The 144,179-nt window shown below is 38.5% G+C and overlaps 2 protein-coding genes, 1 long non-coding RNA gene and 1 pseudogene across 3 annotated transcripts; 2 read left to right on the forward strand and 2 right to left on the reverse strand.

Moving 5' to 3' along the window:
• Positions 1–2,067: 2,067 nt before the first annotated feature.
• RGS4 (regulator of G protein signaling 4) lies at positions 2,068–9,319 on the forward strand. The gene is made up of 5 exons (XM_027096857.1): positions 2,068–2,341; positions 5,253–5,357; positions 5,667–5,728; positions 6,266–6,432; positions 6,839–9,319. Exons 1-5 carry the CDS (start codon positions 2,298–2,300, stop codon positions 7,076–7,078), a joined length of 618 nt encoding a protein of 205 aa, XP_026952658.1. The 5' UTR covers positions 2,068–2,297; the 3' UTR covers positions 7,079–9,319.
• Positions 9,320–55,235: 45,916 nt separating this feature from the next.
• LOC113614959 (uncharacterized) lies at positions 55,236–60,028 on the reverse strand. Its single transcript, XR_003430794.1, has 2 exons — positions 58,199–60,028; positions 55,236–56,023 (listed from the first exon to the last, which is right to left on the reverse strand). It is a non-coding gene; the product is annotated as an uncharacterized LOC113614959 (long non-coding RNA).
• A 35-nt stretch (positions 60,029–60,063) lies between these two features.
• On the reverse strand, positions 60,064–107,988 carry RGS5 (regulator of G protein signaling 5). The gene is made up of 5 exons (XM_027096851.1): positions 107,864–107,988; positions 79,414–79,524; positions 72,698–72,759; positions 64,546–64,712; positions 60,064–60,370 (listed from the first exon to the last, which is right to left on the reverse strand). The coding sequence occupies exons 1-5, from the start codon at positions 107,905–107,907 to the stop codon at positions 60,209–60,211; spliced, it is 546 nt and encodes a 181-aa protein (XP_026952652.1). The 5' UTR covers positions 107,908–107,988; the 3' UTR covers positions 60,064–60,208.
• On the forward strand, positions 100,808–101,400 carry LOC113614965 (biorientation of chromosomes in cell division protein 1 pseudogene; annotated as a pseudogene).
• Positions 107,989–144,179: the final 36,191 nt, after the last annotated feature.

Here is a 144,179-nt window from a genome sequence, read left to right on the forward strand (position 1 = left end):
GCAGGGTGAGTTTTCCTTGAATGAAGAGTATAAAAGTAATATTACATTTTGTTATCTACTGTGTATAATGTAAACAAAAAAAATATTTGCGTAGCACTTTACAATTTAGAAATACCTCTGTTTACATAGTTTATCTCATTAGATAAGACAATTGAGTGATAGGTTAGCAGTAGAAAAGCCACATACTCTAGCATCAAGAAACCAGCTCTATTAGTAAGAAGGCAAGTCACTTTCCCTCTCTGTTTCCTTTTTGATAAAATTAAGGTGTTAGTCTAGATTGTCTTAAATCCCATTCAGCTCATCTGAATATTTATATTTAACTCATGACAAACCAGGCTTCTCTTTGATCTAGGTCCAAGATATCAAGCTCCCATCAGGTCCTCATTCATGTTCCCAAAATCAGATTATTTAAGTGATCACTATCTTGGATGCCCAGGTAAGCAAAGAAGGCCCTGGTCCATCTTAGGGTGACCATCTCTCCCTTTTAATTAGTCCCTCCTCTTTGATGCCATTTCTGACTGGTTTATCTCCCTGGGTCTACCTTCCTTGGCCTCTTGCATTTTGCATTGGGCGGTAGTCCCTTCCACAACACCACTGAGGATGGCTGCCAACTTCCCAAAGAAATTCATTTGTTCTATGTTATACCTCAAAGAAAAGTTGCCCAGTAGCTAATCTAATACATTTTTTTTCTGTCTTTATGCGAGAAGACCAGAGATTTTTCCTGTAATTTAAATGCATCTACTGGAGATTATGGTCTCGCTGCGCTTTTAGATTTCTCGGCCGTCTCCTTGTTCTGCTAGCCATAGACAGGGGCTAGCAGTGAGGGATGTTCAGGGCCATGTATGTGGTAGGGGCCTTGCTCTTTACCACTTTCCCTTCTATATTCTTGGGTGCCTTTGCCTCTCACTGGAACCCATCTATTTTTCATCTTCTTCGCCTAAACCCTTAGATGCCTCAGCTTCTTATAATAGAAGTACAGTTCCCTGTATCTTACGATCAGGAACCTTTCTGCTTTCAAAATGAAAGCTGTTCAGTTCTGACATAGCAATTAATTTTCTTCTTCCACTCATAGCCTTCCTAGATGGAGAAGATCCCTCTGTAATTTTGATGTGAGTATTTGAGCTACGACTACAAGATGTGAATCACCTGCATGATTCTTTGAAGTATTCAATCCATCATATTGTGTACCAAAGATAGAAATTGTCCGGGTTGGTTCAGAAGCACCTGCAGGGTTAGATATTCTTATGTTCACTGTGACCCTGGTAACATGCAAAGCAAACTACCTATGTTTCTTTTCTCCCTGTCTCACTGTTTCTCAATATTTTGAAATACTAGTTTGGATACCTAGAATTGCATAAGACATAGTAAGATATAAATCCACTTACAGATAAGAACAGGTGTCTATATTTGTTCATTTGTTCCCTCCTCTTGTCTTCCGGCTGCTGTTTTGAAGCATTTTGCTGGAGGCAGACATGTACCAAAGAGATTGTCAATGCTTGGATGAGTCCTGTTCTTAGTAAGAGTTCTAGAAAAGTATTCCACAGTTAGGCTGATTACAGATGTAGCTAATCTATTTTCCCTCAGCTAGTTTTCTGTGCTGCCAGGTGTATAACTGTCTATCTTCCAGCTATTCTTCCCGCACATCCCTGTGTGAACGTGGCAACAGAGAAAGCAACTTCTGCAAATCCCTGCCTGGAAACGATGGATCCTGCCCACTCCCTTTTGGAAACAGTGAGAATCAGATTTTAGACCATGTATGAAATAATATTTCTAATCCAAAGGAGGAAGTGCATTGAGAGTCAGCCCCAAAGTAAGCCCATGAACTCCTGCTAGCCCCTTTCCCTCCAGGAGGCAAGTTCCCTTGACATTGTTTTTACAGACAATGAATAAACCCCATGTTTTGTAGCATTGTAAACTTATCTTTTCCTTTTCTGGACATTCAAAGCCTCAGACATCCGTAGAGCACTGAGCAAGTTTATATTTTCTGTATGTCTACTTTGCAGGAGGATTTTTCTGCCTGTTCACTTTGCATTGTTGCGTCAGCCCTTTCTTCCTTATCTCTTCCAGAGGCTGGAGAGGCAGAAGGAGGCTGAGAGGAGATGGAATTACAGAGCTGCCATCTGATTGGCTGTACGGTCTTGGCTGTGCTATAAATGAGACCCCACAGGCTTGGGAGGGAGAAGCTCAGAGGATTCTGACAGTATCTTTACCGGAGAAAAGGCAAAGTGTGCTCAGAACAGAAGCCACAGCTCTTCCTGCTGCATTTCTTTCCTAACGTGAATCCCACACTACACAAGATGTGCAAAGGACTTGCAGGTCTGCCGGCTTCTTGCTTGAGGAGGTAAGATTATTTTCAGCCACTAAACCAGATAGTGTTAAACTTTCAGATAGACTTTTTAAGTTGTTTGCATATCCCACTTACTAACCTGGTTCTTTGGAATTAGAAACAATGTGGTGAGGAGAGCATCAGCCTCCTAGCTTTCCTTCAAGACTAGCTAGAAATTGTGACTTGGGAAGTGTTCACTCCAAATTTTGGCATCCCATATGTTGCTTTCTATGACCTTAGTCTTGAGGACTGTTCTGATCCTCTGACCAAGCTAGTTCTAATTAAGAAGTGATATGAGGTTTTTGGACTATATACAGTGGTCTGTAACGTCTCTACCTGTGTTACTGTTATTTGAATATCACTGAGGTACATAGAATCATGGGTCTGGGCTTTCTTATTGTATACTAGATCTCGTTTTGGGGAGGATACCTCAGAATGAAGTTTGGCTACATCACCAGAAAGGCACTATGCTGTCTGTGTGATGCTGCAGTATCTTTCACTCTGTGTCCTTATAAGCAAATGCTACAATAAAATAAGAGTTTCAAAACTAGGTCTCCCTTATCTCTCTACTCCTACCTCTAGTTCTCGAAATGCCATATGTGATTGGTGGTTGAGAAGTATTGATCATAACAAATCAGCTAAGGGCTCTGTGGAATATCTCATCTTAAAGACATTGTTTTGTCAAAGTACTGTCTCTTGACTAAAAAAAAAAAAACCCTTAAAGATATGCAGCTACTCATATGTCTTTACCGTTTTAAAAAAGATATAAATAAATGCTTTCATAGAATGCTCATATATTAGCTGAAAAACTACAAAACTAGTGCATATTACATTACTTAATCTTATAAAGTAAAAAGTCAATTTGTACATGTACCACCCCCTGTCTTGTTCCTCTGCAAACCTTAAATTTGCAGGTGAAGTCACCTTAAATTTCAATTCAGAATTATCTCCGAAAGCACAGTCTTTTGTGTAATCCTAAGGAGTTTACCTCCTGTCATTCAGGAGTATGAAAAAATAATCTGTTTTTGTTTTTCATTCTTTCATGGCTACTTTAAAATGAATCAGGAAGGTCTGGCGAGGAGCACTTATGAAAACAGTGGCCCTGACCTCCACCATTAATTTCCTGAACTGAATAGAGCAAATCAATCCAAGCTTCAGTTAACTCATCTAGAAAATTAATCATACAAAATACAGGAGTGTCAGGAGAAGGTTATGCTCTGGTAAATATTTTAGGAGACAGGTGAGTAATTACTCTAGAGCTTTGCCTTCCAGGAGCTGAGGCTAACCTGGGGAGGTAAACTCTATATCAGCAGGGTCAACTGCTCTTCCCTTTCCTCACTGGTGAACTGTGAATCATCTTGTCCAGCACCTTCATTCTCACATTGGTGCCTGAGGCTCCAGGGGGAACGTGAAATGCTCAAGGTCACGTAGGTGGTGGGTGGCAGAGTGCAGATCAAATCCAGGTTTCTTACTTCAGAGGTCAGTGGAGTCATCTTGGTTTTTATTTCTATGGTTCTATTGTGTTATTAGGACAAGTGTAATGTACTTGCTAAGAGTACTTTCAAGTCTTCATGAAAAGATTCTGCGTTGGTCGATAACTGTCAGATCTCAGCTGGACCTGGCATATGGAAACATGAGATGATTTCTATTTTGACCCAATCACAATATACTTACATTATCACCTTAGAATCACTGCAGGCTTCATGATTAGATCTTGCTATCATTAAGGAAGAGTTTGTATCCCGTGACCGCTTGGGGAAACAGAGGAGGGAGGAGAACAGTCTTGTGAGGGAAAGAAGATACTGTTTTAGGGGCAGCACAATAATATAATGGATTTTAAACTTTCTGGAGAAATGCACATAGATAAGGCATTATTATATCAGTAGCCATCCTTGTGGCTTCATTTTCCTCCCTCTAAACAGGAACAACTCGTCATTCATTTAGTCTTTCATTTCCTTCAAAACAACATTTCTCCTTTAAAACTGTATCTCAGCTTTTATAAGAAAAGAGATCCAAGCAAAAGAATAAATAACAAAAAGTGAGGAGGTTGAGCTCAAAGCTTATTAAAAGGTCCTCCTTTTTGAATGAGTCACATGCCCTGCCGTACCCTAGCGACCTATTAAACAGTGACCATAAGCTGGAAGCTCTGCTCCAATTAAATAATCAGAGCTTCAGTGATGACTCTTGCTTGCTTCTCCTTATTATTGTTTTTGAGCCTCAAATGTGCTTTATAGTGTAAATATCCTTATAGTGTAGATGTTAAAAAGGAAAGTAGTAGCAATAGCAGGAAAGCTTGCTTTCCTTAGAAGCAAACCTGCAGGAGCTCAGGTTTCAGCCTGAACATTTGTGTTTACCCCCTCATTTTCCACTCCTCTCTGCTGGAGCTGCACACCTCCATAATGTGACTTGCTCACCACATCCAGGCTGGAGTCGAACAAACCCTTACTTCCTCAGGTTCTTCTCCATTGCTCTGCTAGCAGTGAGGCAGATGGAAGTAGCAACTACCCTCCAGAAGGTGGCGCACAACAAGCAAGTGCTATATTTCACCGTTCACTGCTTGCTCTCCAATACCTAAAACTTACTCAGAGAATAGTCAAGTTTTGAATGTGTTTCTGCTGAAGATACCTAAGTGTTCCTTTGGTCAAAATGACAGGTTTACAGAAGAGGCTCCGCAGGTAGACTGAAGGGTCAGAATTCCAGTTACTGATGAAGGAGGCTGTGCTCCAAGTTTTGCAGTAAGTCATAGGCAGAAGCAGAAGCAGAATCTCATTTTCCTGAGAGTTCTTGCCAGCTTCAACTCCTATATCCTAAATAAATTACCCCTGCCCCTTTACTAGTGATGAGCCCTTTGAACTGTACCATTAGGGTATCTTCTATAGAGAGCTGTGTATCATTATTCTTTTCTTTTTTGCCCTCTTCTGTGCAGTGCAAAAGATATGAAACATCGGCTCGGTTTCTTGCTGCAGAAGTCTGATTCCTGTGAACATAATTCTTCCCACAGCAAGAGGGACAAAGTGGTGATTTGTCAGAGGTAAGAGAAAAGGCCTTGGCAAAGAGCCACTGCGTATTAACTATCTGATGACAGAGATGTTCTGTAAGGAGAAAAGGAAGTTATGTCCCTAGTTGACCTAGATTTGGATCACGATGGCCTCCATTTCCATGGAGATCACGTTTGCATTTGAAATTTCCATACATCTAGTGGAAAGACGGCCCTGGGCAATGAGAGGTCTCAGCGTAATGATGGAAAATAAAATCTCTGGGTTTTATTCAGGATCTTAAATGTTTTGCCCCCATTTTGTATCCTAGCATTCAGGTAATTCTTTCTCTGTAATGTCTCTAGGGTGAGCCAAGAGGAAGTCAAAAAGTGGGCTGAATCACTGGAAAACCTGATTAGTCATGAATGTAAGTATGACAGCTTCTCCCCCAACCTCCACTCCCTGGGATGAAGATATAGCACACTGGATAGACAAGTTGTCTCATAGTATGCCTGATCTCATAGGAATTACAGAAAGCCTTGGATTTCTTCTGCATTTCAGACTCAAGAAAATCAGCCTGCTTAAAATGTTACCAGATCCTAGAGCTTTGTGATACACAATAGAAAGCTCATACACAATCCATGTGGAAAACCATCTCTTTCATCACATAGAAAATGGGTAGAGGAAAACCCCCAGATATTGAGATTTCTTGCAGAATCGACCTCAGTTTCTCTTTCCCAAACTCACTTTGGCAATTGAGGGCAGCACAGGCATTTCAGAAACAAAACGCTTTCTTGAAAGAGACTTCAAACATCTGACCTCCAGTGACCTCCCAAAAGGAGGAAATAGGGCACTGTTTGAACGGATGCCTTGTTCCCTCAAGCACCCCAGCTTTATCTGCAATACAGTGCCCACGAGGGCAGTCACTGTGATGACAACAGTGGTTCTTTCTCCTCTGTCACAGGTGGACTGGCCGCTTTCAAAGCTTTCTTGAAGTCTGAATACAGTGAGGAGAACATTGACTTCTGGATCAGCTGTGAAGAGTACAAGAAAATCAAATCACCCTCTAAACTAAGTCCCAAGGCCAAAAAGATCTATAATGAATTCATCTCCGTCCAGGCAACGAAAGAGGTAGGTCTGCGTGGCAAAGAACTGTCTGCATCCTAGTGAAATTTTCTAGACATTCAATGGCATGGATCCTTAGACGATGTGAATTAAAGGTACGACAGTGAAGCAGGTTATTACAATCTTGACAACCCCAAATAAATAAGTTAAGTAAAAAGCTCTTTCATCCAGATGATCTCCCGTCATGAATTTTTTTGGAGGAATATCCCAAGTTTGTGAGAAATCATTGAAGTTATTGCCCTACCCACCCTGAAGCAGTTGAACATTTTATGTTCTCTCACATGTGCCAGGGTCGAACTGAATGTCCTTTTTTTCACTTCTGGGGTATAGAGAGTGCACACAGTACAAAGCATGCAGCCTCCCATCCTTATGGGGTAAAATGTCTAATGAAGCCTTGGACTCTGGCCCTTAGGTAAACCTGGACTCTTGCACCAGGGAGGAGACAAGTCGTAACATGCTGGAGCCTACGATAACCTGCTTTGATGAGGCTCAGAAGAAGATTTTCAACCTGATGGAAAAGGATTCATACCGCCGCTTCCTCAAGTCCCGATTCTATCTTGATTTGGCCAACCTTTCCAGCTGTGGGTCAGAGAAGCAGAAAGGAGCCAAAAGTTCTACAGACTGTCCTTCCCTGGTGCCCCAGTGTGCCTAATTCTTGCTCAGTGGTGGAGGCCGAAATGCCAAGACTCTATGCCTGGAAAACCTGAGGCCAAATATTGATCTGTATTAAGCATCAGTGCTTTCTTCACATTGTAGCCTAGTGTTCATGCTGCTGGCTATGTGTGAGTCACTCCCATACAAAAACTAGATTTTGTTTTGGTGTTCTGGTGTTCATCAGGGCAGGACCTCATTCCAGTCCAATTTTCCCAAATTCCTTTTAGGGTGCCATGTGAGCAAGTATCCAGATAATGGCCTTGTGGGTCTGGATTTTCTCTCCTGCCAACAGTGTGACCTCAGGTTGGTTGGTTGGTGGTTGGGACACTTCATGTGACATCCACAGGCACATGTGTTCTGTTAACCAGCACCTTCTCCAAACTCGAGATGTTTAGATGAGGTTGATCTATTTTATGTACATATGTGTGTGCATGTGTGTGTGTCTATGTATATATATATATATATACACATGTACATATGTACATACACACATTCTGTATATATGTATGTATATATACATACATATATATTTTTGCAAGAATGGCCGGAAAGACCCTAGGTGCTCATAACTAGAGTGTGTGTACATACATACATGCGTGTTCTGATCCCCAGTCTTTCACTCTGCAACTGAACAGGGCAAACTAAACCAGCTGCCCTGCAGGCTAAGAAAGGAATGCTAACCTGTGGAAAGTTGATTCTGTAAAACTCCATGAGTTTTGCTAGAGAAACATCCCAGGGATTTCATGCTTAGTTTAACCACCGACAGCCTCCAAGTTGGACAGTATTCTAAGGCGCAAACGTAAAGAATCTTATGCCTGCCTGACACAGGGCTGTCTTTAGCTGGTTATCACTAATGGCACTTTTGAGTCCCCAAGCTGCTGGCCTCCCCTTCCTCGCTTGGATGCTTGGTGCGTAATAGTGGGAGCCAGATTGGTATGGAGTTGGAGATGAGGTGCTTGAACAGAATGAAGAAACTTAGGCAGGGCCTCGCCAGCTCTACCTACTATAAGATGCCGGCTGAGTAAGGGCACTGGATTTAAAGATTAGCATTCTTATCCCCTACTCTTTTTTCCTCTCTTGATTAAGGTGCTCTTCTCATTTTGATTTTCCCTGAGAACTTTAGCCATCAGATGAGGCTCCTTAGTTCACTGTGGTTGTTTGTTTCCCCATAATGGCTCTAGGCTATTTGCCTATTCCTTATAAACCAGCATCAGGGGAGAGATTCTATTTTACAAGGGGGGAACATGTTTTCACAAACTGAAAAGCCCTCATAAGTTTCTTTTTTGAAGGTAGAATCTGGTTCATTCCATCCCAAACATCAGGACTCACAGACTGAAGGCATTTCTTTCTAGGCTCTGAGATGAAATGAGAGAGAAAAGAAAAAAAAAAAGGAAAAACGGATACCAATTTTTAGAACTACTGTCTAGAACTTTTCTCAAGGCACACGAAATACTTGAAAATGTCTCCTTTATGTTATTTATGATGTTTTGTACAGTGTTTTTATTACTGTATCGTTTTATAAATGGAGGTGCAGGATATCACCTGAATTATTAATGAATGGCCAGGAAGTAATTTTCTTCTCATTCTTTTAAAACTACTGCCTTTGAAGTGCACACACATGCATACCTGAACACTGAAAGGATTTTTCCAGTATAAATTACATGCATGGGCACCTTTGTGGCTTTTAAGCCAATAGATGTAATAGGCTGCAAAATGAAGACACCGGAGTGTGTGTATACAAATCTCAGTGTATTAAATGTATAGGTTTCCTCAGTTGTACACTTTTTGTCTCTCTGGCAGTCTTGCTTTCAGTGTCCCCAGAGTTCCTCATCAGCGCCCCTTTCTGTTATATGCAGTTCCACACTTTGCCTCTAGTTAACTCCAGGATCCAAACGTGGTAACTCTATTGGTCTTGCCCTATTAGAACTGTTATGACTTTCAGATTGTATCTGTACTCACAGACTTCTGTCTCACCAATAGGTCTGGAAAGTCATTCTGAATGAGAAGTAAATTATTTTATGTAATACTTTGCTCAAGTGTGTTTTTCCATTGTATTTCCCCCTTATTTCGTCACTCTTTGGCATGCTGAGCTTACTGCTTGTGGTCCATGGACAGAATACTCCTTCCATATGCATGCCTATTTTGATCATCATGTGCTTTAAAGGCCTCAGAGCAGATGCTTCCAGTGAAACACACGCATCTTAATAATAAGGGTCAATAAATGCTTCATAAAAAACTATCTGCTTGTAAACACATTAATCATCCACAGAGGCATGTTATGAGAAATAGCAGGGTGTGGAGTGATTATAGAAAATGACTCAGACCCAGTTTTTATCTCTCCCATGCCAGCTCTGGGAAAGAAATCAGCAAAAGAATATTGTATATTCTTTGGTTCCTGCCACTGCTCTGCCTGCCTTTAGTCACAGAACCAAGGCAGTCTTCGGAGACTTTGCTGAACAGATTTGGTGGGTTACTGCTAGGTCCTTAGTAAGTTTTCAAGGGATAGGGTTCACCTTCCAGAGCAGCGCTTCCTCTACTTCCAATTACCTGCCTGACTGAGAGAAGATGGGAACAGTAGGAGACTGAGGAGGAGGAAGGGAGATACAGATGGCTGAGAGATGGATCCCTTCCAAAGCTTCTCAGAATCCTTTTTCCTTTTACAAATTCTTTTCCCTAGAAAAGATGTCATAAAACATTCACATTCACAGTCATGGGTACTATGTCTCTTATGTCATGAGACGCCCACTTCTGTCATGTTTACAAGGTGTTAGGAACAGAGTGTCTTAAACTATTTTGAGGAACAGATCCTCTTAAGGATCTGATGGAAACTGTGGACCATTTCCTGAGACAAATACACAAAGAAATCCAAATTCTTCACAGATATTTAAAAGAAACTCTTACAACTCCACCTCAAAATGCACAAAACTGTCATCTCTCTCACACACTAGAGGTGTGTCAGACTCTCACAGAGAGTGTGCTGTTGCAGCTCATACAACTCAACATCCAAAAAACAGACAACCCAGTTAAATAATGGGCAGAGGATCTGAACAGACATTTTCCCAAAGAAGACATACAGATGGCTAACAGACCCATGAAAAGATGCTCAACATCACTCATGATCATGGAGATGCAAATCAAAACCATGAGATATCACCTCTCACCTGTCAAAATGGCTATTAACAAAAAGATAACAAATAACAAATGTTAGTGAGGATGTGGAGAAAAGGGAACCCTCGTGCACTGTTGGTGGGAATGCAAATTGGTGCAGCCAAAATGGAAAACAGTATGGAGGTTCCTCAAAGAATTAAAAATAGAATTATCATACAATCCAGCAATTCCACTTCCGGGTATTTTTCTAAAGAAAAAAAACCCCATTCAAAAATATGTATGAACCCCTATGTTCATTGTAGCATTATTAACAATAGCCAAATATGGAAGCAACCTAAGTGCCCATTAATAAATGGATGGATAAAGAAGATGTGATATATAAATATAAAATGGAATGTTACTCAGCCATAAAAAAGAATGAAATCTTGGCATTTACAACAACATGGATGGACCTAGAGGGTGCTACGTTAAGTGAAATACATCAGACAGAAAAATACAATTTCACTTATATGTAGAATCTAAAAAGCAAAACAAATGAACAAACATAACAAAACAGAAACAGAGCCATAGTTGCAGAGAAAAAACAGGTGGTTGTCAGAGGAGAGGGTTGTGGGGAAATGAGTGAAATAGGTGAGGGAAATTAAGAGGTACCAACTTCTAGTTACAAGATAAATGAGTAATGAGTCAGTCATGGGGATGAAATGTATAGTGTGGGGAATATAGTCTAGAATAATGTAACATTTTTGTATGGTGACAAAGGTGGTCAAAAGGTACAAACTTTCCTTTATAAGATAAATACGTACCAGAGACATAATGTACAACATGATTAATATAAGGAACACTGCTGTATGTTACATATGAAAGTTGGTGAGAGTAAATCCTGAGTTCTCATCACAAGAAAATTTTTTTTTATTTGGTATCTATATAAGATGATGGATATTCACTAAACTTATTGTGGTAATCATTTCATGATGTATGTAAGTTAATCCTTATGCTGTACACCTTAAACTTAAAAAAGTGCTGTATGTCATTTATATCTCAATAAAACTGGAAGAAAAAAATACATAATCATATATGTATATGTATGTGAGTATCGATAATTTCCATTGTTCACTTAAAAAATATCATGAACATTTTCCCAAGGGTATAGCTATCTACCAATTATTTTTACTATAGATTCATTACATTCCATAGTTTAAATGTACCATATTTGATTCAAGAAGTTTTTACTGACTTGTAATTGATAAAAATACATTTTTAACAATTAACTTACATTAACAATATATGTTATCAATAGTAGACATCCTTGTACTCTATCCTTATGTATTGGTATGTTCTGGGATGGATTCCCAGAAGAAGGGTAGGATCACTGAGATAACGAGTAAGTACATTTTAGGTGCTAAAAATTCACATTCTTATGAACAGTATAAAAGAATGTCAATTACCCCATATCCTTACTAGCTTTAGATAAGTCCTTTCAGGTTTACCAATGTGATGGCGTAAAGATGACATCTTAATGTTTTCACTTGTGTTATCCTGACCAGCCATGAAGTTGAGCATATTTATAAATTTTCACTGGCCATATCTCCATTTTGCCTACTGTTCATATCCTTTCCAAATTGTTTGGGTTTTCTTTTTATTAATATGCTAAAGCACTTTACATGAAATTTATATTAGTTTTCTGTCTACCATATTTTTGAAAATATTTTTTTGCTTCTGTTTATGGTGTCTTTTGCACATGAGAATATTTTACTTTTTATAAAACAATCTGTCAATCTTTGTTTTATGGATACAAGTTGCTTACCAAGATTACAAAGACCAATTCATCAGGGTATTTTACTAATATTCTTCTATGTTTTATCCTAATATTTTTAAATTAGATTGTTTTTAGTTTTATGTATGTTAATATATTTGGAATTTTAAAAAAAATTTATTGAAGTATAGTTGATTTACAGTGTTGAGTTAGTTTCAGGTGTAAAACAAAGTGAATCAGTTGTACATACACTATACCCACTCTTTTTTAGATTTATATTTCCCATATAGGCCATTAAAGAGGCCTTTAAACTACGTGATGACCAACTAAATTGTTCATCATCAAAACCTATTGTTGTGATATGTATTGCTTTGCTTTCTGATGTCTAGATGTTACATAAAAATATGGCATGAGAAAAGAAAATACTGGGTTTTGTCCTTTTTGTAATATAGAAAAGAGGAAAATTTGAGTGAGATGACTAAGGAAGTGTTCACCTAGAAAAAAAGTCCAGTGTTTTAGAGTTTGTATGCAAAATTATAATAAGAGAGCTGGGGCCAGGGACTTCTTAGTCACATCAGTGGAGGTAAACAACGCCTGGAGAGAGAACTGGGTTTCCAAAAGAAACCTAAAATTTAATAGTAGCATCTTACATTATGGCATGCTTATTAATTGCCAAGTCTATGCTGAGTGTTTCACATGATCTCATTTAACCCTTAGAACAAAACTCTGAAGTAGATGTGCTTAGCATCTTTCCATCGTGGATGGGGAAAATGTGATATAGGAAAGTCCAGAAATTTACACATGATCATATACCAAAGAAGTGGTAGACTTCACACTGTTTGCAGATGACATGATACTATACATAAAGAATCCTAAAGATGCCACCAGAAAACTACTAGAGCTAATCAATGAATTTGGTAAAGTTGCAGGACACAAAATTAATGCACAGAAATCTCTTGCATTCCTATAAACTAATGATGAAAAATCTGAAAGAGAAATTAAGGAAACACTCCCATTTACCATTACAACAAAAAGAATAAAACACCTAGGAATAAACCTACCTAGGGAGACAAAACACCTTTATGCAGAAAACTATAAGACACTGATGAAAGAAATTAAAGATGATACAAACAGATGGAGAGATATACCATGTTCTTGGCTTGGAAGAGTCAATATTGTGAAAATGACTATACTACCCAAAGCAATCTACACATTCAACGCAATCCCTATCAAATTACCAATGGCATTTTTAACAGAACTAGAACAAAAAATCTTAAAATTCGTATGGAGACACAAAAGACCCTGAATAGCCGAAGGAGTCTTGAGGGAAAAAATGGAGCGGGAGGAATCAGACTCCCTGACTTAGGACTATACTACAAAGCTACAATAATCAAGACAATATGGTACTGGCACAAAAACAGAAATATAGATCAATGGAACAGGATAGAAAGCCCAGACATAAACCCACACACCTATGGTCAATAACATGATGCACCTTAATCTATGACAAAGGAGGCAAGGATATACAATGCAGAAAAGACAGTGGTGCTGGGAAATAAGTGGTGCTGGGAAAACTGGACAGCTACATGTAAAAGAATGAAATTAGAACACTCCCTAACACCATGCACAAAAATAAACTCAAAATGGATTAGAGACCTAAATGTAAGACCAGACACTATAAAACTCTTAGAGGAAAACATAGGAAGAACACTCTTTGACATAAATCACAACATGATCTTTTTTGATCCACCTCCTAGAGTAATGGAAATAAAAATAAACAAATGGGACCTAATGAAACTTCAAAGCTTTTGCACAGCAAAGGAAACCATAAACATGACGAAAAGACAACCCTCAGAATGGGAGAAAATATTTGCAAATGAATCAACGGACAAAGGATTAATTTCCAAAATATATAAACAGCTCATGCAGCTCAATATTAAAATAACAAACAACCCAATCCAAAAATGGGCAGAAGACCTAAATAGACATTTCTCCAAAGAAGACATACAGATGGCCAAGAAGCACATGAAAAGCTGCTCCACATCACTAATTATTAGAGAAATGCAAATCAAAACTACAATGAGGTATCACCTCACACCAGTTAGAATGGGCATCATCAGAAAATCTACAAACAACAAATGCTGGAAAGGGTGTGGAGAAAAGGGAACCCTCTTGCACTGCTGGTGGGAACGTAAATTGATACAGCCACTATGGAGAACAGTATGGAGGTTCCTTAAAAAACTAAAAATAGAATTACCATATGACCCAGCAATCCCACTACTGGGCATATACCCAGAGGAAACCATAATTCAAAAAGACACATGCACCCCAATGTTCTTTGCAGCACTATTTACAATAGCCAGGTCATGGAAGCAACCTAAATGCCCATCAACAGATGAATGGATAAAGAAGATTTGGTACATATATACAATGGAATATTACTCAGCCATATAAAGGAATGAAATTGGGTCATTTGTAGAGACATGGATGAATCTAGAGACCATCATACAGAATAAAGTAAGTCAGAAAGACAAAAACAAATTTTATATTAACGCATATATGTGGAACCTAGAAAAATGGTACAGACGAACTGGTTTGCAGGACAGAAGTAGAGACACAGAAGTAGAGAACAAATGTATGGACACCAAGCAGGGAAAGTGGCAGGTGGGGTGGTGGTGGGATGGATTGGGAAATTGGGATTGACATATATACACTAATATTTATAAGATGGATAACTAAGAACCTGCTGTATATAAAAATAAATAAAATAAATTTTTTTTAAAAAGTGGTAGACTTCAGTCAAACCCAGAAATCTGTTTGAAATCCACACGTTTAATTAGTCTAGTCAAGAAGAAAGAGAAAAGAGGGAAGATAAGGAAGGAGGAATCAAAGCAAGCAAGGGAAGAACGACAGGAAGAAATATAAATGGAGAGAAGAGGTAAAAAGATTAAGAGTGGAGAAAGGAAAGGAAGGAGAGAAGGGAAAGATGGGAAAGAAATGTGAAAGAAATGAATATGAAAGATATAGTAGAAGAAAAGGAAATAAAGATACACATTGTGGGACTTCCCTGGTGGTGCAGTGGTTGAGAGTCCGCCTGCCGATGCAGGGGACACGGGTTCGTGCCCCGGTCCGGGAGGATCCAACGTGCCGCGGAGCGGCTGGGCCCTTGAGCCATGGCCGCTGAGCCTGTGCGTCCGGAGCCTGTGCTCTGCAGCGGGAGAGGCCACAACAGTGAGAGGCCCGCGTACCGAAAAAAAAAGATACACATTGTGAAGGACAAAATCTCAGACACTCACCAGTCCTCATATTTGGTTTTCTACCCTCGCCCTACAGCATTGTGCTGCTACTGGGTTGTCTCATACCCTGCCTGAGCTGGGGCAGGTGCAATATCTCTCTGGGACGAGTAAAAAGTGAGTTTGGGAAGCAAGCGATAAATACTAGCCGGGGTTTCTCATTAAGAATCATTTCTCCATTTCCTTTTATTTCTTTCTCTAAATTTGCCAAATCCTGAACCATTCTCCAGAGCAAGTCTTTGTTTGTTTTTTAAATACCTGAAGGAAGAAGAAAAGAAGATACAAGAACAGCTCGACTCTCCTTTGGCTTCAGCTCACCTCTGCTTTGGGGTGACATTGCACAGGAAATCCCAATCATTCAGCCCCTGTTGGAGTCACACAGAGCCAGGACCCCAGATAGAAACAGGCATTTGACGTGAGGTCCTGGTCACATTGCTCCTGCACCCCACCCCCACCCCCAAAAAGATCTTGTTGTGAGGGAAGCCAGTGATGACCACAGAATCTGGGTTAAAGGGAACCAACCCTCACGTGAGTCTGATCAAGGCAACAGCCTGTGCAAATCAGCAGAGTTAGACTGTGGGAATTAGTGAGCTGTGAACTCTTGAGAGTGACCTTCCAGGGTCGACTTTAGGGGCATTGCTTCTAAAGAAAGTAAAATAAGAGTCTTGTTGATTTATAAAAGTACTAGTTGTAAAATTCCCAGAATATTCCACCAATCCATCTGGACTTTCTGTAGCTGTCTTCTCCTAGGACAGTATAACCCTGAGATATCTTTTCAGTCGCAACAACAAATCCTGCTCATTTTTTTCTCTCACCACCGTGCCTGTAAGCTCTACCTTCCTCCTCCTCTTCTCATTTCTTCTCTGTAGGACATGTTATTTTTGCTATCCTTGCCTTGTTGCTAATAATTACATACCTCTGAGGTGTTAGAAAGGCCACCTGTGAGAGCAGTTTGCAAATTCCAGATCAATTTCTCTTCCAATTCCTCTATTGGAGATGGCCTTACCTTACTTACATGGAGTCCCTTAAACTAGAAACTGCAGAATCATCCCTCTGCAATTCTTTCTCACTCACTCCAAACACCCAATAGTTACCCAGCTCTGCAGAATTCCTCTGGGTGAGGTCTCTCAAAGCCCATTCCTCCATCTCCATTGGCATGGCCATAGCAGGCCCTCGTCACCTGTGGCCTGGTTTATTGCCTTGGCCTTACTCTTAGTCCCTCTACCTCTAGTCTTATACCCTCTACTTCACTCTAAATGACTGCCAGTCTGCTTTAAAATGCATATTTGCTCTCTCACCCTCCTGCTTAAAATTTGCAAAGCTCCCAACTCTAGGCTAGTACTCAAGATTCTTTATAGTTTTGAATTCTTTCTATCTTTCTGGCCTCAACCCTTACAACTCCTCCTTTGATCCAGCTATAACGATTCATAGTTCCTAATGTGGCATGTTGCTAACTGCCTCTGTTATCATTCAAGTCAGTCTTCCATTCCTGTCCTTTATCTAGCTAAACTCCAACTCTTTATTTTTAAACTCAGCTCAAGACCTACCCACATTGAGAAGTCTTCTCTTAATTTCTGGAATGATTCAAATGTTCCCTTCATATTCTTTCATGTTTTTATTATTACTAGCACATTGTCCTGTAACCATTGATTTATAAGTGTGTCTTCCAAACTATACTGCCTGTTCCTCGAGGTTGCCAACCATGTCTTGTTTGCTTTTATAACTCCTGCACCAGTAAGGAGCCTAATACATAGAAGGTGACTGTTTGTTGACTGAGTGATTGACTTCTGTTTTACATACTCCTGGATCCATCCAGCTCTTCCTATTTCTTGAGTGCTTACTGTGTACTAAGTACTTACATGACCTAATACTCTCAGAGACTACTGTACTCTTGCCATTTTCCTCTTGGAGAATGCAAGGATATTTCTCCCAGGCTTGTGCTGGGGGCTGGGGGTGAAATAACCAGAGTAAGGAAGAGTTGGTTGGAGCCCCTCTACAGAGAAAAGAAGATTTAAAAAAAGAAGTTACAAGAGTGCAAGCAGTGTGTTCCTATGCCTATTTTGTACATACAATTAAAGCTTACATATACTTTATGTAATTTTATATATAATTAAAATCGGCGTGCTCCTTTATATGCACAACTTTCTTGTTTATATCCATGGCATAAAATAGCTAACATTTATTGTTTACTTTCTGCTAATACCTATGTGTATTAATTTATTTAATGCATGTAACAACCTTATCATGAAGAGACACTAAAATTTATCACCTTCCTTTTATAGATGATAAATGAAGTCACAGAAAGGCAGGTATCTCACCCAAGATCGTGCAGCTCAGAAGAAGAGGAGCCAGGAGTTGGCCTCAGGGCCTGGGGTCCAGAACCCATGCTCTCTGCTACACTGTCTCTCACATAATCCTGGAGTTCTGTCTACTTGGTGATCACTCAAAAAAACTAGCTTAATTGACCACTCTGCCCTCAAAAATTGTTTCTTTGAAAGTTTCTTCTGCTAATCTTGTATCACACTCATTTCTTGGTATGCCCCTGTTTCTGTTTGTCTCCCCTGTTTCTTGTAAAAGATTTTAACAGCTTGCTTCTGACTGTGTCTTCTAACACTCTACCCAATGTTTCCTTCAAATCCTTCTCCCATGACCTATACAAGATATTCCTGTCCTTGGAGTGATAGTCAAGACTGCTAAAACCAAACTAAATCTAGACCAGTGCTGTCCTGGCATGCCCAACATAACCAGCTCACTCAGCTGCCTCCTTAATTTCTACATCCCCATTGACATTTGGACTCAGTCTGTGGAATAATTATAGACTGAATAATTACAGACATCCCCCCCTGCTGGTGGGGCAGCCTCCACACCTGCCTCTGATTCTATTCCCTGATTGATGGCTCTTCAGCACACTGATAATTAAGAAATAATTGAGCATTCTGTGACCTCAGCACTAAAAATAAATGCTCAAAATAGGCTCTCAGCATTATTAATTTCTTAGGATGAAAACTTACAGAAAATTTGAGTCAGATGAATAACCTTAAGTATAAACAGAAAGACCAATGCAAAGCAAATGGAATAATTAAAGCAAATGGGGAAATAAATGTAAATGTTTAAGTCCATATTTTAAAAGTAATAATAATTTTCACTTACTCAGGGCTGATGAATGGATAAAGAAGATGTGGTATACACATACAATGGAATATTACTCAGCCATAAAAAAGAATGAAATAATGTCATTTTCAGCAACATGGATGGACCTAGAGATTATCATATTAAGTGAAGTCAGACAGAGAAAGACAAATATCATATGATATCACTTATATGTAGAATCTTAAAAAATGATACAAATGAACTTATTTATAAAACAGAAACAGACTCACAGACATAGAAAACAAATGTATGGTTACCAAAGGGGATAGAAGGGGCAGGGGAGAGATAAATTAGGAGTTTGGGATTAACATATATACACTACTGTATATAAAATAAACAACAATGACCTACTGTATATCACAGGGAACTATACTAAATATCTTGTAATAACCTATAATGGAAAAGAATCTGGAAAAGCATATATTATGTATCTATCACCTATCTATCTATATTTTAATAAGTGGTGGATTTACAACTGGCTACTTATTCTGCAATTCATATTACAGTCAAAATGAAAACACCAGGGTTTAAAAATGTTCTCCAAAAAAAGTCAGTTTCAATACTTGGTGATATTTCTCTGAATTCACACTTTCACTTTGTTTATTGGCTTTTAAGATTTCTTTTTCTTTTATTTTATTTTACTCATTTATTTATTTTTGGCTGCATTTGGGTCTTCGTTGCTGCACATGGGCTTTCTCTACTTGCTGCGAGCGGGGGTTACTCTTCGTTGCGGTGCGCGGGCTTCTCATTGCTGTGGCTTCTCTTGTTGTGGAGCATGGGCTCTAGATGCACTGGCTTCAGTAGCTGTGGCACGTGGGCTCAGTAGTTCTGGCTCGCAGGCTAAGAGCGCAGGCTCAATAGTTGTGGTGCACGGGCTTAGTTGCTCCGCAGCATGTGGAGCTGGAGCAGGGCTCAAACCTGTGCCCCTGCATTGGCAGGCGGATTCTTAACCACTGCACCACCAGGGAAGTCCCGTGACCTTGTTATTTAAAACTGTTTTTTTTTCAGATGTGGTTAAATTAAGGACTCAGGATGAGGAGATTGTTCTGGATTGTCTGGGTGAGCCCTGAATTCCATCACGTGTCCTTATGAGAGAGAAGCAGAGGTGGACACAGACAGAAAGCAATGTGACCATGGAGATAGGGATTGGAGTGATGCAGCCACAAGCCAAGAAATGCCAGCAGCCACCAGAAGGTGGAAGAGGCAAGGACAGATTCTCCACTAGTGTCTCTGGAGGGAACATGGCCCCACCAGATTTCAGACTCCTGGCCTCTAGAATCGTGGCAATAAATTTCTGGGGTTTTTTTGTTTGTTTTTTTTTTACATCTTTATTGGAGTATAATTGCTTTACAATGGTGTGTTAGTTTCTGCTTTATAACAAAGTAAATCAGTTATACATATACATATGTTCCCATATCTCTTCCCTCTTGCGTCTCCCTCCCTCCCACCCTCCCTATCCCACCCCTCTAGGTGGTCACAAAGCACCATAAGATTTCTTTTTTTTATGCCAACCTTCTGATGCATTTTGTAGGATTTATTTTCTATATTATTCGGCACTTGTTATTGTCCCTATGGAATATTTGTTTAGTATAACCGGTCCGCCATAGGAGAATACACCCATGGCTTTTTATGCGGGCTCGTGGTCTTAAGAATGTGTGATGCAACAACAGTTAAAGAAACTGACATAAAGCAGTGTTTTTGCAGCAAAGAGCACTCATGCAGGAGGAACTGTAGAGGTTTTTCTTTATTAAACGTTCATGTAATTTATCTACTAGGACAAAGATTAAGATAAAGATGGTTGTAGAGTTTGAGTTAATCAACACCAGTTGAATATGCTCAGCATATCAATGAGTAAAGCTATAAATACATGTTAAGAATATATAAATGAGTCTTTGATATGAATAAAGATTAGTAAATGTTACTTATTATAGTGAAAGTGTTGAAAAACTACTCTAAACTTTTAAATCCAGAAAGACCCAGATGTAGAAAGAGATAACAAACTGGAAGAAAAATCATTGTTTTCTTGTTATCCTGTTCCCCCTTTTCAACCTGGTTACACCCTCTTTCATCTTCCTTTTTCAAATTCCTAAATTCCTATCTGTATTTTCTAAGCCAAGTGAGGTCTCACTCTTCAAGGAAAATATTAATGACCCCCATGTTCTCAGTGATTCACTTCTTTATGCACAACATGCACAGCTTCAATAAAAGTCAATTTTATGTTACCTTGTCAGTCTTTGATGTTTTCCTAAGTTCTTGTTCATTTTCTCTGAAACAAACAAACAAAACAAAACAAAACAAAAAAATGAGTAAGGCTTTTGAGACCATATCCCACATGAAGATTTCTTCTATATATCCCAGAGCTCTAGAACAGTAGTAGGCATATAGACTAGTGTTCAGAAATGCTTTGGTGATATTTATAGTGACATTTTTCACAAATAGATAACTTTAAAATATGACGTTAGTTAAGGTGTATTTCATGCAAGCACCAGAACACATCTGAGACATATTCCCTGCACTGCAGGACTCTTTAAAGTCTTGGAGCTCAGTTATAGTCTTCTCTGGAAAACCTAACACAGGATCAGAGTAGGTGCTCAATAAATGTTTGCTTGCCAAACAAAGGGAAATTGAATGCAAAAATAAATAAATAAAATAACCAAAGAGAGGAAGAGAGAGAGAAAGAAAAAGAGATATAAAGAAAAAGAGAGAGAGAAAGAAAGAAAGAAAGCAAGCAAGAAAGAAAGGAAGGTCAATTGATTTAATCCCTTATAGATTTGTGAAAATAGAATTTCAGAGAAAAAAGGCAAATTAGGGAATAAGAAAGCTAATATTAAAAAAGAGGAAAAATAAGGAGGATATGTTCGAGTCAGAAACATTATGTGCTTCTTAATCATTTGGTACTCAAATGAACATTCTGATTGCCCTATTGGTTAAATTAACATTAAAGATGTTCATTAAGAGATGCTGTCAGATAGCCTGCTTACTGGAAAGGTGTATTGGTCATCTGAATTTCACTTTCTCAGATCACTGGAAAAAAAAGTTGTTCCAATAGTTCCAATCAAACAGCTGCTCCTTTGTGTACAAGATTCCCTCTTGCATTTAGTTAGTCTTTACCTGAATTAACTTATTCCAGGAACTGGATTATTCCAAATAATTTTAAGGCACATTGGGCAGTTACATTGATTATTTTAGGTGACAGATTGTCCTTTAATCAGTTCTTTTTCTCACTGAGGTCTGCTGACTTCAAAGTGGGGAAAAACCCACACAGGAACATTGTCTTTGTCAGCAAAAAAACCTACGAAATTCATTCTGATGGTTTTTCACCATCCATCAGCAGATGGCAATGATGAAGCCAGTATTGCTACCTTAAAGACCTAGGTATATCTATTACTCAAGATGGTTCTCTTTAAGACCTTGAGACATTAAAATGAAGTTTTCCTCCCTATCCATCAGTGTTCAAAATGAAATGAGAGCCAGAGAAACAAAATGAAGAGAGAAATGGAGCTTATTACCTTTACAAGCTGAAATTGTAACTATAATAAATCCATTTTATTGTTTATAGTTCATCAGTTTTAATTTGGAATGGAATGGGGCAAGTGATGGAATAAAGATAAGCAGAACTTGTTTAATCTCCAATGAGTCATGTGTATGAAAAATCTTTGCTTCATAGGCACAGAAAGTTCTTTGAAATTCATATCCACAAATTAAAGTGAAGACAATGTTATAGAGGCCCAAGGTGGTTATTTATATCCTTGCCCTAAGAATATAAAGAACTCCTTACCTGCAGCCTGAGAAAACAGGAAGAAAAGATAATAGATAACACAATCCATACTTTCCAGATACTAGTCACAATTTATTAAGAAAAAGATTAGAGGGGTTTCCCTGGTGGTGCAGTGGTTAAGAATCTGCTTGCCAATGCAGGGGACACTGGTTCGAGCCCTGGTCCGAGAAGATCCCACATGCCGCAGAGCACCTAAGCACATGTGCTACAAATACTGAGCCTGTGCTCTAGAGTCTGCGAGCCACAACTACTGAGCCCGTGTGCCACAACTACTGAAACCCATGTGCCTAGAGCCCATGCTCCACAACAAGAGAATCCACCACAATGAGTAGCCTGCACCCCGCAATGAAGAGTAGTCCCCACTTGCTGCAACTAGAGAAAGACCGCATGCAGCAATGAACAACCAATGCAAACATAAAATATATATATATATATATATATATATATATATATATATTAGAGATGAGCAGGGAAAATAATTTTAAGGAATTTTTCAAAAATAGCCATCTATACTGGAATCAAAGAAGGCAAGCTGGAACTCAGTGGGATTCCCTGAGAACTAAAATATTTATTGGCCATGAAACCCTTGAAAAGTATTGGGTTATATATTTACGTAAGGTGCTATTGATAAGCCTATAAGGAATGGATACAGTACTGGATGACCTCAAGTAAAGATGCTATGGAGTCTAAGTATAAAATCCCGTGTTATTTCTGGACTAGACACTAAAAACATTCAAAGCACAATGAATTTATGTAGTCATAGGTCATCTTTCACTATGATTAAAAAATTGTCCCCCCCCCAAAAAAAAAATCAGGCAACTCCTGATTTGATGCAACTCTGATGCAAGTTGGAACATGCTGCTATGTCTTAATATTGAGATCCTTGGGTAACTTGCTGATGGAAAATATTGACAATAAGAATTTATCAAGGCCATTCAGTTGTGAGAAGACTGCTAACGATCAATTATCCTTCCTCTATTCCATGTGTTCCTAATGGGGCTATCAGTCATAATAACATGACCCCTTCTGCCCTCCATGCAATTGGACACATGAAATAAACAGGGCTAATCAGGCTCTGTCACCTGAAATCTGAACATGAAAATGTCCATGAGTTCCTGCTGCTAGGATCTGTGAATCTTCCCTGGTCCTGAACTTTTCAAAGCTTGATTATTCAGCTCTTCTTTTGATTCTGTAAACCATATAGCACTTTTGATACATTCTCTTTGAGCCTCCTTAAGTTTGCCAAAGCTGTTTTGTAATCTTTAAAACCAAAGGCCACTACTGGTGATAATATTGTCACTATCAGAAATGTGTTCTGGCAGGTGGAAATCTTATATAAAATTTGCAGACTCTCTTTGTTTAGATTTTTGTATGTGTACTTCAAGCAAACTCTGATTACCAATTTAGTTTCCTTGTTTCTTGAACCAGGGAGGCAGTTCTCCAGAATGTTTAGAATGCTCATTTATTTCTACATCAGTTAACATTTGCTGTATAACAAACCACTTCAATATTTGAAACTCAATGACTTAAAACAACAATTACAGGCATACCTTGCTCTATTGTTCTTTACTGCGTTTCACAGATATTGAGTTTTTTTACAAACTGGAGGTTTGTAGCAACCCTGCATCAAGAAAGTCTATCAGAGCCATTTTTCCAACAACTTTTGCTCACTTCATGTCACATTTTAGTAGTTCTCACAATATTTCAAACTTTTTCATTATTAATATATTTGTTATGGTGATTTGTGATCAGTGATCTTTAGTGTTACTACTACAACTTTCTGAAGGCTGAGATGATGGTTAGCCTTTTTAGCAATGAAAAATATTTTAATTAAGGTGTATACATCTTTTAGACATAATGCTATTGCACACTTGGTAGACTATAGGGTAGTGTAAACATAACTTTTATAATGCACTGGGAAATCAAAAATTTGTGTGACTCCTTTATCATAACATTTGCTTTACTGCAGTGGTCTGGAAACAAACCCACAATACCTCCGTGGTCTGCCTGTACTTATTCTAACCTGGGTGCCTGTGGAAATGCTGAGGGTCCTCTAGTCTAAACCAGGCACAGTTAGACTTGTCCTTAGCTTGTATGTTGTGTCTAGGTCTTCTCCACATACTTTCCTCCTATCCTTGGCCAGTAGGCAATCCATGTGATGTTCTACTCATGGAGATGGCAGAAATGCAAAATGGCAAGACCCACTTTATAAATATATTTCAAGTCTTTCCTAACATCTTATCCACTAACATCACATTGGCCAAAAAGTCACATGGCCAAAACCATGTCAGGAAGCCATTCTGGGAACTATACTTTGCCCATGTAGAAGAGAGAAGGAAATGAATATTTGTTGTGAAACAATCTAAATTATCACATTACACCTTTTATTCATGTTTTAATATGCCTTCCACACATAAAACATGCTCACTCCATTGTAAGACACTTAAAAGTCTTATGCAATTCTAGCCTCAAGCTTAAAGTTCAGAATCTCTTGATCTACTTCATGTTCAGATATGGTTCATCTTATTCCATAGGTCTATAAATTTACAAGAAGATCTGCCCTCCACACACATCAATATAAAATAGGATACAGACTATTTCTAAAGAAGGTATCAGTAAATCTATTACCCTCTTTGTCACTTTGCAGCTTTCTCTGCCTGCTTTCCACCTGTAGAAAGTTGGGAATATGGAGGTCTTTTTACTTATTAAACAGTATCAACATGTATATCATCTAAGTTAGCAGCACTTTTACCAGTACAACTCTATTAAAACTTTATGGGTTTGGCACTGAGGGACTGGTTGCGATGAAGGGGTGGGACAGAGGCTGCCTGGGGATGTTGGCTGTGAAGACGGGGCTGTGGCCAAGAACTGTCAGCAGGAATCTGCGTTAAACAATAAGTGAATTTCAGAAGCCTGGGAAGTCCAAGAAAGATCAAGGTGTCAGCAGATTTGGCATCTGGACTGATTTTGAAACTGTATGAAGAGCCACCAGATTCTGTCATCACTTGGACAGTGCCTTATAAACAGCTCTCAACTGACCAACAAAGAACTGCTTGTTTTATGGATGGCAGTTGTAAGCAGGACTTCTCAAACTTTCATGTTTATATGAATAACCCCAATCACCAGGGGATCTTGTTAAAATGCAAATTCTGATTTGATAGTGGAGTAGAAGGATGTGCTCTCACTCCTTCTTGAGAGAACACCAGAATCACAACTAACTGCTGGACAGTCACTGACAGGAACACACTGGAACTCACCAAAAAAGATACCCCACATCAAAAGACAGAGGAGAAGCCACAATGAGATGGTAGGAGGGGGGCAATCACAATAAAATCAAATCCCATAACTGCTGGGTGGGTGACCCACAAACTGGAGAACACTTATACCACAGAAGTCCACCCACTGGAGTGAAGTTTCTGAGACCCATGTCAGGCTTCCCAACCTGGGGGTCCGGCAACAGAAGGAAGAATTCCTAGAGAATCAGGCTTTGAAGGCTAGCGGGATTTGATTGCAGGACTTCAAAAGGACTGGGGGAAACAGAGACTCCACTCTTGGAGGGCACACACAAAGTAGTGTACACATCAGGACCAAGGGGAAGGAGCAGTGACCCCATAGGAGACTGAACCAGACCTACCTGCTAATGTTGGAGGGTCTCCTGCAGAGGTAGGGGGTGGCTGTGTCACACCGTGAGGACAAGGACACTGGCAGCAGAAGTTCTGAGAAGTACCTCTTGGTATGAGCCCTACCACAGTCCACCATTAGCCCCACCAAAGAGCCCGGGAAGCCTCCAGTGTTGGGTCACATCAGGCCAAACAATCAACAGGGAGAAAACCCAGGCCCACCCATCAGCAGACAAGTGGATTAAAGTTTTACTGAGCTCTGCCCACCAGAGCAACAGCCAGCTCTACCCACCACCAGTCCCTCCCATCAGGAAACTTGCACAAGCCTCTTAGATAGCCTCATCCACCAGAGGGCAGACAGCAGAAGCAAGAATAACTACAACCCTGCAGCCTGTGGAACAAAAACCACATTCACAGAAAGATAGACAAGATGAAAAGGCGGAGGGCTAAGTACCAGATGAAGGAACAAGATAAAACCCCAGAAAAACAACTAAATGAAGTGGAGATAGGCAACCTTCCAGAAAAAGAATTCAGAAAAATGATAGAGAAGATGATCCAGGACCTCAGAAAAACAATGGAGGCAAAGATCAAGAAGATGCAAGAAATATTTAACAAAGTTCTAGAAGAATTAAAGAACAAACAGAGATGAACAATATAGTAACTGAACTGAAAAATACACCAGAAGGAATCAATAGCAGAATAACTGAGGCAGAAGAATGGCTAAGTGACCTGGAAAACAGAAATGTGGAATTCACTGCTGCAGAACAGAATAAAGAAAAAAGAATGAAAGATATGAAGACAGCCTAAGAGACCTCTGGGACAACATTAAACACAACAACATTCGCATTATAGAGGTCCCAGAAGGAGAAGAGAGAGAGAAAGGACGTGAGAAAATATTTGAAGAGATTATAGTCAAAAAGTTCCCTAACATGGGAAAGGAAATAGCCACCCAAGTCCAGGAAATACAGAGTCCCATACAGGATAAACAAGGAGAAACACGCCAAGACATATTGTAATCAAATTGGCAAAAATTAAAGACAAAGAAAAATTATTGAACGCAGCAAGGGAAAAATGACAAATAACATACAGGGGAACTCCCATAAGGTTAACAGCTGATTTCTCATCAGAAACTCTACAAGCCAGAAGGGAGTGGCATGATATACTTAAAGTGATGAAAGGAAAGAACTACAACTAAGATTACTCTAGCTGGCAAGAATCTCATCCAGATTCGATGGAGAAATCAAAAGCTTTACAGACAAGCAAAAGCTAAGAGAATTCAGCACCACCAAACCAGCTCTACAACAAATGCTAAAGGAACTTCTCTAAGTGGGAAACACAAGAGACAAAAGGACCTACAAAACCAAACCCAAAACAATTAAGAAAATGGTAATAGGAACATACATATTGATAATTACCTTAAATGTGAATGGATTAAATGCACCAACCAAAAGACACAGGCTTGCTGAATAGATACAAGACCCATATATATGCTGTCTACAAGAGACCCACTTCAGACCTAGGGACACATGCAGACAGAAAGTAAGGGGATGGAAAAAGATATTCCATGCAAATGGAAATCAAAAGAAAGCTGGAGTAGCAATATTCATATCAGGTGAAATAAACTTTAAAATAAAGAACGTTATAAGATACAAGGAAGGACACTACATAATGATCAAGGGATCAATCCAAGAAGAATATATAACAATTATAAATATATATGCACTGGACATAGGAGCACCTCAATACATAAGGCAACTGCTAACAGCTCTAAAAGAGGAAATTGACAGTAACACAATAATAGTGGGGGACTTTAGCACCTCACTTACACCAATGGACAGATCATCCAAACAGAAAATTAATAAGGAAACACAAGCTTTAAATGACACAATAGACCAGATAGATTTAATTGATATTTATATACATTCAATCCAATAACAGCAGATTACACTTTCTTCTCAAGTGCACACGGAACATTCTCCAGGAAAGATCACATCTTGGGTCACAAATCCAGCCTCAGTAAATTTAAGAAAATTGAAATCATATCAAGCATCTCTTCCGACCACAACGCTATGAGATTAGAAATCAATTACAGGGAAAAAAACGTAAAAAACAGAATCACAGGGAGGCTAAACAATACGTTACTAAATAAACAAGAAATCACTGAAGAAATCAAAGAGGAAATCAAAAAATACCTAGAGACAAATGACAATGAAAACACAATGATCCAAAACCTATGGGATGCAGCAAAAGCAGTTTTAAGAGAGAAGTTTATAGCCATACAAGACTACCTCAGGAAACAAGAAAAATCTCAAATAAACAATCTGACCTTACACCTAAAGGAACTAGAGAAAGAAGAATAAACAAAACCCAAAGTTAGCAGAAGGAAAGAAATCATAAAGATCAGAGCAGAAATAAATGAAATTGAAACAAAGAAAACAATAGAAAAAATTAGTAAAACTAAAAGCTGGTTCTTTGGGAAGATAAACAAAATTGATAAACCATTAACCAGACTGATCAAGAAACAGAGGGAGATGACTCAAATCAATAAAATTAGAAATGAAAAAGGAGAATTTACAACAGAAATACACCACAGAAATACAAAGCATCTTAAGAGACTACTACAATCAATTTTATGCCAATAAAATGGACAACCTGGAAGAAATGGACAAATTCTTAGAAAGGTATAACTTTCCAAGACTGAACCAGGAAGAAATAGAAAATATGAACAGACCAATCACAAGTAATGAAATTGAATCTGTGATTAAAACTCTTCCAAAAAACAAAAGTCCAGGACCAGGTGGCTTCACAAGTGAGTTCTATCAAACATTTAGAGAAGAGCTAACGTCCATCCTTCTCAAAGTCTTCCAAAAAATTGCAGAGAAAGGAACACTCCGAAACACATTCTGTGAGGCCACCATCACTCTGATACCAAAACCAGACAAAGATACTACAAAAAAAGAAAATTACAGACCAATATCACTGATGAATATAGATGCCAAAATCCTCAACAAAATACTAGCAAACAGAATCCAACAACACATTAAAAGGATCATACACCATGATCAAGTGGGATTTATCCCAGGGATGCAAGGATTCTTCAATACATGCAAATCAATCAATGTGATACACCATATTAACCAATAGAAAAAGAAAAATCATATGGTCTTCTCAATAGGTGCAGAAAAATCTTCTGACAAAATTCAACAGCCATTTATAATAAAGACTCTCCAGAAAATGGGCATAGAGGGAACATACCTCAACATAATAAAAGCCATATATGACAAACCCAAAGCAAACATCATTCTCAATGGTGAAAAACTGAAAGCATTTCCTCTAAGATCAGGAAGAAGACAAAGTTGCCCACTCCCACCACTATTATTCAACATAGTTTTGGAAGTCTTAGCCATGGCAATCAGAGAAGAAAAAGAAATAAAAGGAATACAAATTAGAAAGAAGAAGTAAAACTGTCACTGTTTGCAGATGACATGACACCATACACAGAGAATCCTAAAGATGCCACTAGAAAACTACTAGAGCTAATCAATGAATTTGATAGAGTAGCAGGATACAAAATTAATGCACAGAAATCTCTTGCATTCCTATAAACTAATGATAAAAATCTGAAAGAGAAATTAAGGAAACACTGCCATTTACCATTGCAACACAAAGAATAAAATACCTAGGAATAAACCTACTTAGGGAGACAAAAGACCTGTATGCAGAAAACTATAAGACACTGATGAAAGAAATTAAAGATGATACCAACAGGTGGAGAGATATACCATGTTCTTGGACTGGAAGAATCAATATGGTGAAAATGAATATACTACCCCAAACAATCTACAGATTCAATACAATCCCTATCAAATTACCAATGGCATTTTTTATGGAACTAGAACAAAAAATCTTAAAATCTGTATGGAGACACAAAAGACCCCTAATAGCCAAAGTAGTCTTGAGGGAAAAAAACGGAGCTGGAGGAATCAGACTCTCTGACTTCAGACTATACTACAAAGCTACAGTAATCAAGACATCATGGTACTGGCACAAAAACAGAAATATAAATCAATGGAACAGGATAGAAAGCCCAGAGATAAACCCACGCACGTATGGTCAATGACATGATGCACCTTGATCTACGACAAAGAAGGCAAGGGTATAAAATGGAGAAAAGACAGTTTCTTCAATAAGTGGTGCTGGGAAAACTGGACAGCTGCATGTAAAAGAATGAAATTAGAATACTCCCTAACACCATACACCAAAATAAACTCAAAATGGATTAGAGACCTAAATGTAAGACCAGACACTATAAAACTCTTAGAGGAAAACATAGGAAGAACACTCTTTGACATAAATCACAACATGATCTTTTTTGATCCACCTCCTAGAGTAATGGAAATAAGAACAAAAATAAACAAATGGGACCTAATGAAACTTGAAAGCTTTTGCACAGCAAAGGAAACCATAAACAAGATGAAAAGACAACCCTCAGAATGGGAGAAAATATTTGCAAACGAATCAATGGACAAAGAATTAATCTCTAAAGTATATAAACAGTTCATGCAGCTCAATATTAATAAAACAAACAACCCAATCCAAAAATGCGCCGAAGACTTAAATAAACTTTTCTCTACAGATGGCCAAGAAGCACGTGAAAAGCTGCTCAACATCATTAACTATTAGAGAAATGCAAATCAATACTAAAATTAGGTATCACCTCATACCAGTCAGAATGGGCATCATCAGAAAATCTACAAACAACAAATGCTGGAGAGGGTGTGGAGAAAAGGGAACCCTCTTGCACTGTTGGTGGGAATGTAGATTGATACAGCCACTATGGAGAACAGTATGGAGGTTCCTTAAAAAACTAAAAATAGAATTACCATATGACCCAGCAATCCCACTGCTGGGCATATACCCAGAGGAAACCATAATTCAAAAAGACACATGCACCCCAATGTTCATTGCAGCACTATTTACAATAGGCAGGTCATGGAAGCAACCTAAATGCTCATTGACAGATGAATGGATAACGAAGAATTGGTACATATATACAGTGGAATATTACTCAGCCATAAAAAGGGATGAAATTGGGTCATTTGTGGAGACGTGGTTGGATCTAGAGACTGTCATACAGAGTGAAGTAACTCAGAAAGAGAAAAACAGATATCATATATTAATGCATATATGTGAAATCTAGAACAATGGTACAGATGAACCAGTTTGCAGGGCAGAAATTGAGACATAGATGTAGAGAACAAATGTATGGACACCAAAGTGGGGAAAGTGGCAGCGTGGTGGGGGTGCGGGTGTGATGAATTGGGAGGTTGGGATTGACATGCATACACTGATGTGTATAAAATGGATGACTAATAATAACCTGTTGTATAAAAAAAAAAAAATTAAATTAAATTTAAAAAAAAACCCAGAAAACAAAAAACTTTATGGGTTTTCTATGTATTTGTTTCCAGACAACTCCATGATGCCAAAAGCATACCCACTACTACTTTTTAGATATGCCCCATTGCTAGGCCAAATTACTGCTACTTTAGGCACATCAAACTGCTGTGGTACCATGTCATTAAGCTTTCTATCACCCATTTTTTTTCAATGATGGAATCCTAATTTCTAGATTTTTAAGGGCAATAATAAAAATCCACAAGTAAATATCTACCACAGTGCATGCCACACAGTACATGCTCCATAAATATTATTTAGAAGTCCATTCTTATTTCATATGGTTTTTAAGTCCATATCTTGAATTTGTTTTAATGTTAACAGGCATGCCCCAAGTAGAAAATTGCTTACTGTCTAGTCATCCAAAGAGAATCAATAAAAATGAAAATTTTATATCTGCAGAGCTGAGAACTAGGCCACTATTACAGAAGTGCAGCAAGATGCCACCTTTACAGGAGGAACGTTCCAATCTACCTTTCTCATACTTTACAACACTGTTAAAAGTCAGCAAGACATTTATGGAGGAGTTTCATAAGTTTACATCTTTGTACCCTCTCTGGTTTTACATTTAGAGAATAGCATCATTATCTGCCATTTAACTCTAAAGTATTCGACCCTGAACAAAACAATGATTGCCGATTCGTGCAACTGAAAAGAGGATGCTGATAGACTCCAGAAAGAAGGCACAAGGGTCTCTCATTAGAGACTCATTAATGACTTGAGTCAAATCACTTTCTGAGCCTTTGTTTCTTCATCAATTCAGTGGGCCTAATGGTAGCTACCTTACAGTGTTTTTGCAAAGATTGAATAAGGTTATGCACTAACACGTGCCTAACATAGGATGCATAACTGTCAGCAACAGTTCTGATCCCCTTGCAACTACCTTTCAGTCTTGATAGCTTGGAAAGCTAAAGAACTACATTTCTCAATTCCCTTTGCAGTAAAGTTTCTGAATGTGATTTGGGGTCCACCAGTGAGATGGATTTATATGAGTCTTTGATACAGAATGGAGTTACATAGAGAGACAGGATATAGAGCAGTCACGTTGCTGGCAAAGATCATGGTAGTGGTGGTAAAATTCTGGATCTAGGACCCCTGGTGTGACTTTCCTGATTCAGCAGCTTTCTGTTCATAGCAAAGGTAGTCTTGCCTTGAATCTAGAAGCCATGGCAACTAATTTCATGCTTCTGCAGTTCCTTGAAAGTGGGAGTGGTAGCAGCTGCTCCTTGGCAGGCCAGTTCTTTGGTGTGGGATTGGTAGTCATTTTTGGAAGCTCAGCTCAAGTTTGTCTCTTCAGCTCTGCCAATGATTCTGTAAACTATTCGTGACCATTTGCAAGTCCATTTTTACTTAAACCAGTTACAGTGGATTTTGTTTCTACATTTTGGAACCCTGATAAACATACTGCACATAATAATGTTAGTTATATCTGAAGATATGTTCTCATGGAAAGCATCCTTTTAGGGAATAAAGTTTGGTATAATGGAAAAATCATGGATTTAGGAGACATTGTATACTCAAATCCAGATGACTTATGAGTCATGGAATAGCCAACAATTTATTTTATGTGTCTGAAATTCAGGCTACTCATCTGTAAAACGTTTCTAATAATGTCAATATAAAAGGTTTTCCATTATTCAAGATATATTATTAACCATTTATTAAATATCAACTGTTTTATACACATTATTTCAACAAAATAGGCTAATGCTTTCTCTTATAGTTGTTTAGGCTCTAGTGGAAAGATAGATACAATTAAAAACCTTAGCAAATAAAAATATACAATAAGTGGAAATAAGTGCTTAGAGAAGAAAAATAAGTCAGAGAAGGGTTTGGCATATGACAGGGGAAGAGCAGGTGGACCTTGTTTTATAGAGTGTGATCACGGAAGGCTTCTTTGAGCTAAGACCTCAAGGATGTGAGGAAGAGAGAATAAGGTTACCTGAAGTAAGAGTGTTCTGGCAGAGAGAAACATGCTTTGCACATTTAAGGACCAGCTAGAAGGCCAATCTGACTGGAGTGTAATGAATGATGGGAAGAATGGTCGGCAATGAAGTAGAGGCAATGGTTGGCTACCAGATTGGTAGCAGGGGGACAGATCACAATTCCCAGGCCATTGAAAGGCTTTTATTTTACTGGTATTGAATCAGATATCAAATATAATACATACATCCCCTGGCCTGGCACATTAGAGTTCCTTTTTCTTTCCTCCACAAAGTAGGTTAGTTAAATCTCTATGATGTAAGACCAACCTAGTAGGGCTTCCAGGTTTGATGGCAGGATTTTTTTTCTTTCTCTGTATTCTTCTCCTCTCTCTCAGAAGCTATTAAAAATGTTACTCGTCTTCATAGACTACCAATCCTTTGTTGTTAGAACAGACCATTCTTTAATAACTGAATGAATATGAGTTCATTTAAAGAGAAAGAAAAGTAGACGAAATCAACTTGCAAAAAATTAAAAGAAGAAGTTGATGTCATGCTCTGGGCTTACAACAAGCATGCTGACACTTCATAAAAGAAGAGCCTTGACGAATATTTGTAGCATGAGAGAAAAGTGATTTAAATCAGCCTCTCAGCTAAAATCAACAAACTTCTCTGAACTGCATCTCTGACATAGAGCAGACCCAGCTGTCTCCCTGCCTTCCCTTTCCTGCTGGACCTCTCTGTGAAACCTTTCTGTAGCCCACGCTGTTCCTTCTGTCTGGACTGAACAAAGACTTTTTATCTGACAAAGTCTTTACCTTTTATTTTTTAAATTATTATGATCTAGATTCAGTGGCTCCTCTGTGAAGCCTCTTCTGATTCCCCAGGGAAGAGTTGATTAATCCTTCTATCTGTGCTCATAGCATTTCCTTCGTATCTTTATCTAAACACTTAATAGTCTTTCCTGTCTCTCACATGAGGCTGTGAGCTCCTCATGACATGTTTATGTCTCATTCTTATGTATTTCCCTGTCATTTAGTCCAGTGCTTGACAAATACGTTTGTTGACAGATGGAAGGAAGGAAGGAAGGAAGGAAGGAAGGAAAGAAAGACAAAATATTATATTTTTGTTGCATGCTTCTCCAACATTTTTGAAAGAGGCAGAATATATAAAACTTTAATACAACACAAAATGCTCAGAAAACTATAAACGTAAGTGGGCATTTTGATGATGATGAAATGTTGGAGACTTAGAAAATTCTAAATATGAGTCACATATTTATAAGAAGTAATATTTATTTTGGAAAATCTTAACATTTTTAATGCACTCCACCTGACCTTATGCTAAATTCCCTAAGATGGAAATGAATAGCAGATCTGCATGTTTTCTTTATGACAAGCAGGAATTTTTTACTTATCCTTATTCAAATAAAACATTGATTTGAGGGATCTGATTTGCCTATTGAGAAGCTGAGTCCTGGTTTATCTAATCATTTGATATACTGGCAAAGGTAATAGAAACAATTTCCACTGAAGTACAGTTTTCTTTTTTCAAGTTTGTTTTGTCTGCTCTGAGCTTTATTTCAACTAAACTGAACCAAAGATCTGAAGAGAGCCAGAACATTGCTAATAATAACAGAGCTCACATTTATGCAGACTTCTTTCTGGAAGATTAGTAGATCAGATAGTATTATCCTGCCATTTTTTGAAAAGAGGAACCTGGTTCAGAAAGATTATTTTACTTGTCTAAATTATATAGAATAATTCTATTCTAGAACTCTGCAGTTATGCATTTGTAGATCATCACTATGAACCTAAAATTTTCATTGACTTTTTAAAATTTTCCATTGACTTTTAACTGTTAATTTTATAGTAATGCATCCCTCATTTTAAACATATTATATTTAGCAACACATTTTATTGATGTCTGGATATTAGGTACAGTTTAAGCTGGCAAGAGGGGAACTCTGGTGACAGTCTTTAAGAAAAAAGACTGCATAAGAGTGAAGGAAAAGATAGGTACAGTCAGGCAGCCCAACTTTTTGAAAATAGAAATGACTCAAAAGAGATGGGAAGTTCTAAAAATGGGTGCTAACAATGTGGAAGTTTAACAATATCAGACACATGACAGAGTTTTCTAAGAAAGAATGACTAAATTCTAAAAAGTTTCATGTGACTAAAATCTAAAAGGTTCCATATGGTGGCATTTGTCATGGCAAATTCAACATAATTTAAGTAGCTTAAACCCTGTATAATATCTAGAAATCAATACGATGTCAGTATAAAACTAACAGCTCTACTTTTTCCAGCCCCTTCTGGCTTGCTGATACACATAGCCGAGTGTGAATGTTGGTCAACCATTTTCTATATCCTCATCCTTTACAAATTGCTAAATGGAAGGATACAATTTTTCCATTTAGGATACTTATGACTCCCACTAATGTAATTAATGGGCTATGAGATTTTTGTGGAGAACTAACCTGTTATTTGAACCAAGAGTCATAAAGGCAGAGGAGAAACTGGCAGAGAGGTGTCATTCAGTGAGCAGCAGGGATAGTAATTTCTCATTTTGCCTTGGTAGCAATCCCACTGCAGAGAAAAATGCTATCCGGAAGCTAAGAAAGAGTTGGTGGTGATAAATCCCTAAGTGATAAGATGAGCTGGAATGACTTTAAGCAGTTATTATGTACCTACAGAAGTGCTAAGCACTTTGGCAAGTATGATATGGTTTAACTATTGCTGCCTTAATGAGGTTGTTATTATTTTCTCCACTTTATAGAAATTCAAACTGAGGTTCAGAAAGACTGAATAACTTGACTGAGGTCACAGGAAAGGGGCAACCCTGGGCATAGCCAGATATGTAGTGTATACTTGAGGAGAGATCATTAAATATACTCCAAAGGAAAAGTTGGTATGATTTGATAACCCCATTTTTTTTCATGGAAAATGACTCAAAAGAGAAAGGAAGCAAACAAAAGATAGCAGTGTAGAAGTTTAATACCACAAGGCATATGAGAGGGTTCTCTAGGAAAGAATGACTGAACAGTAAGAGGTTCCATGGTGAATTCAATAAGATTCAGGAGATGAACCTCAGTTTTATATACAATAAATTCTGAGAAGACTGTCAATGACCTCAGAGAGTTCAAGTCAAAAAAAGGTAACTCACATTAATAGAATTAACATGAGGTTTACGTTTATAAATTGAACGCCTACTAATGTTTACAATGCTTATTAGAATAAGGCATTTATGTTTGCCTGCTTGGAGCATTCTCCTCTCAAAGACAAGAAAAATAAAAATATCATGAAACCCAAATAGCAGCTCAAATCTTCTGTTATCCTCACCTACACTTTTCTGTGTATTCTAAGGGGCTTATAGCTTATAGTCAGTTCTGTCTCATAGTTTATTCTTTCAATAGTTAATTACATACTACTTTTGCAGCATTCTCCAGGACACCCCAGCCAGAAGGGAACACAATCTCTTGTTCCTGAATTCTACAAAATCAAAGTGAAACAAAAACATAAATAAGTCTATAGGACATAAATGTGTGTTTGAGATTTTCTGAAGGCTTGAGGAGGCAGATGGGGTTTTCAATTCAAGAATACATAAAACTTAAAATTCTATGTTAGGTATCCCTGTTCTGAAAAGTCCTTTGGTCACTCTGCTAAACTACCCAATAATCACTCTCCTCTACTGTCCTCTCTTCCCTGACTTCCCCAGTAATTAAATTTTAGTTCTTTGTTTTTGTTAATGTTAATCTTTATTAATTTTTAATTACAAAGATTATACACTAATATGTTCATCCTTAAAAACCACAACACAGAACATTAGCAATAAAAATACCCACATCCCAAATCATTTTCTGTTTCTTTTTTAAAAATGTGCATACTTTTTTCTTCTTTGCCAGTGAGTTTTATCCTTTCATAGGTCTTCATATTACTAATTAACATCCTTTCATTTCAGCTTGAAGAACTCCATTTAACTTTTCTTGTAGGGCCAGACTAGTGGTGATGAAGACAAAAGTCTTAACATTTGTTTGTCTGGAGAACTCTATTTCTCCTTCAATTCTTTTTTTTTAACATTTTTATTGGAGTATAATTGCTTTACAATGGTGTGTTAGGTGTGTTAGTTTCTGCTTTATAACAAAGTGAATCAGCTATACATATACATATATCCCCGTATCTCCTCCCTCTTGCGTCTCCCTCCTACCCTCCTTATCTCACCCCTCTAGGTGGTCACAAAGCACCAAGCTGATCTTCCTGTGCTATGTGGCTGCTTCCCACTAGCTATCTGTTTTACATTTGGTAGTGTATATATGTCCATGCCACTCTCTCACTTCGTCCCAGCTTACCCTTCCCCCTCCCTGTGTCAAGTACATTTTCTATGTCTGCGTCTTTATTCATGTCCTGCCACTAGGTTCTTCAGAATCTTTTTTTTTTTCTTAGATTCCATATATATGTGTTAGCATATGGTATTTGTTTTTCTCTTTCTGACTTACTTCACTCTGTATGACAGACTCTATGTCCATCCACCTCACTACAAACAACTCAATTTCATTTCTTTTAATGGCTGAGTAATATTCCATTGTATATATGTGCCACATCTTCTTTATCCATTCATCTGTGGTTGGATGGACAACTTTAACAGGTAGAATATTCTTGGTTGGCAGTTCTTTTTTCTTTCTTTCAATACTTTGAATATATCTTTCCACACCCTTCTGACTTGCAAGGTTTCTGCTGAAAAATCTGCCAGTTGTCTTATGGGGGTTCCCTTATAAGCAACAGGTTGCTTTTTTTTTTTTTTTTGCCGTACGCGGGCCTCTCACTGTTGTGGCCTCTCCCATTGCGGAGCACAGGCTCCGGACGCGCAGGCTTAGCGGCCATGGCTCACAGGCGCAGCCGCTCCACGGCATGTGGGATCTTTCCGGACTGGGGCACGAACCCGTGTCCCCTGCATCGGCAGACGGACTCTCAACCACTGTGCCACCAGGGAAGCCCACAAGTTGCTTTTTTCTTGCTGCTTTTAAGATTCTCTCTTTGTCTTGAGCTTTTGACAGTTTAATTATAATGTGTCTCTGTGTGGGTCTCTTTAAATTCATCTTGTTTGGTACTTTTTGGATTCCTGGACCTGGATGTCTGTTTCTTTCCCAAGGTTACAGAAGTTTTCGGCCATTATGTTACTTAATAAGCTTTCTGCCCCTTTATCTCTCTTTTCTCCCTCTGGGATCTCTATAATGTGTATATGGATCCATTTGATGATGTCCCATAATTCCTTGAAGTGATCTTCACTCTTTTTTTTCACTCCTTTCTCTTTTTGTTTCTCTGACTGAATGAATCCCCCTGCCCTGTCATGGAATTCACTGATCCATTCTTTGATTCTTCTAGTCTGCTGTTGAAGCCCTTCCATTGAATTTTTCAGTTCAATTATTGTATTCTTCAGCTCTGTGATTTTTGTTTGCTACTTTAAAAATATTTTCTATCTCTTTGTATGTGCATTGTTCTCCTGACCTCAGTGAGCATCTTTATGACTATTATTTTGAACTCTCTATTGGGTTAATCAATTATCTCCATGTTATTAAGATCAGTTTCTTAAGGTTTATCTTGTTCTTTTGTTTGAAACACATCCCTCTGTTTCTTCATTTTCCTTGACTCTTGGTGCTGGTTTCTGAGCACTAAATAAAAAGCCACCTCTCCCAGACTTGACAGACTGGTCTTGTTTAGGAGATGAAACTTGGCAATCAGCCTGGCCCAAGCTCCTGGCTGCCTCTCAAAACTTAGAGATTGTCCAAGCCATTATCCTTCTTCTTAGTGGCTCCCAGCGGTTGAAGGTGGCTGTGACCTGTCAGTATCACAAAAGGGAGTATCATAGTCAGCACCTAGATGTAGGCTAATTAGAAGCCAGGTTTTCAGGCAGCAGCTGGGAAAGTATGCAGTTAAGCCCCTTCCATGAAAAAACTGGGAGATGAATGTTTTCGCCTGCTCCCTCTGTTATCAGGAGTATAGCCACAGGGAGTGCTCTTGGAGAGAAAAGAGAGAAAGGAGATGTGAAAGATGAGTCTAAGGTTTTGGTGTAAGTAAAGGGGTAAGTAGTGATATCACTCATTAAAGTGGAATCACTTAAGCAGGGTGGTTTTGAGAACAAAATGTCTGACTATGATTTTGGTTTTATTTATTTTAAGACATCAGTTTTGTATACGTAAAAACAGCATCTCCAATCTGTAGAAGAAAATTGATTATTGAATAATTACTTGGGGGACAATCAAGCCATATGGCAAAAAATAAAGTCTATCTTGGAGCTTATGCCAGGATAAAATCCAAATGAATCAGAGTTTTAAGCAAAAAGAATGAAATCATAAAAGCGTGAGAAGAAATGATTGGGCAATTAGATCATAATTTTAAGTAAGAAAAAATTGTTTCTAAATGTGACAGATTTTATTTTTAAATTCCCAACACTGCCAAAATCTCTGCTTTAGCAGATGCGTTCAACTTGTCTTCTTAGCCTCCATTCCATGCATGTGCAGCATAGGAATCAATCACTGACACGGGAAAAATTACATTCAAAATTTTAGACTCGTTTTGCTGAAGTCTTTTTCCCTCTTCAGTGATATTGGTCCCCTCAGGTCCTTGCTACCTCGAATTTTTATCCCTCAGCTCAGTGATAATGGTTGAAAGCCCTAGCCTACAACTCTGTTTTCAGGATTTATGCTTCACGCCAGAAATCAGCAAATTCTATGCCGGGTGGTGGGGGTGGGGAATTGGGGGGTGGGGGAGGCGGAAGCACTTCTAAAATTCTATGGGGGATAGAAAACCAAATTCTCTGCAAGGATTGGGGGGACGTAGGACTTACCTCAATACATTTTCTTTCACTCCAAATTTTACCCTTCAATTTCTGACTGTTTTGGGTGCTGTTTGATGATTTCATACAACTATTTTTATTCCTCCCACATTTTATAATTATTTTCAGAATGAAGGTTGGTATAATACAAGTTACTCTGTCATGCATGGCCCGTCTCTAAGGAATTAATTAATCAAACAAACAACAAATAAGTAAAGGTTTCAATAATTTAAATAGCACATTTTAAACATTTGAACACTTATAAACTTAGAATATTAAAACCAAAACTTAGAGAATACATATTCTTTTTAAGCCATCTTGGAAAATTGCAAAAATGTACTGTGTGCTAAGATATAAAATGAATCCAAACAGATTTCAATGAATTATTTTTATGACGACTACAACCATGGAGTATAACTTCTGGACCCGCTTGACCAGGGAGCCCAAACAGTGACCCCAGGCAGCCTGAGAGCTCAGTTCATGGAACTTCCGGGCCATGTAACTTAGTCTACAGCCCTGCTCAGTAACTGGATAGCCACAAGCAAAAGAATGAACCTGGACTTCTATTTTACAACACTCACAAAAAATTAACTCAAAATGAATTAAAATCTTAAATGTAAGACCTGTAACCATAAAACTCCTAGAAGAAAACAGGGGAAAATCTCCTTGGCAATGGTCTTGGCAATAATTTTTTTGGATATGATACCAAATGCACAAGCAACAAAAGCAAAATAAAGAAAAACATCAAACTAAAATGTTTCTACACAGTAAAGGAAATCATCAACAAAATGAAAAGGCAACTTTTTCTTCTAATAAAGCGTTAATATACATATTAAAATATCCTCAAACTCAATAATACGCAAGGAAACATAAATTAAAACCACAAGTAGCAATTCCTACCCTAAAGATTAACCAAGCATTAGCAATGATTGTCAAGGAGAAAAGGAACACATACATTGCTTATGGGAGTATTAACTGGGACAACCACTTCGGAAAATAATTTTGCATAATTTATTAAATTTTAACATTCACATAACCAAGCCACTGGTTATACACTTCCAGGTCCAAACTTAGGCAAGTTGCCGTGCATGTGCACCAAGATGTGTAAACAAATGTTACTCTAGCATTATTTATAGCAGCAAAATAAGTAAATGCACAGATAGATAAGAGAAAAAACTCAAATGTTTAAATTCAGATGGGTAAAAAAATTACAGTACTTTCCATGTAATGTAATATATAGCAATGAAAATCAATAAACTAATGCTACATGCATCAGCATAATCTCTAAAGTAACATTTGAGCAATGGCAAAGCAAAACACATATTATTCCATTTATATAAATTTCAGTAACAGATAAAACTAAACAATATTTCATTTATGGATGCATAAGTGATAAACTTGTAAAGAAAAGCAAAAGAGTAAGTCACAAAATTTAGAGTTATGATTGTTTTCTTTGGGACTTATTTCTGTTCCAATTATTATATTCTTTCAGATCAATTTCCAGTTTTGAAAAAATTTTCTGTAAGTTTAACTTAGTATGTAATGGGGTTATGTTATAAACTAAATAAGGTTTATCTGTGACCCCCTCCTTCATGAGAAACAACCTATTGGCATTCTTGATTCTTTCTACTTTACTTTGTTTCCTATTATTTCCTGTTCTAAAGTTTATTTTACTTACTTCCATCTACTTTCATTAGTTTTTTTTTTTTTTTTTTTTTTTGCGGTTCGCAGGCCTCTCACTGTTGTGGCCTCTCCAGTTGTGGAACACAGGCTCCGGATGCGCAGGCTCAGCGGCCATGGCTCATGGGCCCAACCGCTCCATGGCATGTGAGATCTTCCCAGACCGGGTCACGAACCTGTGTCCCCCGCATCAGCAGGCAGACTCTCAACCACTGCACCACCAGGGAAGCCCCTAGTTTCATTAGTTTTGCTATGCTTTTCTACTTCTTTCTTTTTAAGATATCTGCTTAGACCACTGTTTTTTTGTTTTTTGTTTTTCAGAAACTCATTCTTCCATTCTAATATAAGCATCTTAAGCGGTCAATTATTCTGTAAGCACAGACTTGGTTACATTCCACAAATTTTATATGCCATAGTTTTGTAATTATTCATTTAAAAATTCTTTCTAATTTTCACTTGACTCCTTTTTTGACATGTGGGTTATTTAGAAGTGAATTCTTTAACTTCCCAACAACCGGGTATTTCCTAGTTATTCCTACTGACTGCTAAATTAATTCTTTATAACTATATGATTTTAATATTTTGAAGTTTTGAGGCTTGATTTATGTCCCAGCATATATTCAATTTTACTAAATGTTCCATGGACACTTTAAAAAAAAAAAAAAAAAATATATATATATATATATATATATATATATATATATATGCAGCAGTTTGGAGGCATAGCTCCTATACGTGATGATTAATCCAAGTTTGTTAAATAAGTATTCAAGGCAAATAAACATATGAAAAGATGTGGTAAGTCCAAATTAAAACAAGGAAATTTTCTAAACTGCAGTTAAGAAAAGTAGAATCAAAACAGAATGCAGTGATTTTGCTAGGTGGAAGACAGAGAAACTAGAGTTTGAGATGTCTACAGAGGCTAGAATCTGCAGGTCAGGGTGCTCAAGAGGTGAGACTTGCACAAAGAAGGAGCTCAAGAAATCTGGAAAGGAGTCTTGATTTCTATTCAAATTTGAAGCCTGTCTTATACAAGGAGACACTGTACAGACTGATAGAGGAAAGCCACTGGGGAGCTATGGTTTGAACAGCTATTGTGGAGATCACACAGTGCTGGGGTTGCTAGAGTTCTGACCACTTTAAAAAAATCCTAGCAGGACCTGTGAGATACATAGGCAAGACCACAGAAGGGCCACACTTTAGGAATGTGCCTAATCCAGCGCAAAAGGGACACTATTTCTTAGGCCTTAACAAAGTGTTAAACAAGCCTCAACAAAAGAAAGTCAATCTGCCAGCAAATTAGCTACCTGCCAGTAAAATCTCAACACTTTTGAAAAGAAGACAACATAATTCAGAGTATCAAAAATGTAGTATTCACAATGATAAGCTAACACCTAAGCTACAAGTTAATGATAAAAAGGAAAAAGAAAAGATAAAGCAATACCATTTGTCCATTTACAGTTTTGCTTGATTAGATAGATTTTTGTATGTTGTGTTCTTTTTTTCTATCCCTTGGCAAATGGTGTGCATCATCTATTTTGTTCCAAGGGTTATCCTGCACTGTTGTTTCTTAATTTCTAAGTAGGTAAGACTATGTTGGTAAGGTTTTCGTAATTTATTTCCAATTTCATTTGTTTCATGATAAAAGCATAATGTATCAATATATTTCTTTCTCTTGAATATGTATCATATGTGTGTGTATTCAAGAAAAGATACTTTACGTACAGGAGAACAAAGATAAGGTTACTGTTGTTTTCTTATAAGAAGTTAAGTAACCAAAAGTCAATGCAAAAAATAATTACAACCTAGAATTGTCTTTCAAGAGAAAATACCTATCGAAAATAAAGGTTTAGGGCTTCCCTGGTGGTGCAGTGGTTGAGAGTCCGCCTGCCGATGCAGGGGACATGGGTTCCCACATGCCTTGGAGCGGCTGGGACCATGAGCCATGGCCACTGAGTCTGTGCGTCCGGAGCCTGTGCTCCGCAACGGGAGAGGCCACAACAGTGAGAGGCTCGCGTACCGCAAAATAAATAAATAAATAAATAAAAATAAAGGTTTAATAGCCATTTTGACCAGCAGCTATTATAACCTTTATTTTTGATAGGTATTTTCTCTTGAAAGAGAACTCTAGGTTGAATTTTTTTTTTGCATTGACTTTTGGTTACTTAACTTCTTATAAGAAAACAACAGTCAACTTATCTTTGTTCTCCTACACACACACACACACAGAAAGTTTAAAAAAAAGACATTTTAAAACAAAAGCTGACAGACTTATTATTAGCAAATACTTACTACAAGAAATGTAAAAGGAGTTCTTTGGATAACTCTTCTAAATAAAGGAATAAAGAGCACCAAAAATGATAAATATGTGAGCAAATATAAAAGTGACAGGAGGAAATAGAAAACAAAATGCAAACCCTAATCATAAGAAAGCTGGAGTGGATATGATACAAAGTATATTTCAAGACAAAGAATATTAGTAGCTATAAAGAGGGACATTTCATAATGATAAAAAGGTCAAGTTTTCAAGAAGACATAGCAATCCTAAATATGTGTATACCTAATAATAAAGATTCAAATCATGAAGCGAACAATAACAGACCCAAAGGTAGACAAATATAGTTTAATACTCATCATTCAGTGATTAGAATAAGTAGAAAAAAAGTCTGTAAAGGTATAGAAAGTTTAGACAATATTATCAATTAAAAATTTCTTCTCAGAAAAATATATTGTCAATGAAATAAAAGTGCAAGCTATACCCCAGGAGAAAATATTTGAAATAAATATAACTGACAAATGATTTACATATAGACTCCTACATTTCAATAATAAAAAAACAAACAACTCAATAAAAACAAGCAAAAGATGGACAGACATGGTGCCAAGGAATATATGCAAATGGATAATAATTACATGAAAAAAATGCTCATCATTATTAGTCATCAGCTAAATACATAAAATCACAATACATCCATTAGAATGGCTAAAATTTTAAAATAATAATACTAATTATTGCTGAGAATCTGGAGGAATGGATTCTCTCATACATTTCTGATGCACATCTTAGAACATTTAGTGAAAGTAAGGATTATTATGGGGTTAGATTTTTGCTTTTAACTACTGTGCAAGAGAACCCGGGAAAAGAAAATGATGAGCTCAGGGTTTTCAATTCCTAGGTAAATATTCATATGCAAGATCTAAAAATTATGACTTCCCTGAAAGAGACCTTTACCTCCTATAGTCACAGGGCCCAAAATTCTGAAAATCAAACCTAATCTAACACTGCAGCTGGTTGAATTACAATGCAAATTGAATTTTCAACTTCACAAGTCTTTGTTGTTAAAGCTAAGGCATTTATTGGGAAGGAATGGGATTCTGAGAATTGGGATTGGAACATGAGCAGATCCTGATGAAGCCACAGACGCTCAGCATCAAAATTTCCCTGAGCCTTCTTGCTAGTAGAAACAGCTCTTCCACCCCTGCTTGAACAATTTGCTCTCTCTCTCTTAAAGAAACTGTAATTAATTATTACCTTTCAAAAGCCCATTAAAAGTGGTAAAAAAAAATGTTTTTAAACCTTCCTTTAGTGGTGACCTAGTGTTAAGACCTAAAAAGCCCCAAAGGAATATTTTTAATTGAAGTAGAGTTGACATATAATATTATGTTACAGGTGTACAATACAGTGATTCACAATTTTTAAAGGGAATACTCCTTTTATAGTTATTAAAAAATATTTGCTATATTCCCCATGGTGTACAATATATCCTTGTAGCTTATTGTATGCCTAATAGCTTGTATCTCTTAATTCTCTAACATTATATTGCCCCTTCTCCTTCCCCTCTTCCCACTGGTAACAACTAGTTTCTTCTCTATATCTGTGAGTCTGCTTCTTTTTTGTTATATTCACTAGTTGGTTGTATTTTTTAGTGTCCATCAACAGATGGATGGATAAAGAAGATGTGATATTTATATATGTATATATGAATGCTAACAACTATCTCATGTTTATTTCTTGAAGTTATTATGATAATGGACAGAAAGCTGTCTAGCAAATAATTATTGTATTATTATTAATATTTTTGAAAGGAAATGCTAAGCAAAAGGAATTTATCTTACTTTGTAAGGGGTATGGTCATAATATCTCCATTAATAATTGGCCCTCAAGCTGAGTCTTTTAAAAATGGCTCAGTTGGGTAAAGATGGGGAAAGGTCATGCAGGTAAAGAGAAGACATACCACTAGGAGTGAAGAAGATGGATGTGGTTGTCTGCGGTGTAGCACCTGAGGTTTGATTACCTCATTCAGGTAGGAGATAAAAGATGCTGACAGTGTGGTGTGAATATTCACCCACTGTGCTCTACCATACAAAGGTGGAGGCTCCTTCCTCTAGGATTCTACGTTCGTTCGTGAGCTATATCATGTCACTTGTCACCTCCTTTGGGAACTCTGTGTATGCATATATCCCCTCAACTAGATCCCAGGCCCTTTGGAGGACAGGGGATGGGTTTAATTCACTTTTTTTTTTTTTTTTCTGAGTCTACAACTCAGACCCATTTCCTGAGTTTTAAGTGGGGTCCAGGGAGGGGCCAGCTCTGCAGCGGGCTCAGGCTGCAGTACAAATGGCTCCATCACTTGGGCCTTTTATGATCCAACCATAGAAGCCCTGATAAAAAGTCACAGCACAGGCACGTAAGCTCTTGGAGGAATTCTATGCTGTGCTCTGCAGAGAACGACTTTTCCTTCTGATTTAGCTGCAAGCTTGCTTCTAGGACCTGGTAGAGACCGAATGTTTGGCCATGGGCCTTCGAGTGGCCATGTGATCTGGCAGTCTGTATTCCTAACTAGCATATTACTTGGCACATAGGATTCAATAAATAAGTGTATATTAAACAACAGTAGTGAGTGCTGTAATCGAGTTCAGAGCAATGTTAATGTGCAGAGAGGCAGGGAGCCGCTGACTCTGCTGAGAGTGCTGCCAAAGGCTTCATAAACAGGAATGTCCATAAGCATTTTACCAGGATTTTTGTGTTTATGCTACTAGATCACCATTCTCAAAGAGAAAGTTTCTTAGACAGTATGTGACTTGTTTCAGTGATCCCTCAGGATCTAGAAATTTTAACTGTTTGTCCCTCGAAGTTTAGGAATGAATGTTTCTACAGCTGCTGATTTATTAACATTACTAAGGTTATACAAACCTGGTGTGTCTGGGCTGAATTGCAGCTTATCTCGACTAAATATATTTTCTAACCCCAAAACCAGAACACATAGTCTGACAAGTAAACTTTTGGGAAAAACAGAATACGATATTTGAAATGGCAACTGTCTTGGAAAATCTCTGTAATCTCTGGTTGCTATTAGCATAGCCTGTTACTTCCTCGCGCATAAAGAATGTGTGAACTACTGAGGGACCCATAGGTGATGGTCTGTGGTTGATAAAGAGAACTGGAGGTGAGTAGAATTCAGTGGGATTCTACAGAAGTGTGGGGCATCCACAAAAAGTGGACGTGGTAGGAAGAGGAAATGGAAGATGCACTCTGCACTTAGAATTAGATGCCTCTGAAGAAGTCAAACAGAAAATCCAGGCTTTCTACAACCTGGTTTGTAGTTAAAAGGAGGGAAAAGAAAACTAAAGAGGGAAGGAAAAGGAAAACACCAAGCTCAGTATTGATAGATACCATGTATTCCAACGTGTCACCTTTCTAGCTGTGTGGCCACGAGCTCATCACTGACTCCCTTTGAGTGTTAGTTCCTCATAGAATAAAATGGAGTAAAAGTTCTGGTATCATAAAATCATGCGTGTATCCACCAAGAATATAAGCAAATTAAATTTGGAGTAAGAAGGAAGCTGTATTATATTGTATTTTTAAAATATTTTTATTGAAATATAGTTGATTTACAATGTTAAGTTTCAGGTGCACAGCAATGTGATTTAGTTATATTCTTTTCCATTACATGTTATTGCAAAAAACTGAGTAGAGTTTAGTTTAGAGTTTAGTACTGTGTAGTTCCCTGTACTATACAGTAGGTCCCTGTTGGTTATCTATTTTATATATAGTAGCATGTATGTGTTAATCCCAACCTCCTAATTTATCCCTCCCCCACCCCTTTCCCCTTTGGTAACCATAAGTTTGTTTTCTATGTCTGTGGATCTATTTCTCTTTTGTAAATAAGTTCATTTGTACCTTTTTTTTTTTTAGGTTCCACAAATAAATGATATTTGTCTTTGTCTGTCTGGCTTACTTCACTTAGTATGATAACCTCTAAGTCCATCCTTGTTGCTGCAAAAGGCATTATTTCACTTTTTTACAGCTGAGTAATATTCCACAGTGTATATATACATTGTGTATATATCGTATATATTGATATATATACCACATCTTCTTTATCCATTCATCTGTCAATGGACATTTAGGTTGGAAAGCTGCATTGTAGAAATTAAAAAGAAGTAGTAGAAAGGAGTCAAAGATGAGAAAAAAAGAGCAAGTTCAGAAAAAGATAGGAAGAAATTAATCCCAAGAGTGGATGATATAATCTTACCCCAAAACAGAATTTTGTAACACCAGAGATTCTGAGGGAAGAGAAACTAGAAGTGGGAAGCTAATATAATCTCATATGTAAAAATTATTTGAAAAGTTAAAGAAAACATCCAGATGTGAGGAGTCACTAAATACTAAAGCAATGTAACCATGAGCCAATATCAGGCTTTCACAAGTGGTCATAAAAGTATAACATCAGATATCAGTCCAGAGTTCCAGATTTGGCGGAATGTGACAGATGGCCCAGCTGGCTGAAATCTGAGACCAAATACCTTTTTAAACAAAGGAACCAGGCAGACGCTTTATAAACAAGCCTGACCACAGACTACAAGAAAATATTCATGTGTGCACTCCTGTATCCTTCCCTTTTTCTTACTCACTTAGATAAACTATGACTTTATTAGTGTTAACCTCCAAAGAGAAGGATTTAAAAAGAAAAATTATATTTTTTATATGCATATATTTTCATCCATGGATCTTCCATAAAGAACACACAGATATTATTCAAGATTTTCACTCTATTACCAACCTCAAAAATACGCTTTAATGTAGAGTTTGTTAACAGCACACTGTAGAGTCTGGCATAAAAGAAAATGAGCTCCAGGACTAGAACCAGAAGATCCCCACTCTAGGCTCAGCTGCGATGATGCTAACTGTGTGACCTTGCCAAGTCGTTCTATGTAATGTGACCATTTTAATCCTACCTACTATGACCACTTCACAGAGTTATGAAGACAGTCAAGTGAAATAAGGTTGAGAAAAGCTGTACAAACAGCAGTTATTATTAGGTCATTGAGTAGACTACCATACTAAAGAGGCCAAAATATCTCATGTAGATATCTGGTAGACCAATTAACTGTTCATGATTCTGTATCAACTGGGTTAATTTATATTCCAGACTCTCGGGACACAGATACTAAGGAATAAGATATGGCTCCAGGGCTTCCCTGGTGGCGCAGTGGTTGAGAGTCCGCCTGCCGATGCAGGGGACACGGGTTCATGCCCGGGTCTGGGAAGATCCCGCATGCCGCGGAGCGGCTGGGCCCGTGAGCCATGGCCGCTGAGCCTGCGCGTCCGGAGCCTGTGCTCCGCAACGCGGGAGGCCGCAACAGTGAGAGGCCCGCGTACCGCAAAAAAAAAAAAAAAAAGATATGGCTCCAGCCTTTATTCAGCTCACAGTTAGGAACTGGCTGGAAGAAGGGAGCAATGCAATGGAGATTAGCACATATTATTGCTCTTTCTTCCAGTGATACCTAAAGAAGTGCTTAGTTTCTCTGCTCATGCCTCTGATGATTGACATTAGCAAGATATAACAGGGAGCAAACTGACCTGAATGATGGGAGAAAAAAGCATTATTTTGCAGGTTACAAAATCTCTTCATACATATTATTTTATTTATTCCTCATCACCTCTTTGTGTTACAGAAAATATAGGTAGCCCTACTTTTGCAGACTAGAGTCTCAGGGAGTTACTTCTGCTGCCCAAGATGGTATAAAGGAAGATCTAGCCTACTACTCAGATTTTGTGATTCGAAACCACATATATTGGGCCAATAGGAGAGAAGTGATGGTTGTAACTAGAAAAGCCATTTTTTCATCTCTAAAGCCTAATATTATCTACACATGATTTTCTGGAGTCTGCACTTACAGTTCAAAAAGACATTGATTTAGTTTTTACCAAAATATGCCACCTGTATCTTTAAAACCTCTTGCAAATCTGTTGGCTGTCTTGAGGAGCTAAGATCTGAGTAAATACTTTCATTTGGATTTCAAACGCCTTTATCTTCATGATGCAGACACTCGAGAGGTGGACGATAAATAAAATGGAAGGTCCCTCACACAAGCTAAAAATATACACTCTTTTGCTTCTTCTACCTATTCTTATTCATTCTAGAAGGAAAATTTCTCATTCTTGCCTGGGAAATTTTGTCAAGATAAGAAACATGCAATCCCCAAATACCACTAAACTTTTTTAGAGGAATAAAGTGTACTTTTAAAGGGGTAAGATTAGCTCCCTATTCCTGCTTACCTCCTAAAGTGAAAGAAATGCCATTAGAATGAAAAGTCACAATAGCTACCCACCGGAAAAAATCAATAATTATATCTTTTCTCTATTTTTTTAATGGTTAGCAAGTTGTCTGGAATTGTGCAGGGATAAAGAACCTGAGAGTTGTCTGACCTACTTATACAGAAAATGAGCAAAACCAAAGAGTCAAGGAAATTCAGTGCACAGCTACTTTGAAGGAGGTGAGTAAGTGGCTACCTGCCTGGAGGGGTCTGAGATGACTGAGGTCCCTCAAGCCTCCTGATTGGTGCCAGACTCCCCTCCTCTCAGTAATGGTATTTATCACATTGGACAGCAAAAGTGGTGGGTTGTGGGAAGGATATTTTTTCCTGAGGGCATAGTTAAAAGTCACAATAATTTCCTTTCATGGCCTGTCCTAGGAACTTGGGAAGAAAGGGGTATCTGGAATTTTTCATGTCCAGACTTCTTCAGAAGTTAAAATACCAGACCTTTGTTTTTCTAACACTTGTCAAAGAAGTGAATTCCTTAACTGTTCCACATAATTATCCTATCCAATGGGCAGGGACATGTCTTTAGTGAAAACATACCAGAGGAGAGGAATGTCACCCACTTAGGTGGAGTCTGATGGGTGTAAAGGAAGTCCCCCAGGGAAGATGATATCTCTGCCCTAATTTTTTAAAAATGTGTAGGTGTTAGCTAGGTGATAAAGAGGGAATGTAGTGAAAAGAACTACCTCATGCAAGGCCTACAGCATGAGGAAGCATGGCACATTGGAGTTCTGCAAGATGTCACCTAAGGCTGGCTGGTATAGAGAATATTGCAGATAGGGATTCAGGGTGCTATTCTCTAGGACAGTGGCAAACCAAATTTTAGAGTTAAAACAAAGTTTTAAGAGTAAGAGTAATTTTGAGGTCATCCATATGAGAGTAGATGTAATATCACTGCATATTAATATAAAATATTTGAAATGATAAGCTAATAAAAATTCAGGAATGTTTTTAAGTGAATTTGTATTTGCTTTAAAACTTGAATATTTAAAATAGTACATGGATTTGGAGGTGTTATTCAATCAATGGGTAGTGAACAGTGTCTATGTGTCTTTACAAATCTACAAGACTCCCTTTGTACCCTGGGACAGGAACCTATCAAGACCATGAAAACTCATCGAAGGGTTTTAAAGAGGGGAATAGCATGATCAGATAAGTCATGAGAGAAGTAACATGATCAGATAAACACTCTAAGCTGTTGAAGATTTTGTGTTACTCCTCCTAGGCGAATTTACATTTAAGAAAGAACAATGATAGACAATGCCTAACAAAAATTGAAAGTTGAAAATGGTAGTTTGCAATTGGTAGTTAAGGAATTTAGCATGAGAACTTTTCAAGTTCTTCAAATCCCAGTAAAGAGTAAAACAATACCTAATAGTTGCTAGAATAATATGTAGGATAAAAGACTGTTCTATGTCCATAAATCTTTATTTATTATTCAGTGCTGTCAGGGAATGAGGCCATATATAACGTATACGGATGATCAGTTTTCAAAAAATAAGGTTACAATAGACAGACCACTATTTCCCTCAATCAATGCTATCGTCCCCTCAGTCGAAACACCCTCTCCCTCTGGCTGTCTTCAGGAAAGTCTTAAGAATTAAGCAATGTGTATCATCCTCCTAGATTAGTCACATTAAGGTATGAATAGCTAATAACTTTCTAACAGGATATTTTACTTTTAAAGGTGTAGTTTGTTAAACATGAAGGATATCTAATTGGGAAAATTATTAGAGGAACAGTGGACAGGAGTACACTTTTGAGAAGCACAGTTTTTCTTGGCCATCCCTACCCTACCATTTCTCTAGTATCTTACATTCTTTGATATCAACTTTCAGAACACCTATTATTATAGATATGTGAATAAGGCATAACTCGAATATTGTTCCAAAGAAAAAATACCACAGAATGGGAATCAGATCATTGGTAAGAAGCATGCTGTTATCCAGACATATAACTTTGGACAAATCATTTCGGCTCAGTGAGTCCCAATTTCCTTATCTTTAAAATGAAGACAGGGAAGAATAATTTCTAAGGATGGCAGAGTGGGCTTTTGTGTGTGACTGTGTTGCTGGACTGATCAGGGCAGTTCGCTGATCTGACTGGCCAGGCAAGTGGGTGCCTCCTTTGCTCCCACGGCCTCAGGTGTTTTCAACCCCCATACCCCCTAGGTGCTGGTATCTCAGCTGAAGAGAACCTTTGCAGAGAGCGAAGGACTGGACTTTCATCCTAGGCATATGAGAGCATTTGTGATGTCTATTCCAGCTCTGACATTTTCTGAATCTGGATTTTTCTTATCACCTGGAAACCATGCCCCATAGACATAACAGAAGCCGGCGGATAACAGGAATTCTTGAGCTCGTCTTGCAGAACAACAGATAGGGGAACAGCTTGTTAACACCCCTCTGCCTGTAAACTACCTTTCCTGATTAAGCTCACTTTAGGTTAATTTTTCCTTCTTTCTCCACCCACCCCTTTAATTGTATACCTTCCCAGCTTCCTATAACTTCAGGAACTAGGAGTCAGCTCTTGTCCAGTGTGAGCCAGTTAAGGCTGGTTGGGGCCACCGATCCTAAAACTGGGCCTGAACAGCTGTCTAAGGAATGGCATTTTGACATCAGAGGGCTGGAAAGCTCCAGCTTCAGATCATGCTAAGTACCTCCATCCTGAACATGCAGACACATGTAAACAAGATGCACCTGTGCAGAACACCGATTCCCTCACCTTTTCTCTACATCCAGCCACCTTTCCCCATGTCTAAGACCACCCTGCTTATCCCATAAATATCCCAACCCCCTCACTTTCAGGGAGATAGATCTGAGACATGTTCTCCCATTTCATCGCTTGGCTGCTTTGAGAATAAACTGTTTCTCTGCCACAAACCTTGGCATGTCAGCATTTGGCTTACTAAGTGCCAGGCGTACAGACCTGATTCTGGAACGACCCCTGTTCTCGTTGTCAGTAGAAATGTGAGTGAAACTCAAGTAGACATATTATGGCTTTCACTGATAAATTAAAAAGTAGTCAAAATAAATATTCAGTTAACAGAAATACAGGAATATCCATCTTCATTCATCCTTATTCATTAATGACCCTGGACTCCAGTTCCTATTTAAATATCTGTGATGTTCCATAAGGATTCTACTTAGAAGCCAAGAGGCTTTGGGCTTTTCGTGGCTCAATCTGAGGCAAAGCATCTATTCGTCACAGGCCACAGACAGGTCCTTCTAGCAGCAGACAAAGCACCACTTCTTCAAAACATAACTAAGACTTCCAAAGTCACCTGTGGGAGAGCATACCCACCCCTGCCTGCCTGTCTGTCACGCACTCTGCATCCTCCCAAGGTGGGAGTACTTTGGAAATGTGACATTAACTAAGAGACCCGGCGGCCTGGCCATGAGGCCTGGCTCCCAAGGATTGAGTGAAGACTGCCTCCTAATAAGCTTGGCTTTCTGGTACAATTTCCATCCACATTTCAAATTGTTTTTAATGAGTTTAAACATTGAGAAGGTAGAAATAGACTAAAAAGTGGAAAGGCATGGAATTTGGACCAGGAATTTGCTAGATGAAACGAATTTACATGTAGAATACACTGAGACATTGGGAAGCCATCTGAAGAGTTAAGGTATTTGGAAAGTGGTTCGTGAACAAAATAATTTTCAAGATACAGCTGATTTAGAAAATGTAAAATGAGCAAAAGGCACTTTGTAGATTGGAGAGCTTGGAGAACATGGCTTACATCACTAACATGATAGAATGGACTCCCACTAGGGCAGGGGTGGATTTAACCTGTTTTACTCAAATTAGAACCAGTAATCTTAATGTTTGAGGGATCACGTGTGGTTCCTTTTTTTTTTTTTTTTGGCGGTACGCGGGCCTCTCACTGCTGTGGCCTCTCCCGTTGCGGAGCACAGGCTCCGGAAGCGCAGGCTCAGCGGCCATGTCTCACGGGCCCAGCCGCCCCGCGGCACGTGGGACCTTCCCGGACCCGGGTACGAACCCGCGTCCCCTGCATCTGCAGGCGGACTCTCAACCAATGCACCACCAGGGAAGCCCAGCGTGTGGTTCCTTTGGTTGAATGGATCAACAGCAGTCTGAGAGGCAATCTGACCTGTAAGCTTTATTCTGCCACTGATTCACACAATGACCTCGAGGCATCACTTCTCTGTAGGGGAGATAAAAGTGTTAGTGATCTTTGATCTAATAATGCTTCTTGGTGGAAACTGTCAGAAAATCATCCAAGATAATTCAAATAAAGAGGAGAATAGAATAGATGGTACTGAAATGATCCATGGTGATTGCATCTACATTAAATATACCTAGGCTTCATGGGAACTGTGAATGAGAACTTGGAAACTGTCACAGGCCAAGCAGACATTCTCTAATCTCTCAATTCCTCTCTCCCATTCTCCCTTCACATGGATTCTCATCATTGTTTCTCTCTATAAACTGATTCTATTCATGCCTCTTTCTGTATACAAACTTTCCCTTTCATCCACTCCCAACCCCACTAGTTGTATAATCTGAGGCCATTACCTAAGCTATCTGAGCACCAAATCTAAGGACATAGAATTGAGTTGCTTGCAGTGGCACATGGTTTTCAGATCTTTCACCAGTGCAGGAAGAAAAAGGAATAACGATACTCACTGAATATTGCTGGGTCCAAATGGTATAATGTGCTCAGTCAGTGCTAACAGTGAATACCTGCATCAATAAGGTGTTGCCATCTGAATCCAAGGGAAAGTAGTAAACAGAGTGTATGAATATTGGGTACTTTGTGTCTCCCTTTCTGAGTTTAGCTTGTCAGGCTGTATTACAGTTGATATTTATTAGGAGAGGGATCCTCCCAATTGATCAAGGGCTCACCTGGTATAAGGAGCAAAGTGAATAACAAGCCTACCTTAAGATAGAGTTTCATATCAAGAATGTTCAGGAGTCAAGAAGGACTCATATGAGGTTATTATATAGATATATATTTAATAGAATATATGTGATTGTGGTTACAGATACATATTTGGTGCTTTATCAAGAAGTATGAGTTACATAGTATACAATGTATTGGTTACAAAATTAGAAGATAAACACATTGTTTCTAAATGAAAAACTTATAGGATAAATGCTGACAAATGGATTTCCAAACCTTTCATTTCTACACTTTTCTCTGGGCTGGTCTCCTGAAGATGAGTTGCGAGTTGCAGCATTCTTAAAAAATTTAGTCCCCCCAAATTCTAATAACGTATGACATGAAAAGAACTTTTGGCAAAAATTATCCAGATTACTTCTCTCCATTGGAAAAGTTTTCAGCATTTCCCATTGTTTTGTCTATGCCTTAGTTTATACATTTTCCTAGATAGTGAGTTAAATGCTTTTAATTGTATTCATTATTAGATAACAGCGGTTAGACTCAACTATTTAAAATGTATCCTCGTACAGGGGGAGAAAAGAAATGGAGATATAGGTGTGAGACAGAAAGGAAAATTGTCTCAGGTGAAAAAACAAGAGGCTTATCAAACTGGATATCAATGTTGGTTTTGTAGCTTCTCTACTAGAAATGATTATTATTAAACTGTGAGGTGAGGATAATATTCCAAAGTTCGGGTTGTCTGTCTCTTTCCCTTTACTCTCTGCTATGAGTTTCCATTCAAAGCTACAAATGTCTCTGTTGGAAGTCTTGATCTTTTCAGTTCCAGTATGCTGGGGAGAGCCTTTCTTTGGATATCTATTGCTCTGGTCGGCCATATAACCTATTTGAATGAAAATATGTTTAGCACAATGAGTAGTTGCTAAATTGCTAAAGAGCCTTATCCAAGGCAAGAATTGAACACACTCTTATAGAATGGAGAGCCTGGAAAACCCATACACTGAGATGTATCAAGACATCGTGTCCAGAACCTACAGAGAGTTGCCTGGCCCTTGGGTTTGGACATTTGGATGTTAGAAACTGGGTTCTCCATGCTCTGCTCTCTGGCACATGCAAGCCCACTGGGGAAAGAAAATCTTCCATGTTTCTTCTTTTATCTAATCAAGAATCCCTAGGATATTAAAATGGATTTTCACATCAATCTGCATTGTTAGTCAAGAAAAGCCTTCCTGCAAGTCTTGATGGTGACAGCAGAAACTATTTGATTTTCAATCAAGTGGAGCTGCTCTTAAATGTCTCCTAGTGAATGGTCTCACTTTGTAGGTCTGGGCACTTACTTCTTTACCACTTCCCATCTCTCCTTTCCCCCCTTTCTTTTCTCATGACCCTATTTCTCACAAACTTGCTAAATTACCAGGAAACAAGGAAAATACCCTGCTAGAGGGAATGATTTCAGGGATAAAAATGATTCCTCTGAAATGATTTTGAAATGATTCAAAATCATTTTGAAATGATTCTCAAATTATCAAATTTGTGATGGGACGGATAGCTTGACAAAGCCCTGGCAGAGAATGTTTACTAGTTTACAAATTGATGTACTAATGGTCAAGTTTTTATTGAAACTTCTGGATATCTATTATTCTTTGGGAAATAATAACAAGTCCACCCTGTTGAAAGGGAGTGTATACAGAGAGCACATCAACCAAGCACAATCCATGGCTTCGTAGAGGACAAAAGTAAAAACAATTTCTTTAACAACTTCTTCTCTTTATGCACTAAAAACTGAAATCTGCTTAAAGCATAATTTATACCATAGAGAATTAGAGTACATAGGTGGTATGGGGAGTGGGGCACAAAATGTTTTCATAAATTTGATTCTATTGATTTGAAAGCAAAGTTACTGAAACATCTCAGTTCTGCATTTCAGAAGATGTCTATCTGAGAGAAAGAAAATGTGCATGTGTGTGCATGTGTGCGTGTGTGTGTAGGGAGTTGTTCACATGAACAAGCATTGCTTTAGCAGATGAACATGGAACACAGCCTCCTAATGTACTCTGAGAGTCTGTCTCTTTCTTCTGGTCAAGTTTAGATCCTAATCAGACACCAACCACAACCACAAACTATATCAAACCCAGGCAGAAAAACAGGTTATGGTGGTTACCTGACCTACCTACCAATCTTAGGTTTCTCTCAAGGATGAGAAGCATATACTCCTATTCCCATTGACTACCTCTCTACATTCCAGATTCACTTATGACTGTTACATTTTCACAAGGGAGGAAAATGTCAGCACCACAGGGCTCTCTCCTGCATTGAGTTTCATACTTTCCCAGGCAATTTACTCAAGGGAGAGTGGGGAGGAAGGGGAGGAGGCAAAGGGAGTGATAAACAGATGTTACACATTTTCTTTCCTGGAAAGTTCATCCCAGTTTTCCTAATTTCCCAAAATTTAAAAGAATGTTTATTTTTTGTGTGTTACTATGGCAACTTCTAGCAGCTCAGTTTTTTTTCTAAGTTTAAAAACACCAAAGATTTCAAAGAATTTTCTAGGGCAATTTTTATACATTTGCTTTTTCATTTTGGGCTGTGATATTTGTACTCCTTTTAATTTTATTATTTAGAAGAGTGTGTGTGTGTGTGTGTGTACGTGTGTGTGTGTGTGTACTGCTTTAAATTTAAAATCATATTTACATATATATTACATGTCACCGGTTGACTGCAAGGCATTCATGCTTCTTGTAGCCTTTACAGCATTGTCCTCCTGGTGCTTTTCCTGCCCTCTGCCTCCTGGGTTCAGCTTATGAAAAGGTGAAGGTCCTTCTTATCCTCCACTGACAATTCTACCACTTACATAGGATGTGCAGTCAGTTTGTGAATACAGTCAGTCCGAGTCTTTGTCATATCAACCATCTTGGTGAACTCTGTAATCTCTAGTTAATTCTCTGGGTATTTTCAAACATTTTGTTGTTTCAAATAATATGAATAAAATATTTGAAATATTAATGACATCAAAATTTTTCTTAAAAATGTTTTGGCATTCAAGAAAAACATAACTCACCTAGATTCTTCAGTTCTTAAATTTTCTAGCTGCATTAGCAAGTAAAGGATTGGTGATTTTATACTGATTTGGGGCAGCATAGACAGATGCTGAGGATGGTTGTGCTGGGAATTCTTGTTGTGAGTTGCTTGTCACTCCTACACGAATAGACATGGTGAGAACTTCTTTTTCATGCTCACAATGTTGGTCTGGCCTAGCTGTCGACTGCTTGATGACGGAGTTTCTCTGAAGTGAGCAATACTGACAAATATGAATGAACTCATACCAGACTAGCAAGAGTTGGCAGTAGACCCAGTCACTCCGACCCACTTTCAGAGTTTGAAATGGCAAGTATTCAGGAAGGGCACATTAGCCTTAAAAAAAAAAAAAAAAAAAAAAAAAAAGGAAAACCCAACAAATACAGTCAGTGTTTACTCAAAGAATACAGTCATATAGTTGCTTCGCTTTCAATACTCTTAGGAATTAAGTGAATAAATGGGCTACAAACATGTGAAACTAGGAGTGTGTGAAAGAAAAAAAGAAACAAAAGGAGTAAATACAAGACTAAACAATGTAGTCTTCTATTTAAACATTTCAGATTTTTATTAGTCCTTTAAAAATTACTTGTTTAGTTAACTCTGTGTCCTCACCTTGGTTATATTCATACATAGTTTGACTCTATTACTAGATTATGTAAATCATTGTTTAATCAAATCTACTAAAGATAAGAAAAAAATTCTAGCAAGACTTATAGTAAGGAAATACAGAATTAAAAGTTTAAACCTACTAAAAGTACCATGGCTTATCAATTGGTTGTGTGTAAGGCATGTTAGGGGTATAAATGTGCGTTTTGACTATAAATACAATTCATTAATGCAGGGAGCAAAATAGGGAGGGAAGTGAGGGGTTGCTAAAAGATCAGATTATTTTGCAAAATGCAGGGTACTTTAAAATTTTTATCTCACTTAGAACGTCTCTGCCTTTAGTCAAATTAAGTTTTCCAAAGATAATTTGGTGTTTTAAAGATAATCGTCTTTTACTAAACAAACTGATGGCATCATAGAAAAACTAACCATTTTAGGCTTGACGAGATTTTCCCATCTTAGTGTACAGCCCTCTTGATATTGAGGTGGGAGACCACTGCAATGAGTAGCAACTGTTTTATATGATTGGAGTCAGAAATTTTGGAATTTTATACTCACATGAATTTTAAATAATTTGAAAATGGAAACTTTGTGCCTACATACTAGAGGCATAGCTACATACTAGAGGCATAGTAGTCCCTTGTCAATCTCAGGTCATTGATTTAATACAGAATTTGGTAACTTTATGCATGGGAAGGTATGAGGGAAGTATAGGGAAAGAAGTTATATGGATGGCATTCAGATTGATTTTATATAAACACAGCATATTTATGTATCTATATCTCTTGTTTATAATCTCTAGCTAACACAAAGATGCTCTCAGAAGAAGATCAATATTTTTTTAACAACGTATTTGCTTAAAAAATCCAATAGTGGCTCTGCCTCATAAAATGCTTAGCAACTTTTACTAACCAAGTTCAGAAATAATGAGAGGGGTGACCCCCTCATGGATCAGAATTTTTTTAAAAATGAGATCAATTAGTTTCAGTTGAAATTGGTCTTGCCACATCCACATTCTTTTTCATACCAATTTAGGGGGAGATCCATTACCTAATGGACCTACATTCAATGATATCATATTCTTATCTTATATTTCCTTTGATAGATTTTTTTTCTGTCATTCTGATTGAGTTTCACAACAACATACAAGAGTAGAGCTTAATTAAGAATGGGGGCAGGAAGAGGAAATTGGAAAAGGAAGGCATTTGGGCAATAGATAAACATCCAGAACAATGTGGGCAAAGGAGGAAGCAACACTCTCTGGGGTTTTCCATTTGAGAGTTTTTGAGCAAAAGCTGCTATAGGAAAATATGTGGGTTGCTGGAAAGTGCAGGGTTATTGTGGAGGAAATAACTGTCAGGATGATTCTCACAGACCAACTACATTGCTACTTGATGAACTCCTGATAAAACCCAGAGCGCACAAAGCGAGGCAGTGAATCCTTTTCCATCAGGGCATGGATTCTTTTCTGGGCCACATCAAAGCTGCTTGGGGAAGGTTCCGCCAGGTTCTTCACTGTGATGTCCTTCGTGAAATGATCAATATTCACCTATGAGACAGGAAACAGGGTCACTGAGTCAGCCAGGTTATGGGATTTGAGGAGGGCTTGGGAGAGAAGTGGAATTTCTCACCAGTATAACACACGAGGGGAAGAGAGTCATAGCAAGTGAGAAATATCATTTCTACTTTATACGCAGTGGGGTAAGGCAACTTCAACAAATGCTTCAACAAATGCATGACTCAGATTAAGATCAACCAGTGATAGACACCCACTGTTAGAAACAAGCAGCCAACACATGCAGACCTCATATAATCCTCACAATAACCCTAAGAATGAGTCTTTCCTTTTGTAGGGGAAAGATAGATAGATAGGTAGATAGATAGATAGATAGAGACTTCTTCAAGATCACAGAACGAATAAACGTATTTGAATGCAGAGACTCTGAATTTGAATCCAAGTATCCTGATGCCTAATCCCACAATCCTCCTACCACAGCATTTTGTTTCACACCTAGTGGGGAAAATGAAGAGAGAGAAAGAACTTCTGACCAGGAATCCAAGAACTTTTGCATCGTTCTCGAAGAATAAAGAAATTTGGTCTTTTCCTGAAACTAAGTGGGAAACAATGGTTCTAGTGCAACAATAATAACAATAGCAGCTAATACTTAATGAGTGCAGAGAGCTTAACTTTTACAGGCACTGTGCTATGAATTCATTGAATCTTACAACTCTAGGAGGCAATACTGACACCTACATTTGACACCTGAGGGACAGAAATGTTAAGTGACTTGCCCAAGATCATAAGTGGTAGAGAGAAAACTCAAAAGCCCAGCAATGTTGCTTTTACCCAGTAGACTGCAGTGTTGGAAGGCATTATGGCGTATTTGTCCTGAATGCAGGGCTACTACATCGAGCCATTCCCAGGGACACCATTCATGTTAGGGTCCGTGTAAATGGCCCCTGGAGTTGTACAGTGTACAACCTGCCTGGACTTGTCTGAGTATGATTTGAGAGAAATCACTGTACAACACGTAGTATGTTTCAATGACTCTTAAGGTGTCTGCATGTAAAAGAGAAAGAAACAAATCAACCAATATTTTGAATTGGAACATGAGAAAATGTTTTAGGTCTCTCCTGGCCTGCTAGAAGTTCTTGATACTGAGAAAAGCTATTTGGGCTCAGAGAATTATGCAGCAGCTTTAGGTCAGAGTCAGGGACAAAGACATGATTGGGGAGTACCAGGCCAGAACACACAGGAGTGACTGTGACTGAAGGTCCAGGATGAAGTGAGTTGAGGCTATGACATGTTTTCCACAGGTGAGAGGGGCCTGTGTGCTTTATGCAGGAATGGCGGAAGACTACGCAGACAGCACTGGAAACAGCCCCAGAGGTGAGGTAGTCTGACTCCTGCCTTCACGGTTGAAGACTCCGAGACCCAGAGAGGTCGTTACAGGCCCACAAACAGCTAGTGAGGGACAGAGGTGAGGCTGTCATGTATATTTCTCTATTCTCAGTCTGTTATTCTTCTCACCACACGAAAGCGATATTTCTTCCTGCTTTTAAATATATACTGAGCTAGGTGGCAGCCTTACTCAAATAGTTACATTTCTAAAAATTATAGAATTATCTCCTAATCCTATTTTTTAAAGAAGTGATGTATTTAAAACTTTCTAACACATTGTATGCACCAGCAAAAGCAGCTATTTATCTTATAAGTTTTATGTGCATGGGCTCTTCTAATGAATCATTTTGATATATACTCGTCCGTTTACTAGAGAGCCAAGAAAATATTTTTCATTAATTTAAAATATGGACAGTTGACAATCTGCAGTATACGAGTTTTCTACTCATTGAACTACGCAGGGTCACTTCTCTTTTTTTAATCTTAGTTCCAATTTTTTTACAACTGTATCTCTCCTTCAGTTCCTTATCTTAAAGAACTGAGGTGAATATTCAGAGAAAGAAAATTTAGATTACTATTTGCCTGGGTAGATTTGTTTTATAGGTCAATCTGCTGGTCACCAAAATGAAATAGTAAATTTGGGGGTCAAAATACAAGAGTTGGAGAATTTTAAAAATAACAGCTACAATTTATTAAACATCCTCTAGGTACACATACATATATGTGAGATGATTACAGTAGTTAAGGGAACAGAGAATTAGAGAGCTTTAGTGAGAAACTTGCCCAAAGGTACACATTGAGAAAGGTCTGGGTTGGGACATCTGCACCCATTCATCTCACAAATATTCACTGAATGTTTATTATGTGTCAGGAGTGATCCACATTCTCTCTGATGCCCAGCTCAGAGACTGGAGGCCAAGGCTATTTTATTTTGAGCTCACAGGTCCTCATAATGAGGGCCACCATTTGTGTGTTCTAGTAACTCAGCCAGGGTTTTGTTTATTTTGAAACTTCATTTTTTTTTTTTTTTTTTTTTTTGCTGTATGCGGGCCTCTCACTGTTGTGGCCTCTCCCATTGCGGAGCACAGGCTCCGGACGCGCAGGCTCAGCGGCCATGGCTCACGGTCCCAGCCGCTCCGCGGCATGTGGGATCTTCCTGGACCGGGGCATGAACCAGTGACCCCTGCTTCAGCAGGCGGACTCTCAACCACTGCACCACCAGGGAAGCCTTTGAAACTTCATTTTTAATGTCTCATATTTTCATGATAAACATCAATTTTCTAGTAAGGAACCTCAAGAACAAAATTTTCCTGGAGCTCAAAGCAATAGTCCAGATGAGTCTCCACGATGTGCAGATATTGCAACAAATCCTAGACTTCTGTAAATAGGAATGATGTTGGTAGGAAGATAGGCTGGAAATGGGAGATCAGTTGAAGTCAGAAAATGGGTGTCAAATTTAATACTAATCTCCTTGGTAACATCACAAATAGAGATTCCACGTGGATAGAAGAATAATGTCCCAGCACAAAAGGCATCAGAAGTAGGGGAAGTTAACATATATGCATAGGGTGGGAGCCTGAGGAGTAGAACAGGAGATCTGGATAAGATTCCACAGCAAGACTAAGCCCAGTTCCATCTTAGGACTCTCACTTTCTCCACCTTGACCCATGGTGCTCTATACTCTCGTGCTCCTGACCTCTACCTCCTGTGTCATGGAGGGAGCTCATCTGTTGGTATTAGGTATATAATTTGTCCATCCATTCAAACATATTTATCTTTCAAAAAGGATCAGTGATGAATAATGCATTACCAAAGGAATAAATATCGAATGGTGGGACCTCAAGAGTCTAGAGCACCTGAGAGAGAAAAAGGGTATTGGGGTTTTCCCCTCTCAAATAATCTTAAGTTAATTACTGCCTACCTAGAGGGTTTGCTCAGATCACCCCTGTGATTGACCCCAAATCTTGATGAAATGTTTGACGTCCAGATTGGATTATGGGGTGCAATGTGAAATTAGTGACCTGACCAAAACATGATGAACAGGTCTTGCTGAGGCCATCCTGAATTCCACAGAAAGCCTTTTCAATTCAGTTTCATAAACAGCAAAGGGCAGATAAACTACGCCAAATCCTCTTTGAAATCAACACACATCTTGTCTTTAGCAGTCAGTTAATGGTACATTGTCTTCTGACATCTCTAGCACTATTATCTTGTAATCATTTGATTTTTGTAAGTAGAAACCCTGTTTCCCCTGACTAGAGTGTAAATGGAAAAGGCCTGGGGGAACCAACGGGATGGGGGAGAATAGAAGGGAGAAGAGAGAGTTTTCATAAGAAAAGAAAGGGAAGGGAGGAGAAGGGGAAGAGGGAAGAGGAAGAGAGAAGAAATTAAGTGGTAGAAACATTCAGTAAGCATTCATTAGTTCAAATGCTGAGATATACATTTTCACTCCGCTCTTTAATTTCATCCTCACAACAATAGTGCAAAAATAGCCTTCATTACCCTCATTTTTCCCAAAGAAAGAAACTAAGTTCAGACAGACTCAATCATTTATCTAAGATCATACAACTAGTATCATTCTGACTTGCGATTACATACTACTGAAAAGAGACCCATGATTGCTTAGAAAGTGACCTAAACAGAGTTCAAGTTCATACCTGCTCGACTGTATTGCTCTGCCTTTCCACTCAGTAGGCGCTTACGAAAGGTGGCCCACTCTCAAATAGGAATAGCCTGTGGCTGCAAAGCGTACTGACATTGGAAATCCTTCCTGGGAAGTTGTTGAGCTGACCACACTCACCCACCTTCCCATCAGGACCAACCTCTTTAGGAGCCTCCGCTTGGATGAATTCTTCATAAATCTTCTTTGCCTTCTCAGCCATCTTGACAGGGGACTTGATCTTCTTGTAATCCTCACAGGCCATCCAGAACTCAAGGTTTTCCTCACTAAATTCAGACCTCAGGAAACTTTTGAAACTGGCAAGTCCGTCTAGCAAGGAAAAAGGTTATTTGAGGAAATGTATTCACCCTATCTATCTATCTATCTATCTAACACTATATCCCACGTTGTAGCCTAGGTTTATTTACTATATATTCCTGTCATTTATGCCATAACCTTACAAAAGTTAACTCATTTGCTCCTCATTACGAATCTATTTTACAAATGAAGTCAGAGAGATCAAGTAACTTGCCCTTAGTTAACCAGCTGGTAAGTGGCAGAGCTGGGATTCGGATCCAGACAGTCTATACTTAGGTGATGAAGGTTTACCTGTATACAACAACCAGGGACACTGTGAACACTAATGCCATTCTGGATACTTATCAATTACCAAAAGGAAAAAAATACATTTAAAACTTGATTTGGTAGTGTAAGTAACATTAATGTTGATTCTCGTGTATGAACTACTTGCAGTCTTTTTGTTTTTCTACAGATGATTTTTGAACAAATATCATGTTCTGGGAATTATGGCAAGTAAAATAGACATGGTCCTGGCCCTAATGAAGTTTATAGATCCTGGGGGAGGTAGAAAAGAAAATGAAGAAACACACACAAATAAATGTACACAACAAAAGAAAACCATACGAAAGATAGTAAGAGTAACAAAAGGGGTCCTAACCTCGTTTTAGGTTTAGGGAAAGCCTCCATGAGAAAGTGACATTCCATTTGAGACCTGAAGGAGGAGTGGGAAGGGGCCCAATGAAGTCACCACTTGCAGAGTAGTTACTATGCCCGTCAATTATACATCAGTCTATAAACATATTAAATTCAGTATAATTATAACTACTGTGATTCTGTTTTCAGTGCACTGTTGCTCCTGTAGAATATATTTCAGCTTATAATTTAAATATATATACATCTATATACGAATATCTATCTATCTATCTATCTATCTATCTATCTATCTATTAGAGATTCTTGGGCCTGATCCTTTTGTTTTCTTTTTCTTTCCTACCCCTCCAGCTCTAACCTCCAAAGTGGTAGATAAGTAGAAGGCAAGGTCAGGATTTAGGAAGGCACTGGAGAGGAACAAAGGAAAAATCACTCTTTATCTTCAATATTTTCTTCCTTTTAAAGCTGTCTCTCTCTTTCTATCTATCTATCTATCTATCTATATATATGCTTTTTTTTAAACCCAAATTCTAACAAATGCATATGTACTGAGAGAGAATCCATGTCAATTTACTATGTAGGGAAAGTAGATTTCTAAAGGAAGGAGAGAAAATTGTAGTTTTCCACAGACTGTATCACAATTACAGACATGCCTGGCATGTCATTTGCCTCTCAGGGCAGAAGGTTGGACTGACTATAACCAGTACATCAGGGTCCACCTTTCTAACTTGTTCCCCATCAGGAGACACTTCTTCAATTCATTAGTTTTACTTGCAGACATATTCATGTACTGAATTCATTTCCTTTGACCTAATTTCTATCTATTTCCCTTCCCCTTGAGTATTTCTCCCTACTCCTTTTTATGGACTCTAAATTTTCATTCATTAATCATTGCTTAATACATCGATTTCATACAATATGCACAAAATGTGATGATTAAGCCTGAAATATATGGTTGTCTTTTTTCAATTTTCCTTCTGTGCATTTTTATTGTCTTCATACCCCTCACAGTTCCCTGAAACTGTGTTCAGTTCTAAAGAAACAGAATGACTAAGTTATAATTAATTGGATTAGGGTCACCAGTGATTCTGAATCCAAACAAGACACTTTGCATTTTAATCCCCTCTCCCTGTACTTAACCTAAAACCATTTTTTATTGATCAACACCTAAAAATACATTGGGAAGTGATGGTAGGTATGATAAACAATTTTCTCTAGAAACCCAGCTAGAAGAATTACTTTGAAACCACTTGATAATGTTTACCTGGTTAACATCAGATGTATTTTCCCTCTCTCTCTGCCCGTATTTCCCACCATATTTCCGGCACTATTTGTTATCATTTAGTGGCACGGGAGTCAATGGTACATGCTGAAAGAAGAAATAACCCCCGAATTCTCTCTCTATCATTCTTAAAGTTTTCATTGTTTCTTAAACAAAAGGTGTCAGGTAGTCTTTGTTGAAATGAGAAAATTCCCAGGCACTTTCTAGCTACCAGGAAATGACGATAGGAATGAAGTCTTATGAGCGCCCACACAATCAGGTCTAAGATTGTAGACAAAGCAATAACTTCACAGAATAAGTCTGGGCCAATTTATTCTCATTAGCCCCATGTCCCCACAACATGGTGATTCAGGCACTCTGAATCACCCTCTCCACATCTTTGAAAAAGGTAGAGATAAAATTCTAGTCCTCAGAAACATTGTTATTTATGACCTGAGGATACATTCCAGGATTCCACAGCAATGTTAACATTTACCATACATATACCAAGTCGTCCGATACAGAAAATGCACTTGGAAAATAACTTTCCAGTGTATTGAGTCCATTTCCTGGGTACTGGTTTCATCATTCTCTTGAATCCCATGATGTTATCTCAAGGCTTTTTGTCAATGTACGCATTCTCAATCAAGACTCATAAAGTGGATTTATTATTGGTCTGGGAGATGTTTAAAGCTATTCTTTCTCTCATCTGGATTTTGAGGATTCTCTAGAGGGTCCCTTCCTAGGACCCTCTAACGCCACTCCCCAGATGATTTCTCCTCCTTAACCTCTGGTTTTCTACTGGTCCATTCCTCAGAGACCCTGAGGAATTCCCATTACCCCTGAGGAAGTCCTCTTGGGTCAGAGTCAAATCTACTCTAGGCCAAAGTCTCTATTCTGCGAGGAACACACATGTCTTCTTTGCCTCACATTATTCCCCTGCCCACTCCACACCCCAGTAGAGTCCTCAGTACACAGCCCTGAAAAATCCCTACATTATTCCTTGCTGAGCCCACACAGAGCCTCAAAATACCATTCCACACACATCTTCGGGCATCCTTTTCCTAAGAAGTAGATGAAACCCACCTGATCTTCTGGTCTGGTGGCAACACTCTGGGTTGTGACCCACATTATAATCCCAGAGCTGGCCCTAATGAGTGATGTCACTTTTGACATCCCTGTAAAATAAAATAACAACCCTGCCAAAGAACAAAATGAAACCACCTATAAAACCACTTTAAAAATAAAAAGAGTATAAGACAAATCCAAGTCCAACTGGTATAAAGGAAAAAAATGCTGAAAAGTAGATTAGCACAAATCTCTTCTCCTAGAGGAAAAATAGTGAAACGTTACTGATAGTTGATAAGTACCATTTCATAGTTTACTTTCAAAGCATGGACTCTAGAGTTAAGATTGCCTGGAGGCTGATGCTTACACACCACACTACTACAGTAACTTGGGCAAGTAATCTAACTTCTCCAAGCCTCAGTTGCCACATCTGGTAAGTGGGGTACTAATGGAAACTACCTGACAGGGTGGTAATAAGTGTTAAATAATTCATGGAAAGCTCTTACATGATGTTGAACATAATGATAGCTCAATAAATGCTGACTTTCATCATTATTATTCATGCCCAATTTAAAAGTAATCTTTATCACCATTCAAAACCCAACTCAAATGTTGCCTCATATACAAGGTAGTCTTTACCCAGTAGCTCCAACTTGCTGTTGAGGATTTTTAGCATCATAAGAGGAGAGATCACTTTCTCGGTTTTGGTTGGGATTATTTGCTTCTATGGCTATCTTTCCCAGGAGGCTGTTGATGATTTGAGTTCAAGGTTTGAGTTTCATTTATCTTTGCCCTTCTTTTGAAAGCATCCCACCTCCTAGTCTAAATCTGTGGGCCTAACATTTAATAGAGGTTCAAACTGAATAAAATAAGACCCATTGAGACAAAAGTTTCCTCTCAAGTCTCAAAACTGAAGAATACAAACATTAAGGAAAAATAAAATGACTGATTTTGCTATTGCTGTAGTATTTTATTTCATGGGCAAGTTACCTAAGCTCTCTATGTCTCAGTTCCCTTTTCTGAAAAAATACGGATTGTTTTTGCACCTGTTTTTGTAAGTCCTAAAATTATTGAAATCGTTAGATAAACTAATAAATGCAAAGTGCATAGGACAGTGCCTGGCACATGGTGAATAATAAATGTAAGCTATTGCTTTTATTGTTATAATTGTTGCTTTAAAGGGAATTGTGGCTACCAGTGAGTAAGATGATGATAAATATGAGCCAGAAAAGAGAAGGGAGAAAATTGGAAACAAAAGAAGAGAAGCAGAAGGAGAATGCAAAGATGGAAACAAAAAGAGGAGCCCGGAGCCAGGCTATTCAATTCCCCATGCAAGAGTCCAAATCTCAAGCGTGTCTCAAGGAAATGTTCTGACATTTTGGAACTCCTGGGGCAAAAAGATTCACATAAAAACTTTGCTACTACTGGGTTGTGTTTCATTCTTCGTCTGCTCTTAAAGACAGTCGTGTGGAAGAGTTTAATGTCACTGTCTTATTTAAACTCCCACGTGCAACCTGTTTTTGTGTTTAAAAAGCAATACAGCAGTATGTGCCCCATGGACCTTCAAAAAGAAAACAGATGGTGCCACATATATAACTGAAGACAAGAACGTAAGGACAACTGCTGTGCTTTCAGAACAGAGTCGAATACACTGGGCTATTAAAAACTAGTTTTCATAGGTTATCAGGTAATGCCTATTAGGTTTTAATAGGTTTAATAGGTGATTATCTTGTAATAACCTATAACAGAATATAATCTGTAAAAAAATGAATCATTCTGTACACAATGCAGTATTGCAAATCAACTATATTTCAATAAAAAAAAGATTTTTAAAAACTGAGGAAAGAAAGAGAGGAATCTTGTGGAAGAGAAGAGATTGAGAAGCAGCTTAACCATCCTTTTTTAAAGAGGTTTGGTACCAATTGATTTCATTTCCACTCAAGAAAATTTAAGAAAAATGTGGATTTAAGAAATGCTTGGGGAACTGAATCAATATCTTACATTAGCACAAGAGAATGCCAAATGTTCCTCATAAATCAGCAAATATGCCATTCCTTGAGGTTAAATGATTTAATTTATCAAATCAAACATGCAAGAAGGGATTGTGAAGTTTTAAATACGCATTTTTCAAATGTATCTTTCTTCATTACCTATTCTGCATCAATCACAGCTAATGTCAGAACTATCATGGTTCTGGTTATAGACCGTTAGATTTGCAGATTCAAATAAGAATATCTCATAAGAACTGAGTTGCCAAAGTTTGGCTTAAAAGTTATTCACGGTGCACGAAAGCTGGTGTTTGGGGAAAAAGGTCAAAATTGTTTCTTTAGGGCTTCGCTGGTGGCGCAGTGGTTGAGAGTCCACCTGCCGATACAGGGGACACAGGTTCGTGCCCGGGTCCGGGAGAATCCCACGTGCCGCGGAGCGGCTGGGCCTGTGAGCCATGGCCACTGAGCCTGCGCGTCCGGAGCCTGTGCTCCGCAATGGTAGAGGCCACAGCAGTGAGAGGCCCGCGTACCGCAAAAAAAAAAAAAATTGTTTCTTTAGGTTGACGGTGTTGGGGTAGAATTACTTGGGCATGCCTGTCATTCCACTAGTCCTCTTCTAGAAATAGCTGGACAGAGGGCAGTAGAGGCAAAGTGGCAAGAGACAGACACAGCAAGAGGGAGAGTCATAGAAGCAGAGATAGAGGGCAAAATGGAAAGAGAGGAAGAGACGAGACACAGAGCAGAGAAACAGAGGCAGAGGGAGGGAGAAGCTGTCTTATTCGCTCATGGCATCACCTCCCATAGAGCATGGCACTCTTTTGTTTCTGTGAGATCTCTGTATCCATACCAGAAACCCTCTTTTTCATTCATGCTAGTTTGAATGGATAGATATCTTCTCAAGGAAAGAATTTTGACTAGAACAGTTATCAAATGCTTTTCCATTTATTGCTTGGGGAAATCGCCCAAGTCTTAAAAGTGTTAATTACTTAAAAGGATAATGATGTGGAACTTAAGAACACACATATATATACACAGACATATACTACATATATAACATATATAGTATATATAATTTTAAAATATATCTAATTAAATAAAACATTGTGAATTTTATATATATTTACACACACATGCATATACATACTTCCCCTCTAAGAAGCAGAAAATATTATTGTGAGACTCTCAGGCCTCAAGCTCACAACATGAAAATCATCTATTTGCAAGCTGAAGAAATTCAGTCCCTCAACAAATGCTAAGGTGTTAACACCAACTGCCTCTGGCTTAACTTATAGTTAAGTTCTCCTGAAAGCCTGAAATATATGAACATGTGGTCCTAAGGATTAGTATGACTGAAAAGGATTTTATATGGCCACATAAATATATATCCTTCTCTTTAATGGTTTTAAAAACATGGAAATGGTTCTGCTAATTCTCAGGTTTGTTGACAATAAATACCGGTACCCAGGGTACTTAGAATTCATAATATATAATATGTCATCTGTCAGGTTGCTACTGGCCCTAAAACCACTGTGTAACACAATAAATAAGTCAATTGATAAACATAAATATTTTTCTCCTAGTTGTCTTCATGGACTTTCTGTGTCCTAGAAGAATAATGAAATCATTCATTAACCCAGTTATTCAATAAGCATTCGTGGAACACTTTATATGTATCAGGACTGGGTACTCTGTTTAACACAAGAAATAAAAAGAAAATAAAAAATGGATAATATTGAGAAAGTTCCAAATCAGAGGCTTTGGTGTTCTGCCTCCAAATATAAGATATTGATTCTGTCACAGGTAAGCAGATTAACTCACCAAAAACAAGAAATAAAAAACGTTTGTATACAATTCAACATACATTCTTTGCTATGTAGCCTGTGTCTATTAATCTTGATGGTCCTGTGGGAAATATTTTTTAAATTCTTATTTTTGCAAAGCATTTAACAAAGTTTCATATTCCATCTTGTGATGAAAATGGAAAAATATGGGTTAGATATCTTACATTGAATCCTATTTTTAGAGTGAACGATTCAACAAATATTTGTTTTCCTATTACTGTGCACTTCCTGTTATGAAATTATCCAGAAGAAAAAGACTAAACCTTGGCTGTCAATGAGTTTATAATCTGTCATAGGAGGGAGACGGCTATGATCAGAGTACAATGTAGCAAGTAACAGCGGCATAAAAATGTGCAGACAAATTGCACTGGAACCTCAGAGAGAGGATAAATCATTCTGGACGGTCAAGGAAGACTGGGCATTTAGTATTTAGATTCGCTTTTATAGGAGAGGAGAATTTCAACAGACAGAGATATGAATACAAAGTATTCCAGCCAAAGGGAATACATGTAGAAATCCTATATGGAGGGGAGAACAGTTCAATTTGACTGCAGACCAGCCGTATCATCATTATTATGGAGAATCCTAAACATTGGAAATTTGAACTTGGTACTTTAGGCCTGGGAATCAGTAAGGATTTTGTATTGGGGAAAGGCAAACGGTGCTCAGGTATATTGGTATTAGCTTGGAGAGGAGTTCTTACTGGCACTTTTTTCATGTCTTGAATGGAGATATAAAAGGCCTGCTGCCAGAAGAGGAAACTGTGGTTAGGGGAGGTTAGCAACCCATGGCGGGTTACAAAAGCAATGAATAGCAGTTTGAACTGGGACATACACCCAATCCATTCCTCATAGTACAGTGATATGTACCCTGCTACACCGAATCCACAGCAAGCCATTATGAGGCCAAGCTGGAAGAGGCAGTATCTCTATTTTACCGATGAAAATTTTAAGAACTACACAGATCAAGCCACTAGCTCCGCTCACACAAGTAAGCAGGACAGATGGGAATACAACCTGCACTCAGGAGTCCTCAGGACACCTTATTTGCACATTCTCCCACCATGAGCTAGATAACTACACTCCCCTGGCATTCTTCCAAAATTGAAGAAACGTCAAAATTGGGGAAGAAGGACATGGGCAGCCTAAAGCGCTTTTTTTTGCCTCTGTCCTTCCCCTGACCTTTATAAAGATAATTCAGACTTACAGTTGTTCTGCAAGAGCTTGTCCAGGGAATCACGCCACTGCAGGGCCTTGTCCAATGAGGGTCTAAGTCAAGTATTAAGAAAGAAAAAGGAGACAGCCATAAGAAGGGAGTTAAGCACATACACCAACAATGACTTGGATTTGCTTTTCTTTGAAATGTTACAGTTGATGACCCATTCTCAGGACAAGGGAGTTAGAGCTGTTTTATTCTGAACAAGTGGGTATGATGAGCTGGGTTTGCTTGCCTACATCTATCTTGCATATCTTCATCTCTTGTTGAACAATTGGGTTAGGCCTCTCCCTTTTCAGAAGGGCCTATTTGTCATGAAGCCACGTCTTGATATTCTTGTGTATCCCATAACAGTGCCTCCAATTGTGGTCTTTTTTTCCAAAAGTAACTGAATAAAATCCAGTTGTCCCATTATAGGGCTTGAACTCATGTTCCCTGCTTCACTAGTGCTGAACTTTAAACACCAACTTAATCCGCAAAGGGCGTCAGATTCCACATCCACAGCCCTTCGCCACCTTATTGGGATTGATGGAAGATGCAAGGTGTGAAGCTGCCTCGTGTTGGGAATGTGCTCACAGGAAGTCTACATTTTAAAAACTCTGGGTGCATTTTCCTGCCTAATTAGAACAGGATACTTTTTTTTTTAAGATTTATTCTTTCTGAGAAGAGTTGTTAGACACCGTGCAAAGGAATGTTGTACACAAATGCTCAGGATGCTGAAGGTACGAGTCGACACATAATTCCCCCTTAGGCTGTTTTTATTTTAACGTTTATATAGGCAGAAACCCTGCAGCTCTTTCGTTTTAACTACCAATTTTTCTTTCACAGCAGAATTGTGTCAAGGTGGGCTGGTATCGTCTGGGAAAAATGGCTGACTGTGCTCTCCCAGGGCTCCCCCCTCAGCTCCCGCTCTCACTCTTGTGTTACAATGTGAGTTCTTCGTTGTCAAATCAAAACAGACTAACAAGGCATTTATTAGAACATTAAGGCCAATGAAGGTGTTTTTCCTAAATTGGAATTTCCTTAGCTCTTAACTGGTTGATCAGCTGTTCAGACAACCCAGGAAAATTCCTGCTTCTGGCTTTTAAAAAAATAATATCTTAGGGCTTTAATTCTTTAGGTTATCAGTGAGATTGATAAGAGTTGCTGATTCTCCTTTTCGTTTTGCTTTTGAGGCTCAGAGTCAGCCTTACTTTATCTATGTAACGAGTGCAGGATGGCAGTAGATTTTTTGGCTAAAATGCTGTGACTAATTCCTTCCATTCTCTATTCCTCACTGTGGAGCATGTGCAGATTTTGAGTCTTAATTATACGACTTTCCATAAAGTTTTACGCTTTTACTATTTGAAGGTTAAAACATGCCAATACTGAGAGTAACAAACCTGGTGGAATAATCTTAAGTGGTTTCATTTTTCTGGCTAGAAACATATGTATCATAGATCAAAAACTCAACACTAATTCCTTGGAAATTTATTTTTAATGAGTGAACTACCTTCTCTCCTCCCGTTTTCTTCTGGTTAGTGTAAAGAAACACAGGGAGGAGAAATGACATGAGGAAGGAATTTCAAGCATGCCCATATATTTTTCTGCCTCATTTTATTTCTAACAAGAAAAAGAGCTATTTTCTAGAGGTCAGTAACTCCTTTTGGCTCTTCTATATTACTTCATGCTGAGAATTTTTCCTATGTATATATTATTTTGTACCAACGTTTTTAGCACAGTCTTACGAATCTTAATTTCTTCACTACAGTGGGTTCCATGTTGTACATATGACACCCGCCAAGTCTTTATTGTTGACAGAAACAACAAGACATTAAATAATTGAACAAAAGAAACAGAGCAAGGGGAAGGCTGAATCACCTTCTGATTTTGTAAATACCCCTCGTAAAATGAAATCACCTTCCTGCCTTCCATTTCCTCTGGCTAGTATGGAGGGGCACAGGAAGAAGAAATGGCAAGAGCAGGTGCACCGAACTTAAGCATGTTACCAGATCCAAGCTGTCCCAAATGGTCTTGTTAGAACCAGACTAATGGTCACAATCAGCAGTGCCTCACAGCCAAGATTAAATTCCTGAAAAGGATATGTGCAGATCCCGCTTGGGGGTAATATTAGTCCAAATTGTTTCAAGGACACAATCGAGCAGAACACATCCTCCACACCTCGAAGCCCAGTATTCTGATTCCCAGCCTAGGAGGTGCCACAGGTTCATCCCGTTGCGATTCTCAGAATCTGCCATTAAGTCTGAATTCTTTGAAATGAGATAGATGCAGATCTAAATGACCAATAAGTGTCCTGGTTTGCAAGGTTGTAGCTGCCCACAGGGAGTTGACATGGAGTTTCTGTGTGTGGGTGTGGAGGGAAAGAGGAACCCAGTTCCAATGAAAGGCAAAATAAACATTTATAGAGATGATTAACTGTTTTATAATGGCCAGTGTAAATGTCACTTGGTCCAGGAAGTGATGATCTCAGCTGGAAGTGTTCTCTCCCTCTTTACTGTACTCTTACCACATTTACATCTTGAATCTCCTACAAGGCAATGATGCACTCACTGCCTGGAGGTATAGCTTGTCAGCCATGGAGAACTTTTCCCATTCTACCCTGTCCGACAGTGCATTCCCTGCAGCATTCATCTACCCAGCAATATGATGTCAGATTAATGTGTAAATTAATAACGGTTCAGTTTGCTCAGAGTTAGTCTGGTTGATGAAAGCCACAAATAACCCAACACTTAGAGTACAGAAGTTTTAGCCCCATGAACCATGACTACAGCTATAAGCAACTCTGGCATTTACTAGCTCTCACCTTGGGAGATTATTTTAACCTCTCTAAGCACCGGTGGTTTTCTTTTTTGTTTTCTTCCTTTTTAAAAATATCTACACAGTCCCTGGCATACATTTAAACACTCCTGATAATGTTTTCACGTGCTCTTGCCCTTGACAAGGAAAGTGAAATCCAAGTTATTTATTGGCACTTAAGTGCCTGTTCAGTTCTCCCTTCCTTCCTGCAACGTGTCTGCTCATGTCCAGTCTCAAGTTCATGGACATTTATTGAGCCCTCCCCCCACGGCCAACAGTGACTTGGGCACCATGGATGGGAATGCAGATAAATACACCTGCCACTTTTTTTGTTTTTGTTTTTGTTTTAACATCTTTATTGGGGTATAATTGCTTTACAATGGTGTGTTAGTTTCTGCTTTATAACAAAGTGAATCAGTTATACATATACATATGTTCCCATATCTCTTCCCTCTTGCGTCTCCCTCCCTCCCACCCTCCCTATCCCACCCCTCCAGGCGGTCACAAAGCACTGAGCTGATCTCCCTGTGCTATGCGGCTGCTTCCCACTAGCTATCTACCTTACGTTTGTTAGTGTATATACGTCCATGCCTCTCTCACGCTTTGTCACAGCTTACCCTTCCCCATCCCCATATCCTCAAGTCCATTCTCTAGTAGATCTGCATCTTTATTCCTGTCTTACCCCTAGGTTCTTCCTGACATACTTTTTCTTAAATTCCATATATATGTGTTAGCATATGGTATTTGTCTTTCTCTTTCTGACTTACTTCACTCTGTCTGACAGACTCTAGGTCTATCCAGCTCATTACAAATAGCTCAATTTCGTTTCTTTTTATGGCTGAGTAATATTCCATTGTACATATGTGCCACATCTTCTTTATCCATTCATCTGTTGATGGACACTTAGGTTGTTTCCATCTCCTGGCTATTGTAAATAGAGCTGCAATGAACATTTTGGTACATGACTCTTTTTGAATTATGGTTTTCTCAGGGTATATGCCCAGTAGTGGGATTGCTGGGTCATATGGTAGTTCTATTTGTAGTTTTTTAAGGAACCTCCATACTGTTCTCCATAGTGGCTGTACCAATTCACATTCCCACCAGCCACTTTTTGATGTCTATCCATGGGCCAAACATTGTGCATCCATCTTTAATCCGCACAGTAAGGCTCACTCTGCAGTTTACCAGGCCGGAGTGTATGTAGGACAACAGTTTGTAGTGGTTCTCCCCCATGCACGGGCTAGGGACTGTTTATGTGTGGAGGTCATTCTAGAGTTATAAAGTGGCAAAACAACAGCAACAACAAAAGATAGTTAAAATTAGTGACATCAACAGAGAGTAAATGAACATCTAGAATATAAAATAAACTATAAAAATATCTACACCAGCTCTTGAGTATTTTGCAATTGATTATATTATGAGCCATGATAATAGTTACTGTAAACTAAATTTACATGGTCTTGTAACATCTTTATTTTTCATTATGAGGACCTATAGCAGAGCCTTAGGGAATGCTCACATATAGAAGGTGGACAAAAGTGAGAGCCCTTAGAGAGACAGAAGGCAGTGGGAGAATTCAAAATTAGAAGTTAAGGTGGAGAGTTTTAAGGTGGCCAACTGGTGAGCAGAGTCAAATGCTGTCCACGAGTCAGGAGTTAGCCCTTGGTGATGATGGTTTCAGTTAGGTAGTAAGGTTTAGACCCAACAAAAGGAGTTAAAGAAGAAATTGAAAGCAGTGACTTTCCATTTCTAGAGTTTTCCAGCGTAAGCAAGAGGAAGAGATATGAGTAGAAGGGGTGAGGGGCTGGGAGGGTGTTTTTCAGAGTGGAATATGGTACTTGTTTGTTCTAGTGGAAGAGGGTCTAGAGGGAAAAAGAACAGTTAAGAATACTAAAACAGTAACAGAGGCTGGCCTTGGGTGGTAGGGATATAGGCAACTTTTTTCTATTTTTTTAAATGGTTCAATTTTTTTCCTAACGAGAAGAATAAAAATATATTTTAAAAAGAGAAAATGCTTTTTTAAAAAGAGATTGCTTTTTTTAAAAAGATGAGAGGAGTTAAAAATACCTTCCATCCGGAGAAGGTCTATTTTCTCCTCTGAGATTTATTTTCTTCTCCTTGAGAAGAATGTGGGTAAAAAAAATACAGAGAAACTTTTAAGTGAGGAGAAGCGAGATCAGCTGAGTTCCTGCAGAACACAGTCTTCTCCTGCTTGTTAAAAACCATGGAAATTTGCCAAATATGAGTGAAATGGGGTTTACGAGTTTGGAAGAGGATAGGAAAGATTTGTAATGGTCACTGTTAAAAATGCAGTAGAGATGCACAAATATTCTCTAGGGATAAGAAAGATTTTTTCCAAAACAATTCAAACTTCTGGACGAAAAAGGGGGCTAGAAGACAAGAGAAGAAACTAATCCAATGAGTGTCAGCCCCAAGTTATCTTCCAAAACTGCTTCTCTCCAAATCCTTGTTAAACCAAATAGTTCAAGTGTCTGTGTGGGATATTAAAGCAGAGAATCAAAGGAGGAAATGTAGCACTGTATTTATTTTTTAAAAGTTAATTCCAACAGATCAATAACCACCACAATGTTTATTTCAAAATAGACTTTTTGATCTTTTGCTATTATGAAATGTGGTTTTTATTCTCTCCCAGTACCTGGTGCCTGCCACTCCACATTGAATTAACTTCCCTTTTCTAAGCACAGAAAACTCAATTATGCCTCATTTCCGGTTTGGGATCACTTTGAAGTAATATAAGGAGAGTGGAAACATCCACTTAGATTGATGAAAAAAATTTAAAAGGAATAACCTGTCTCTCTATCCCCCAACCAATCCAGCTATATTAATTTGAAGGTCATTTGGAGAAAAGATTGGCCAATTTATACAAATATTAAATTTTAAAAGAAATGGAGATTAAAAGGGATTCCTATATTTTTACCACACTTCTGTGATCTCTTCAAAGCTTTTAGGTAGTAGAGTGAAGGGGTTTGAATACATTTGGCTTTTCTTCTTCCCACTTTCCTTTCTTGATTTTAGTGGTGTCTCTGTTTTAAAGGGAAGATGGAGTGTATCTGTCTAGTCAATGTCGGGCTGTGTAGCTAGTGGAACAATGGTAAACACCATGAATGCTGTGAGTATTGTTATTAAGTTAGAGCAATGCCAATGAAATTGTGGGCTACGTTCACTGCCATAACATCGTGAATATTGAGAATTATAGCTTCCCTCCATGCCTAAATTGATAGAAGTATGTTGGTGCGTGGTTAGGGACTGCAGAAGTCCTGTCAGGACTATTAATTTATGGACTGGGGAAAAATTGCTTGACGTGCATTAAATAGGAGTATCTGGTCAAGTATTCATTCCTCTACCAGGGAACAGTCCTCTGCTCCTCTTTTAGACCTTGAAGGGACAATATCTTGGAGAAGAAACCTTTAGGCTTAATAGTCTGCCTTGAACTTAGCCTCTTCTTGAGGGAAATGTCACCACTTGTATCTCCCTGCTGAGGAAGTAGCCCTCAAGATATTTCCTGAGCAGGTGAGCATCCAGGGATCATAATTAATTGGATCAGCGATGCTCACCTGACCCAAGGACAGCAAGTGAGCGGGTATTTTTAACCACACTTCTGTGTGATGAGGTGGCTGGTGCCATTTTATAAGACACGGCCTGTTTCTCCAATGATGTCCCAATATGTGGCCTTATCTCCATTTTTTTAAGCATCCTGCCAGTAAGCAATATTATGCTCCATACGCGAGAGAGTGAAAAAAAATCCTATTCACAAACCAAGTCTCTGAGTACTCTTATGATCTTCAGTGAGTCACTGAAGGGGGGAGTTCTACAGAGGAGGGCTGGTGCTATACACTTGAAGAATAGCCATCCTCTGGAGGAAACGAGTGGAATCCATAATCATGACTCACTTCTGGGTCTTGGCTGGTTTCTCCGTCTTCTCAGGGTATGGAATGACAAGGTCAGCAGCAGACTCCGGCTTCTGGAGGAGAATTCCCAACTTGATCTTAATCTCCTTGGCCCTGAAAGAAGAGATGTATAAGGGGAAATGGACAACATATTAGCATAAAGATCTAAAAAAGGGATTTCATTCCATGTCAAAGAAACAAAAATGAGCAAAACCCCATTTCACTGTTGTGGCAGAAAGAATACTAATGTAGAAATTGGGACACATGAGTTCTAATAACATTTATCATGCTCTTAACATGTCCCTGGCTAATATGCATTATCTCATTTTAATCTTAATTATTGTTTTATATGTATTCTTTCATGTTATATATGGCAGATACTATAGTAGTCCTATTTTACAGGTGAAGAACTAATGACAGAGAATTCAAATAACTTGCTTAAGGTAACCCAGCCGGTATGTGGTGGAAATGGACTTGACCCCAAGCTGTCTGACTTTAAGTTCACAGGTGGAACTCACTGTATTGCCTACCAGTCTTCTGAGGGCTCTGGTCCCAGCTCTGCCATTAATTGGACATATAATGTTTGAAAAAATAATCATGTTTTATTGCCAGACCTCCATTGCCTCATCTGTAAGATGACAGAGTTAACCTAGATGTTTTTTTCAGTCATTTGCACCTATAAAATTAAATTATTCTGCTTGATGATTACTTCTCTGTAAACTGTTCTTCTTTTATACGGATTTGACTTTTTTCCAACCCCTTGCCCATTGTTCCACAATGGCTATTGTAGTATCTTACACGCAGTAAGCCTTCAATAGATGAGTATTAATTACCAACAGACTGACAGAATCGTATTACTCCTTTCTATCTTCAACATTTTAGTGAACAGACATGGTCAGAATTCTGGGCACTTCTCCACCCTAGAATGCAACTGTTTTCATGCCCAGTTCAAAACTAATCTCCTAAGTTACCCATCATTTTATCACAAGTCTGAATTCAAAAACACCAAGCAAATCTTAAGCATTAATCCATAAGACAAGCCATTGTATACTGAGAGACCCAAAAAGCTGTCCTTTCACTGTCCCCTTGGCACTTCCTACATGCTTTTAAGATAGGGCTTATCATAGTGCATTATGGTTACTGATTTATGTGTCTGTTTTCCAAGCTGGATATAAGAACTTTTTGCAGGTGGGAATTGAGTCTTAAATACCTTTTCAACCCTGTGCATAGCACAAAGCTTGGCAGCATAGTCAATATTCAAAAATATTTGCCAAAGTGAACTAAAAATATCTTGATTTTGTTCCTCACAAATCTGCCGACATTTATTCCCCAGTCAATGCTGATCATAACCAAAGCCTTACAGAGCTGTGTCGGGATTAGGATATCATGCTGTTGCCAGATAGAGTTTTGTTACTATAAACACACTTTCCTCATCCATTCACACAGAGACAGTGATGAGACAATTTAAATAAATAAAATGTGTGACATTAGCAATTATGGATATTAGGGAGAAAAAGTTAAGGACATATACTGTATAACTTAAAAAAACATAAATATTCAATCATATCGTAGGTTCCTTTAGTATAGTAAAGTTATTTTGAAACTCTGATTTAGAATTAGTAACCTCCACAATGTCTTTTCCTTTTCGTTTCTTCCTGCCTCTGTTCTCTCCCGAGGGCCCGCTCTCCAGCTTAAGACAACTCAGGTACCACATTACAGCAGATCAAGCTCCGCTGGGCACATTACAGCTGAAACAGAATGTTCTGCTGAGGGAGCTTATATAAAACATGAGAATAAGAATAAGTGTACTTTGATTCCAGGCTCGGCAATTTGCTTAAACTATCTAATGTTAAGTTTTCTCACCTAGAAAGTGGGACTGATAAAATAGTACATACTTATACAATTTTTGTGATGATTAAATATGTTAATGCATGTGAATCACTTAAAGCAGCAGTTGGCATATAATACTGCTTCTTCCAAGTTAGTTCTAACTGCATAATAATTTTTTTCCAGCCAAACTCAAGCCATGTTCCCTAGCTTTGACTACCAAATTAAAACATTCAGAAATTTCCCACATGTTACTAAGAATTAATACACCCGCTGCCTCCCATATTCTACCTCTGGAGACAAGAACTGCCAACTTTATATTTATCTGAAGGATGAAGAAAGCAGTATTTGGGGGGAAAAATGCATGCAATACATGTGGCTACCCTCTGCTGGCCAGTGTATAGTACTACAGCCAGAAGCAGCAGGTTCATCTTTTCCATCAAGACACGCTATCCCACCCAGAACTTGAAGAACTCCATCCATAATACCTCTTCTGCTTGCTCTACATGCCCCTCAGTTCCTGACCATAAGGGGAAGTCGTGAAGCAAGTTTCACTTGACCCAATAGTTCACTCACCAATATTTAGCTAAAGATTATCTAATGAATGTCTAATGAATGTTTCTCCTGTGCTTGGTATTTTGGTTGGTTCTTTAGATTTTTGTTTTGCATTTTTTTTTCCCCATCTCAATTTCTGTTTCTTTTTTCTTTTCCTCTTTTGCTCCATTTGAGCCATTTGCTTTTGTAAAAGGCGGAGAGATATTTGTGTTTGATTGCCTAGTGAAAGAGTGAGCTGGACATGAACAGGTTATTAGAATGAAGGGGTTGAACATTTTAAAATTTCATTTATTCATACTACTTTACTCCTTGATCATGTTACTGTGTCATCAGTACACAGTAAACAGACAAACACTCACAGGGTTTTGTCTTTGCCTGCAGGGTACTTATAGCCTATTGAAGTCTCAAGCTTGTGAGCAATCACAAGCAGGTATTAAAGAAGAAGATGCCCAGAAAGCAGCATCTCTCTGGGCATCCAGTGTCCACAAAGGTGAACAGCAGAGCACGGGGGGAGGACCCCAATGTCCACAGGGGTGAGTCAGTGGGGCTTCTCAGAAGAGGCAGGGGTAGAATAGCAGTTAGCCAGGTAGACAAGAAAAGGCTGGGACTTCCGGGTAGGAAGAGGATAATGTGCATATCATTTGAAGGGATGCAAAAGTGGTTCTGCATTGCCTGAGTGTAAAGTGTGACTGGAGAGAGAAGAATGCCATGTTAGATGAAGCCTGCTCACTCTGCCTCCCCTTCCTGATGGAAGGGTGGATGATGGAAGACCTCTGCATAGTATGCAGCCTTCAGCAAATTTGGTATGAAAACCAAAAAGAGGTAAAACTATTGAAAGGTGCCTTCAAAGACTTCTTCTACATGAAGAAGTGGCAGCCTGTCTTACAAATCTATTTCAAATTTTTCTTTTGCTAATTCTTTCAGGATGCATTTTCCCATGAAAACACTGTCTATACATGGTGGTTAAATTCTCCAAGACATCCCACAAAAGACTTTTAAAACCAGAATGAACCAGAATCCTGGTATAATTTTATCTATATCACTATTTAAATTGTCTTTTTGTGGGATAATCTAGAAATCAACCATTTATAACACTGCCCATAGAAAATCAGATTTCACTTCCTCAAAGTAGAGAAACATGCCAGAACACCAGATTACTCTTTTCCTCATACTTGCCCTGCGGATGTAAGGGAGAAAGGAAATGCAGTGCTTCAGAAAATACTTCTCTCTATGGTTTAGTATAGGCTCAAACATAGGACGTTAAAATGTTAACGCACATAAGTCGGGAAGACCATTCGGTTGAATTAGGAGTTTGACAGCATATAGGGAGTGAATAACATTATTGTCTCTCTTATAAAACAGTGAATGTTTAAAAGCTGAAGAGTTGACCAGTGCTGAGATTGAAACTACTTGAAACATTTTACTCTTTGCGTAGGAATAAACTGTGTTACTATGTTTGTTTTTCTCCTTAAGAGTTCCTGGAATAATATTTCATTCCCCCTTCTCCCCTTCCTCCCCACCATACGGACATATCCAAATATGGGAATGAAAAAAGAAACAACAACAAATGGAAAATCAAGCAAACAAAAGCTCAAAGCTTCCATTTTATTTTCTCCTTTAAAAATAAGCTTGAATGTATCTGACATTCATTTAATGTCAAAAACAAACCCATCCAGAGAAGACAACTTTTTAATGTGTTTATGATTTCAACTCAGTCCTTGGCTCTGTTTGACCACCCACCAGGCAGTTTTCCTGGCTATATTACATTAATGCCTGTTAACAAGAAATGATTCGTATCTCTTCTCATCACACCCCCAACCCTGTTATCCTTTGGTTTTACAAAGAAAAACTTGTTTTGAAATAAAATCATTGGAAATGCCTGGGTGAAATTTAAATTAAGGGTTCAGAGGAAGATAATCCTTTCACTAGATGGCTCACATTAGTGATTTCAACCTGAAAAGAGTTTGAATAATTGTAGAGTTGTGCAATTTTAAATCTGTGCCCTGTGTGGGTATGCTTTCAAAAGGCCCTGGACCACCTCTGTCCTTCCAACTAATTGGTGAATTGAGTGAAAATTATTACCTTAGGGTGAATAAGTGTAGAAAACAGTACAAGCAATCACTAAAACAAACACATAGCAGAATTTTTCAAAATACAATTATATTCAAGTAAAATTTATCAGTAACCAGCTATATATAAAGTCCTGTGCTAGGTGTTTCAAGGATTACAAAGATGTTCCTTGCTTCAGCGACACGTGGAACTAAGGAAATGTAGGACATATACATGTAAACTGTATGCTAAATATTTTTCTACTCATTGATAAAAGTGGAGGGGATATATTAATAAAAGAACACAGACCCTAGCCTCAAGGAGCTCAAACGTGATAACACGAAGATAGTGTAATAGGAGACACATGCTTTAACAGCTGCCCCTACTATATTCGCAGAGGCCTCTGTATTTTTCCTTCATGGTCCTTATCAATTTGCATTATGTCTCTGTGTATTTATTTGAGTCCTGTCTGTCTCTCCCATTAGAATGTCAGGTCCCCAAGAGCAGGGTCAATATCTGTTTTGTTCACAGCTCCAGTCTCAGCACTTAGCCCAGGGCCTGGCACTTAACAGACATGCAATAAATATTTACTATATAAATTGATGAATCAGCAAACGAATGAATGAATTGAATTGCTAGGTTATAGTAAAACTGCATTTTGGGGCGGGTGGGTGAAATATTGGGGTGTAGCACCAAATAAGCCATCGAGGACTTAGATGTCTCTGATTTGGTTAACTGCAGAGAGGTAGTGTCATTAAATGACTGCAAGGACTCTGACTGAACTCGATTTCTGTCTGTTAGAGAAGTTGGAAATAGACGAATGGGGGCTGAAACGGAGTATGCTCTTCAGTCCCTCACACCAGATAGGACACACTCTGATGAGAGGAGGCAGGGAGGGTAATTACAATCACTCAGTCTAATCAGAATCCATCATGAGACCAAAATTTATCAGGATTTACTTAAACAAAATTATTCCTGAGGCACAGACTAGTTCTGAGATTGGACATATGTCGGGAACAGCCAGGAAGGAAGACAGGAAGGAGAAAAATTGGGAAGTATAGGACAGGGTATTTAGGACACATTTCTGAAAGAGGTGTTCCAACCTGTCCCCTGTCAAGGACAATCCAATTTAAATCCAATCCAACTTAAATCTGTGTTGCAGATGCCCCCTGCTGGACATGGGAAATTGTGAGCATCAGTGAAAAAGAGCTTATCTGTTCCAGGCTGCTGCCTTCTGAAGAAATACCACAAACCTTGTTTCTACAGGAGCAAAAAGGACATGCCTTTTCTTGGCTCCAAAAAGTGTGATAAATACCCATTAAAGATAAATAAAAGTTCCTAAAACACTTGTTAGCAACAAGATTCCACAGCTGGAGAGTACTACAGCCGGATCTGAAAAGCAGAGGAAGAAATGAGCTTTCTAAGTTCTTTCAGCCAAGATCTGAGTCACGTAGACAGAACCCCAGCAGATGTTCATGGAAAGAAGGGAGCCCAGAGGACTTATGTCCACTGTGCTGGACCCATCTAGAGAGATTCATTTGGTTCAAGAGTGGAAAACCTTCTTGTTGACTGCTCATTGAAAACTTGAGATCGATGGAGTTTGTTACTGATAGATGGCTCCTGAGACACAGGGGTGATCTTGAAAACCCTTAGTAGAGTATAAGGAAACACCTGTGGAAAATCAGGTCAATTCTAGAACTGAAATTCTCAACTCCCCACGATCCTCCATGCATGGCCCCTTAAAATCAAGACTGACTCTCAAGTGCAGGGGGAAGTCCCTCCAGGGTCATTTTGGTGGAGAGAGAATGTATGAGTTTGGCATCTACCATTTTCCTGAATTAACCTTCTTCTACTTGAACCAAAGAAAGTCCACCCATTGCTTATGTTTTAGCAGAAAATGAAAAAGTAGTTTACTAATGCAATGTGATACCATGTTAAGGTCTATATTTTTTTATCTGACACATATTAATATATGATACATTATGGAAAATGACTCTAGGTTAGTTAATATGAAATACTCCTCAGTGGTCCAAATGATAGAAAAATGAAGAAAATGCTAAAGAATATACGGTATTATTATTATTCATGCATTAGGATATAACGCCAGAAATCTGTTTCCAAACACAATTGAATCATTCCCTGGTAGAGCTTTAGGTTTTCACTTATATTAATCATGAATTAAATAACAAGCCATGTCAAACTGTAAGATGGCTGGAAAAAATGGAATTGATGAGGACTTCCCTGGTGGTGCAGTGGTTAAGAATCCACCTGCCAGTTCAGGGGACACAGGTTCGATCCCTGGGCCAGGAAGATAGCACATGTCACGGAGTGACTAAGCCCGTGCGCCACAACTACTGAGCCTGTGCTCTAGAGCCCGTGAGCCACAACTACTGAGCCCACGTGCCACAACTACTGAAGCCCGCGTGCCTAGAGCCCATGCTCCACAACAAGAGAAGCCACCGCAATGAGAAGCCCACATACCGCAACGAAGAGTAGCCCCCGCTCGCTGCAACTAGAGAAAACTGCATGCAGCAATGAAGATCCAACGCAGCCCAAAATAAAAATAAATTCATTTAAAAAAAATGGAATTGACAATGTCAGTTGTGTCAAATGTGTGCATAGAAGTCACTTTTGTCTATTATAACCTTCCAACACAGTATTTTCTAACCTCTTCTTTCAGTAAGTTCTCTTAATGATAGCTATTTTCATTATGTTCAAGCTCTTACCTCAACTACCCCAGGTTGATTCATCACCAGGGCCCCTCACAGGCAACCTGCTATAAAAGACTAAGGATTCCGTCTACAAGTTTACTGACTTGGTTTCATAGGATCACAGTTGAGATCGAAAAGACTGGCCTCAATAGCTTCTCCTCTTGCTCACTTATTTTTTCAACAAATTAAAAGTATGCTTATTAAATGCTTGCCATGTGCCGTAGACTATTACAGGTTTTGAAATCCCCAGTGAAACAAAAAGACAAGATCCTCTCATGGAGTTTATATTTCAGTTGGGCAAGACAAACACAAAATAAGGAATCCAAACAATGAAATGAAAAATTTCAGCTGCTTGTAATTGCTACAGTGTGACACTGGGTAAGCGTTAGCTTCTGCTACTTGCTCTAATCACAGTGGCAGTCAGCAGGCTTGTGAAAAAGGCCCCACTCCAGAGGTGGCTGCTAAGTGCCTCAGCTGTCTTTATAGAGAGCAATACCAGTTGCTTTGTCAATTAGCAGAGCACGTTAGAAGTGAGTTTTTACATGTAGGTTTGTTCAATAGGGAATGGGCTCTCTCCAGTCATAATAATGATATTCAAGTCATTTGTGCTAGAGACACTATTGTGCAAACTCACACCCACTCCATAGAAAGGTTGTAAGAATGTAAATAGCTCTTTACTCTTAGAGATGGCACCTGTGGCTTGATCCCTAAGTAGCCCTATATCTAGGCCTTGATACAGAGATTTCTTTTTGCCTGATACCAGCTACAAAGGTATTAGAATCCAACCTCAGAATATTAGTGTCAGAGTAAAATTTTCCTACACGTTATAGTCGGAGCACAAAGAATTGTGCCTTTATTGAGATTACAGAGCCAGTTGTATAAATATTTTGCGCCAACTTGTTAGTAACTATCTGCCTAAGTAAGTACGGAACAATTGGGTTTCATTATATATATGGTGGTCTTGCTTTCACTAGCTGGTAGTGAAGTTGTGGAGAAATAACTAATCATCACCCACCACTAACCACTAATAACTACAGTTATCTACCAAAAAGAACCTAAGAGTTGGATGTGAATAAATTGGTTTAGGCTACTTTTCAATAGCCACTTACAATCTATGGGACCTTATGCAAGCTAGATAATGTCTCTTGGTCTCAGTTCCGTCATTTGTAAAATGAAGATACAATTAGTGCCTGCTGTAAAAAGTTTCCGGGTGGAGTGCATGAGATGATGCATGTAAGAGTTAGCCCGGTGTCTGGCACGTAAATAGCTGTCATACATGGTCACCATCATCATCATATCTACTTATTTAATACTATCTTATACCACTTGGTGTTACAGTTTGTAGCAGTTTCCCTTAACATCTAGCGTATTAATATTTGATTGCATTACGCTCATTTTCTCTCGCTTGGTTGAGTGAATTATATGCCTTAAACAGTACTTGCCTGGCGAAAAGCCAGAAGCAATTTCTGGTGACTCTGTACGGGGGAAGATAGGAGGAAAACTACATGTTAAAAGCCAGGAAGGTACTGGGCTGCAAAGCAATGACGAAAAAAGAAAGCGAGGCCCTGACTCACTTAGAAGCAGTGGGGAAAAGTCTATCTTCGCAGCATCTTTGCTCCCTGTCAGTCAAATGCAGGCTGGATGTAGGCAGGTTAATAGAGCCTGTCCCTACCTGATGATGTATCCTCTTCCTCCATCACCTGGGGGAGAAACACACTCTGTCTCCCCACATCCCTGATATTTCCAAGTGTCGAAGACCATGTGAGGTCACTGGACCTTCATTTAAATCACAAGATCCCTGAACCTAGGTGCAAGTATGCCAGCTGTGGGCAAGAGTTCACTCCTCATGGCACACAGGCAGAAAACAGGTGGCCTGTAGCAACTCTTAAAAGTAATAATAGGGCTTCCCTGGTGGCGCAGTGGTTGAGAGTCCGCCTGCCGATGCAGGGGACACGGGTTCGTGCCCTGGTCCGGGAAGATCCCACATGATGCGGAGCGGCTGGGCCCGTGAGCCATGGCCGCTGAGCCTGCGCGTCTGGAGCCTGTGCTCTGCAACGGGAGAAGCCACAACGGTGAGAGGCCCGCGTACCGCAAAAAAAAAAAAAAAAAAGTAATAATAATAACATATAAAATATTAAGGTATTGAGGTGTTAATTCATGTTTTCCTCTACTTATAGTTTTTCTTCTGACTTTCAAGAAGGTAGCTAGGCATTTGTGCTTTCTTACCTCTGAGGGAGTTGTGTTGTGAGGCCGAAAGCAGGTATTGATGGAAGATGGTATCCCATTTCTGGCCTTTGTTTTCCAAGACCCTAAACTCACTGGGGAGATATGCTGGCTTCATCCGAAAGAGAAGGATTGCTTTTGATGAGTGAGTGGTAAAGGAAGAGGCAGAAAAAACAGAGAGGGAAAATAGGGAATCCCTACGACAAGGTCAGAAGACTGTGGTTTAGGGTTCTCTAACTAATTGACACCCCACTCTCCCCTGTCACACACACCTTTGTGGGACTCCAGGGAGGTGGGAGGATCACAGAGGGGGATAGTTATATGCTGCCCATAATGAGACTTTGCGCTTAGCCCCAGAGCTCCCGCTTCACCCAAGCTGATACCCAGACCCAAGCAAGAGTTCCTGGAATGACTTTAAGGCACTGTGACACTTCAAACAAGAAAGATATAAATAATGATATATCCATTTAAAAATTGTTCAAAAGCCAGCCACCTCTCAGAGTGAAAAATCCCTCACAAAAAAAAAAAACAGGAGGGTTCAGGAGAACTTGCTAACTGTATGGTGATAAAAACATGGAAATAGTGAACTAAATGTGGCCAACTTTCCATTGCTGAAGAAAATTCGTCAAGAAAAGACAAAACCAGCTGTTTTGAATAACAGCTAAGTCATATGACATCTGGATCTGTCCAGGTGATTTCCTAAGATACTTTCCAGATCTTGAGTCCATTATTATAGTCACAAGCAGCATGCTGGATTGTGTTCAATCTCTCCCCGACCTTGGCAGAGAAAATTCCAACTCCTAAGTGTGGCAAAACTCCCATCTCAGGTTATATAACTGGAGGAGTTTGCAAAGCAAGTAGGATTCGGGTCAAAGAGGCTGTTCCCAGAGAGAAAGTGAAGTGAAACATTGAGGTATTCCCCAGAGAATGTAGCTAATGCCAAAACTAAGCAATTTTTCCTAAAAGGCAATAGACAGTATATCACAGTGGTTAAGGGCATGAATGTTGAAGTCAAGGTAACCAGATTTATCTTACTACATGTGTGACTTTTGGCAAATTTCTAAGCCTCAGTTTTCTCATCTGTAAATTGGAGATGATAATGGTACCTACCTCAAAAGGTTCTTATGATGATGAAATTAGTTATTATATGTGAAGCACTTACAGTAATGCCTAGCACATTGACAATGCACTCCATAAATGACAGGGTGTATTATTTACTATTATTATTATTATTAATTATTATGATCTTACAGAAAATCCTGTGCCAATGAAGGAACATTTACACACAAAAAAGCCTATAACATATTATGTAACATTAGGAAGGAAATTTAGGAAAGAAACAGTAAACATGGTAACATTTGCCCTTAACTAAACCCTATTTTCAGCTCAGTCACTAATTTGCTTGGTGATCTTAAGAAAGTTATTTGAGTTCTCTTGTCTTCAGTGAAAAATAAGAAAAGAGAGAGAGGAAGGAAGGAAGGAAGGAAGGGAGGGAGGAAGGAAGGAAACAACTTTAGTGAGAAAAGCTCTAATATCTTCTCTAGCTATTATAAGCTAAGACTTCAAGATCATCACAGTCCATATCTCGAGAAAATAAATGAGAAAGCGAGGACCTGAGCTGTGAAACGACTTGTAAATAGTACCACAGATTCCTTTTCTATTCCGTCCCCCTTCCCAACATCCCATGTTTATCTGTAATTACAATATTCTCCTTCCCATAATTTATAAACTCTCTGATTCACATTAAACTGTTTGTCTTCTTCATTCCCTGTAGATACTCTATCACAAATGTTGTTCTTTCTTCCTAGAAAATTCTTTTAAATGTGCCTTTTCCTCTCCATATCTAAATTTAGCATCTTTCTCCAGGCCTGAGTTACTAGGACATGCCACCTTACCATTTCCTTCTTCCTACTTGAATACATCCTGCACTCACTACCAGAGTACAAACACTTTCCTACTTGCTTGTAATGGCTTTCTATTTACCATGAAGTTTCTCAAACTTGAATATATACCCCAATCACCAGAAGGTCTGGTTAAAACACAGATTTCTCAGCCCCATCCCACAGTTTCTCATTCAAGAGTTCGGAAGCAGGACCGGAGAATTTATATCTCTGGTCCCAGGACCACACTTCTGAGAACTGCTGATCAACTGATTCAGTTTCAAACATCACTTTCTTGCTTCCAAAGTCCTCCACTTCTAAGCTTATTTCCCTTGGCTCCCCATAACTACTTGTATACCTAGTCCCATTGGCTTCCTCCTTAACCTGCCTCCTGACTGCCACCCATATGACAATTAAAACTATTCTAATGCTCTAGGACCAGAAAAATCTCACTTTTTTCCTGAAACCTCTGTAACTGCAAAAACCTAGAGTGCTTTCTCTCTCCTCTAACATAAGATCCTCTGTTTTGTGATCATATTTAATGGACCTTACAGAGCTTTTAATTTGCCCTACCCTTATTTTAAAAGTAGAAAAATTGAGGTTTGTGTAAATTAGAGTATTTTTCGAAGATCTCATACGATGTTATTCTTAGATTTCTAGTAAGTTGCAGAGCAAGGGATAGAATGCTTTCCTTCTGCTGAAGTTACGGACAGCACATTTTCACCCAATTACTCTACTTTCTCGTGAATGCGTGTCTAAGAGTTCCATGTGTATGTACTCCCAGTGAGATAACAAGCCCATTGAGGGTGGGTACCATATTTTACTTCTTTGATCTCCCAGAGAATCTAGAAAATAACTTTAAAGTTGCTTTAACTCCTAGGATGGTATAGAGGATAAAAGTACAGTTCTATACTGCTTTCGTTTATATTCCAACTCTTACTTACTAGTGGAGTGACTTTGGGCAAGTTACTTAAATTCTAAGCTTCCAATTGTCTATGTAAAATAGTGACAATATAGTTCCTACCTCACATATATATTATGGAGCTAAATACGTTAAGGCATTAAAGTGTTTAGAAGAGCAATTAGCACATAGTAAATATTCCTTAAAAGTTACCTATTATTATTACTGTTCTACTGTATTTGTCCTACTATCCTATCACAGCATCTTGCACATGGGTGTTGGGTAATGTTTATTGAATAAATAGAATAGAATAGAACTCAACAAAGATCTTTTTGACTGACATGCGAGATAAGCTCCTTTCAGAAAGTCTCCACCTGGAAATAATGCAACTATTTCTGAAAGCATAGAGGATATACATTTCTGGACAGCAATCCTACAGAGAGACAAAGAAAGCAAATTTGGAGACCTCTGCTGCTGCTTAGCTCAGCTCAGAGTTACATTATAATATCACCAGCCTTGTGCTGCTATTTTAAAATGAAAAAAAAAAAAGTATTGTTTTTCCCAAGCACTGGCTACTCCCTACTCAAGGATTCCCATGGAAATTGAGATAATTCCCATGCTTTTATGGCCTGTCTCTTACATAGTCATCACTCAGAGTAGGTTATTAGGAGTAAGGAAAGAGACAGTGGAGGAACAAGACAGACAGGGTAGAAGTCTTTTTTTCCCTTTGACCTTAAAATCTGTGTCTTATTCAAAATATTGTTGGCAGGATTTCTGGACTTTCTGTAATTCAGTTTGGAAGCCAGATAATGAACAGTGGGAAACTGGTCTTCAAGTTGAGGAAGACAGAAATTTGTGGTTTATTTTGAGCTCCAAAGGTGGAGAGGTCAGAAGGCATTCCCATGAGAGCCTCTCTGAACACTGGTGTGACCCATAGCCTTTGAACATCTCCATCTCATTTGTGTTAAATTATAAAGAAGGACCTTCTAGAATGAAGTTTCTAGTTGTACATGGACTCTAGTTGTTTTATATCTTATAAAAGCAGGAAATAAAGGTGGTAATAAAGGGTATCGGAAAAGAGGGAAAGAAAGAGTAGTAAAGTAAAATTTACCTAAACCTTAATCAACGTGAACATATATTACATCACTTAATAAAACTACAGTTCCCAAAATTTAACGTGTCCGCTGGCAATGTATTTGTATAATAGATACAAGTTCGTTGCCTTGAATAATCAGAACACTTGGTCAACATTTATCTTTGCCAAATTATTATGTGTTGAGCAAAATAATGACATAACGATGAAGAATAAGAGGACCTTTACTTGTCTGAAGTACAGAATTATATTTCAAACCATTTCTTCTCTCCCTCCCTTAACATAATGTAACAATACCTTATTATTCTCAAGATTTCTATTTTCAATAATTATCTGTTTATTGCTTCATAAATTCACTTATCCATTCACTTATCAGACTCTAATAGCGCAACCACTGTTTGTCAGGCACTGTACCAGATAGTATGGGGCGTGCTTTACAAAATTAATAAGAGATTGTTCCAGACCTCAAGTAGTTCCCATTTTATAAAGAAGATATATATACAGTTGTCACTCAGTATACTCAGAAGATTAGTTCCAGGACCCCTACTCCCCACAGATATAAAAATCTGCAAATGCTCAAACATTTTATTTTCATATAAAATGGTGTAGTACTTGCCTATAACCTACACACATCCTCCTATGTACTTTAAATCATCTCTAGATTACGTATACTACCTAATACAATATGCATGCCATGTAAATAGTTGTAAATACAATGTAAATGCTGTCAAAATTGTTGCCAGCACTTAGCAGATCCAAGTTTTGCTTTTTGGGGCTTTCTTGATTTTTTTTCGCATGCCTTTGATCCCTGGTTGGTTGAATCTGCAGGACCCCCAGGGATGACGGGCCAACTACATACATAGTTTTCTTTGGATGCGGCTATGACAGATAGAATGAGTCCCAGGTTTGAAATTGGCACCCCAGAACTCAGGCATGTGGAGTGTATTGTCTGACCTTGGGCTGGATATTTAACTTATCTGTGCTTCTTTATTGGTCAAATAGTAATGTTGAAAACATCTACCTTGCAGGGTTAGACTAAGAATTAAATTAGATAATGTCAAATACCTAACCAAAGTTGAATCTGAGGGAAGTTGGTTAAGAAGTGATAAGAAATACAGGGACGATGAAAAAATTCTGTGAGAGTTCAAGGGATGCATTGTTAGCTTCTCCATGAAGGAGAAAAGAGAAGGCTTCTCGGAAGCGTTGAGATTTGGGGATGTATGATTTGGTTGGAATCCTGTGTGCGCAGGGAGGAGAGGGTATTGGTTGGATCCCAAAGCAGCTGCTCTCTTCCTGTCTTTCTCCCAGCTCCCCAGGGATCCTTCCAAAAGTTTAATATGGAAGTCCCCATCTTCCTAATATGTTTTCTAAAACTTCCAAAGATGCTTTCAAGGTCCATGCATATGTCACAGGTCAATGCATATGTCATTGCATTCCACGCAATGCTGGAAACTTCTCTCCAGCATTCTTATAGCATTCTCTCATTTTTCTCCCAATGAGCAATGAATTCTGACCTGTGGCACTCACACATCAAGGCTTGTTGAACAGGGATTCTTCCAATTGTGTGGTTATTGGGATAGGAGTTACTAAGTTAGAAGTCTGGGTTCTGGGTAGGGACAGGGTCCAAGAACCAAGCAGATGGTCACCTAGCTGCTGTGCTGCAAGAAGGATGCAAAGCAGCTGTCTTTGAACTGAGCTCTCTCCTCTAGATTGAACACATAGCGATCTTAGACGAATGCAAATGTAACTTTATGTATTGCAGATGCAAATCACAGCTGATAGGAGACCGTCAGCTATAAAATGGAACAAGAGAAAAAAGACCTGAGAGTTTGGGGAAGCAGGCCCAGAGAGCGTGCTAGGGACGTCCCACAGAAAAAAGAAGGAAAGAATAATGGCTTCTATAGGGCAAGTATCTAGTTAACCCTTTGAGGTGTAGCCTGCACCTGAGAAATTTTCAATTAAGATGACAGAAGAATGGTCTGCAGAGCATAGAAACAGGCATAGAAGGAGAGGGGGAGCGAGTCACATGACAGAAGTTTCATTCTCATGTCTCCCTCGGTGGTAGGCTAAATAATAACTCCCCAAGATGTCCGCATTCTAATCCCTGGGACATGTGGATATGTTGCCTTATGTGGCAAAAGGAATGTTGCAGATGTGATAAAGTTAAGGCTCTTTAGGTAGAGAGATTATTCTGGATTATCTGGGTGGGCCCAGTGTAATCACAAGGGTCCTTGTAAGGGGAAGGCAAGAGGGTCAGAGTCTGAAAGCAATGTGTCAATGGAAGCAGACTGAGAGAGATTGGAAGAAGCTACACTGCCGGCTTTGAAGGTCAAGGATGGAACCATGAGACAAGGAATGTAGCTGTCTTCCAGATGTCAGACTAAGCAAGAAAATGACTCCTTCCCTAGACCCGCCAGAAAGAATGTAGCCCTAGACTTCTACTTTCCGGAACTATATGAGAATAAATGTGCATTGTTTTAAGCCACTAAGCTTCTGGCAGTTGTTACAGCAGCAACAGGAACCAAATATATCCTCTCTTAGCTTCTGTTTTTCAGACTTGATTCACTACAGAAAATAGACTTAAGGCAGTCAGACTGTCTTCTCATCCCCATTCTACTTTTCTATTTTCAGTTAACAGCTAATCTCAATTCTTTTCACCTTTACTGAATGGTCTATATTTCAGCTTTAGCTTTCTGAATTTCCTCCCTAGACCAGCTATTCTTTTCTAATCTTTCTCCTTCTCTCCTAGCCCCAGGAGCTCAAACCAGACACAGCATCCTATAGGCTTCGGTTTCATGGCATAGCTAGCTAGGAGTTCTTCCCTAGAGTCCTGCATTTTGCAGTTACAGTTGGGTTTTTTTTTTTTTTTTTTGGAAATCAAATTAATTTAGTAACTATAAAACTATCAGGAAAGTCAGGATAGGTGTTCTGACTTGACATTACCTAAGAATTCCTAAAGGAGAAGACCTGAGTTCAGAGGAAAAAACTCATTACCTACTCCTAAAAAGAATATCCCCCCTAGGCTACCAAATTCTATCAATAGTCCATTTATTCCATCAACACCCAGGCTCAGAGGGGTTATCTGTGATCCCCTTTCTCTCCTGCTTCCTGTCACCTATTTTTCTCATTTGCTTTCTAATGTTCCACGCAATGGGCCCTTCCATTTGAGTCCCACTTCTATATGTCCTGTTTAGCTCTGTAGGGAGATGAAGGTAGTTTAGGATGCTTTCCAGTTCCCTGCTCTGGCCCCATTCTGAGACATGGCTGCAAGGGTATCCCAACATGAAAATAACTAAGAAACATCACACACTTAGAAAAAGTACATGTTCCCCAGCTAACTAAATGGTTTACTCAACCCATATAATGCATAACCCTATTTAGTGTTTATAACAACCCTGAGGGAGGTATAAATGTTATTCCCATCTTGCAGATGGGAAAACTGAGTCACAGAGAAATTAGGTGATTTGCCCAAAAATCATCCAGTAAATGACAGTGGTAGGAGTCACACCCAATCTCACTTCAGCTCCTGAGCTCTTAATTACTAGGCAACACCTCTCTCATGTGTTCAGATGTTGTAATTGGCAGTTGTAGGCATCTGGTAAATAGAAATTTTGTTCCAAATCATTTTTTTTCTTAAAGACTACTGTTTGTTTCCTAATCAAAACCTTTTGAAAGATGGTGTCTATGGAAGAATAAATATCTTAAAAGTGAAGACACAAAATTCATGCCATTAAAGTTCATCGGATAAAATAAAATGAAGGTGATATGGAAATCCAGAGACCTTGAATTATCTCCAACTCTAACCAGCTATGTGGTCTTGGACAAGTCACCGAACAGTTTGGACATGTTTTCTCATCTATAAGAGAAGGAATTTGTCTGTGACACTGATCCTGTTCTCATTCTGTGATTCTAAGCTGGTCACCTTAGAGAAGGGGAAAAAAAATCACATCCCATCTCAAGGGGCAGAATCTATGATTTCGAATCACCAGACCTTTATCGTGTGTATGTGTGTGATCAGAATTGTGCTAGGTACTCAATTCTACACTGTCACAATTGTCAATTGTCTTTGCTAATCTTGTCTTTTTCATGCTCTTAAACTGGTATCCATTTAATAAAATATTAAAATAAGTAGCTAATGAGAGTTACATATTCCTTTCCCTCAGCTGCAGTCCAGCCATCTGCACTCACATTTCAGCATAATTGCAAACATCAAGGCCCTGTCTGAACCAGGAAGGGAGACAAAGGTTAAGTTATTCTCAGAGGATCTGGAAGATAAATGTTAGAGGGCAATTAAAAAATTTTTAAAGGCTTTTTGAACTATCAAATTACAATTTTGAGAAAATCTCAACTTACAGAAAGTTATTTTCTTCACTGTTGCCTGCTAAAGGAAAAGTGTAAAATTCAACCTGTGAAGGGAGGAAAAAAAATCCCCACTGATCTACATTCATCTATATGAAAAAAAAATTGCTTCCTCCTAGCCAGCTCAGACACTTTCAAGCTGTCTGTGTGAATCTCTGATTTCAACAAACAGTCCATCTTTTTTCCAAGTCATAAAAAATATCAGGTGTGTGTGTGTGTGTACATGTGCACATGCATGCATGTGTGTGTGTTCAAGTGACATACTGTTTTAGACTTGGGGGACTCAGAAACAAAGTCCAATACTCTGAAGGCTTGTTATTCAGAAAGCACCAGACCTTAGATAGGGGGCTCTCCTGGGAAAGTCTTCAGTGTGACCTGCACTGTTGACCTTATCCTAAAGTGCACAGGTCATTCAGTCCCATGTTCCTGTAGACCCAGGTATCTCTTGTAAACTATTACTTAAAATGTTACCAAAATACAACAAACTACTTTGTTAATGAGACATCTTGATTCTTTCTAAACTTCCTGAATCCCCACAGACAAGTGCCTCATCAAGAAACAGATGGTTTGCACAAAAAAATATCAAAAAGTAGTAGCTTGACAAAAACAGCTCCATGCACTTCAGTACCAATAATGAGCACTTACACAGAAGAGCACTTCACATGTTTTTCAGGTATTTTACTTCATGTTTCATATCTTCCTCAGACTCTAATATGATAGTTCCCACAACTTTCTAGAATGTAAAATTTAGGAATCTGAGTGACATTTTGTCCATATGGGTTAGGAATTGTCTTGAGAAGTGTCTGGGGAAGCAGTTGGAAAAGAGAAAGGAAAGCACGTAGAATACAGAATAATGGTCTTAGCCTTATTTGCTATTTGTGAAGCCAGCTGATTATCAAGTATCTACTGTCCAAAGTGTTCAAAGACTGCTTAGCTGAATCTTTTCAACCCTGAAATATTTCCTTTTTGAAGGAGAAAAAAAATGTCAGGGCAAGGTATTTTATCTCAGCATGGCAACTGAATAGAATGCTTTGCAGAGAAATACCTTGCCTGGACTTTCCAGGAGAACGATGGTCAGGGTGAGTAAGCTCGAAGTCGCATGTGCATTAGTTGGGTTGGTGGTGCATATATCCTATGATTAGGCTGGCCACATCTACAGATTTTCTAGGAAAGACCCAATTTCTAATGCCTGGTCTAGAGGCAGGCTATATGTCCTCATTCTAGTCAGAAATTGCAGTCACTGTGCATATTTGTGTCTGACATGGATTCATGTATTCAGAGGCAGTCTTCATGCCACTTGAGGAATTGTCTATACTCCAGTATCTACTCAACTGGTAGATGAAAATTGGTTAATTATGTAAAAGCCTAGAAACCCCAATTCACCCTTCTTATTCCAGCCTCAAGGATGGAAACTCTTTCACTGTTAAGTTGATGGATGAGTCTCCTTCTGGGCAGCATTCAGAAGGGCATGAGCGGACCACAGTTTCCACTGACTGAAGAAACACGGGACCTAGTGTGAAAGCAGTCAAGGCAGGCACTGCACACCCAAGGTGAGGCATGTCTGTGTCCTTATTTCACTTTTCCTCCCTGCCCCCAAGGAAGTTATACTCTTGAGATAAGAGAGAACTAAATTAACTGTAAACAAAATACATTGACCCTTGAACAACAACAGGGGTTTGACTGGCACAGGTCCACTTCTATGTGGATTTTTTCAGTAGTAAATACTACAGTACTACACCATTCAGCAGATGCAGAACCATGGATACGAAGGAGCCAGTGGATTTTCCATTCCAAGGAGGGTTGGTCCCCCAACGCCCCGAGTTGTTCAAGGGTCAATTGTACAAGAATCATAGACTGTTATAATCCATGATCTTTGAACCTAATTCACCCTCGAATTTTACAAGAAACTGAAACCATCTGTTCCTTTCATGGAATTTGCCAAAATAAAGAGTCACCTTCCACTACTTATAAATATATGTTTTTCACAAACTGGGAGTTTATTCTGAATTTCATACAAGCATTTTTAAGACATATAGGGTACTGAATTTAGTCCATTGAGATCCTAAGTGACTGGAAGAATATTTCACACTTTTAATCACTGTTTTCAAGCTACATCCAGAAGTTAGTTTCTGGGCCTTCCTGTAGGACTTGGGAAGAGCTGGAAAATTAAAATAAAAATACAATCTTTCTTCAGAGTACATGGTGTCCAAATCGAGAACAATGAAGTAGTGGAGCTAGAAGGAGTGAAGAGGGTCATATAATTGATTTCTCACCTTTTACAAATACAGTAATGAGGCCTGGGGAGGGAACTGACTCATAACTCACCCTCTGCTATTTAGTAGAAGCCAAGTTTACAGCTCAGGACCCTGGATTCCCCACCCACATGTTACATAGCCTTTTATACTTAAATCTAAAAATCCTGTGTTCTACAAATAAATTGCAAGGAAAAAAGAAATAAAAGACCGGAAGCCCATTGATTAGGAAAGATATAAGAGGCTCTGGACCAATCGCAGTGTGTGACCCTGGGGTTTATGTGGTGTTGGTGCCTGGGTGGTGACTTGGGGTTACTCTTTCAGTTGTTTTTTTTTTGTTTTTTTTTTTTTTGCGGTACGCGGGCCTCTCACTGTTGCGGCCTCTTCCGTTGCGGAGCACAGGCTCCGGACGCGCAGGCTCAGCGGCCGTGGCTCACGGGCCCAGCCGCTCCGTGGCAAGTGGGATCTTCCCGGACCGGGGCACGAACCCGGGTCCCCTGCATCAGCAGGCGGACTCTCAACCACTGCGCCAACAGGGAAGCCCTCCTCTTTCAGTTTTAAAAGAGTAGGGTGATTGCATGTGAATCTGTTCAACAGTGCCTCAGGGAAGACGGCTTAGTCTCCTCACTGTTGTGAAGTAAAAAAGCAGAAAAAGGATCTGTGCCCCAGCGGCTTCCAGCTCCAGGCATGGTGTGCGCTGCACACAGTAGGATCTTAGTAAACATGATTTGATGTGGAGGAGCCGGTGGTTCTGCAGGTACTTAAGGGATGTGAAAGGTGGGTGAAAGGGCACTGGAGACAAACCCCTCAGGTCATCTTGTTTATGAACCGTGGATGCCTCACCACACTCTACCAAGCAGCTCCAAATTAAGATGGCTAAAGTGCCCCCACCAGATAGAAGGCACTGGTCTCTCAGTCTTTCTGAGACCTTAAAGTGCTTTTGCAATAAGTGCTTTTCCATAACTAGAGCCCAATTAATTGTAGAAAGAAGTAGAAATTGCATCTTTGGGACTGGTTATGTTCATATCAGTCTAATAATAAAATTTAACAGTAGTACAAAAAAAAAAAATGTGTGACCCTCATTTGGACCCTGAGGGGTCAAACAATCCAACTGCAAAAAGGTTATTGAGGATATTTGGACGCTTACTGACTATTTAAGGATATTAAAGAATTGTTAATCTTTCAGTCTAATCGTGGTTTTTAATGTCTTTTAATGTTTTGTAAAGAGCTTTTAAACGGGATACTTGCTGAAAGAATTATGGGCAAAATCGTAAAAATACTGTATTATTATACAAACTCATCATTATTATTATTTTTTTAATGAGGCTATGATGAGGAAGGAGGAAAAGAAATAAGCTTTATGAAAAGCCGTGGCTCAGGGTTTCCACCGCCTCTCCCACCACCTCTGCTGCCTCAGAACCTGCCGTCGCTGCAGCTGCTGCCACCGCCTCCTTCTCTGGCCTCTCCGCCACCTCCACAGGACCCAGGCCCTCTGTCCTTGAGAGGAAGCCGTATTTGGTCTCCCTCGCGGGCCCGGGGGCGCAGCCATGACAGACAGCGGGGGAGGTGGAGGCACCGGCATGGTGGGTGGCGGCCCCACCCACCCGGCCTCACTGCCTCCTGGAGACCCGCAGCTCATAGCGCTCATCCTGGAGCAGCTCAAGAGCCGGGGCCTGATTGACAGACTTCACCGGGACTGCCTGGCCGACGTGGACACCAAGCCAGCTTACCAAAACCTGAGGCAGAATGTGGATAATTTTGTGTCAACACATCTGGAGAAGCAGGAATGGAATCCTACGATGAACAAAAACCAATTGCGAAATGGTCTGAGGCAGAGTGTGTTATAGTCAGGGATGTTGGAAGCTGGAGTGGACAGAATTATTTACCAGATGGTGGATCCCAAGCTAAACCACATCTTCAGGCCACAGACAGAAGGAGCAATTCATGAGTTCCTGGCAGCCCAGAGAAAAGAAGCTGTGCCAGCACCCCCTGCAGAGCCTGAAAGTCAGGACCCTCCAGCCCCATCCCAGGATGCTTCCTAAGAATAGACCTGACACATTTTGGAAGCTCCATTGAATTAATGGTGAAGAATTGGATTCAGTTACATAAGAGTACAACTTCAGAATGAAGACAGGCCAAGGTCATCACTGACTTCAAGATGCAACGTTGACTGTGAGGCGGTGTCCAGATAAATTAGGGAGCAAGTGGGCCAGTAGGAAAGTTGACCATGTGGGCCCCCATATTGTGCTGCCATCTGGCCAGCCTGTCCAAGGGGATGACCCCCAGTAGACACTACAGATATATTAAGAAACACTACCTCAACTCGGGGTTGTCCTGAAACGAACCTTTGTACTTGAACTTAGAAACTGTGTGTGAATTTTAGGGTTTGTGCGTGGGGATAAGCAAAAGCTATAATGAAGGAACATAACCAGTCCCAAAGATGCAATTTCAAAGAATGACACTAAAGGTTCGCCAGGAGTAAACATTAGACAATGCTTATTTGATACTCTTTCTCAGAGTTGTACAAGTCATTAGCAGCAAATAACTTTAAGATCTTTGTGACCCTCTTGTGCATGACTCTTTGTATCTTCCATTTCTTCTCCCCGTAAGGTGTCAAAACATGGGACCTTAGAATGCATGAGAAAATGTAGACTTAGATGTACGGAAAAAACATTTGCAGGCTCTCTGTCCAAGGCTTCTTCCTATCCTACAAGGGCTAGTGAGTCTTGGGTGTGTTTATTTTATTCTCATGTTTGTGTTTTTTAGAAGGTGAATAATTAATAAGTGGCTTAAGTTTTGTAATTAAATCATTTGATACTCTGGGGAAAAAAAAAGCCGTGGCACATAACTGAAATTTAAATGTTTTTCTGACTACCTATAAAGATGGAAAGAAGGATGGAAGGAAATTAAGTATTTAATAAGGGTCTGCCTACTAAAAACTAGTTACCTTATATACATTATTTCATTTATTTTTTATAGCATCTCTCCCCAACAAGATAAATATCCTCATTTATGGATAAGGAATGAAAGCCAGAGAGGTTTAGTTTCTGGAGTTTATACAACTAAGGAAGTAATAGAGGTGCAGTTACCACCTCCATGTTTTTTTCACTCCACCACATTGCTGATGTTAAGGTAGGGGATAGACTGTGAACTTACATCCTTCCTTACTCTGGGTTTTCTTTAATATCCCTAAAATGTGTAACCTTAGGAGTTACTTTCTCAGTGAAAAACAATCAGGCTTTCACTGTCTTTATCCTCTGGGTGACTCAGCCTTTAAAATAGGGGGCAGGTTTAATGTTATCTGAGACTCCATTCGAATGAACTTTAAAGGAAGAAAGAGATAGGAACCTGTTATCTTCTGGCCTCCAGCCATATTCTGGTTCCTGTTACTAATGATTGATCCTGACTGAACTAATTAAAGTTTAGTTCCTTTGCTTTCTGGCCAGCAGGACAGACAAAAGCCATTAACACACAACCCCAGAAATATAAACTCCCTCCCTAGATAGCATCTATCCCATAATAGTGTGTAGTCCTTGTTAAAGAAGGAGAAACAAATTAGATAACCTTTCAGGTTAGCTTTCCAAACTTAAGATTCTGGGATCTAAAAGCGTTTTGAATTGATATCTGGTGTTTCAACATAGCTCAGAGTAAATGAAAGAAAAAATAGGAAGAGGCAACAGAATACAGAATGTAATTCATTAAAGAAGCTGGGACAGTACTGCATGAGAAATAGCCAAAGTGATATAATGTCATGAGGTTCATCTTGCATTAGAAGCAAAAGAAGACTCACCTCTTTAACTAGGTTTTCCTGATGAAATTATAGAAAAGCTTTCTTCCTCTCCCAGTCTCTTCCATTCTGCGCCCCCAAACAGGAAGCCCTCTTTATTTTACAACATACACTCTTTATCCTATTGTAGCATAAAAAAGTCATTGCTCTTGTCCTTCTCAATCCCTTTGGAAGCAGAGAAAGCACCAGGACAACCTGGAAGCAGGTCTGTCTCCACTTGCTATAATAAATATTTGTGCATTCTTTTGACAAAGTATTTAAGTGCCTACTACGTGCCAAGTACAGATTGTCTTTTTAGTAATTGAAGTCTTTAGACAAAAGGGGGGAAAATCTTCTTCATGAACAGGTCTTTTCAATCCTCACAGTTGGTGTGGATGGGCACTGGACAAGTTCCAAGGAAACAGTATGCAGGACGAGGTGCATGGGAGGTTAACTGTAGCTGGAAATCCAAAGTTCCCTCCTTGCTTGCATGAGAGAGACAATACAGACTGCACAAAGATGTCATAACATCAATCCCCTCTCACCTCCCAGCCTTTGCACATGCAGACGTGCCCCTTGGCCTGGGATGACTTCCTTCTCTTTCCTCTTCCTCTCTGGACCTGACCAACTCCTCAGTCCTTTCAGGCTTAGTTCATAAACCTTAGGCATCATCCCCTGTGACTTCTTAGTTTTCCATAGCTACCCAAAGCTCTATGAGCTCCCCACCCATTCCCCCCACTTTTGTGCTTCTTAGCACTTGGAGCATTTATTCCTCTATAGTGGATCTCAACACAGAGGGCTACTTTCTTCTTATTTATCTCCTTACGTGGACTGAAATTTCCCTGAGAGTTCTTTCACCCTTATGCTTAAGGCAAGTATGGAGGTTGGAAAGGCAATCCAGAGGAACAATAGAAATTGTTTCATCAGTAAGAATTGAAACAAAGTTTTTCTTAGGAACATCCCCTTGCTATTTTATTAAATAGTTTATTCACTTCCTTAAGATTGCAGGGGTTCACTGAAATATTTGCAATTATGTCACAAGACTCTCTATCAGCAATAGCAAGCTTCAAATTCATACTTGTTCCCAGAAAGCATGATCCCAAACTCTACTATCTCTTTAAGCTTCTTTGATGATCCTGTGTCCGTTCTGATTCATTTATCACTTATTCACGTTCATTGCTACAGTCTTTAATTCACTAGGTGCTTATCTTTTCTCTATAATTGGTCCAAGGTTGTGCTCATGCCTTTGGAAAAAGCTGTATTTACTTAATCCTGTGGACTCAGGAGCCTTGACCCACTCTATTTGTTGCTTCTGTGTGGCTTGACAACCTTACAAGATTAGTTGATTATGTACTTTTCTACTCTAAATTATCCATACTTAGACCCACATAAATTGAAGAAGATGGGGAAAAATTGAATGTTTAGTAAAATGATAATAAACAACAAAACAAAACATCACTTTCCCCATTTACTTTCTATAGCTCCTGAAATTCCCAGCATTGCCACACACTTGAGGTGGCCAGAAGCCCCTGTGTGAACTATGGATTAAACACATTCCACAACTAGCAGCCTTTATAATCTTAAACAGAAATCAGATGTAGGTCAGATATCTATAGAAGAGTTTGTGACACTTTATTAACAGCCCAGGGAAAATTCTTTGTCCGTAGCTGTCTTCATTACTCCTTTACTCCCCTTTTTTAGTTTAGTAGAGACTGTAAATTTGGTATCAGGAGTGGTCAACCCCGATGGACAAAAACAATAATAATTACACTGGTTGCTTTATATAATGGTGACAGCTTTAGGGGAATCACAATGATAACACTCTTTGTTTCAGAAGACTTCCATCTTTTTCCAAAGAGCAATATTTACTTTAAAAATTAAACTTGTTCAGAGAAATTCAAGACACTTAAAATAAAATGAATTTTTTAAAAGAAGCCTAAAATTCATAGCGGAAAATCACTGGTAAAAATAAGACTTTCAATTGACTCAACTCTTTCCTTTTCCATTGACTCTAAGATTCCCACCCATACAGCACAGGTTTCAATAGGCTAGAAGGTAAAAATTGTGGGGTGGGGGCCATTTATTGCCCAAATATTTGGATTATTGGTCTCTTTAAATATATAAAAAATGTGAGGTCAACTTTGAGTTTTAATGAGCAATAGTCTTAAAAATATAAATAAATAGTAAAACAATAGTTTCTACAAATACGTCAAAGTTGACTCTGGCTTAATGCTTCCTTAAACATTGAGAAAGGACTATTTTCCAAAGCTCCTCTTACATGAAGTAAATGTTGCTTTCTTGGAAGTCAGATTCTCACTGAGTAGATTGCTTCTGCCACAGCCATGATTTCAACACAGGGTTGAATTCTTGACGATTTTCATTAATTGGCTCCCAAACTTTTAGAGAGAAATAAATTAGGAAAAATTTTCCTTTACTTGCATCTCTCACTAGTCACTGAAACCAGGTGTATTTCACTTTATTTAAACTATGTTGTGATTAGAAAGGATGTTAGAGAACAGCTAATCCAACATTCATTTACTAAATAAGAAAATAAAATCCCAGGACAGTGAAATCACTTGCTCATGGACACAAATTAGTTAATGAGAAAACTAAGTCTGTTCTTTACTCCATAACCAGTATTCTTTCCACTATGAATAGAGCCAAGGAAGGCAGGTTTGGAAGGATTTATTCAAGTATCATTTTTCCCTTAGAGTGGACAGTTTTAGGTTCTTTCCATGAGAGTGTGCTAACAGCTCCCTAGCTCTACAATTCCACTTCTCCAAATCACTCATTACAGTTATTGGAAATATGACTATATTTGCAATGGTAACAGATCATGAAAAAAAATGTAATAGGACACAATAATCACAGGATTCTACCATATGCCTTAAAAGTTTCAGGCAATCTATGCAAAAAAGCTTGCTCCTTGGTCAGTCTATAATATACTGTGTGAACATTAGTTATATCCTGGAGCAGAAGAATTTACTGTGAATTAAAAGATTTGTAAAGTGAATCAATAGCAATGTTGGTAGTGAATTAGTGAATCAGATATGAAACAGTTATAGGAATCAATGAAAGAAATGTGCACTCCATGTGCCTCAGTAAACATTATGCATATTTAAAAAAACAAATCGGGCAATATTAGTAACAATGCCAAACTTTCAACAAATATTTATTGCTTTTTCACTAAATGCCAAGCAGTGGGTCATAGGATCACAAAATGACTGGCAGACCGACGTTAACAATCATTCTGAGGCAATAGTTCACTAATTAACAAGGTTAAGATTTACCCATTACATGAAAGTACATGATTTCAAACAATAAGTGGGCTAAAGACATGTGTTAAAATTGTTGTAAAAGTCAAATCTGCAATTCTCAGAGTTGTAAAAATGGAAATGGAAAAAATTATGCATCGTCATGTTCAAGGAATTGCCTTTCACCCCTGTATTCCCCCTGTTTCTCAGGCTTTCTCTAGGGGGAAAGATAGGCTGATAAACAGTACCCAGCACTGAAACCTGTCTTCCCCCCTGAGGATGGTCCAATGGCCAATATTGCCCACCTAGTTACAATCTAGTCCTAGTCTAGTTACTTAAGTCCTACTTTACTTTTTTAAAAAATATACACATCTTTCAAAAATAATCTGTGCTTTTTTTTTTTTTTTTTTTTAATCTGTGCTTTTGACAGCACAAAGTGAGAGAGGTCTTTATTTCCGGTCACTAGACAGTATTGTTGGAGACAAATTCCTTTGCTAGGATGTTATCTCTTTAAAAATTATTTTGAGATTATTTCTAGGGTCGAAGTCATCAAAAAGAAAACCTGAACTTGTAAGAGACAGAAGTACAGATCCATTGAACAACACAACCTTCTTAGGCAAACATTGACAGTGCCTTTAGGGATGAAGTTAGGCTGTACGAGGATCACCTTTATTTCCTTTAAATAATGTAGGATCAAACAAAATTTAATCAAATTCATTCTTAAGAACTAAGAAGAGGAGAAATATCCCCAATTCTCTGCATCAGGTAGGATTTCTGGGTTAAATTTTCTAACAAGTCAGATATTTGTTCTCCTCCTGTTTACTTAGTCTAGATACTTAGGATTCCCTCCAGAACATCGTCCAGTCTGAAGACAACCACAGAGCCTCAAAGATGCTCCTCTGTATCTAAAGAACAATGATAGCTAATAAATAATCTCTATGTCCCAAGGGCTGTCTTCCGTCCAGCAATCCAGCCCCTTCTATCTGATGGTATCCAGATACAAAGAACAATGAGAAGTCCTCTCTGCCTCATTGCAAATCTCAGTCTTCCTTTCTTATTCCATGTACATTAATAAAGGTTAACATTTACACATTTCTCATATGTGCCAGACAGTGTTCTGAGCATTTCACATACAGTAATTCAATCCTCATAACCAGCTAGTGAGGAAGATACTTAGTAGATCCATTTTTACCAGTAAGGAAACTGAGATACAGAGTTTAAATAAAATGTCCAACACCACACAAATAGTAAGTAATGTAGCCAGGATTCAAACCCAGGCAATTTGATGTTGGAATCCATGCTCTTAACCATACACCTCTGAGTCTGAACAAGTGCTTATAAAATAGGCATCTCCTCAGAGGAAATGATGTTCTGGATATAAATGGTTATGATATATCTCATATTGCATCAGCCTGCTAGCTCAGATCTTTCAAAACCTTGCCATTAACAGAGAGGGGGCAATTCCCAGTCTATAATCAACCACCTGTTTTGCCACAAACTACAGTGGCCCTCTATTGCCTCTGAGTATCCTCCCCTGAGAGAAGATTCTCCTTATCTCCACCTCTTAAGTCAAAATAACTCACCTTTCCAGGCATGAGTGGGGCAAGGCTGCAAGTCCTTTACACATTTTGGCAAATGGCTTAGGTCCTCAGCTTTGAGCACAAGTCCTTATCAGCAGAGTAAGTCTTTGAAAACTTCAAATCCGTCTGGGACTGCCTTTTTCTCTGAGGAATATATAGAGGCTCTTTCCCAGCCCTCTGTCACTCTGTGGACCAATCCAGAGCCTAAGAGGAAATTGCAGGCTGGAGAACAGCAGCAATTGTGTGGGAGTTGGAGGCTGGAATCTTTTCTCTGCTGCAGGCGCTGCTGCATTAGGCTTCCAACTGCTCTTATCAGAACACTTACTCTGCCAGGGCAAGGGGAGTCCCTAAACTGTGCACAAATCATTCATGTTTTAGCTCATAATTTTGAACCAACCACAGCAAAGATGTGGGCTTTGTTATGAAGCAGAGGGCCTTGGGCTAGTTCAGATATGTCAAAGTCGTAGATTGTTAGGACTGTAAGGGCCTTTGCAGATCATATAGCCCAACGTTGTTTCACAGTGGAGGAAACAGTGTTAGAGAAGTTCAGGGGACATGTACATGAGTCCCTATGATGTGCCAGGCACTCAGGTGGATGCTAGGAATTCAAAGAAGAAGGTACTCTCTGCTCTCAAGATCCCCAAACATCATATCAGTATGATATAAGTGAGCAATAGAGGCAGGTCCAGGATATTGTGTTTTCAAGCACCACAAGGGAAGATGTTTTTTGGAGGCAATAACCCCTGAGCTGAGTGATGAAAGAGACAAAATACCTTACATGATTCTATCTACTAGATTTTACCCCCCAAGTTCCCCTAATTCTATAAGTGGTATTCTGATTGATCTTTATTTGATGACTAGGTTAGGTAATTCTTCAGAGCACCACCCCCACCAAGTCACTCATCCTTGGCTAGATTTGTCATGCTTTCCCCTTCAACATTTTCCTGCGTCTCACCATTCAAGGATTATTTTCACCAAAATTTATTTTATTTGTGTTTCATCCTCTCAGGACCCAAGGGGATGATAAATTAATATGTAAATGCAAATGCCTAAGGGGTAGGCATGAATCCTAGCTAAAAATAAAGAACATCACATAAGCTGTAAGAAAAGCTCTAAATTTGGAATTAAATATGATGCTCATAAAGTTCCTTGTTATTTGAAATTATTTGTTTTAAACTGTTTTAACTGTTGATCAGGAACTGTAAAGTCAATATAGTGTATTATGACCTCGTGCTTTAAATTAAATAAATATTGGATAATAGGCAAATATCCAATTACATTGCATGAAGAAAGTTAGACATTGTTTTCCGAAATTTTTGCTTTAATTATCCATATATATGTGTGTGAACATGGTCATTAGATAAACTGTATTTCTAACTATAAATCATAATCAAAAAGACTTGAAAGCTATAGCTCTATACTATACATTTTTTTAACATCTTTATTGGGGTATAATTGCTTTACAATGGTGTGTTAGTTTCTGCTTTATAACAAAGTGAATCAGTTATACATATATATATGTTCCCATATCTCTTCCCTATTGCGTCTCCCTCCCTCCCACCCTCCCTATCCCACCCCTCCAGGCGGTCACAAAGCACCGAGCCGATATCCCTGTGCCATGCGGCTGCTTCCCACTAGCTATCTACCTTACGTTTGTTAGTGTGTATATGTCCATGACTCTCTCTCGCCCTGTCACAGCTCACCCTTCCCCCTCCCCATATCCTCAAGTCTGTTCTCCAGTAGGTCTGTGTCTTTATTCCTGTCTTACCCCTAGGTTCTTCATGACATTTTTTTTCTTAAATTCCATATATATGTGTTAGCATACGGTATTTGTCTTTTTCTTTCTGACTTACTTCACTCTGTATGAAAGACTCTAGGTCTATCCACCTCATTACAAATAGCTCAATTTCGTTTCTTTTTATGGCTGAGTAATATTCCATTGTATACATGTGCCACATCTTCTTTATTCATTCATCCAATGATGGGCACTTAGGTTGTTTCTATCTCTGGGCTATTGTAAATAGAGCTGCAATGAACATTTTGGTACATGACTCTTTTTGAATTTTGGTTTTCTCAGGGTATATGCCCAGTAGTGGGATTGCTGGGTCACATGGTAGTTCTATTTGTAGATTTTAAGGAACCTCCATACTATTCTCCATAGCGGCTGAACCAATTCACATTCCCACCAGCAGTGCAAGAATGTTCCCTTTTCTCCACACCCTCTCCAGCATTTATTGTTTCTAGATTTTTTAATGATGGTCATTCTGACTGGTGTGAGGTGATACCTCATTGTAGTTTTGATTTGCATTTCTCTAATGATTAATGATGTTGAGCATTCTTTCATGTGTTTGTTGGAAGTCTGTATATCTTCTTTGGAGAAATGTCTATTTAGGTCTTCTACCCATTTTTGGATTGGGTTGTTTGTTTTTTTGTTATTGAGCTGCATATGCTGCTTGTAAATTTTGGAGATTAATCCTTTCTCAGTTGCTTCATTTGCAAATATTTTCTCCCATTCTGAGGGTTGTCTTTTGGTCTTGTTTATGGTTTCCTTTGCTGTGCAAAAGCTTTGAAGTTCCATTAGGTCCCATTTGTTTATTTTTGTTTTTATTTCCATTTCTCTAGGAGGTGGGTCAAAAAGGATCTTGCTGTGATTTATGTCACAGAGTGTTCTGCCTCTCTTTTCCTCTAAGAGTTTGATAGTTTCTGGCCTTACATTTAGGTCTTTAATCCATTTTGAGCTTATTTTTGTGTATGGTGTTAGGGAGTGATCTAATCTCATACTTTTACATGTACCTGTCCAGTTTTCCCAGCACCACTTATTGAAGAGGCTGTCCTTTCTCCACTGTACATTCCTGCCACCTTTATCAAAGATAAGGTGTCCATATGTGCGTGGGTTTATCTCTGGGCTTTCTAACCTCTTCCATTGATCTATCTTTCTGTTTTTGTGCCAGTACCATACTGTCTTGATTACTGTAGCTTTATAGTATAGTCTGAAGTCAGGGAGCCTGATTCCTCCAGCTCCTTTTTTCGTTCTCAAGATTGCTTTGGCTATTCGGGGTCTTTTGTGTTTCCATACAAATTGTGAAATTTTTTGTTCTAGTTCTGTGAAAAATGCCAGTGGTAGTTGGATAGGGATTGCATTGAATCTATAGATTGCTTTGGGTAATAGGGTCATTTTCACAATGTTGATTCTTCCAATCCAAGAACATGGTATATCTTTCCATCTGTTTCTATCATCTTTAATTTCCTTCATCAGTGTCTTATAATTTTCTGCATACAGGTCTTTTTTCTCCTTAGGTAGGTTTATTCCTAGATATTTTATTCTTTTTGTTGCAATGGTAAATGGGAGTGTTTTCTTGATTTCAATTTCAGATTTTTCATCATTAGTATATAGGAATGCCAGAGATTTCTGTGCATTAATTTTGTATCCTGCTACTTTACCAAATTCATTGATTAGCTCTAGTAGTTTTCTGGTAGCATCTTTAGGATTCTCTATGTATAGTATCATGTCATCTGCAAACAGTGACAGCTTTACTTCTTCTTTTCCGATTTGGATTCCTTTTATTTCCTTTTCTTCTCTGATTGCTGTGGCTAAAACTTCCAAAACTATGCTGAATAAGAGTGGTGAGAGTGGGCAACCTTGTCTTGTTCCTGATCTTAGTGGAAATGCTTTCAGTTTTTCACCATTGAGGATGATGTTGGCTGTGGGTTTGTCACATATGGCCTTTATTATGTTGAGGAAAGTTCCCTCTATGCCTACTTTCTGCAGGGTTTTTATCATAAATCGGTGTTGAATTTTGTCAAAAGCTTTCTCTGCATCTATTGAGATGATCATATGGTTTTTCTCCTTCAATTTGTTAATATGGTTTATCACATTGATAGGTTTGCGTATATTGAAGAATCCTTGCATTCCTGGAATAAACCCCACTTGATCATGGTGTATGATCCTTTTAATGTGCTGTTGGATTCTGTTTGCTAGTATTTTGTTGAGGATTTTTGCATCTATGTTCATCAGTGATATTGGTCTGTAGTTTTCTTTCTTTGTGACATCTGTGTCTGGTTTTGGTATCAAGCTGATGGTGGCCTCTTAGAAGGAATTTGGGAGTGTTCCTCCCTCTGCTATATTTTGGAAGAGTTTGAGAAGGATAGGTGTTAGCTCTTCTCTAAATGTTTGATAGAATTCTCCTGTGAAGCCATCTGGTCCTGGGCTTTTCTTTGTTGGAAGATTTTTAATCACAGTTTCAATTTCAGTGCTTGTGATTGGTCTGTTCATATTTTCTATTTCTTCCTGATTCAGTCTTGGCAGGTTGTGCATTTCTAAGAATTTGTCCATTTCTTCCAGATTGTCCATTTTATTGGCATAGAGTTGCTTGTAGTAATCTCTCATGATCTTTTTTATTTCTGCAGTGTCAGTTGTTACTTCTCCTTTTTCATTTCTAATTCTATTGATTTGAGTCTTCTCCCTTTTTTTTCTTGATGAGTCTGGCTAGTGGTTTATCTATTTTGTTTATCTTCTCAAAGAACCAGCTTTTAGTTTTATTGCTCTTTGCTATTGTTTCCTTCATTTCTTTTTCATTTATTTCTGATCTGATTTTTATGATTTCTTTCCTTCTGCTAGCTTTGGGGTTTTTTTGTTCTTCTTTCTCTAATTGCTTGAGGTGCAAGGTTAGGTTGTTTATTCGAGATGTTTCCTGCTTCTTAAGGTGGGCTTGTATTGCTATAAACTTCCCCCTTAGAACTGCTTTTGCTGCATCCCATAGGTTTTGGGTCGCTGTGTCTCCATTGTCATTTGTTTCTAGGTATTTTTTTAATTTCCTCTTTGATTTCTTCAGTGATCACTTCATTATTAAGTAGTGCATTGTTTAGCCTCCATGTGTTTGTATTTTTTACAGATCTTTTCCTGTAATTGATATCTAGTCTCATGGCGTTGTGGTCGGAAAAGATACTTGATATGATTTCAATTTTCTTAAATTTACCAAGGCTTGATTTGTGACCCAAGATATGATCTATCCTGGAGAATGTTCCATGAGCACTTGAGAAAAATGTGTATTCTGTTGTTTTTGGATGGAGTGTCCTATAAATATCAATTAACTCCATCTTGTTTAAGGTATCATTTAAAGCTTGTGTTTCCTTATTTATTTTCATTTTGGATGATCTGTCCATTGGTGAAAGTGGGGTGTTAAAGTCCCTACTATGAATGTGTTACTGTCGATGTCCCCTTTTATGGCTGTTCGTTTTTGCCTTATGTATTGAGGTGCTCCTATGTTGGGTGCATAAATATTTACAATTGTTATATCTTCTTCTTGGATCGATCCCTTGATCATTATGTAGTGTCCTTCTTTGTCTCTTCTAATAGTCCTTATTTTAAAGTCTATTTTGTCTGATATGAGAATTGCTACTCCAGCTTTCTTTTGGTTTCCATTTGCATGGAATATCTTTTTCCATCCCCTTACTTTCAGTCTGTATGTGTCTCTAGGTCTGAAGTGGGTCTCTTGTAGACAGCATATATAAGGGTCTTGTTTTTGTATCCATTCAGCCAATCTGTGTCTTTTGGTGGGAGCATTTAGTCCATTTACATTTAAGGTAATTATTGATATGTATGTTCCTATTCCCATTTTCTAAATTGTTTTGGGTTCGTTATTATAGGTCTTTCCCTTCTCTTGTGTTTCTTGCCTACAGAAGTTCCTTTAGCATTTGTTGTAAAGCTGGTTTGGTGGTGCTGAACTCTCTCAGCTTTTGCTTGTCTGTAAAGGTTTTAATTTCTCCATCAAATCTGAATGAGATCCTTGCTGGGTAGAGTAGTCTTGGCTGCAGGTTTTTCTCCTTCATCACTTTCAGTATGTCCTGCCACTCCCTTCTGGCTTGTAGGGTTTCTGCTGAGAGATCAGCTGTTAACTTTATGGGGATTCCCTTGTGTGTTATTTGTTGTTTTTCCCTTGCTGCTTTTAATATGCTTTCTTTGTATTTAATTTTTGACAGTTTGATTAATATGTGTCTTGACGTATTTCTCCTTGGATTTATCCTGTATGGGACTCTCTGTGCTTCCTGGACTTGATTAAATATTTCCTTTCCCATATTAGGGAAGTTTTCAAATATAATCTCTTCAAATATTTTCTCAGTCCCTTTCTTTTTCTCTTCTTCTTCTGGAACCCCTATAATTCGAATGTTGGTGCATTTAATGTTGTCCCAGAGGTCTCTGAGACTGTCCTCAGGTCTTTTCATTCTTTTTTCTTTATTCTGCTCTGCAGTAGTTATTTCCACTATTTTATCTTCCAGGTTACTTATCCGTTCTTCTGCCTCAGTTATTCTGCTATTGATTCCATCTAGAGTACTTTTAATTTCATTTATTGTGTTGTTCATCGTTGCTTGTTTCATCTTTATTTCTTCTAGGTCCTTGTTAACTGTTTCTTGCATTTTGTCCATTCTATATCCAAGATTTTGGATCATCCTTACTATCATTATTCTGAATATTTTTTCAGGTAGACTGCCTATTTCCTCTTCATTTGTTAGGTCTGGTGCATTTTTATCTTGCTCTTTCATCTGCTGTGTTTTTTTCTGTCTTCTCATTTTGCTTATCTTACTGTGTTTGGGGTCTCCTTTTTGCAAACTGCAGGTTCGTAGTCCCATTGTTTTTGATGTCTGTCTCCAGTGGCTAAGGTTGGTTCAGTGGGTTGTGTAGGCTTCCTGGTGGAGGGGACTAGTGCCTGTGCTGTGGTGGATGAGGCTAGATCTTGTCTCTCTAGTGGGCAGGTCCATGTCTGGTGGTGTGTTTTGGGGTGTCTGTGGTCTTCTTATGATTTTAGGCAGCCTCTCTGCTAATGTGTGGGGTTGTGTTCCTGTTTTGCTAGTTGTTTGGCATAGGTTGTCCAGCACTGTAGCTTGCTGGTCGTTGAGTGAAGCTGGGTGCTGGTGTTAAGATGGAGGTCTCTGGGAGATTTTCGCCATTTGATATTATGTGGAGCTGGGAGGTCTCTTGTTGACCAGTGTCCTGAAGTTGGCTCTCCCACCTCAGAGTCAGAGCCCTGATTCCTGGATGGAGAACCAAGAGCCTTTCATCCACACAGCTCAGAATAAAAGGGAGAAAAAGTAGAGAGAATTAGTAGAACTAGGAAGAAAGAAAGGAAGAAAGGAGGGAAGGAAGGAAGGAAGGAAGGAAGGAAGAAAGAAAGAAAGAAAGAAGCAAAGGAAAGAAGGCAAGAAGGAAAGAAAGGAGGGAGGGAGGAAGGAAGGAAGGAGGGAAGGAAGGAAAAAGGACAGAAAGAAAGAAGATACAGTAAAATAAAATATCATAAAGTTATTGAATTAAATAATTATTTAGAAAAAAAAAGGGACGGATAGAACCTTAGGACACATGTTGGAAGCAAAGCTTTACAGACAAAATCTTACACAGAAGCATACACATACACCCTCACAAAAAGAGGTAAAGGGGAAAAAATCATAAATCTTGCTCTCAGAGACCACCTCCTCAATTTGGGATGATTCGTTGTCTAAAGGAGGGAAGGAAGGAAGGAAAGAAAGAAAGAAAGAAAGAAAGAAAGAAAGAAAGAAAGAAAGAAAGAAAGAAAGAAAGTAAAGTATAATAAAGTTATTAAAATTAATTATTAAGAAAAAATTTAAAAAAAAAAAACCATGGACGGATAGAACCCTAGGACAAATGGTGGAAGCAAAACTATACAGACAAGATCTCACACAGAAGCATACACATACACATTCACAAAAAGAGGAAAAGGGGAAAAAATCATAGATCTTCCTCTCGAAGCCCACCTCCTCAATTTAGGATGACTCGTTGTCTATTCATGTATTCCACAGATGCAGGATACATCAAGTTGATTGTGGAGCTTTAATCCGCTGTTTCTGAGGCTGCTGGGAGAGATTTTCCTTTCTCCTCTTTGTTCTCACAGCTCCCAGGGGCTCAGCTTTGGATTTGGCCCCGCCTCTGCGTGTAGGTCGTTGGAGGGCGTCTGTTTTTTGCTCAGACAGGACGGGGTTAAAGGAGCCGCTGATTCGGGGGCTCTGGCGCACTCAGTCCGGGGGGGAGGGAGGGGCACTGCGTGCGGGGCGGGCCTGCAGCGGCAGAGGCCGGCATGACGTTGCACCAGCCTGAGGCCCGCCTTGCGTTCTCCCGGGGAAGTTGTCCCTGGATCCTGGGAACCTGGCAGTGGCGGGCTGCACAGTCTCCGCGGAAGAGGGGTGTGGATAGTGACCTGTGCTCGCACACAGGCCCCTTGGTGGCTGCAGTAGCAGCCTTAGCGTCTCATGCCCGTCTCTGGGGTCTGCGCTTTTAGCCGTGGCTCGCGCCCGTCTCTGGAGTTCCTTTAAGCAGCGCTCTTAAACCCCTCTCCTCGCGCACCAGGAAACAAAGAGGGAAGAAAAAGTCTCTTGCCTCTTCGGCAGGTGCAGACTTTTCTCCGGACTCCCTCCCGGCTAGCAGTGGTGCACTAACCCCTTCAGGCTATGTTCAAGCCGCCAACCCCAGTCCTCTCCCTGCGCTGCTCCGACCGAAACCCGAAACCCGAGCCTCAGCTCGCAGCCCCGCCCGCCCCGGCAGGTGAGCAGACAAGTCTCTCGGGCTGGTGAGTGCCGGTCGGCACCGATCCTCTGTGCGGGAATCTCCCCGCTTTGCCCTCCGCACCCCTGTTGCTGTGCACTCCTCCGCGGTTTCGAAGCTCCCCCCTCCGTCTCTCGCAGTCTCCGCCCGGGAAGGGGCTTCCTAGTGTGTGGAAACTTTTCCTCCTTCACAGCTCCCTCCCACTGGTGCAGGTGCCGTCCCTATTGTTTTGTCTCTGTTTTTTCTTTTGCCCTACCCAGGTATGTGGGGATTTTCTTGCCTTTTGGGAAGTCTGAGTTCTTCTTCCAGCATTCAGTAGGTGTTCTGTAGGAGTTGTTCCACGTGTAGATGTATTTCTGGTGTATCTGTGGGGAGGAAGGTGATCTCCGCGTCTTACTCTTCCGCCATCTTCAAGGTCCCCCTATACTATACATTTTTTAAAGTAAGGAACCCTGTTGTATTCACCTCTGTACCCCAAGCACTTCATACAACATCAGGCACATAGACATTTATAAAGATTGCTTGAACTAAATGCAGCGGTCCAAGTTCTGCTGTTACTGGCTACTTAAAACCAGAAAATCAATGAATCTGAGTGATGGAACACTCAGTTTTCATAGAGATGTAAACCCTGTTGTTGACTATTGAGTCTCATAGTGGGAATATGTGTAAAACAAGCAGAGGAGACTCCTTGGAGCTAGAGCCTAAATTACTGTTTGATACCCAAGGGGCCTTGAGGAGAGAATAATATGGAAAAAAAAAATAATGTAAAACATTGGAGAGTGATGCCTTGCCCAAGGCTGGGGATCAAAGCAGGTTTCTGACTATCCCAGAAGAGTTCATGTGATGGGTGGACTATTCAAAAATCAAGATTCTATCAATCATAGTAAATGATGGACTAGGATGGGCTAGAACCCAAAATGAAAAAGAAAAAAAAAAGCAAACTTCAATAGAAATAAATATTAATCCAGCATATATTTGTTTTAAAAACATCATAAGGATGAGGTAACCAGAGGGGATATAAAAGAGCTTGCTCATTGTATTAGGGTTCTACAGAGAAATTGGCAGAGATTTATTATAAGGAACTGGCTCACATGATTATGGAGGCTGAGAAGTCCCAAGATATGCAGTCAGCAAGCTGAAGACTCAGGAGAGCCAATGGTCTGTGGTCCTAGTCCAAAGGCCTGAGAAGCGGAACCGATGGTATAAGTTCCGGTCTGAAGACAGGAGAAGATCCATGTCCTAGCAAAGACAATCAGGAAGAAAGGATGAATTGTCCCTTCCTCTGCCTTTATATTGTACTCAGACCTTCAATGAATTGGATGAGGCTCACCCATGTTAGGGAGGGCAATCAGGTTTACTTAGTCTTCTGATTCAAATGTTAATCTCATCCAGAAACACCCTCAAAGACACACCCAGAATAATGCTTGACCAAATATCTGGGTGCCTGGTGGTCCAATCAACTTGACACATAAAATTAACCATCACATACAACTGAACTTACTTACAAAACAGAAATAGAGTCACAGATGTAGAAAACAAAGTTATGGCTACCAGGGGAGAAAGGGGAGGGGAGGGATAAATTGGGAGACTGGGATTGACATATATACACTACTACATATAAAATAGATAACTAATAAGGATCTATTGTATATCACAGGGAACTCTACTCAATACCCTATAAGGACCTATATGGGAAAAGAATCTAAAAAAGAGTAGATATATGTATATGTATAACTGATTCACTTTTCTGTATAGTAGAAACTAAAACAATATTGTAAATCAACTATACTCCAATAAAAGTTAAAGTGGCACATATATACAATGGAATATTACTCAGCCATATAAAAAAACAAAGTCGAGTTATTTGTAGTGAAGTGGATGGACCTAGAGTCTGTCATAGAGAGTGAAGTAAGTCAGAAAGAGAAAAACAAATACCGTATCCTAACACATATATATGGAATCTAAAAAAAAAAAAAAATGGTTCTGAGGAAACTAGGGGCAGGACAGCAATAAAGATGCAGATGTAGAAAATGGACTTGAGGACACAGAGAGTGGGAAGGGTAAGCTGGGAAGAAGTGAGAGAGTGACACTGACATATATACACTACCAAATGTAAAATAGAGAGCTAGTGGGAAGCAGCTGCATAGCCCAGGGAGATCAGCTCAGTGCTTTGTGACCACCTAGAGGGGTGGGATAGAGAGAGTAGGAGGGAGACGCTAGAAGGAGGGGATATGGGGATATATGTATACTTATAGCTGTTCACTTTGTTATACAGCAGAAACTAACAAAACAATGTAAAGCAATTATACTCCAATAAAGATGTTAAAAAAAATTAATCATCACCCTCTAAAATAACTTTGTAGTTCTTTTTAAAACAAACATTTTTTTTCTCCTCTTCCCTCCTGAACACCTCTCAAAATGATAGTAAATGTATGAAAAAGGTATAAAGCTATAATAACATAGAGAAAGGGAAACAGGCCATCACATTCTGAGTGGTTTCAATCTCTTTATCAGAGGAGGAAAGATGGTTAGGAGTGGTAACTAAGGAAACAAGGGAAAGAATTCAGAGAACACCCCCCAAAAAGGTATCCATTTGCCTTGCAGGAATAACCTCACAGGGGTTCAGACCCAAATGCTAGATACTACAGGGGACAGGAATTAGCTGAGGAGATGGAAATGGTGGGAGTAATGGAAAGTTTTCATCAGATGAAAGGGTCTCCTGCCCACACACCTCTCTCCCCACACACAACTGCTCTGATTCATTTCTAATTCATTTTCTTAGCTAAATCATGTATTGATTTATTTAGCTATTATTAGCAACACGTTTATGGAGACACATTTTACAGCCAGTGATGGCACCACAAGGAGAACGTCCAATCTGGTGACCTCCGGGATGTGTGGTGGACGATGAAGAGGCATCACCCACCCACTGATTCATCTCCCTTATTGCTGCTGAGTTCCACCCTCAGGCAAGCTAGGAGCACACCTTACATGTTGCTTGATTTCTTTCTTTCTTTCTGATAAATTTTAAAAATTATATACAAGGTCAATTTTCAGTTCCACCACCCAGAAGTCAACACTGTCAACAAGTTGTGATATTTGCTTCCAGGCTTTTTTTTTTTTTCTTTAAATTAAGCAGCGATAGAACTAAACTTTTAAAAGACCATTCCTATTTCCATTTATTCCCCATTTTCACACACATAATCCCTATTAATACTTTGGTGTGTGTTTGTCTTTCAGATCATTTTTTAATGCCTTCACATACATTGGATTCATAAAAAGTATATAGTAATAATTTATGTTTTGATTTATATATATGGTAATATAATCTCCATCTTAATTTTTTATTTAAAATTATGCATTCTTGGTTTTTGTTTTTAGCATGCAGTGTTAGCTAACACTTATGGAACATTTTCTATGAACCAGGAACTTTTAAAAACACTTTTCATACATTTGTATATTTAATATTCACAATAAAACCATGAGATAAGTGGTGTAGTTATCATCATTTTAAAAATGAGGGAGCACTTTGATCTTTTAAATAAAGATGAACTTGTTGAGAGTTAAAAAGCATTGATATTAACACTGCAAGTATGGAGCCTACACTCTACCTCTGGTGTATCTTTTTTAATTGATGGAGAGAATTTATCATACACATATATAATTGCATTTGTCTACAGACCAGCTGTTGAACATTTAGGTCATTCCCAATTTTTTACTTCTCACAAAAGTACTTCAATTAATGTCACTGTTTATGTCTTCTGGAGCAGTTTATCTACAAAGTATTTCATAAAGCACAATTGCTAGATCATGAGATATAATACTACAAAATTATAAAATGGTTAGACCAATTTAGGTCCCCCCAACAGAAATGTATGACTACATCATTTTCTTCTCATTTTCACCAATACACAACACTTTCCAGGCTTTAATTTTTGCCACTGCCAGGCAAAAAAATATCATTTTGATTTTTGACTTTCTGATCACTGATGAATTCGAGCTTCTGTTCATATTTGTATTGGCCATAGCTGTTCTTTTCTTCCATTTGTTGTATATTCTCATTTATTAAACAATCTTACTATTTTGCTGTTTGGCTTTTCAGTATTGATGTGCAATAATTCTTTATATAAAAAATAAAACTAAAAATGGGATAAGGGGGAAGAAAAAAGGTAGAATTAGATTATTGATTGTTGTATAGGCAATAGGTTAGAGTTAAAGGAGACCAATAAAATCTGATAAGCCAGATAACAACAGGTTAAATAAGAAACAGGAGGGGGGGACCTTCAAGATGGCAGAGGAGTAAGACGTGGAGATCACCTTCCTCCCCACAAATACATCAGAAATACATCTACATGTGGAACAACTCCTACAGAACACCTACTGAATGCTGGAAGAAGACCTCAGACTTCCCAAAAGGCAAGAAAATCCCCACGTACCTGGGTAGGGCAAAAGAAAAAACAGAGACAAAAGAATAGGGATGGGACCTGCACCTCTGGGAGGGAGTGTGAAGGAGGAAAAGTTTCCACACATGAGGAAGCCCCTTCACTGGCAGAGATGGGGGTGGCAGCGGGGAAGCTTCAGAGCCACAGAGGAGAGCGCAGCAACAGGGGTGCAGAGGGAAAAGCGGGGAGATTCCTGCACAGAGGATCAGTGCCGACCAGCACTCACCAGCCTGAGAGGCTTGTCTGCTCACCCGCCGGGGCAGGCGGGGGCTGGGAGCTGAGGCTCAGGCTTCGGAGGTCAGACCCCAGTGAGAGGACTGGGGTTGGCTGTGAGAACACAGCCTGAAGGGGGCTAGTGCACCACAGCTAGCTGAGAGGGAGTCTGGGGAAAAAGTCTGGAACTGCCTAAGAGGCAAGAAACCATTGTTTTGAGGTGCACGAGGAGAGGGGGTTCAGAGCACCACCTAAACGAGCTCCAGAGACTGGCGCAAGCCACGGCTATAAGGATGGACCCCAGAGACGGGCATGAAATGCTGAGGCTGCTGCTGCAGCCACCAAGAATCCTGTGTACAAGCACAGGTCACTATCCACACTTCCCCTCCTAGGAGCCTGTGCAGCCTGCCACTGACAGGGTCCCGTGATCCAGGGACAACTTCCCAGGGAGAACACACAACATGCTTCAGGCTGATGCAACATTACACTGGCCTCCGCCACCGCAGGCTCACCCTGCTTTCTGTGCCCCTCCCTCCCCCCGGTCTGAGTGATCCAAAGCCCCCTAATCAGTGACTCCTTTAATCCCCTCTTGTCTGGGCAAGGAACAGAAGGCAGAGGGTAACTGACCCACAGAGTGGGGCCAAATCCAAAGCTGAACCCCAGGAGCTGTGCAAACAAAGAAGAGAAAGGGAAATTTCTCCCAGCAGCCTCAGGAGCAGTGGATTAAATCTCCACAGTCAACTTGATGTACCCTGCATCTCTAAAATACCTGAATAGACAATAAATCATCCCAAAATTGAGGCGGTGGACTTTGAGAGCACCTGTAGACTTCAGGTTTGCTTTCTATATTTAATTTGTTTCTGGTTTTAGGTTTATATTAGTTTAGTATTTAGAGCTTATTATCACTGGTAGATTTGTTTATTGATTTGGTTGCTCTCTTCCTTTTATATATATATATTTTTTTTCCTTTTTCTCTTTTTGTGAGTTTGTATGTGTATGCTTCTTTGTGTGATTTTGTCTGTATAGCTTTGCTTTCACCATTTGTCCTAGGGTTCTGTCAATTTTTTTTTAATATAGTTTTTAGCACTTGTTATCATTGGTAGATTTCCTTTTGGTTTCATTGCTCTCTTCTTTCTTTCTTTTTTAAAATTACGTTTTAATTTTTTAAATAATATTTTTAAAAATTTATTTTAATAACTTTATTTTATTTTGTTTTACTTTTCTTTCTTTTTTTCCTCCCTTTTCTTCTGAGCTGTGTGGCTGACAGGGAATTTGTACTCCAGCCGGGTGTCAGGCCTGACCCCTTGAGGTGGGAGAGACAAGTTCAGGACATTGGTCCACCAGAGACCTCCTGGTTCCATGTAATATCAAATGGCAAAAGCTCTCCCAGAGATCTCCATCTCAACACTAAGACCCAGCTTCACTCAATGACCAGCAAGCTCCAGTGCTGGACACCCCATGCCAAACAACTAGCAATACAGGAACACAGCCCCACCCATTAGCAGAGAGGCTGCCTAAAATCATAATAAGGTCACAGACATCCCAAAACACACCACCGGAGGTGGACCTGCCCACCAGAAAGACAAGATCCAGCCCTATTCACCAGAACACAGGCACCTGTCCCCTCTACCAGGAAGCCTACGCAGCCCACTGAACAAACCTTACCCACTGGGGGAGACATCAAAAACAACAGGAACTATGAACCTGCAGTGTGCAAAAAGGAGACCCCAAATGCAGTAAGTTAAGCAAAATGAGAAGACAGACAGATACACAGCAGATGTTGGAGCAAAGTAAAAAACCCCAGACCAAACAAATGAAGAGGAAATAGGCAGTCTACCTGAAAAAGAATTCAGAGTAATGATAGTAAAGATGATCCAAAATCTTGGAAAAAGAATGGAGAAAACACAAGAAACATTTAACAAGAAACTAGAAGAACTAAAGAGCAAACAAACAATGATGAACAAAACAATAAATGAAATTAAAAATTCTCTAGAAGGAATCAATAGCAGAACAACTGAGACAGAATAAGGGGTAAGTGACCTGGAAGATAAAATAGTGGAAATAACTACTGCTGAGCAGAATAAAGAAAAAAGAATGAAAAGAATTGAGGACAGTCTCAGAGACCTCTGGGACAATATTGAATGCACCAACATTCAAGTTATAGGGGTCCCAGAAGAAGAAGAGAAAAAGAAAGGAACTGAGAAAATATTTGAAGAGATTAGAGTTGAAAACTTCCCTAACATGGGAAAAGAAATAGTCAATCAAGTCCAGGAAGCAGAGAGTCCCATAGAGGATAAATCCAAGGATAAACTCGCCAAGACACATATTAATCAAACTATCAAAAATTAAATAAAATGAAAAAATATTAAGAGCATCAAGGGAAAAGCAACAAATAGCATACAAGGAAATTCCCATAAGGTTAAAGCTGATTTCTCAGCAGAAACTCTGCAAGCCACAAGGGAGTGGCAGGACATATTTAAAGTGATAAAAAGGAAAAACATAACCAAGATTACTCTACCAGCAAGGATCTCATTCAGATTTGATGGAGAAATTAAAATCTTTACAGACAAGCAAAAGTTAAGAGAATTCAGCACCACCAAACCAGTATTACAACAAATGCTAAAGGAACTTCTCTAGGCAGGAAACAAAAGAGAAGGAAAAGACCCACAATAACAATCTCAAAACAATTAAGAAAATGTTAATAGGAACATACATATTGATAATTTCCTTAAATGTAATGGATTAAATGCTCCAACCAAAAAACACAGACTGGCTAATTGGATACAAAAACAAGACCCATATATATGCTGTCTACAAGAGACCAACTTCAGACCTAGGGACACATACTGACTGAAAGTGAGGGGATAGAAAAAGATATTCTATGCAAATGTAAATCAAAGGAAAGCTGGAGTAGCAATTCTCAAATCAGACAGAATAGACTTTAAAATAAAGACAATTATAAGAGACAAAGAAGGACACTACATACTGATCAAGAGAGCAATCCAAGAAGAAGATATAACAATTGTAAGTATTTATGCACCTAACAAAGCATCACCTCAATCCATAAGGAATATGCTAACAACCATAAAAGGGGAAATTGACAATACCACAATAATAGTAGGGGACATTAACACCCCACTTTCACCAATGGACAGATCATCCAAAATGAAAATAAATAAGGAAACACAAGCTTTAAATAACACATTAAACAAGATGGACTTAATTGATATTTATAGGATATTCCATCCAAAAATAACAAATACACTTTCTTCTCAAATGCTCATGGAACATTCTCCAGGATAGATCATATCTTGGGTCACAAATCAAGCCTTGGTAAATTTAAGAAAATTGAAATCATATCAAGTATCGTTTCTGACCACAATGCTATGAGACTAGATATCAATTACAGGAAAAAAACTGTAAAAAATACAAACCCATGGAGGCTCAACAATATACTACTAAATAATCAAGGGATCACTTTGAAGAAATCAAAGAGGAAATCAAAAAATACCTAGAAACAAATGACAATGAAAACACGATGACCCAAAACCAGTGGGATGCAGCAAAAGCAGTTCTAAGAGGGAAGTTTATAGCAATAAAATCCTACCTTAAGAAACAAGAAGTATCTCAAATAAACAATTTAAACTTACACCTAAAAGAAGTAGAGAAAGAAGAACAAAAAATCCCCAAAGTTAGCACAAGGAAATAAATCATTAAAATCAGATCAGAAATAAATGAAAAAGAAATGAAGAAAACAATAACAAAGATAAATAAAACTAGAAGCTGGTTCTTTGAGAAGACAAACAAAATTGACAAACCATTAGCCAGACTCATCAAGAAAAAAAGGGAGAAGACTCAGATCAACAGAATTAGAAACGAAAAAGGAGATGTAACAACTGACACTTCAGAAATACAAAAAATTGTGAGAGATTACTACAAGCAACTATATGTCAGTAAAACAGACAACCTGGAAGAAATGGACAAATTCTTAGAAAAGCACAACCTTCCGAAACTGAACCAGGAAGAAATAGAACATATAGACAGACCAACAACAAGCAGTGAAATTGAAACTGTGATTTAAAATCTTCCAACAAACAAAAACCCAGGACCAGATGGCTTCACAGGCGAAGTCTATCAAACATTTAGAGAAGAGCTAACACCTATCCTTCTCAAACTCTTCCAAAATATAGCAGAGGGAGGAACATTCCCAAACTCATTCTACAAGGCCACCATCACCCTGATACCTAAACCAGAGAAAGATGTTACAAAAAAAGAAAACTACAGACCAATATCACTGATGAACATAGATGCAAAAATCCTCAACAAATTACTGGCAAACAGAATCCAACAGCCCCTTAAAAGGATCATACACTATGATCAAGTGGGGTTTATCCCAGGAATGCAAGGATTTTTCAATATATGCAAATCAATCAATGTGATAAACCATATTAACAAATTGAAGGAGAAAAACCATATGATCATCTCAATAGATGCAGAAAAAGCTTTTGACAAAATTCAACACCCATTTATGATAAAAACCCTGCAGAAAGTAGGCATAGAGGGAACTTTCCTCAACATAATAAAGGCCATATATGACAAGCCCACAGTCAACATCATCCTCAATGGTGAAAAACTGAAAGCATTTCCACTAAGATCAGGAACAAGACAAGGTTGCCCACTCTCACCACTCTTATTCAACATAGTTTTGGAAGTTTTAGCCACAGCAATCAGAGAAGAAAAGGAAATAAAAGGAATCCAAATCGGAAAAGAAGAAGTAAAGCTGTCACTGTTTGCAGATGACATGATACTATACATAGAGAATCCTAAAGATGCTACCAGAAAACTACTAGAGCTAATCAATGAATTTGGTAAAGTAGCAGGATACAAAATTAATGCACAGAAATCTCTGGCATTCCTATATACTAATGATGAAAAATCTGAAATTGAAATCAAGAAAACACTCCCATTTACCATTGCAACAAAAAGAATAAAATATCTAGGAATAAACCTACCTAAGGAGACAAAAGACCTGTATGCAGAAAATTATAAGACACTGATGAAGGAAATTAAAGATGATACAAATAGACGGAGAGATATACCATGTTCTTGGATTGGAAGAATCAACATTGTGAAAATGACTCTACTACCGAAAGCAATCTATAGATTCAATGCAATCCCTATCCAACTACCACTGGCATTTTTCACAGAACTAGAACAAAAAATTTCACAATTTGTATGTAAACACAAAAGACCCCGAATTGCCAAAGCAATCTTGAGAACGAAAAAAGGAGCTGGAGGAATCAGGCTCCCTGACTTCAGACTATACTATAAAGCTACAGTAATCAAGACAGTATGGTACTGGCACAAAAACAGAAAGATAGATCAATGGAAGAGGTTAGAAAGCCCAGAGATAAACCCACACACATATGGACACCTTATCTTTGATAAAGGTGGCAGGAATGTACAGTGGAGAAAGGACAGCCTCTTCAATAAGTGGTGCTGGGAAAACTGGACAGGTACATGTAAAAGTATGAGATTAGATCACTCCCTAACACCATACACAAAAATAAGCTCAAAATGGATTAAAGACCTAAATGTAAGGCCAGAAACTATCAAACTCTTAGAGGAAAAGAGAGGCAGAACACTCTGTGACATAAATCACAGCAAGATCCTTTTTGACCCACCTCCTAGAGAAATGGAAATAAAAACAAAAATAAACAAATGGGACCTAATGAAACTTCAAAGCTTTTGCACAGCAAAGGAAACCATAAACAAGACCAAAAGACAACCCTCAGAATGGGAGAAAATATTTGCCAATGAAGCAACTGAGAAAGGATTAATTTCCAAAATTTACAAGCAGCTCATGCAGCTCAATAACAAAAAAACAAACAACCCAATCCAAAAATGGGCAGAAGATTAAATACTTTGGAACAAACTTAAGAAACGTATAAAACTAACACAAGGGAAATTTTAAAACACTAGCAGACACAAAATTTGAGTCAATCAAATGAAAAGACATCCTTCTCTTTGACTAGGATGACTCAACATTATAAAGATGTCAGTTCTACCTATATTAACTATATTAACTTCTAAAATTAACACAATCCTCATAAGAATTCCAGCAAGCTTTTTTATGGAGTTAGCTAACTTGATAATAAAGTTTAACTTGGAAAAATAAACATACATGAATATCAGAACATTAAATATTGTATAATTAAAACAATGTAGTATGAGTAGATAAATATATGGGGAAAACAAAATAGCTCAGAAATAGACCCAACTATGTATGAAAATTTAGTATATAAAAAAGATATCTCAAAACACTGGGACCAAAATAGACATAATAAATGGTGCCAGACAGTTGGTTTGCCATTCGGAAAAAGATAAAATTAGATCCATACCTCATATTCAAGAATATACTTCATATGGATTAAAGATCTAAAAGTACAAAATGAAACCCTGAACACTAGTAGAAAACATGGGTGGATTTCTCTTTAACCTAAGTGTAGGGAAAGGCTTTCTAACTAGCACTCAAAATTCAAAGACAATAAAGAAAAAAATTGGTAAATTTGATACATTAAAAATAAAGTCATAACAAAAATCCCAAAACTGAAATCAAAAGAAAACTGGCAAACTGAGAGAAAACTTGTAGCACAAATCCTAAACAAAAGGCTGATATCCCTAATCCCCATAATGAACTTAAAAAAATTGAAGACAGAAAGATCAAAATCAAACAGAAAAATTGAGGAAAAGACATACTGGCCTTTGCTTTTCAAAAGCATTAAAGTCATGAAAAGCAAAGAAAACTGAGATACTGTCACAGACTGGAGGAGACAGGCCATATGGGGTCCTGGCTTAGTTTCTAGATAAGGAAAAAGGCATTAGTGGGACAACTGGCAAAATTCAAATAGTCTGTAGATTAGCTAATAGAATTTTATCAATGTTAAAACTCTGGTTTTGAACACTGTACTTGGGTTATGTAAGTTTTAACATTAGGAAAAGTTGGGTGAAAAGTATATAGGAATGCCACAGTTTTGCAATTTTTTCATAAGACTGAGAGTATTTCAAAATTTAAAAAAAATTAAATTATTATTTATATATTCTAATCTTAATTCAGTGTTTTGTAAATATATTCTCCCATTTTGTAGCTTATCATTTTACCTTGTCTATGGTACATTTTGATTTTGTCAAGTTTACGTAGTTTTTTCTTTACCATGTGAAGGTTTTGGTCTTATGCAAAAGAGCTTTTCAGTACAACAAACCCACAAAGATATTCTCCTATATTTTTGCTTAATAATTTGATATTTGCTGTTCACAAGAAGCTTACTCTCCCTTGTTAGCCTTTACAAAGAATTAATTTATATTAGTGTTGACCATCTCTTTTGTTTCCTATTTTATTACTTTGTGTGTTTTTATCTGTATTGTTTCCTATTTTCAACTTTTTAATGTTTATTCTATAGTGTGTATTTTTAAAATTAGTTTATAGTTTAAACACTTGGCTAATTTATATTCAGTTTTCCTTTCATTTGAAGCCATAAATTACCTTCTAAATACCTGTATTATCTTCATTATACAAGTGTTGATATGTTATTTAGTCTAAATATTTATAATTTTCTTTTTTTTTTTTTTCCAGTCACACCACTCAGCTCATGGGATTTTAGTTCCCCCACCAGGGATTGAACCCGGACCCTCTGCAGTGAGAGCATGCAGTCCTAACCACTGGACTGCCAGGGAATTCCCTATAATTTTCATTATAGTATTCTTTTAATCCATGATTACTAAGAAATGTGGGTTTTAGTTTCTGTATTTTACCTTCTAAATGTATAATTTTTAAAGAAAAATTTTCTATTGTGGACTTGTAATTTAATTGTATTGCAGTCAAGATAAATTCCTTATCTGCTTGGAAAAATGTATATTTTCTTTTTGTTGGTTATAGGCAAGGTTCTATACATCTCTTTATTGTAATTATTCATCGTATTCAAATCTTTGCTATGCTTATTTATTATTTCTGTTTATCAGTTCCTCATGGAGATATTTTAATACTTTTCAATATGGCAAGGATTTTTCAGTTTCTTCTAGTAACTGAGACAGTATTTACTTTGCATATTATGAAACTATATTTTTAGATGCCTGCAAAGTCATGATCGTTATATCTTTTAATTGAATGGCTTTTAAAAAAACCTGTGTGTAATATCTGTCACTGTCTCTCAATAAATTTTGCTCCAAAATCTACATTATCTGATACTAACATTTCTATCTGACCTTTGTTTTGGTTAGTAATTGCTTATGTCCATCATTTCTGGGTCTTTCTTTTAAATTAAAAAACGTATCTCTGTGTTTCAAATACAATAGTTTATGCCTCTTAATAATTGGTAAGTATAGTTTTTTTCCATTTATTGTGATCAATAATATATTTGGATGTATTTTTACAATCCTATTTTGTGTTAACATTTCCCCCCTTTGTTTATCTTCACTTTGAGACAGTAAGTTTTTTTTTCATTTTTTCTTTCTATTATGCTTTACTTGCTTAGCAGTTATAGACTCTATTATTTTAATGGCCACCAACAGATTTTTCATATGCATATTAAATGCATTTTAACAGTGTAAACATTACTTAGTATTCCCCTCTTCCCCCGAAAAAAAATAAAAACCTTAGCTTCCATAAAATACCTTTCTCTCATGTTATTATTTTCCTGCTAAAAGAAAAAGAAAACACACACACACAAAACAGTAAGCTATTGTTTCTTTCAAAGTATTTTATAGTCACTATATACTATAAGTTTATTCTCATGTCATACTGATTTTTTTTCTACTGTGGCTTTTCATCTCCCATTTTTTCTTTCTCATTCGTCTTCTTTTCGTAGTTCTTTCAGCAAGGATCTGTGGGAGTATACTTTAAGAATCCTTGTATTTCTAGAAAAAAATGTTACGCTGGTTGTAGAATTTTAGTTCACAATCTTTTGCACTGAGCACTTTGAAGATATTTACTGTTTTCTGGAACCTATTTCGTGCTGATGCAAGCTCTCCTGTCAATGTGCTTGCTCTGTTGTGAGCAATCTCTCTAGGAGCCTTTAGGATTTTCCTCCATTTTTCAGTACAAAGGGCATACTGTGTCTTTGTTTTTAATTCTGCTTGATATCAAGGACTTTTCAAAATGAAATTCCATGTCTTTCTTCAATTTTAGAAATTCTCAGCCATTCTCTGCACATTGCTTCTTTTTTCAATAGTCTCTATTAAAGTCTTGAAGCTTCCAGTAAACAATGCTGAGCATCACATTCTATCATCCCTTTTTTTTAAAAGAAAAATTTATTTAGTTTTGGCTGCATTGGGTCTTCGTTGCTGTGTGCAGGCTTTCTCTAGTTGCGGCGGCCAGGGGCTACTCTTCGCTGCGGTGTGGTGGCTTCTCTTGTGGAGCATGAACTCTAGGCACACGGGCTTCAGTAGTTGCAGCACACAGGCTCAGTAGTTGTGGCTCATGGGCTCTAAAGCGCAGGCTCAGTAGTTGTGGCACACAGGCTTAGTTGCTCTGCAGCATGTGGGATCTTCCCGGACCAGGGCTCGAACCTGTGTCCCCTGCATTGACGGGCGGATTCTCAACCACTGCGCCGCCAGGGAAGTCCCTATCATCCCTTTTTTAACTTCATTTTTATATTCTCCATCACTTTAAATTTCTGAGTGGCATTCTGAAGTACTTTATCAATGTTATCTGAATTCAGCTATGACGATTCTACTATTTACTCTTAAAATCAGGTGTTTTTTTCCTTAAAATTATAATGGTAATAAATTTAATTTCTAAGATTTCTATTTGATCCATTTGAATAACTTTGTTCTAGTTTTATGGATATAATGTCCTGTTTTATTGCCTTGCAATTTTAAAAACCACTTATTGTAAAGTATTTCAATGGCCTTTCAGGGGAGCAGTATAACATAATGGATAAGCACAGACTGGAGAGAGAGAGAGCCTCAGTTCAAACTATAGCTCTACCCCTTACTGTGTCACTGGACTAATCACGTAAAATTTGGGCAGCTTCATGTTTTCTATAAAGTGAAACTTAAAGGAGACTGTGCCTATTAAGTACTTATAATAGTGCTGTAGATTAAGCACTCAGTAAAGACTCACTATTAAAATTGTCTCTCGTGTTTTTAATTTGTTTTCCATGACATTGAATCTCCTCATGGTTTTTAATTCCTGTCTGGGATTTTATCTTTTGTAAAATTACCTCCTGTGGGAGTTTTCTCCCAAGAGTTTCCTAGGGTTTAGATACCGCATTATGGTCAGGTTTCTACATTGTCTGCCAGGCTGTGCTGGATGGACTGGTTTTGAACCAGGTCTTGTCTTATTATATTGGTAAACCTGGAGGATGGGCTGGGGACAAAACAGTTTCAATCTGGATCATGTGTATGGAAGACCCACACTGAAACGGTAGTGTTCCTGAATGAGTCAGGAGGAAGCAGGAGTGAAAGCCGTATACTTTGCTTGTTTCAGGTTTTAGTCCAGCTAGTTGACTGAGAGAATAACTTGAAGTTCACCATTTCTGAGAAGTTGTGGGTTCAGAATTTTAAGAAATTTGCTAGTGAATGGGAGTTGAAGACACTGAAGCAATTAGTAAACACTATTCTTTCAAGACATTTGAGGGTGTTTGGAAGGAGAGAAATGACATGGTAACTTGAGCAGCAATAAGTAAGTAAGAATTACTTTTAAAAGCATGAATGAGATGTAAGCATGTCTACAAGGTGACTAGTGGGCCAGCTGAGGTTTGGAAAGAATGTAGATCCATCTGAGACTAAGTAGAAAGAAAATAAAATGATGATATTTCTAAGGATATTTATGGCCAAGGGAACAGAAGATACGGAGGCTTCTTTGATAGCCCCAGTCTATCCATTTAGGATGAAGTGAAAGCATAGAATCTTTGGAAAGATTCTCACTCACTCTTTCCATTAGGTTCATGTTTTGTTAAATTATTATATATTTTGGTAAATGGAATTGTCTTTTAAGGATGGCTTCAATGTATCTAAACACTAGATGATTCCTGTGGAAATTCTAGGAGGCTCTCACTACATTAGTTAAATTAGAAGTAGAATGGAGTCGGGTCCAGACTACATGTTTTTTCGCATTTAGAAGACATTAAAAACAAGGAGTCCTACTTTGTTAATAAAGGGAACAGACAGTCAGCATAGTTCTGTGAGAGCTGATTTTCTGGTATAATTACCCTTAGGTAGTATTTATCTTCAAGGTCAGTAGTGACTGTTAAAAAGGTTGTCCCTTTCCCTGGAGAACTGCATCCTCCCCTGACAAATAATTTCTGCTGGAAGAACATTCTGTAAGTCCATGTTCTCATTACAAATATCCAACTTAGCACTGGAGGACATTTAAAAAACAAAGTCTTTTTTGATCTTTCTGAACCAAATGTCTTGGACTTAATTCTTATTTCTCTTTCCACGAAATAAGCAGCATCTTTTAGATGGAGGATTAATCTTTCAATCCTTGATATCCATCTTCCACACAAGTGTTTTTTGTTTTTGGTTCACACATCTGAATGAGGGATTTAGATAGATGACCTCTAAGTTCCCTTCCATTTCTAACATGCTAGAGCTCTTTAAATCTGGGTGATTACAACGATTTGTGTCTTACATCCATACTAGAGTCTAAGTTTCTTGAGGCTAAATAGGGAACACACTTTGTCTTTGGGTCCCCCAAAACACATAGGGTGGAGTGCTTGTATCAGTAAATCTGTTACTGAAAATATAAATGAGTTAATTAAATAAATGACAATACCTCTAAATGGCACAGCATTGCCCAGGGATATCATCTTCATGAGAATTAGAAAAAAGAGGCAATTCTGGGTGGACCAAACACCTAACTGCATGGCTTAATTGGTGGACCATAGGCTGAGACTCATCCCCAGCCTCCTTTCTTGGTCAGAATGTAACCTCTATGACTGTACAGGGCTCTATGGCCCTGCTACTGCCTTACATCATTCTACCTCTCATGAAGCCAGAGGAGCTGGCTTCTTCATAGCTCCCTCGTAGGTCTGCATATAACCTTAGGGGACAGCTGTCCTGAGAACCATCTTGCTACTAACCTAGGTGTCTAATCCGCAGCCACAAAGAAATACACACCCTCCTCAGAGTTACTATTAGGGCTCGACATCATGAGGCCTCCTATCTCTCTTTACCTCAGGCACCTCCAGAAGTAAAGCCTTGCCGTTCATCACTATTAACCTCATACTAGTCTGACCCAATCCCTTTTTCTCTTACAGCCCTATCACTGGACGCTTTGTAGCTCTGTCTTTATAAATTGGCTTATTTTCCTTAACTTAAGCCTTTTCTCTTACCATTAACTGAAATTGAACTTGTCCTCAAATAAGAGGATTTTTATTTTTGCTATTGTTTTGTTTTGTTTCCTCATATCGTGTTTCATTTCCTGTTCCTGACTGCAGGATCCGGAGGTATCTTCATTTTCTTCCTTTCTATACATTGTCCCTTCAAGATTCATATGCCTCCATGCTCTCACAAAATCAGCTTATCCTCTAAGACTCACATCCCCTGCATATAACATATGGCCGATACTACTAATTGCCTATACACTACACATTCTCTTTTTTTTTCCAAAACAGAAAACTGATTTTATATGGAATAGCAATATGCTGAGATTTTTTTTTTTTAATTAAGATTTCCCTTGCAGCTGAGATTAGCCAAGTCACACAGTTTCATCTAATGTAGTGGAAAGAGAAATCACTGGATAGGATTTGCAGAAACTCACTTGATAAAGTAGACTCAGCTGGATCTCTACTTTTGTCCCTCGCCTTTCCCTTCTTGCTGACTGTAGTGACAACTTCATGCTGTATGTAGCATTAAGTTGGCATTTCATCCTGGCAAGCATGGGGGAGCAAGCATGAGGGCAAAAGCCACAAGCTAAAGATGGTTTAAAGGAAAGAGATAAAAAAAGCCTGTTGGTATCAGCCTAGAGAGCCTATATCCAGACTTCTTGTTATGAAACAGAAATAGAACTTCTCATTTATTTGACCCAAGTTTGAAGCTAAATAAGCATCTAACTTCTCTGGCTACTCCTACTCTCTGAGGACTTTGACCACGAGATCACAGTTTTTCTTTAGCACTCCATTCCTTGATTCTTTTTTTTTTTGGACATGGACAATTTTTTAAAGTCTTTATTGAATTTGTTACAATATTGTTTCTGTTTTGTGTTTTGGTTTTTTGGCCATGAGGCATGTGGGATCTTAGCTTCCCAACCAGGGATCGAACTGTACCCCCTGCACTAGAAGGTAAAGTCTTAACCACTGGACCGCCAGAGAAGTCCCCTGCTCCTTGATTCTTGCCATCATTCATTGTGGTATCAGTATCCAAGTTGGCGGGGGTGGTGTCCAATCAACATTTACACCTAAAGATTTTTTTTTAAACTCATTTCTGATTAGCATTGTCTCACTCCACCAAGGACTCACACAGGATTTTGTCATAACCCGAAACTGCACCACCTCCAAAATCTAAAATCCAAAACTTCTTGTAGAGCATTTCTTGTTCTACAAGGTTAGTTGATCAAGTAATCCCATTAAAATAATCTTTTGATCTTGTCGGACCACCAGGCTATTGAACTTGCTACTGTATCACTAGCCTTAAAATCCCTCCTCTATTTACTTCCCTACTTTCCCAGGCAAGACTCCATGAAACTGAAGTGTGATCCCTCAAACACTCTCAACACTATTCACTCCTGCTCCCTCCAATTTATTCACAAGGCAAAAACCTATGTCTAGCTTCAGTAAGCAATTGAATATTCTAGATGAGAATTCACAAGTTTTCACACAGGAGAGATAGGTTTCATGTTAATTTTGTGATCAACAACGTCAAATGTGTACTCAACTCTCTCCCAAAATTCCAGTAGGTTGTAAGAAGTTTAAGTTCCCATTTTTTGAAATAACTGAAGAACTGTCTCACATCTTCTCCTCAGGGTCTTGGATCTTATTTCACTGGGGGAAAAATAAAAGAACTTCAAACCTCCAAAAACTAACTCCTTCATATATCCATCAGCAAATACTTCCTCCTCACTGGCAGCTCCCAGGGGCCTACCTCTTTCGAATAATTCCCCTCTGTCCTCCTCACTGACAATCTCTTCCTCCCTCCTGGCTCACTCTCCATTATCATACAACCATGCTCTACCTCTCTCATCTTCACAAACCTACCCCTGATCTCAACCCCTGCCCACAGCTACCTCTATCTCTCTCCTCTCCTTTTGGGTCAAAGTTCTTTAAAGAATTTTCTTCACATCCAATCTCCATACCTTCACCTCCTATTTTCTATTTGCATGTGTATTTCTTTAAATATTTTTTCTTGCCGTTTGTTTTTTGAAAATGGGATTTTTTTTTTTAGTGCGGCAGATAATATAGCAAACACTCATATACTCATGACCTAGAATCAAAAATTGCTAACATTTTTGCCTTTTTTTTTTTCAGATTCTTCCATGTTTTGTTGTTTTAAATAAATAAATCATCACAGGTAAAGTTGAAATCCCCTTTGCTCTCTTCCCTATGCACATTCTTTTTGTTACCTAGAAAATTATGATGATACATTTAGCTCACATCCAAATCATTTTTTATACTTTACTACATATAAATATATATCTTTTAATTTTTATTTTATATACTTCACTATATAAAAAGAAATATCTATCTATATTTATGTATATATATATATAACCATAAATAATCTAAATCTAGTTTTGTGTATTTATTTTAAAACATACATAAAATTGAATGATTCTGAAACTTTCTTTTTTTCCTGAAGTTTAGGCTTTGAGGTCTCTCATGATGATTCATATTTATCTATATCATTCACTGTAAATATTGTATTCCATCATGTGTGTTCAACATCATTTATTTGAGAGGCTGCATTGTATGGTGATTAAGAGCAGGGGCTCTGGAACTAGGCTGCTTCGGTTTAATCCAAGCACCTATCACATACTAACTGTGTGACTTTAGGCAAGTTATTTTAACTCTCTGACATCAGTCACTTCATCTATAAAATGTAGTCAGTACATGTAGCTGCCTTTTTGGATCAAATGAGGATTAAATGAGTAACCTACATGAAGCACCTAGTTCTTTCATGACCTATAATAAGCATGCAATACTGGTGTGACAGTAGGAAAACCGATGTCACACTCAAATTTGGATAATTTGACAAAGGCTTACTTATACAAGGACTAATTACAAAAGTGTAGGCAGAGAGTAGGGATGCCACAAGGAACAGGTTAGTAACCCATGGCAGCAGGAAAGAGAGCGAGCTGTTAGTACTCCTAGGCCAGAACAAAAACAAATACCTCATTAAGAAACAAATAAATCATTACAAATGAATTGAATCTGGCTCTGCTCCCTTTCTCAGTCTTTTTCCTTTCCCTTTTCCAAGGGAACTGCTAATAGGCATCTGGTTTGTATCCAAACTATATTTTTAAACTTTTATATACACACAGATGCAGATACCTAAACCTCTTCAAAGAAAGAAGTTACAAGAACCTAGGGTAGAGTTGTGTAATAGAGGTCTTCTTTAAGAGGAGCAGGGTCCTTTCAGTGAAGGACACAGCTTGGAATGCCTTCAAAGGGAGGGAACTATATACCCTGACCTCTTTCTTTTCTTTTCCATCCATCTCTTCCCAGGGTTCTCTATTGGCCAAACGCAACCAGAAACCAGAGGGCAAGGGAATCTCTTTTTTTTTTTTTTTTTTAACTTTTTATTACAAAATATTTGGATATATACAAAAGTAAATAAAATAGTATAGTGAGCCCTCATGTTTCAGTCATCCAGCCCCAATACCCATTAAACCAGGGGCAATTATGCACCCCCAACATCCTTAAGTATTTCTATATGTACAAGAGAGTCTCTTCTTAAGGGCTAATCTCCTAGGGCAGATTGCTTTTGGAAGGTGAGTAGAGTAAGCAAATGGCTTTTACTGTATTTGTCCTTTCTTCCTGTCCTCCTGTTTGTAATGCCAACCTGATACTGGAAGTAGAGCAGCCATCCGGCAACCCTGAAGCAACCAACATGAGAACAAAAGCCACAAGCTAAAAATTGTTTAGTGGAAGGGAAAAGCGTCTGTGTCACTGTTGGCATCACATGGCCCTTGTATCAGCCCGGAGAGCCTACTCCCAAACTTCCTGTTATTTAAGAAAAACAAAACCCTTAATTTATTTAAGTTACTGTTTGAAATTAAGTGGAATAACTACCCTTACCCTCACCCACCTGGTATCTCCTTCTTAATCTGAAGCCTTTCAACTCCTGCCTCATAATTTCCTCAAGAACTCTGTAACTGGTTCTTTTCATCATTCATTATGGCCTCAATATTGATGTGACATTCCCAGTCAACATCCAGTACTTTTTGAGAAGGGTGGAAAGTGGGTGTGGAGGGGTGAATGTAAGATATCAAGCACTGTCCACCCATCTTAGGTCTTAAGTCCACCCCTCAAGTCTGCATTCACTCTCATCCTTTATCTAGGAGAAAAGTTTGTGAGCTGAACATAGGGTACAAAGTCCTATCAGCTACCATACCATCATGGGGAGAGGTCGATTTATTCATACTCTGACCATCTTATTGGTGCCCTGCATTCCAATTATAGTCATTTCTTCCCCCTTTGTAACAATTCATTTTCCCCCTGATCATTAGGACCAATCACTAAGTCCAGTAAAGTGACTCCCGCTCTGCCAATTGGTTTAGCATCATAAGAAGCCCCAAATGACCAGCAGGCAGTCTCAGCTTCCAATTTCTTGGAGGCATAGAGATATTTCCTAGTAGAAGCAATCTACTCTTTGGTACCAGGATTTCCAAACCTAACAAGCCTAAGGTCAAAGTACATAAAACCAAAATTATAAGCTGAGATGTTAGCTACAGCAGTGGGTGGGGTCATTTCTACCTTTACTTCTTGGCTTCCGAACTCATGTGTTCTATTTGTGGTGAAGCTGGCTTACAAATGGGCTGCTGGTTTGAAGTATGCATTGTATCTATTAGCACAGAACCCCAATATTCAGGTAATCAACCTCCAACTGATGTTGTAACTATGCCCTCACCATGCCATTTAGCTGTTTTATCAAGCCAGCTACTTCTGGGCCTTGTGACCTACAGTAAAAACCAGTGAATTGCACGAGTATGAGCCATTATCACATACTAATTTGTCATACAATGTAATCTCTGATGGAGGAGCAGCACTCTAAGGTGATAAATCAGGCATTTTGTAAAACTTTAAATGATAATGCTGGCAGAAATGCTGCAGGCAGTAAAGGTAAGCCCATACCCACAATATGGGTCTATCTCTGTGAGGCCAAGTGTTGCCTTCTCTCCCTTCTACAGTTATGGTAATGACCATATCAGGGCATCAACATTGGCCTCTGCCTTTGACAAGTTGGATATTTTCACTCTGTGTTTGGAGAAGATAGTATACTTCAAAGTGCATACTCAAAAATGCCATCTTTACCCCCTATATTCATTTCAACTGTAAATTCTTTGTAGGCAAATTTAAAAAAAAACAAAAAACCTGATAGATTATACAAGTTGCATCATCAGACTGAAGAAAGCATAAATAATCTTTGAACAGGTCTTAAGGTCCCTTCTTCCCACATGGAGGTCCATCTTTTTCCTCTTCTTTCCTTTCACTTTCCTTTCACTTCTTTCCTTTCACTCCTCCATCAATGGAGGAGCAGATATAAATCTGATTGGCTAGATTCCAAACCATGGATTAGTATGGGTACTAGTGGTCATGAGATCTCATATGTGGTCCCTGCCTCCATGTGGTAAGCTAACTTAAGAAAGACATGATTTTGCAGTGAATGACAGCCTTCAACCCTCGTCTCTCATTCTGACCTCAGGCTTGTATGCAGGGTTTACTGAATTAGGGCCTCTCGTGGGGCTGAGGTTTTTCCCTTCACTATCCTTCGTTTTGTTCTCTTCTCTTCTTTCTGGTCTCTTTTCTCTCTGCTTTTCTCCTCTTCTCTTCATATTCTTTCTCATATCTCCTTCTCTTGATGGGATGCAGGACATGCTACTTCAAAATATGGCCCCTTGGCATATTGACTATTTTAATCTGAAGGAGTTTGAGAAACCTGCAGAAGTAGGATAGTCTCTTTGACCTTCCCTCTGCCCTTCTCCCCTGAAGCTGGTCATAAGACCCTCGTATGAGAAGTGCCCTCCCTGTACCAGGAAGAATGGAGCATCCTTATATCCAAGATGGAGGGACACCAAGAAGAACCCAAAGCAAGAGACCTTGCAAAGTTTCCCCCCGTTTACTACACTTAGCTCATACTCTTTGCCCTATCATATTTCTCCATGACTTTCTACTTTTCATCGAATCTAGCATAAAAACACTCAGTTTAACTGTTTCTCCAGATCTTCATTTCCTTATGAAAGATCCCATGTTACATAAAACTTATATTAAATAAATTTGTATGTTTTTCTCCTCTTAATCTGTTTTTGTCAGTTTAATTTTCAGATCCAGCCTAGGACTCTGAGTGTCAAGGAAAACTCCTTCCTCTCCTACATTCTTCACTCTCACCCTTCCCCTTCCTCTCTCCATCTCTATCTGACCTCAAGATAGGTGGTGTTACCCTTATACATCAAGTCCACAGGACACCTTGCTAGCTGCTTCTCTTCCTGTTCTTTCCTCTCTGCTATATATCTGTGTGGATAAGAGTTTTAAAAATCCAACTCTTTCTTCTTAACTTATTCTCTGTATGGCCAGCCAAAAACTGGTAAAATTCAATATTTAAAATGTTCTTAACCAGCTCTTTAACAAAGTTTTCATTGAGGAACCAAGAGCTTGCAAAGTTATTAGCAAAATAATACTTCTGGTTTCCTTTTTGCTAATGATTTTGAAAAGGTTGGCCAAGGTAGAAGTATTTGCCAGAGTATTTTTTGGACAATCCTGGGTCTTCTGTCCATAATAGTCCTAAATCCCCATTCTAACCCCACACAATTTTCAACATGAATAAATACCACTCTCTAATTACTTTGTGAAGGATTTATTTTTTTTGCTAAATAATTCATGAATTAATGAACAAACAGGAAGATTTATGATGATGATATTAAACGAAAATGAGGTAGGGTCACCTATTTCATCACTGATGGATGTCAGGCAAATTCTTCACTATCACTACCTGGAGTAAAACAGAAGGGAAAATATTTCTCTAACAAAAACCAATGGATTTGACCTTGATTCCACCCCCAGTTCTTCGGCAATATCACTGCCTCCTATGCAATCCACTGTGCTCAGAAGACACAACTGTTTTGAGGAAACAAGTTGGTTTTACTATAACATAGGAGCATTTCAAAGTCTAGACTAAATGTGGGTAGAATAAATCATAAATATAATTTTACCTGGTTTAGTTCTCGTAAGTCAGTTGGAAACACTGTGCTCTCATCATATGTCCTTGAAATCATGCCAGGTGGAACCCTGTCCAGAGATCTCCATGCAGCTAATCAATTCTTCCAATGGCCACACATAATTCAGGTAAGAAACGACATAATTCAAGCCGTATAGGAAGCTTCATTCTCAGAAAGGCAGGAAGCTTAGATCTAATTCAGGGCAGCTCCTGAAATAACTGTGTTCTTCATAGGAGGCTGGATATCGCAGTTGGCTAAGGAGTGCAGGTTCTACTGCTGGCTCCAAAACTGTAAGAATAGGATACTTACAGTTCCCACTTCACAGGGTTCTTGTGAGGCTTAAATACAATAATGCACATTAAATATAACATAATGCCTGGCACAGAATAATGACTCATTAAATGTTAGTCATTGTTATTCACTTTGTACAAAAACAGAAGTAATTACAGTAGTCTCTAATCAAACCCAAATATCATAAAACACTTTGTTTTAATATTTTAGAGGCATCTACACACATTTATATATACACTAAAATTTGGAAATATCCAAAGTGTTGGACCCTTACAAGCATTTGGCTCTTTATTTACCTCTGTCTCATTCAACAAACAAATTTAAGAAAATGAAAGAATCATTAAGACAGAAATGCCAAGCTGTTTACCTTTTCTGCTTGACTGTTCATCTTTTTTCTTTTCCCACTTACTTTTTCTACTGCCAAATCTCTTACTCCAGATTTCTGCTAATTGAACTTGGTTCTCTAGGTTTTCTGAAAAAATTTCAAAGAAGATTTATTTATATTTCTTACACATTTTGGAGAAAAAAACAGTCACAAACAATTTATGATCCAGTAAATGCCAGGATTGTCATGGAGATGAAAGGAAATCAGCATTTATGACAGGACTGGCTAACAATAAAGAAGACATTGGCTCCTTTTCTCTTTCTGAAAAGACCAAGAATACAAAGGTCAGGTGATCTTTTCTTTTTCTCAGATTCAGTAAAGATTTAATGAGTCCTTACTGCATGCCTATCCCTTCCCCAAATTGCTTAAAGTTTTACAAGTGGTAAAAAAAGTTGAAAAAATTTACGTGACAAAACAAACTTTGCTTAACACTTCATGAAGCAGGCCGTCTATGTTCTCAAGAGTCCAGAGAACTGTGAGTCAGGAGAGAAAACAGCAAGTTTTTAGGGTAAATGAACAAGGAAGAGAAAGATGAAAAACAAGCAGGAAAAAGGGAAAACATTTGAGTTGCTGGGAAATTAGGGAATTGTCACCTGGATGGCATGATTTCTGCGCAGGTGGAATCCTTAAAAAAACGTGGAACTTGGGGCTTCCCTGGTGGCGCGGTAGTTGAGAGTACGCCTGCCGATGCAGGGCACACGGGTTCGTGCCCTGGTCCGGGAAGGTCCCATATGCCGCGGAGCGGCTGGGCCCGTGAGCCATGGCCGCTGAGCCTGCGCAGAAATCATGCCATCCAGGTGACAATTCCCTAATTTCCCAGCAACTCAAAAGCGTTGCTCCGCAACGGGAGAGGCCACAACAGTGAGAGGCCCGCGTACCGCAAACAAACAAACAAAAAAACGTGGAACTTTAAATGTTAGGTTTTGGTTTGGGGATGTAATCTCCCAGTTTACTGAGGAAAGGCCACTGTTAGGTTAATTAAAGATTTCTACCTAAGGTAGAAAATACTTGCAAAACAAACAGAAGGTGGAGTTTGTCTGCTTTCCACCAGTGTTTCCCAAGTGTGTTCAGTGGAGCACTGGTTTTGTAGGATGTCAGTGGGCTTCTTGTCAAATAACTTTAGGAACAAAGTTTAAAACTAAATTGACCAATTCTTTTCACCAAGACATCTTAGAGCTTTAGTTGTGCTAGAGTAGGAGTCAGGGATGGGTCCACAAGTTCACATGGGGATAGATGGGCTAGCTAGATCAGATGCCAGAGCTAGAGACAATGTCTTCAGATGAAAACATTGCTCAGTGCTTGCATGCCATTTCTTGCAACTGCTTTGGCCACTGCATCCATTACCAACTACATGGACATTACTTGCTTGACCAACAGGTGTTTGAGTTCCACATCAAAGACAAACTCCTTGCAGAATAAAAACAGGACAGAAAATGGAGCTCATCACATCTGGCCTTTTATTATTTTTTTTTTAGTCGCAAAAATCTATGCAAACAAAAAACGCTTAAAACTCAACAAGAAGACAAACAACCCAATTTAAAAATGGGCAAAAGATATGAGCAGGCACCTCACCAAAGAGGATATATAGATGGGAAATAAGCATAAGAAAAGATAATCCACATCATACAAAACAGTGAGATATCACTGCACACCTATTAAAATGGCCAAAATTCAAAACACGGACAATACCAATGCTGGTGAAGGTGCAGAGCAACAAGAACTCTATTTCATTGTTGGTGGAGATGCACAAAGGTAAAACCACTTTGGAAGACAATTTGGTAGTTTCTTATAGAACTAGACCTACTCTTACCATATGATATAGCCATCATGCTCCTAAATATTTATCCAATTAAGTTGAAAATATCTCTCCACATAAAAACCTGCATATTTATATTTATACAACTTTATTCATAATTGCCAAAACTTGGAGGAACCAAGATGTCCTTCAGTAGGTGAATGGATAAATACATAAACTGTGGTAAACATCCAGGCAGTGAAATATTATTCAGTGCTAAAAAGAAATGAGCTATCAAACCAGAAAAAAGACATGAAGAAATCTTAAATGCATAATACTAAATAAAAGAAGCCAATCTGAAAAGACTACATAATGTATGATTCCAACTATAGGACATAAGGGAAAATGCAGAACTATAGAGACAGTAAAAGGATTGGTGGTTGCCAGAGGGTTGGGAAGAGAGGGGTTAATAGGCAGCGCACACAAGACTTTTAGGGCAGTGAAACTATTTGGTATATATATATCAGTCATTATACATTTGTCAAGACATATAGAATGTACAACGCAAAAAATAAACCTAATGTAAACTATGGACTTTGGTTGATAATGTTTCAGTGTTGGTACATTGATTGTAACAAATGTATCACACTGGAGAAATGTGGAAACTCTGCTTTTTGCTCCCAACCTAAAACTTCTCTATAAACTAAAGTCTATTAATTTTAAAAATATATATACAGCTTTTAAAAAATGGTATTTTTTAAAAATCAAATGTCATGTTTGCTGTCATAAAGAAGTCTACGTGATAACAAAATATTTCACATATTGTGTGAACATTATCATAGACCACTTCATCCGTTAAACATTCATCTGGGATAGGTATACCAGGTAAGATTATTAGACAAAAATATGTTGATTAAAAAAACCCCCACAAAAAACCACTCATCTGTGTAAGGTACCCTGCTAGGTAAAACTTTAATTAAAACAAATACAATCCTTACACTTTGGGAATCAAGTTCACTCAGATAATCCTACCTTAAAAAGAAAACTTAGTGATACTTTGTTTTAAATTTAAAGAATAAATTGAACAGCTGGATCCTATTCTATTGACACCACCATTAATCTTCATAAATTATCAAGTGTACAAGGTGAAGCCTAAAGAACATTGATTAAACCAAGCTTATATTTGTCATTTGTTAATTTAAACTATGTCTAGTTATTCATATTTATAATGACTTTTAGATATTCTTTAATATGATGACTCAACATTTTGTCATGGATTTCAGTTATATTTCTACCTTTATCATTTGATTTTCAACTTGTTTATGGTATTTTT

The sequence above is a fragment of the Aethalodelphis obliquidens genome, unplaced genomic scaffold (genome assembly GCF_003676395.1).
Source record: "Aethalodelphis obliquidens isolate GAN/ISIS:26980383/991018 unplaced genomic scaffold, ASM367639v1 scaffold109, whole genome shotgun sequence".
Classification (NCBI taxonomy): Eukaryota; Metazoa; Chordata; class Mammalia; order Artiodactyla; family Delphinidae; genus Aethalodelphis; species Aethalodelphis obliquidens.

Bases quoted from the DNA above. Each gene is read 5' to 3' on its own strand.
- RGS4 (XM_027096857.1), top strand. From the start codon at position 2,298: ATGTGCAAAGGACTTGCAGGTCTGCCGGCTTCTTGCTTGAGGAG. The intron at 5,358-5,666 runs GTAAGAGAAAAG...TAATGTCTCTAG, and splicing joins AAAGTGGTGATTTGTCAGAG to GGTGAGCCAAGAGGAAGTCA. The intron at 6,433-6,838 runs GTAGGTCTGCGT...TCTGGCCCTTAG, and splicing joins CCGTCCAGGCAACGAAAGAG to GTAAACCTGGACTCTTGCAC.
- RGS5 (XM_027096851.1), bottom strand. From the start codon at position 107,907: ATGTGTAAAGGACTTGCAGCCTTGCCCCACTCATGCCTGGAAAG. The intron at 64,713-72,697 runs GTAAGTCTGAAT...TTTCCTTGCTAG, and splicing joins CAAGCTCTTGCAGAACAACT to ACGGACTTGCCAGTTTCAAA. The intron at 60,371-64,545 runs GTTGGTCCTGAT...CCTGTCTCATAG, and splicing joins AAGCGGAGGCTCCTAAAGAG to GTGAATATTGATCATTTCAC.